Source organism: Sciurus vulgaris (genome assembly GCF_902686455.1).
Source record: "Sciurus vulgaris genome assembly, chromosome: 4".
Classification (NCBI taxonomy): Eukaryota; Metazoa; Chordata; class Mammalia; order Rodentia; family Sciuridae; genus Sciurus; species Sciurus vulgaris.
In genome coordinates, this window is record NC_136464.1 from 160,046,538 (window position 1) to 160,189,964 (window position 143,427).

Genomic DNA, 143,427 nt, shown 5'->3' on the forward strand with positions numbered 1-143,427 from the left:
CCCCGCTTCCTTTCCTTTCCTTTCTCCACCCCTTCTTCAGATGGCTGGTGGTGCCATGAACATGTTTAAAACAAACAAACAGAAAAACCCTAAGTGTTGGGATCGACTCCAAGTTAATATTTATCAGCATGGAAGCCAAGAAGGTCTGTGTGGCTCAGGAGGCTGTCATGGAGGTAAAGTAGCAGAGCTAAGGAGGCAAGGCCCATGTGCCTTCCAGCTGGAGGGTGGGAGTCTGATTTAGGCATCTCGTTTTGAGGACGTTGATCAACTGGCCCATAATCATACATGAGTGAGGACCCGGACACCACGTGGCCTGAGGAGCTACTCAGGGCCTAGAAAAGGAAGACCTGATGGTGATTCTTAGATTTATAGAGCGTTGTCTGCTACATGGATAACGGAAGCATTCTTATTTGCTTTTAGAGGGCAGAATCAGGACTGATGGGGAAAAGTGATCCATATATTTTTATTCCAAACATATATGGTAACAAAATTAGAAAGAAATTTTGGGTCAAATATAGAATGGGCTGGGTACAAGGGTGCACACCTGTAATCCCAGCTACTCAGGAGGCTGAGGCAGGAGGATCACAAGTTCAAGCCAGTCTCAGAAAATTAGTGAGGCTCTAAGAACTCAGTGAGACCCTGTCTCTAAATAAAATGCAAAAAATGGCTAGGGATGTGGTTCAGTGGTTGAGTGCCCCTGAGTTCAATCCTCGGTCCCAAAAAATAAAATCACATTAAAATAAATAAATAAAAGGAAGACCCTTGAAGACATGCTAAGTGACACAAACCATTCACAAAAAGAGAAATACTGTGCCATTTCACTTTCAAGGAAAATGTATGAAATAGAATACACACACACTCTTCATGTACTGTCACCTGGAGGAGGGGCACTCTATCTCTGAGCCACATCCCCAGTCCTTTCTATTTTTTATTTTGAGAAAGGGTCTCCCTCAGTTACTTAAGGCCTCACTAAAGTTGCTGAGGTTGGCCTCAAACTCGCAATCTCAGCCTCCCAAGTGTTTTTGAATTACAGGCGTGTGCTACTGTACCTGGCCAAAGATTATTTATTTAGATACTGGGGATTGAAGCCAGGGGAACTTTACCACTGAGCTACCTCCTCAGCCTTTTTTATTTTTTATCTCAAGACAGGGTCTGGCTAAGTTGTTGAGGCTGGACTTGAACTCACAATCCTCCTGCCTCAGCCTCCTGAGTCACTGGGATTAAAGGTATGCACCCCTGCAAATGGCCAGAGATTACTTAAACAACTGCTATTCATTGAGTTGTATACAGTAAGTACACTTGTTCAAAGGGCATTTACAATTCAGAACATTTCACAGATGTCACATCCATAAGTCCACCACAGCCAAGGCCCAGGACATTTCTGTCAACCCAAAAGCTTTCTCATCCTTCACCCTTGTTCACCTTTGCCCCAGAAAATAATGGATCTGCTTTCTGTCACTTATAAATTAGTTGGCATTTTCTAACATACGATATATAATTTTTTTTGTATCTGACTTACTGCACTCAGCATAATTATTTTGAGGACCATCATATATTTGTTGAGTATCGGTAGCTCATTTCTTTTCTTTACAAATGATATCTCATGAGCATATCTCATGTGGATATGCTAATATTTGTTTATCCATTCATCTGTTGTTGGGCGTTTGGTTTGTCCAGTTGTGAGTGTTGCAGATAAGACTGCCGTGAGCATCCCTGCCCAAGCCTTTGTGTGGCCGTCGTACTTTTCTCTTGGATATGTACCTTGTGGTGGGATGAGTACATGGAGTGACAGGTATGTGTTAAACTTCTCAAGAAACCGTCACTCCTCCAAAGTGGGGTGCCACTTTATGTTCCTACCAGCAGTTGTTCCAGTCTTCAGCGATACTTGGCTTTATGACGGTTTCAATGGTAGCCATGCTAATTGATGTGTAGTGGTATCTGATTGGGGTTTTAATTTGCATTTTCCTGATGTAACGATATTGAGTTTAAGTGCTTATCATCCATCCTTATAACTTCTTTTGTAAAGTGTTCAAATTTTTTGCCCATTTTAAAAAATGCATGCTTTGTAAATATGATCAGCCAGGCACAATGGTGCACACCCATAATCCCAGCAAACCAGGAAACTGAGACAGGAGGATCCCAAGTTCAAGGCCAGCCTCAGCAAATTAGCAAGGCCCTCAGCAACTTAGTGAGACCCTATCCTAAAATAAATAAATAAATAGGGCTGGGGATGTGCTTCAGTTGTAAAGTGACCCTGAGTGGAATCTCCAGATTAAAAGAGTGAAACACACATTATTACCTCATGTACATGTATGACTACATGACCCATGTGATCATGCAATATGTGCAATCAGAAAAATGAGAGATTACACTCTATTTATATATATATATCAAAATGTACAAATGCATTCTACTGTCATGTACAACTAATTAGGACAAATAAAATTTAAAAATTAAAATTTTTTTTAAAATATGAATGGTTTGTCAAGTGTGGTGACATATGTCTGTAAACCCAGAGACTCCCGAGGCTGAAGAAGGAGGATTCCAATTTGAGGCCAGCCTCAGCAATTTAGGAGACCCTGTCTCAAAATAAAGAGGGTTGGGAATGCAGTTCAGTGGTAAAGTACCCCTGGGTTCAATCCCCAGTTCCAAAAAATGAATAAAATAAAATACTTTTCATCTTACTAAGTTGCATTAGTCCTTTAAATATTGCAGGTAGCAGTCATTTATCAGATTCATATGTTGTGAATATTTTGCATTCTGTATTATCTTTTTTAAAATATTTTTTAGTTGTCAGTGGACCTTTATTTTATTTATAGGCGGCACTGAGGATCAAATCCAGTGCATCAGCCACAGTAGGCAAGCACGTCTCTGTCCATTCTTTCTTATCTTACCATTTTCTTAATACTATCTAAGAGAAAATTTTAAATTTCAAATAAAGTTTCATTTATCAATTTTCTCATGTATAAAGGTTCGTTTTCTGCGTCTTAGGATTTCTCTGCTGAACTCTAGGAGTTTTCTAGTTCTAAGTTTTACGTTTTGGTCTGTCATTCATTCTGATAATTTTTGTATCCGGTGGGAACTAAGGATCAATATGTATTTCTTTTTCCATATGACTATCCAGTTTTAGCACAATTTGTTGAAAAGACTTTCTTTTCCCTGTTGAATTGTCTTTCAACCTTTCCTGAAAATCAATTGGCCATTTGTGTGCAGGACTATTCCTGGAGTTTCTTTTCTGTTTCAGGTGGAAGTATTTAGCGGAATGTTGAAATAAGAATTTAAAGCTACATTTTTTTTTTTGCTGATTATCAGCAATGAATCTTTGCCAAGCCCAGAAAGAAAAGCACCACCCTTCAGACAATTCTATCTACCACCATCAAATGCGCATGTGCAGTTGTGGATGGTGGAGCACACCTGTAATCCCAGCCACTAGGAAGGCTGAGGCAGGAGGATTGCAAGTTGGAGGTCAGCCTCAGTGATTTAGCAAGACCCTGTCCCAAAATAAAACAATTAAAAATTTTAAAAGTGCTGGGGATGTTGTTCAGTGATAGAATGGCCATGAGTTTAATCCCCAGTACTGAAGAGAGGGGGAGAGCGAGAGAGAGAGAGAGAGAGGGAGAGGGAGAGGGGAAGGAAGGAAGGAAGGAAGGAAGGAAGGAAGGAAGGAAGGAAGGAAGGAAGGAAGGAAGGAAGAAAGGAAGGAAGGAAGAAAGGAGGGAGGGAGGGAGGGAGGGAGGGAGGGAGGGAGGGAGGGAGGGAGGGAAGGAAAGAAAGAAAAAATCTTTTATCAGGTTAAACCTATAATTATAAAACTCTGGAAACTTGAGTTCAGACTTGGTCAAATGCATAAGGGCAAAAAGTATTTAGAGGACCTAATTCTTTGCACCTCTAAACTTATTTATTATTTCTGTGGGAAAATTTGACATGTCAGAATCAGAAATGCTTGGGAGAGAACCTAAGATCTGGGTACCTTCTCTGCAGTCTGTCAGGAATCCAGATGTCAGCAAACCACATCTTTCCTCATCAATGTCACAAAAGCCATCTTCCAGGGCACCAGGGCTGCTGGTCCTGCTTTCCTTGGCATTGGCATAGATGTGTGGGCCTCTCTTTCCTCCAGCATCCAAGAAGAGTTAACACTTGGCAGAAACTGGCACAGCCGCCGGATGCTGTGGCCCATGTCTGTGATCCCAGTGGCTCCATAGGCTGAGGCGGGAGGATCACAAGTTCAAGGCCAGCCTCAGCAATTTAGCAAGGCCCTAAGTAGCTTAGCGAGACCCTGTCTCAAAATTAACAAAGGGTTGGGGATGTGGCTCACTGGAAAGCACCCTTGGGTTCAATCCCTGGTACCCATGCCACCCCCAGCCCCCCAAAAAAGAAACAGATACAACCACCACCTATGGATAGTGGGCTTCCCACCTCATAACAGTCCAAGAAATCCCTGTTCCCATGAAGTTCTTTCCTTATTTCCCTCCACTTATCTAGGAATAATGGCCTGAAAGAAGGAAATTTGTCCAAAAGATTACATTTTTATAGGTAAGAATTTAAAATAAATATGAGAACAATTTTGAAGACCTAATAGAAGAGACTAAGAAATTCTATTTTAATATAGCAGAGTATGTTGAAGAACATGTATCAGAAGCCCAGGGACCCTGTGAGCCCAGGGAGTCTGTTTTTCTGATTGAGACACATTTTGGGGGAATGTTAATCTCTGTTCTTTATTTGTGTGTGTGTGTGTGTGTGTGTGTGTGTGTGTACGTTAGGAATCAAACCCAGGGCTTCCTGCATGCTAAGGAAGGACAGTACCACTGAACTACACCCTCAGCTCTTGTTCTTTATCTTAATGAGAGTTATGCATACTATTAGCACAAATAATAGCAATTGCTTAAGAATGCATACTTAGCTAGGCGTGGTGTGCATGTCTATTATCCCAGCTACTCTTGGGAGACTGAGGCAGGAGGATAGTAAGTCTAAGGCCAGACTTAGCAACTGAACAAGACCCTGTCTGAAAATAAAAATTAAAAGGGCTGGGATGTAGCCCAGGTGTAAAGTAACCCTGGATTCAATCCGCAATCCTAAAAAAAAAAAGAAGACCAACCTGGAATATCTACCTCTGAAATTCATATCCTTCAATAAAGTTTTTGAAAGTTCCTGTAAATTAAAGTTATAGGATTTTGAACTATTGAATTAATGATCTTTCTGGAGGAAGGATGTCAAATTCACCATGTGGTAAGCCTGTATCTTCAAGTCACTCAAAAAATGTATTTAGGCCACGCATGGTGGTGCACACCTGTAATCCCAGCAACTCAGGAGGCAGAGGCAGGAGAATCGAAAGTTCAAGGCCAGCCTCAGCAATTTAGTGAGCCTTAAACAATTTAAGGAGATACTGACTCAAAATAGAAATATAAAAAGGACTGGGGATGTGGCTTAGTGGTTGAATGCCCCTGTGTTCAACCCCTAGTACCAAAAAATGTTTTTAAAAAAATGTATTTAGACTCCAAGGCAGTAGATGGAAAGAAAAAATTATTTTTCACTTAACATTTGTATTTCTGAACACTTGCTATAGTGAATATTTGTGCTAAATGTTCATATTTAGCCCTTTGTCTAATTATTTTAACTCAGGTCCTGTTCTTAAGCTATGATCATATCATATGTATACCTGTATGTACGTGTGTGTGTGTGTTATCTTTGTTTTATGGAGAATAACATATGATGTCATTAGGTTTTCTATAACTGCAAAAGTGATGACTGTCTGAAACATGTTAAGCCAATGGGTATATTTCAAGCACTGTCTATTCATTACTGGTTCTTGATTTACTACTTTGGATCTTTTGGGTCTAAAAATTTGTGTATTTATCACAATAGAAACAATTCTGATTCATTTCTTAAATGTTGTTATAATAACTATCTTAGCATCCAAATTAGAAAATAAAAATCATTCTGGTAAGAGTTAGGCTTTGTCCTGTTTAGAGTGATAGTTTTCACATTTTATTACTTTTTCATTATTTGAAATTTACCAGTAGGAGATAATCAATGGAGTCCATCTCAGATACTACTTGTTATATAAACATAAATTTGTACCAACCACCTGGTATATTTGGTTGGGTTCAAGAAGGTTATGCAACTATTCTTTAAAGGCTTTGGTAAAAAAAATTTTCCCCTTGATTTTAAATCATTGTTTTGTAAGGAAAATTTAATTAGGAAAAAATGTTTCTTTTCTGACTAAGTGCAGGCCCCTCCATTGAGCCAATAAAGAATTTGTTTGAAAATAATTCACAGCTTCTAGAACTACTAAGAGTATAATTTTTTTCCCTTTAATTAGTAGCTTAGATTTTTTTTTTTTAAACCAATGCCAAATGCAATGCGACTCAAGTTTTTTAGTTCAGTTCTAAACTTAGAACCCGTGATTTTCAAGTGGGTTCTAAATTTGGCAAAATATCTTCTCCCTGCCATAGTAGCTGGTATTTTCCCATTCTTAAGGGTTCACTCGTTTTATTCTCTAAGCAAGAAATCCTGCTTTTCTTTACTTTTAAATAATCATTCCCATTTCCCCTTTGTGAAATATCAAAGGTGATGCAACCTCTTTTAGATCATAAAATAAAATAGTTAAACAGCAGCTTTTGGGGAAGAAAGGGAGAAAACAGTAAGGAAGAGTCATTTAGCTTGCTTCCTTCTTACACTGAAAAAGATAAATATGTACCTCACGTCTTAGGGATTGAGTTACACAAAGTTTATATATAGGTTAGTGGAAATTAAGTCAAAATTCAATTCAGATTTTTTTTTTTTTTTTGGCAACCCTCTGCATGAATACAAAGGAATTCGGGCTCCTTCCTGCGGGAAGCATGTGTGAAAGTGTCCCTTTCAGAGTGTGTCCACCCAGCCAGTCCTTGCAGCCTGCTTTTTACCAGAGGCTCAGCCACTCCCCTTACAGATGAAGGCACCAAGGAAAAGTGCTAAGTGCAGACAGAGCGCACCGGGTGCAGTCCTTAGGCCAGCAAACTGGGGACACTGACCTCTGCCCTGTGCAGAATGAGGATGTTATGCACAGATGTTGCAGGTGGTTGGAAAGCGGCACTTTCTCATCCTGCAAGGTGTTGGAGGGAAGGACCCTCCATCTCCCCCGGATCACACCTAGGTCTACCTCTCACTCACCTGCTTTCATCTCTACCCTTCAGCTCCCCAGGTCCTTACCATCTTCTTCGCTGTCCTTTATTTCCTGTTAGAACCCTGGTTCCTCATCATAAAACGAGTCACAGGAGAAAAAAAAAAAAAAAGACTAGCATGGAGGACAAAGAAAAATGAGGCCTCCCCCCACCCCCCGCAACAAACATCTGACCTCTGGTCTCTCTGCCTCGCACCTCTGCAGCCAGCTGTGTCTGAGCAACTTCCTTTTCTTCCCGCGATGGAGTTGTTGAAGCATTTGGATGCGTCACCCAACCCAGGGCTCCAAGGCGCTCCAGCACTTCCCTGGAGGTCTTGGCAAGCTGGCATCCTGGTTGCTCCGATCTCCCTGGTCCTAGCCCTCCTCGCTGCTGGGAAGGAAAGCCATGGAACCTCCCCTAGCAGGGGAGGTGTCAGGCACCAAGAGCAGCCTTGCTGGCCCTGTCCAACAGGTTCCAGGTTTTTGTTTTTTGTTTTTCTTTTTTTCTCCAGTGCCAAGAGGGGAGGTAGCAAATTCTTAAGCTACTTCCCACTGCTGGCCTTCCTCAGCATTCTGACTACCAGCCCGCAGTGGGTGGCAGCGGCAGGATTTTCCCAGATGGACGCCCTCGTGTCATCCATGATCCACACAGTCCATTGGCAGCTGCTCCCATCTTCGCCCAGCAAGTGCCGGTAGAATTCCATGGACCTCAGCATCCTAGAGTGACTCAATTTGGCTGGAACAGCCAACCATGAAGGGATGGGAGCATGTGGACCAGCTTACAACCGCCCCTGTAGCCCTGGGTCACTTGAGCTCCGGGGATGTTCTCAGGGGCCTGTGCCTGTACTCTCGGCCACTCAGCAGGCTGAGGCAGGAGGATCACAAGTTCAAAGCCAGCCTGGGCAACTTAGCCAGACCCTGTATCAACATACAGATTTTAAAGGCCTGGGGATGTACTCAGTAGTAGAGCACCCTGTGTTCAATTCACAGAACCACAGTGGGGAAGAGAAAGAGAGAAAAGAAATCAAAGTGAGTTTGAGGCAGCAGGTGCTTCGGGCCAGCCTCCTGCCTCTGACTGTGGCACCAAAGCCCGCTCTGTGAGAGGTCATGGTTGCCCTGCCACGCCAGCCTTTGCTTCTACCGTAGTACCACGCACCTGGCTTGCACCAAGCGAGCTTGTCTTGTCTTAGTGATACATTATTGTCTCCGGCATCTCTATTTGGGGGCTCGATCATTTATTACAGAGTTTTAATAGGTGCTCTTGGAAAGAGCAATACTTTGTGAGAATCATGGGTTTGAGCTTTAGTACTTCCATAAAGTGAGGTCGGACCTCGGGCAAGAACTTTGCCTTCCCTGGACCCCTAATTCCTCTGGAACAGGGACTTGATTATAACTGTGTTCCAAATCCCATGGGGCTAGGAATGTAGCTCAGAGGCGGTGCACTTGCTTAGTGTGTGCCAGGCCCTGGGTCCCATCCCCGTGGCCACGTGCCAAAACCACCACCGAAAATATAAGTCATCATAAGATGGTAATTCCCATGCAACTGTCCCTAGCTGGTCACTTTCAGGAATACTGCCATTTCACTTTTCACAAGTTCATTGAATTAACTTCACCATACCCTCCTTTTCCTTCAACTTTACCAACTACAGACCTGCTCTCTTGTTTTCCCTCTTTCTGAATTTACTTTATAAAAAGCCTCAAAGTGTTTTTGAATATTATTACCCATCTTTAGGTGATAGTCTGGCTCTGAAGAAAGTGATGTACTCAAGACAGGACAGTGGGACTTCCTGTCTGTTCCTGCTATGCCCCACAGTGTGGTGGCCTGAGATGGTATCAGTGCACTGAGCTGGTGCTTTTGGGGGGCTCCCCCCAGGCCTCCCACGATGCTTTTCCTGTGTTACAAAGGGGAGTTCAGCATCCCTTATGTTATAAGTAAGTGCTATAAGTAAGTGCACTTGAAATGTTTTCCCCCAAATACCTTGCTCTCTGCCACATGAAGACTTATCTCTCAGTTTTTGCACACTTACACAGCTTTCTTTCTTTTTTTTCCCCTTGTGTAGATTCCAGGCATTGAACCCAGGGCCTTATGCAAGCCAGACCAGCACTCTACCACTGAGCTACACCCTCAGCCCCAACATTGGCACACCTTTGAGAGATCTTTGAGCTGTCTACACCTTGGCTCTTTATCTCCTCATCTGTAGAACTGAGAACTGCCCTGTGTAAATACCTCCACTTCCATGATTTTTGTTGTTGTTGTTTTGGTACCTGTGTTTGAACACGGGGTGCTCTACCACTGAGCCACATTCCCAGCTCTTTTTTTTTTTTTTATTTTGAGACAAGTTCTCACTAAGTTGCTGAGACTGGCCTCAAACTTGTGATCCTCCTATCTCAGTCTCCTGAGTAGCTCCTGGGATTACAGGCATGCGCCACCACACTCAGCCTGTGTTAAAAACCAACAAACAAAAACAAAACAAAACCTGAAAACAATACAATCAACACTTGCACCCTTTCTGGTCCCTGAGAGAAAGTAGCAGTTGGTAGGAGGGGAAAGTTGAGGAATGTGGTAAAAGATCTTACCAAATGGCTAGCATCCTTCTCTACTATGAGGTTGGGCTTTTGTTTGTTTTTTATTAACCAAATAATACTTGTTTGTATTTATGGGATGCAGTGTGATATTTGAACACCTGTGTCCTGCATATGCTGGTCAAATCACAGGCTAGCTAGTAGCTGGCAGACATGTCCGGGTGGGACTCGCGTCTCTTCGTTGCTCTCCCCAGTTTATCATATTTAAACGTTTACTCATGGAAATTGAGTGGCTTCTATAGCCAGTGGTAGGCCAGATGCTGAGACAAATGGCGAAGAAAGTGTCTCCAGCCCTAGAGGGACGATGGGCTGTGAGGACAGGGACAAGGGCCTCTGCAGGCAGGCCTGAGAACTCCCAGGAGGAGCAGGCTCAGACATTCGGAGGGGCGGATTGTCCCCCAAGCCAGGTGGTCAGGGGACTCTTCTCAGAAATGAAAGCCAGGGCGCTGGGCAGGTGGAGGGTTATTCTGATGGGAAGAATGGGAAAGAATGGCACATTCCAGTGCCTCCCGTTGGAGGGGGGCGTGGAGCACGGGGCAGGGGCAGAAGCAGAGGCCTGAGCGTGGGGGGCCGGATGTCTGCTGAGGAGCCTCGGTGCCTTCAGGGGCCCTGGGAGTCGTGAGGGACTTTCTGTCCTTGGTAGTCAGTCATACATGCCGGCAGAATGCATTTTGACACACTGTACACAAAGGGAGCACAACTTCTCATTGCTGCGGCTGAACACCATGCAGAATCGCACCAGCCCTGCAATCATACATGTACCGAAGGCAAGAATGTCCATCTTATTCCACCAGCCTTCCCACCCCACTCCCCTCTGCCTATCCAGAGTTCCTCCATTCTTCCCCAGCCACCCCTACGCCCCTACCAGTGGATCAGCGTCCGCACATCAGAGGAAACATTCGGCCTTTGGTTTTGGGGGATGGGCTTCTTTGGCTTATCATGATGTTCTCAAGGAGCAATTTTTAAAGTAGAGGAATGTGGTAATCAAAACCTCTTACTTTAGAAACTTGAGCTTTCTAAGACTGATGCCCAGGAACTTTCAATAATCAGCAACTAAGAGGTGAAGCAGGAGACTGGGGTCTGAGAAATGGAGGGAGGGGCCCAGGTGAGACAGACATGGCCAAGGCAGAATCCACGCACTTGACGAGCTTCTGATTGAGGAGAGTTAGGGAAAGTGAGGACTTGCGGATGTCACTTTGGTTTCTGGGTCAGGCACCAAGAGGGGTTTGAATGTGAGCTCAAAGGGGAATGAAGTCCTCTTTCTTGTGACCATTTTAAAGCAGTGCCAAGTTTCTGAGTCTTGGTGAGCTCAGAAGAGTGAGGGACCACTCTCCCAGGGGAGAGGGTGTTCTGAGATGATTGGATCATTCTTCTTTGGGTCAGGAGTCCTAGGGTGCTACCTCTCAGCTGCATTCTCTGATTTGTCGTCTTTCCATTATGACAATTTCTCCCTCGATCATTGGTGAACATTACCATTTTTCTTTTTTTCAATGACCCCCCCACCTTTTTTTTTTTTTTTTTTTTGGTACTTGGGCTTGAACCCAGGGGTGCTTAACCACTGAGCCACATCCCCAGCCCATTTTATATTTTATTTAGTGTCAGGACCTTGCTAAGTTGCTTACAGCCTTGCTGTATTGCTGAGCTGGGCAGTGAACTCAAAATCCTCCTACCTCAGCCTCCCGAGCAACTGGGATTACAGATGTGTGCCACTGTGCCCGGCTCAGTGACCCTTGAAAGAGATGTTCCTGCACAATTTTTGCTGTTGCTGTCATCTGAACCTTCTCCTTTTGCTATTGTTGGTTTAGGTCCCAAAGCTGAGAACAGTAAGGAGACCCACATGTAAGGTACCTGGTAAAGGACTTGGGCTTTCAAACCATGTAGACTGAAATCTGAACCTTTTGCAGGGTAACTTAGGCAACCTTCATTTTCTCATCTGTAAAATAAAAAAAATAACACCCACTCGAGGACTTATTGTGAGGATTATAATGAGACAAAACATTTGTGATATGCCTAGCAAATGGTAAATGCCCAAGGCTGGGCATGGTGTTGCACATCTGCAATCCCAGTGGCTCAGGAGGCTGAGATAGGAGGATCGCAAGTCGGCCTCAGCGACTTAGCTAAGGCCTCAGCAACTTGGCAAGCTCCTGTCTCAAAAAAGAAACAAGACTAAGGATGTGGCTCAGTGGTTAAGTGCCCCTGGGTTCAATCCCTGTTTCAAAACAAAACAAAAAAGAAAGAAAGGAAGGGGAAAAAAGACAGTAAATGCCAGAGTATTAATTTCTGCTCTCTGCACCGCCATGGACATCGAGGTTCTGAATGACTGTCTTGTCACTGTAAAGAAGGAATCTGCCATTCTTACCTTACCATCTTGCTTCTTCATCTTGTATTTTTGGGTTTGGTTTTGGTTTTATTAATTTTTAAAAATTTTTCTTTGGTACCAGTTTTGTCCTTCAAAGCTTCCAATGCCGAGTCCATTTTTCTCCTGAACGCCGGCCCTGGATGCCAGGTTGGAACAGAGACACACTGGAGAATGGCCTCGCAGCAGAGCCGTGATCTTTTCACCGATGTGGTGAATGTTCTATGTCCGCACTGGAGTGACTGTTCCACCCAGCCAGGCTCTATCTTTGAATCAGAGAGTTCTCTACTATGATGGGATTGGCATCTCTACCTTAGGTCCTCTCTGAACGCTTCAGCTTTTTTGTTTGTTTATTTTTACCAGGGATTGAACCCAGGGGCACTTAACCATGAGCCACATCCCCAGCCCTTTGTTTGTATTTTATTTAGAGACAGCGTTTCACTGAGTTGCTTAGAGCCTACATTGCTGAGGCTGGTTTGGAACTCTTGATCCTCCTGCCTCAGCCTCACGATCAGCTGGGATTACAGGCGTGGGCCACTGCACCTGGCACTGATCTGCTCTTGAGATATACATGTAAATTCTTTCTTCTTATTCCCTTTGGATATAGATTGCACCTGACTCTTTCATTTAGGGCTTGCAGCCCCCACCCCCAGGCCAGCTTTCTTAGATGTTGGATTGATTCAGGGAACATTTCTGAATGAAAACCATTTGTTTTTCTTATGTGCTAGGAATTGAATCCAGGAGTGCTCTGCCACCGAGCTGCATCCCCAGCCCTTTTTGTATTTTTTTTTTTTTTTTCCTTTTTGTAATTTAATTTGGAGACAGGGTCTCACTTAATTGCTGAGGCTCACTAAATTGCCTGGAATTTATGATCCTCCAGCCTCAGCCTCCCGAGTCACTGGGATTTTAGGTATGTGCCACCATGCCCAGAGAGTGGCATACTCTGTGGAACCCTGGCTTCTATTTCTGTGGCCTGTCCCCACCCCTTCTTGCCATTCTTTTCTTCCATTGCTCTAGAAGTTCTTGTTGGTGTTCTTAGGCACCATCTAAGACTCCCTTTGAGTCAGGCGTGGTGGTACATGCCTGTAATTCCAGTGACTCAGGAAGCTGAGGCAGGAGGATTACAAATTTGAGGCCAGCCTCAGCAACTTAGTGAGACTCTGTCTGAAAATAAAAAAAAAATAAAAAGGGCTGGGGATGAGTCTCAGTGGTTAAGCTCCCCTGGGTTCAATTTTTTTTTTTAAATCCTTTGATCAAGGATATTTTTATGCAAATCTAAACTGGTTTTATCAAAATCTAAAACACAGACTGAATTCTTTGAATTCAAAGAGCACCCGTTTTGGTGTTAAAGTGCATGTTCTACCTAAGAAGGGCAATACATTCGGGGGGATTTATGAACTTTGGTAATGTCTGGCAGTATGTAGAAAAATCATATACTTTAACCTCAAAAAGCATCTTCGTTGCCACAGAAATGCCACCACCTAGAAACCTGGTGTGATTGTTTCGGTGTAAAGATTTTATTGTTTTGTACTGTCATCGAACCCAGGAGTGTTCTACCTCTGAGCTACATCCCCAGCCCTTTTTATTTTATTTTGAGACAGGATCTCCTAAATTATCCAGTCTGGCCCTAAACTTTGATCCTCTTGCTGCAGCCTTCCAAGTTGCTGGGATTACAGGTGTGCAGCACTGTGGCATAATTTTTTAAAATAATTTTTTGGTATAGGGCATGGAGTCCAGAAACATTACTACTGAGCCAACATCCCAGCCCTTTTTATTTTTTATTTTGAGACAGCTAAGTCACTTAGGGCCTCGCTAACTTGCTGAGGCTGCTCTCAAACCTGTGATCCTCCTGCCTCAGCTTCCCAAGTCACAGGGATTACAGGTGTGTGCCACTGCAACCAGCCGACATAGTTTTTTTTTTTTTTTTTTTTTTAATTGAACATCAGACAATGTGGGCGGTGCATCACAGAAAATTAAAAATCACCTTCTCATTCAGTGACCATTTCTTGAGTACCTAATATGGGCAAAGAGTGCTAGAAAGACTAAGTTGAGCAAGACGACATACAAGGTAAGCTATTTATATAGTTTATAAAATATATAATGCTATATTATTGTTATATTTGTAATACCATAAAATTCATTTAGAAAGGTATACCCAAAGTGATGGGGAATTAAAAAAATACAAGAAAACTCATCTTGCCGGGCATGGTGGTGGTTACTGTAATCCCAGTGACTTGGGACACTGAGGCAGAAGAATCACAAGTTCAAGATCAGTTTCAGCAATTTAGTGAGACTCTGTCTCAAAATAAAATAAAAAGAAGGAGGAGAACTGGGGATATAGCTAAGTCATAAAGCACCCCTGAGTCCAATCCCCAGTATGAAAATGAAAGGAAGGAAGGAAGGAAGGAAGGAAGGAAGGAAGGAAGGAAGGAAGGAAGGAAGGAAGGAAGGAAGGAAGGAAGGAGGGAGGGAGGGAGGGAGGGAGGAGAGAGAGAGAGAAAGAAAGAAAGAAAAAGAAAGAAAGAAAGGTAGGTGAGGGGAGAGAAAGAAAGGAAGCTCATCAAGTTGAGAATTATCAAAGATCAGGAAGGTTTCAAGACACAGGTTGGACTTTAGCAGCAGAGGCAGGGGATGGACATAACAAATCAAAGAAACAGCTTGACCACAAGCTCAAAGGCAGTTAAGTACAAGATTGGATGGAAATTGGGAGGGTAGGAGGAGGGAAAGCAAGAGAGGAATTTCACCATACTAGGGCGGACCCCAAAGGCCAAGGAAGAATTTTGTAGTTCATTTGGAAGCAAATGTTGTAACCGAACAACAATTTTTGAGCAGTGGAGTCATATGCACTAGAAAAGTTATAACACCAGATTTTAACATAATCAAATAAGCATTCAGCACATCTGTTGATCCCTGACAGTAGTCTAAGGAATTGTATATGAGACTTGGCTCTTTATGTATATGAGCTAATTTAAGGTCACAACCCAACCAGGAGTGGTGTTGCCCCCAATAATCCCAGCTACTCCGGAGCCTCTGGCTGAAGGATCACAAGTTTGAGGCCAACCTCAGCAATTTAGCAAGAACCTCATCAGTTAAACAAGACCCTATCTCAAAATTAAATAATAATAATAATAAAAAGGACTATGCATGGGATTCAAGCCCCAGTCTCCTCTGCCCCCCCACAAAAAAAAGTAAGAAAGAGAGGAAGGAAGGAGGGAGGGAAGGAAAGAGGTGTAGGTTAGAGAATAAACAAGTCATGTGAGCTGGAGAAACTGCTGAGCACTGGGCAACAGGACGTCTTAAGTCCAGGGCTGAAATGATATATATATAATTTTGTAGGACTGAAATGTAGGATCCTTTACATACTATCAATGGAGAGTGCTTAAAACCTCTATAAATGGAGTTGGTCACTGAGGTCTCTTAGAAAGCAGACAGAAGCAAATATTTGGCCTAAGTACCAAAGTATAGGGAAAGAAGGACACATCAGTAGTGATGAGGGGTGAAAAGGTTTTTTCACGTAGACAATAGTACCTGTATTTCGAAGCACCTCATATGGTATTACCAGGGTGGTTACCTTCTAGTTACAGAAGAGATGCCCTTACTTCAAATCTATGATGTAGGTGCAATTTATCCTTGTAGGGAATATTTCCTATAATAGGAAGAGTTGCTAGATTAAATTTTATTTTTTTATTTTGTGGTGTGGGAGTAGAACCCAGAGCTAGGCCACTGAGTTACTCTCCTAGTCCTCAATCTTTAAAAAAAAACTTACCTGAAATTTTGAGTAGTAGCAGATTTCTTCTCTTAAAAAGTAGGGAGTTTGGGGTTGGAGATTTAGCTCAGTGGCAGAACACTTGCCTAGCACATGCAAGTTCGGGCCTCAGTGCTGGGGATCGGGGTGGATTAGGCAGTTTGCCCAGGCGAGGTTCTCCTTGTTTGTAATCCTAGCCTCTCAGGGAGGCTGAGGCAGGAGGATCACAAATTCAAGGCCACTCTCAGCAAATTAGAGAGACCCTCAGCAATGTAGCAAGACCCTGTCTCAAAATAAAACAATAAAAAGGACTGGGGATGTAGCACAGCAGTAAAGCACCCCAAGTTCAGTTCCTAATTCCCCCCCAAAAAGTAGGGAGTTTGTTTCTGATCATAAGTAGTGTAAATTGATTGTAGAAAAACCCAGGAATTACTGACGAGTCTAAGGAGAAAACAAAGATTGCCTTCCACTAGAAATAAATTCTATAAAGGTTTTTTAGTATATTCTTTGAGTCTTTGGGAGATTCACACACACACACACTTTTTCAAATCAGGAGTTCTTTTGAAAGTAGTTTTCCTCATGCTATGTGTATTTTATTAAATTTTTTTTGTAGATGGACACGATACCTTCATATATATTAATTAATTAATTAATTAATTAATTTATTTATTTATTTATTTATGTGGTCCTGAGGATCGAACCCAGGGCCTCACACGTGCTAGGCAAGTGCTCTACCACTGAGCCACGACCCCAGCCCTTATGTATATTTTCATATAGCATTAAATTTTGTATCTATAATAATTTGTTAGTGGCATAATACTATTCTGTCATAAAGATGGATGGGTGTGGGGATATAGCTTAGTGCTCAGTGGCAAAGCACTTGCCTAGCATACATAAAGCTCTGGGTTCCATCCCCAGCATTACATTATAAAAACAAACGACCTTGAAGGGAGGGGGAATTAGCATCTCACCTGCAGTCCAATCACTGGGGAGGCTGAAGTGGGAGGACAACCTGAGTCTAAGAGTTAGAGATCAGCCAATGCAACATAGCAAGACTCCCATCCCCAAAATAAAATGTATAGACCAAACACTTATTTAACCAAGCCCCTCTCATTGTACATCTAGGTTGTTGCTATGTTATGAAAAAGTGTTATAAGTAATGCTATAATCAATATTTTATTCATACCTTTGTGTTTTCTGCTTATTTCTGATTGTTTTCTAAATATTTCCTAGACGCAAAAATCGCTGGTCAAAGGCCCTGAATGGTTTAAAAGAGTTCCGTTTCTGAATGCGATTGTCCATTTGCTGGTAATATTTATGTTAGAATAGACTAAAATGTGCTATCTCCTTCCCACTTCCTCATTTCCATTCTTGGAAGTCAAAAGGAAACCTCAGAACAAGGATCAACAGCAACTGTTTGGAAAAAGCAGGCAAGATTTTTATTGATTTTTTTTCCCCACGAACACTTCATGAACAACTAGTACAGCTCGGCGGTCACCTTCTGTTTATCTCACAGGCCACTGGGGTCACTTGGTGTTTTCCTCTCTCTCTCTCTTCTCTGTAGTGCTGGGGATGCTACCCAAACCCTCCACACGCCAGGCAAGGGCTCAACCACTGAGCTACATCCTCAGCCCTTTTGTTTTGTTGCTGTGGGTTTTGTTTTGTTTTGTTTTGCTTTACTCAGTGTGTTTTGAACAAAAAAGGCCTGGTACCTTGGATGGTGAGGCTGTTGTCCCAGCTGGTCCCCATGGGCAGAGAGACTCTGTCAGTCAGGTCTGCTGGGATTTCTCTCCTAGGTGTTGGGAAATTGTAGGCATCTTCCCACTTTCTAGTGGTCCCTGGCCTGGAATGCCAGTTTTCTTTTTGGGTCTTGCTGTCAGAGCAAGACACTCTCCTGTCTTCAACATCTTTCTCTGAGCTTAGAACTGACCCACGAGGTTGGCACAGTCTGTTTGGTCTGCTGAGGACCTTGGCTGCTGGCCCTGTGTATTGGGCATCTCTCCTGCCTGCTCCTCTCTGTCCCATTCAATCAGCCTCAGCACCTGCGCTTGTCCATTAGGGCTGATGTTACCCTGGACAGAAATGGGGCTTCTTTACTCTTACTCTAGTCCAGTGTTTTGCAAATACAGGACCCACTGATGGGTTGGGAAGTGAATTTAAAATATTAAGGAAAAAAACCAGAGTGTATCACAATAATGGTAGGAACTATTTCATGATTTTTTTTAAAAAGTTTATCTGTGCAAACAATATAGGTCCTATTCAAAAACCTTGAACGCCAAGCCTATAAGTTGTATGTTTCAAACTCACATCAGGTTTTCATGAAGCTAAGGAATATGTAGGTGGAGAAATGTGATACATTTTTTATTTCATTATTTAGGTTCATAACTGTTGTGTGACTTAGTGGACAAACATTATCTTGGGAGCCGAGCTGGGTCAATATTGTCACTCTCTCACTAGATGTGTGATCTTGCACACCTCAATGGATCTCTCTGAGCCTTCTTAGCATTATTTAAGGAGAGAGATAAGTATTCTGACCTCACAAGATTGCTGTGTGGATTAAGTGAAATAGGCAATGTATAGTGCTTAGCATGTGGGAGACACTTCATAAATAAAGCTTATTTTCTAGTCCTGTTTAGGCCATAGGCAACCTCTCTCAGCACAGCAACCAGACTATGTCTGAAAAATATATGTTACTTATGATATCACCTCAGGTCCTATTCCTCACCTGAGGGACCCCTTGAGTTTAATTTCCCACTCTGTTCTGTGGGATGACAGTAAGTGTTTCCTATAAAAGGAATCTCTGATTCAAAAAATTTCAGAATTGTGGCTGGGTGCACCTCTGTAATCCCAGTGTCTCAGGAAGATGAGGCAGGAGGATCCCAAGTCCCTAGCCGGCCTGGGAAACTTAGTGAGGATGTATGTCTATTCATCTGTCTGACTCTCTCTCATATATACATATATATATTTTTTAAATATATATAAATATGTATTTATATATATATGAATATATATATTTGAAATAGTATGTGTATATATATATATCTGCATGTGTGTGTGTGTACACATATATGCACACTGGGAATTGAACCCAGGGGTTCTTTACAAGTAAGCTATATCCCCAGTGGTTTATTTTTATTTTTTTTTATGTTGAGACAGGATCTCATGCAGTTGCTGAGGCTGGCCTTCAACTTGCTATCCCCCTGTCTCAGTCTCCTCAGTAGCTAGAACTATAGGTGTGGATTCATTGAGGTGTGCACATCAAAAGGAATAGGAATGTAGCTCAGTGATAGAGCCCCTGGGTTTAATGCCCAGAACAAAAAAAAAAAAAAAAAAAAAAAAAAGGAAGAAGGAAATTTCAGAGTGGCAGTTTATAGTATCAGAAATACTAGGAGGACTAGCTGGGCGCAGGGGTGCACGTCTGTAACCCCAGCGGTTTGGGAGGCTGAGGCAGGAGGATTGCAAGTTCAAAGCCAGCCTGCAATTTAGCAAGGCCCTAAGCAACTCAGTGAGACCCTGTTTCTAAATAAAATATAAAAAAGGGCTGGAGATTTGGCTCAGTGATTAAGTCCCCTGGGTTCAATCCCAGTACCAAGAAAAAAAAAAAGATCCAAATACCAAGAACTCAACGCAGGAGTTGCAAACTCAAATGTCTGTAGGAACCAGGAAAGTGACAAGATTGGGTAAGCAGTCAGGTAGAATGCTCGGGGAATGGAGGGGACAGTGACAAAGTGGAGAATGCATAGCCCTGGGAGAAGGAAGTCACTCCACTCTGTAAGATCCTTCTGTGCCAAAATGTAGATCAAACTTAGCTCTGATTTTTCAAAAGAAGCCAAAGATCCATATATATGGATCTTTATATAAATATCCATATAAATATATATATATATATTTTTTTTTAATGTGAAAAATTCCAACTTTAAAAAACACCATGTTAACCAAATGAAACATCCATGGATCAGAGCAGGACAGACTGCCATTCTCCACTGTGTGACCTGACCCTTCCTGGCTCAGCTCTCTTCTTATGGTCACCCCAGGATCTCACAAAAAGAACCTCCCAAAGCATCCCTAGAAAGTGCTCTTTTAAAATTACTATTTTGTAGCAAAATATACTTTAAGCGTAGAAGACGTAGCTCCAACAATAGGTGAAATTTCTACCTAATGAAGAGGAGGGCCGTGTTTTCACACGGCGTTAAACACCATGACAGCAGGGAAGAATTGGGCATGACTGGCAGGTCGGTAGTTCCCCCTTGTCCCTAGCTTCATCTGTTCAGTTAACCAAAACCACTCATACGACATTTACTCCTTTTGAAAAAATGGCTTCACTGAGATGTAATTCACACACCTTACAATTTACCCACTTAAACTATACAATTCAATAGTTTTTGGCAAATTCACAGGGTTGTGCAGTCATTACTACAATCTAATTTTAGAACATTTTCGTTCCCCTGAAAGAAACCCCACACTCAGTAGCAGGGACTCTTTCCCCCAAACACTGGCAAACATTGATGTACTTTCTGTCTTTATAAAAGTTCCTATTCAGGACATTTCAAATAAATAGAATCCTATGATACATGGCCTTTTTGTGTCTGGACTTTTTCACTGAGCACATTTCACCCATGATGTAGCATGTATCTGTATTTCATTCTTCTTTATTGTCAAATCATATTTAACTCTATGGATATACCATGTTTTTATTTATCCACTCACCAGTTGAGGGACAAGTGCTTGTTTCCAGTTTTTGGCTATTACAAATAATGCGAATAGTCATGTACGAGTTTTTGTGTGGACATGTTTTTGTTTCTCTTGGGTATGTGCCTAGGAGGAGAATTGCCGGGTCATATGGTAACTCTGCTAAACCTCTTGAGGAACTGCCAGACTGTTTTCCAAATTGCCCGAATCCTTTTACATTCCCACCAGTGATATATAAAAAGTCCAGTTTCTTTCTCAACATGCTCACCCACATTGCTCTTGTCTCTTTTTGATTATCACCATCCTCATGGGTTTGCAAGAAGACACTAATTCTTAAAATATAAGGTACTTTTAATAAAGAAGCTGAATTTGATCTGATGATGTCAAGGTCAAGACCTAAGAGAGCCAACATGCCAGGTGTGGGGGCACATGCCTGTGATCCCAGCAAGGCCGTGGCAGAAAGATTTTAAGTTCCAGGAGGGGAAACTAAAAGAGTGACCTTTCCTGAACTGATATCACCATTTTGTAAAAATTTTTAAATTTGACTAATGAGTCTTCCCCACATTTGTGTGTACCATTGTTTGACTAACCAGAAAACAGTCCTCTTATTAAAAAAAAGGTATGGTATTTTTCTCCTTTACTAACTGGTTAAATATTCCAATTCTAGAGAGACTATTGTTAAAATTAGCTTCAGTACCCTTTCTCCGTCTCAGCCATCAATGCTGCCCACAGCTGAAACCACTGACTGCCCCACCTGCAAGTCACGCTCATGGTAACTCACGCATAACAAGTTTTAAAACCTCCACTTACAGTCATTTCTATTTCCATTCTTACATTTGTTTTCCCATGATATAGGCAGAGAAGGATATAAAAAGGAAATAAAATTTTAAAATAAACCCTTTGCCTTCGAGCTCTAATTCCTAATGTAATCTTCTTTTCCTGTGTTTTCTCTCCTTTACTTTCTCCACGCTAAAACAAACAAACAAACAAAAGAACAGTTTCCAGTATGTGTGATGGTTAGCATGGTTGACCTCATCAGACATTCTGGCTTATTGTTTCTACTCCTTTTTAGAAACTGAGTTTGGTTGTTTTGTTTTGTTTTGTTTTTCTAATTTTGCAAAGGAGACAAGAGAATTCACATAGCTTGACTTTAGGATTCACTGCCTCAGAGGAAAAAAAATATCCTTCAGCCAATGAAAAGACTCATAGGTCTGTGTCTGCATTTTGTAGTTTTTGATATTAGCGTTAAATTTCCAAAGGCTGTTGGAAGCAACCTTTGGACAGATGTTCTTATAGTTTTCTGTAATAAATTCTTATTTGGCATGCCATAGTTCATGGTATCCAACAAGGAATAGCCTTAGCCTAACTGAGAGCTGGAAAATACTAAGATTGGTCCAACGAAGTAGTACATGCCTATAATCCCACTGACTTCAGAGGCTGAGGCAAGAGGATCACCAAGTTTAAGGCCCTCCTTGGCAACTTAGTGAGACCCTGCTTAAAAAAAAAAAAAAAAAAAAAGGACAGGGAATACAGTTCAGTGGTAAAGTGCCCCTGTTTCAATTCCCAGCCCAGTACCCACCCAAAAAACTAGGAATGTTATGTGTTTATTTACATTTGAGATCTCTTCCCACCTTCAATCTGCCTCTTCCTTTTTAAGTTACACCAATGAGGTACAATTAGCGTCTGTCCTCAATCTTGGTATCCTAATAGTGACTGCTTATTACTTATTCTATTTTCCTGCCTTCTGATTTAGAAAGTTCCAAATGCTTAGATCCAAAGATGGAAGAGAAAGATTAGAACAATACTTTGCAATAACTACTCTTACAGTTATTAATTCATTTATTCAATGGACTTAATTTGAGGGTCTGCTATTTCTCAGGCACTGTACTATGTGCCTGGGATACAAAGATAATAGGGTCCTTTCCTTTAAGGTGCAGTGGGACAAGCAAACACATAACTGGGTAATTATAGACAGTAATTACTGTACAGAATATTACAGGATTGTAGAAGAAAGGACTACACTTATCCTAGGGGGGAATTGAAGAAGGCCATAATCTATATTATTGAAAATCTATCTCAATTGGCTAAATTGGGCATGAGAGAGGGTGTTCAGACTCCTTCAACTAGATAACTTTATATTCTGGGGTAAGACACCCAATAACTCCAAAGTAAATATATATATATATAAACACACACACATGCATGCATATATATAAATTTATGGCTAATTATCATGTGCAAACACAGGGTCTAACATGAACAAGTGAGCATCAAGTTTGCAAGATTAGGACTAGAAGTTGTGGAGTATATTTTAAAGTGCTTTCCTTTTCGTGTCCTTCCCCACCTATATCATGAAAAAGCAAATACAAGAATTTAAATGCCTATGAGTGGATGTTTTCAAACTCTTCTCTGACAGGGATTCTGCTACACGGGAATAAATGAAGGTTCCATTACCAAACTAGAGGAAGATTAGTACTGTTTAAGGTTAGGATAAGAATAAAAAACAAGCAAAAACAAATCAACAACAACAACAACAACAAAAAAAAACCATACTAGAATTGCAACCACTTGTCCTCAAATAAAACTAAAATATGAAAAAAAAAAAAAAAAAAAACCTCAAGGTTAACTGCATTTAAGCTTTTCTGAATTATGGGATTGAAGGGGCTGGCATAACAATTTTAAACCTTAAAAAAAGTTCAGAGCTTGGGATGTAACTCAGTGGTAGATTATGGGCTTAGCATGCACAAGGCCCTGGGTTCAATTCCTAATGCAAATAAATAAATAAATAAATAAATAAATAAATAAATAAATAAATAAATAAATAAATCTCCTCTCTCTCTCTCTCTCTCTCTCTCTCTCTCTCTCTCAGTGCTGGGTATTGAACCCAGGGGTGCTTTCCCACTGGGCTACATCCCCAACACTTTTTATTTTTGACACAGAATCTTGCTAAATTGTGCACCACCAAGCCCAGATCAAATAAAATATTTTAAAAGTTTAATCTAACCAGGTATGGTGACACAGGCCTGTAACTTCAGCTACTTGGGAGGCTGAGACAGGAGGATCATAAATTAGAGGCCAGCCTGGGTAATTTACCGAAATCCTATCTCAAAACGAGACAGTTTTAAAAAGGATCAGGGATATAGCTTGGTAGAGCACTCGCCTAGCATGCACAAGGTCCTGGGGGATTGAACACACACACACAAAATGTTTAATTTACAACTTCTATGGTCACTTTCAGTTTATAGTTGAGAGAACTGAAGCACAAAGAGGTTTTAAACATTCTCAAGATCGCACAGCTAGTGAATAAGATAGCTAGGATTTGCGTCCATGACTGTTTAATTCCACTGCCTTTTACCATTACCATCCTTCCCTGATAAAAACCTTGTATTGAGCCATTTCTCTCCTGTTCTGTAGCCTTTAACTTACCCTGGCAGTAAGCTGGTATAGACAACTGGTAGAGTGGGTGACTGGGCCAGTGAAAATATTAGAAAATATTCAGACCGCCATGTTCAAATGGAAGCCACATTGCCATATTATGGATGCCATTGAAAATATCTTAATAATTTTCATGAATATTTTATAATATATTGGATTAAGCAGATAAAACCAGATTAAAATAAATATCTAGATTTACTAAAGTATTAATTTGATTAGTAGAGGGAAGTATAAATATATGTGAATAAGAATAAATATATGTGAAAACAACTGTAAAAGTTAACTTTAGATGTTTACTTTTAAAATACTGATTGTGCATTAAACCCATTTTCATAGTCTTTAATACCATAGTATTTTTCACGTGCATGTGTGGTATACTGTCCACTCACTTAGACTATAATCCCTGAGAAAAAGTGTCTTTTTATAAACATTAAAACCATTGGTCAGAAAAGGTTATCTAAGCCTAGTCTCAAATAGTATAATAAATTTGAACAAGTGCATTAGGTTATGGATGCTTAGAAATGATATAAAAACCATTAAACACCATGTTAACACAACGTGATTCATTTTAACTTTGACCATCTATTATATTTGGAGGAATTGGCTGTGGATTTATACGAGTATAAAATGCCACTAGAGAAAAAAAAAAAAAAAAGGGAAGTCTGCTACAACTGAATAGGGGTGTGGTCTGCGTACACTAAAAGGAATAGATAATAGTTTCATAAGGGTCTGATATAACTGTGTAGTTTCCAGAACTGGCCATCACAGCTGGCACATTTTCTCTACAGACCTACGCATGTCTATGAACACCCGCCAACCTGGTGAGTTAGAGAAACCACAGTCCGCGGATTTGGGCACATACACTCTCTGCCTGCACCTAATCCTTCGGGTAACAGTATACCCACAACTCCTGCAATCCTAGAGCAGTTACATGGATGCACTAAGTGGTGTGATGGGAGGGAGAGATAGCATCACAAGGATTCGTTTGATTATAACAGTAATCCACACCAAGTCAAACAAAATAGCCAAACAGTTAAAAAAGGGGTCTCTAATGAATTTGCTAATTCTAGCAGGCCCTCTTGAACATTTCCTGATAGAGTACCCCGTATCAAAACGAAGGGGCTGTGCTTTAATTACATGGAATAATTATTTGATTTCCAGGAAGTTAAAACAGGGCTTTGTATTTAAATAAAAAGTTCTAGACATGCTGTGAAACTCGATCAAACCAAGAAAAAGGGTGAAACTGAATGCCTGCTCAGTGACTCAAGATCTCAGCTGCCCCGCACGCCTGACGCGAGCCCAGAAGAGGGGTATGTTAAGGCTGGCTGGCAGGATCCCGTCGCCTTCTTAGAGAAACCCTTGCCTTCCCGGAGACCCAAAGTGATATGCGACCATAGGCTGTCGAGGGGCTCCGGACTTCGCTGCCTTCCCCCCTCAGTACCCGCAGAGACCCCAGTTTTCGGGGGACAGGACCTCATACTGTCGCTCTCACCTTTGAAGTTCTATTAAAAGCCTGGGGCCTCTTATCTCAACGGCTTTGGGCGTGAGTGTGGGCTAGGAAGGGGGGGGGAGGCCTGTGGGTGTCTCTTTTGCCTGAGGAGTTGGAGGCACTTGTGGAAAAGTCAGGCCCTTTTCGCTCCGGCGGCCGCTCCGGTGTGGGGCTGGCTTGGGTTAGACACATGCACACATACACCATAGAGCTCTGCTTTCCCGTAGCAGCTGCTGCCTCTGCCTCTGCCTCTCGCGCCTCAGCCTCTTTGCCCGGCATACACACACATTCAGATTTGCGCGCTGTTTCAATCCTTGATGACGTGTCCCCGGAGACAGCCAATAGCAAGCGGGCTCTGGTCAGGACAATGGGAGGTAACGGACCAATAAGCGAGCCCCGTGAGTTGGCGGTAGCCAATAGGAGCCGCGCTGGCTGGAGAGTAATGTTACAGAGCGGAGAGAGTGAGGAGGCTGCGTCTGGCTCCCGCTCTCACAGCCATTGCAGTACATTGAGCTCCATAGAGACAGCGCCGGGGCAAGTGAGAGCCGGACGGGCACTGGGCGACTCTGTGCCTCGCTGAGGGTGAGTCTGGGGCAGCGCCGCGGCGGGGAGAGCGCCTCCGGCAGCTCCCCAGCCCGCGCGGCGGCCGGATCCCCGCGGCCGGGAGCCGGCGGGTCAGGATCCACACAAAGGCAAATGAGGGGGGACCGTGGGGGGAACTGCGCACGGAGCGAGCCTCTGCCCGGGCGCCGGGAACGCTGCCCCGCGCCGAGCCCCGGCCCTCGGGCTGCCTGAGGCGCCGGGAGCCCCGCGCCCCGCGAGTTTCCACCCCCGGCGGCGTCCGCGCTGACTGGCGCAAAAAAAATTTTTTTTTAATTAAAAAAAAATTTAACGTGTTTTCGGCCCCCGGGCCGGGCGTTCGGGAGGGTGGCGTGCGCGGAGCGCGGCCGGGGCGGCGGGGCCGGCGGCGGCGGCGGGCAGCGGCGGCGCTTCCCGGCTGCATTGGCCGCCGCCGCCGCAGCGAGCCGGGCGCCGGCGGGGAGCGCGGCCGGCCGGGCGGCGGGCGGGGCGCCGCTGCGGGCGAGGGCGGCGCGGGTGGGCCGGGGGCGGCGGTGCGGCCCGGCCTCGGCCCGGGCGCGGCGGTGGCGGCGGCGGCGACCGGGCGGCGGGGGGAGCGGCGCCGCTGCGCTCGCTGGAACATGGCTGACTCGGGCCCGGCGCTGCTGGCTGGAGAGAAAACAAGGCGGGCGGGCGGGCGGGGGAGCTGGGCGCAGCAGTTCCGAGGCAACTTTTTTTTTTCCTCTCTCTTTTCACAGCCCCGCGTTCTCCGTGCGGGGGCGGCGGGGCGCGCGAGCCCGCGCGGAGGGCGGCGGGGAGCGACGGGCGGGTGGGCCCGGCGGCGGCGCCCCCACCCGCCGGCGGGGGAGGGGAGCGGAGGCCGGCGCGCGCCCCCCGCCCCTCCCCCCGGCCTGTAATGGCCGAGTGTGTGCGCCAGAGCGCGGCGCGCGCCCCGCCCGCCGCCTGCACACTCGCGCACTCACACACTCACACACACACACACACAAAGGGAAGGAGCCATATTCTCGCTCGCGCTCGCCCTCGCGGCGGCGGCGGCGCAGGCGGGGAAGACGCGCAGCGGCCATTCCGTGCGCCGGCCCCGGCGGCCGCGGGCGGAGCCAGCCCCCATTTCGAGCGGGGCTTCTCCCTGCGCCGCGCCTGACAAAATGGGGGCGGCGGCGGCGCGGGCCTGCGGGCCTTCCGGGCGCACGTGGCGGCCTCGGGCCTGCGGGCCCGGCCGCGTCCCTCGGTCGCCTCGCCTCGGCGCGCGGCCGCTAGCGAAGTTCTGGCGGCTGGGGCGCCCGCCCCGCGCGGGAGGCACCCCAACTTTCACGGATCCCAGAAACACTCCCCGGCGGGGGGAGGGGGCCGCCGAACCGCGAGCAGGAGTGGCTTTTGTCCCTCATCCTTGTTTACTCGGAGAAACTTCAGACCGGACGTGTTTAGTCAGAACAGAAATACATCTCAGGGCCAAACCGATAGGAAACGAGGCTGCCTTGCAGTGCCACCGCCTCCCCCCGGCCTGGTTCCGAGCTCTGGCGCTTGCTGCTCCTCCCTCCGAGCAAAGTTTTATGCAAAGAGCGTATTTTTTTAAGTAATTGGGAAAACTTTCTATGCACGATGATTTTTTTTTTTTTTTTTTTTACGGCCTATAATTTGGAAGGTCAATTCAGTCTCCTTATTTATTCCGTGTCTACTGCAAATCTACAAATTGGCAGCCTGAGTTTTTTGACCTTTGGTTTTGTTGGTTAAAAATGGTTTTGCAGATTTAAAAATTGTTTAAATGACCAGTTAGATATTCAGAACAGGCACAGGCAGATAAGTGTCCACTTTTTGAGATCACACTGAAAGACCGTTTTTTTTTTGTTTTGTTTTGTTTTGTTTTGTTTTTTTGCTCGGCATAGCCACTTCTAGGAATTGGCTATCATTGCCATATTCTCGTCTGGTTTTATGAGAAGTTAATGTCACTACTGTGTTAAGTAATGAGTACCTTGGTTTTCATTCACTCCGTAAGCACATTTAAGCTCTTAAATATCATAATTTCATTGCTAACATCCAACACTTGATTTAATTATAGAAAAACAACTAAACATGGGCAAAGGAGATCCTAAGAAGCCGAGAGGCAAAATGTCATCATATGCATTCTTTGTGCAAACTTGCCGGGAGGAGCACAAGAAGAAGCACCCAGATGCTTCAGTCAACTTTTCAGAGTTTTCTAAGAAGTGCTCAGAGAGGTGGAAGGTAAGAGAGCTTAAGACATTACTACACAAGGTAATAACTAGTAATAGTTTCCAAATTAGGATGGGGGGAATCCTAACTGACTGTTATCATAATGGAAGGCTATTAAATGGCAAAGGACACTTTTTTTTATTCATTTTACTGCTTTGGATAATTGAAAATTCTATATTACACTTACAAATACTTCTTTTTTAGACCATGTCTGCTAAAGAGAAAGGAAAATTTGAAGACATGGCAAAGGCGGACAAGGCCCGTTATGAAAGAGAAATGAAAACCTATATCCCTCCTAAAGGGGAAACAAAAAAGAAGTTCAAGGATCCCAATGCACCCAAGAGGCCTCCGTAAGTTTTTTGTTTTTTCATGACGTGTTTTATAGTGGAACAAATAGAAACCTAGTAAACCACCTTGTGAGTTTGTACAGTTTTTTGGGGCTAATAGTGGTTCACGTTGGTATATTTAAATGGTGTACATAAAATTCCTGCTAGATGGGAGTGTTAGCCCAAGCATTTGAATTAGATGTTTACCTCCTTTGCTCAAAATATATCCTAATAGGATTTTTTTTATCCTTTTGTTTCTTTAGAACTATCATCACTAAAATAATCTGTAAAGTGTTCCTCTGAAGCTCAACTAATATAAGTTAAATAATCGTAAATTACCTTTTGGTTAAATATTTGTACCCTATCTAATGCATGTTAGAAATTAACAGGCAGCCTTTAAATAGTGATAGAATGCATGTTTTGCAGGAGTTGTTTTGGTGCTCATATTGATTTACAGTCCTAAAATGAAATTTCTCTTAGGTCGGCCTTCTTCTTGTTCTGTTCTGAATATCGCCCCAAAATCAAAGGAGAACATCCTGGCCTATCCATTGGTGATGTTGCAAAGAAACTGGGAGAGATGTGGAATAACACTGCTGCAGATGATAAGCAGCCTTATGAAAAGAAAGCTGCTAAGCTGAAGGAAAAATACGAAAAGGTAAGAAGTGTGTGCATTTATAGTAAAAAGGTTATGCCAAAGGTTGGTTTATTATTTTTAATATATCTTTTCTTGTTTTCTTGTGCTTTTAATAGTTTGAGGTATAAGTTTTTAGTGTAGCAGCTACACTGGCTTAAGTCATTTTTCATCTTTTAAAGACTAGAGAGGAGTTGAATTGTTCGTGGCTTTTTGTTTTTTATTTAATATAAGTAGATTTGGGCCAGGGTCATACATTTAAGCTGGTTTTGTTATTCCCCAGTATCTCAAATTTGAAAATTTTGCTAGTTATTTTTGAGTCAAAAATAATTTAAATTGGTCAGACATGCAGTATAAAAAATAGGCCAAAGTAATACAGCCTATATTTATTATAAACATTGTGTGAAACATTTATGTTCCTTTCCTTTAGGTGCCCCAAAACCCTTAGCTTTGCCAAATTTTCAAGTCTGCCAAAAAAGCTGGAACTTTAATACTTCAGTGGAAATATATTAAGTGCTTAAATTTTAACTTCTTTAGTCATTCTGAAAAGATTGTATGCTTACTAGTGAATTACCTTTTAGAAAAAAAGATAGTGTTCTACTGTGGATTAGTCTGACAATATAAACCTGTAGAATACTTTTTTGCATTCAGAAGGTGGCAGTGTCTACCCTTTAATCAGTCTCTGCATTCTAGTTTTAATAAACTAGACTTAGGCATATAGTATGTAATTGTATCTCACTGAGGCATAACATTGGAAGCATTAGACTGTGCCATTTCTTGAGTTATAGATTGCTAATTGTAATTATCACATACTATTTTTAAGTGTATTTTCCAGGTTCTGGTTATTGATGAAGGTGCAGTGGAGATATGTGCAATTTGCATGTAACTAGGATCTAGGTTTATAAAGTTTTGCCCCTTACTTAATAGTTTTGCCTTTTCCCCTGTTTTCTCCTCCCTTCATTTTGGAAGGATATTGCTGCCTACCGAGCTAAAGGAAAACCTGATGCAGCAAAAAAGGGAGTTGTCAAGGCTGAAAAAAGCAAGAAAAAGAAGGAAGAGGAGGAAGATGAGGAAGATGAAGAGGATGAGGAGGAAGAGGAAGATGAAGAAGATGAAGATGAAGAAGAAGATGATGATGATGAATAAGTTGGTTCTAGCGCAGTTTTTTTTTTCTTGTCTATAAAGCATTTAACCCCCCTGTACACAACTCACTCCTTTTAAAGAAAAAAATTGAAATGTAAGGCTGTGTAAGATTTGTTTTTAAACTGTACAGTGTCTTTTTTTGTATAGTTAACACACTACCGAATGTGTCTTTAGATAGCCCTGTCCTGGTGGTATTTTCAATAGCCACTAACCTTGCCTGGTACAGTATGGGGGTTGTAAATTGGCATGGAAATTTAAAGCAGGTTCTTGTTGGTGCACAGCACAAATTAGTTATATATGGGGACGGTAGTTTTTCATCTTCAGTTGTCTCTGATGCAGCTTATACGAAATAATTGTTGTTCTGTTAACTGAATACCACTCTGTAATTGCAAAAAAAAAAAAGTTGCAGCTGTTTTGTTGACATTCTGAATGCTTCTAAGTAAATACAATTTTTTTTATTAGTATTGTTGTCCTTTTCATAGGTCTGAAATTTTTCTTCTTGAGGGGAAGCTAATCTTGCTTTTGCCCATTTTAGATCACATGAATTATAACTTTATCTTTTCATATAGTTAGATGATAAAAAAACTTTTGTCTACACACCCTGCATATCATGATGGGGGTAATAAAAGTTAATTGAGGACATTTTCATCCATAACTGAAACTCCAAAACCTTGATCAGTTGATAGCAAATTTCACATAGCCCACTTACATTTACCAAGTGAAGAGTAGTCAATTCTATTCACAGCATGGGATTATTAGAATCAAACAATCTGAAAGTCTGTCCTTGAAGGACTAATAGAGAAGTATGTTCTGATCTTTACACGAGGACTCTATATTCTTAACTCCCATTACCATGTAATGGCAGTTATATTTTGCAGTTACCACATTAAAGAAGACCTGAGAATGTATCCCCAAAAGCGTGAGCTTAAAATACAAGACTGCCATATTAAATTTTTTGTTGAGATTAGTCCCAGTGAAGGTTCTGAAAGTGCTGGCTGTAAATGCCTTTTCCCATTTATCTAAATATGGACTGCTCAGGAAACTTGAGACTCCATTGAAAGTATTTTTACTTAATTGGGCCAGCTTTTAAAATTATGATGCCAAGTCCAAAGTAGGATATGTTTTCCTATATTGTGGTTTGCCCCTTTATAAATCAAAATAGACATGAGGAAAAAACTTTGCATCTCTACCAATTATCCAATTTATTTGATTTTGATTTTTTTTTTTAACAAAAATCCAAACTCATTCATTAGTCATGTTTATCTGCTTAGCAGTTTAGGGAACAATTTGGCAATTTTGTGGTTTTTGAGATTATCGTTCTCTTAAAGTGCCAGTGTTTTAAAATAGCGTTCTTGTAATTTACACGCTTTTGTGATGGAGTGCTGTTTTGTTATATAATTTTGACTTGGATTCTTTCCATTTGCATTTGTTTATGTAATTTCAGGAGGAATACTGAACATCTGAGTCCTGGATGATACTAATAAACTAATAATTGCAGAGGTTTTAAATATTAGTTAAATGGCTTTCACTTAAGAATTTAAGATTTTGTTCAATCGTTTCCAGTAATGCCTCCTAGCAACACCTTTTAAATAAGTATAAGGGCTGGCAAAGTTTTTCCCTTTAAAAATACTCACTTATGCTTATAAATAGGTAATGGGCTGATGAAAACAGGTTTTGTCAAATATTCCAAGTACTCAAGGATGCTATATATATAAATGGGGAGAAACTAATTTTGCTTTCAGAATGTTGAATTAAGATTTTTATTTCAAAGCAAGGCACATCTAAGTGGAAAGCAGCATTGGTGATAATTAAAGATCTAACAGGTCTAAGTGAATTGAGGACCTCAACAGACTGGTTGTCTCAGAGTTTATCAAATTTTTAGTCAAGGGGAACAGATGACTCGTTTTTTGTCTGATTTAGATGGAAGTTTCTACAACTGTGGAACCACCATTGTCAACATCTGTTGCTAGTAAGTCTGATTCATTTTAGGAATGAATTCTGCCTCAAGGAACTTGTTTGTAACTTTAGTGGGTGTGTCATGACACTACCCTGTTTAGGATGTGGAGAATGGGAACAAAGGTTTAACTGGCTTCAGATCTTTGAGGGAATGGACCAGACAAAATCCCTCAAATCAAAAAACTAATGAGTTCTGTTTAATGGCTGTAAAGAGTATGCCCTGGGGAACTGGGATACTGAGTCTAAATCTCAAAGTCAGGCAACTTAGATAATCTAGTATAAAAACCTTGTTATTTGTAAATGATATGATTGGGGTTGGGGGAGTGACTTATAGTGCTCAGAGGTAACTACTGTAGCACAGTGGAGTTTAAAGATTTTTTATTTAAAAGATTAAGCAATCAATTAAATTTAATAAGTTTTATATATTTTTGAAATCAGTGTAGGGGGCATACTGACCAAAATCCTCTTTCCTCGTTTACCTATTGCTCCTTAGTTACTATAATTAGTCTGGTCATCTTCCATCAAGATTCTGACATTTGCTAGGTTAATTTCCTTGAGTGAAATCTGGAGAAGGAAAAGGTATGTGTTGTGTGCTCCATGGGGCAAGGATTAAATGACAGAATGTAGGAAGAGCACCTGTATGACAGCCATTCAACAGATCCTTACCTCACTGTCGACGGAATCGTATAACTTGCTTAGGTGTTGATGGCAGTACCTATATTGAAAACACAGGAAAGAAAGTAGTGTGTTTTTTTTTTTTTGTTTTTTTTTTAATAAAAACATGTTCACCACTTTGATAAGTTAGCTCTAGGTCTGTCTGGTGTAACACCTGAAGAGGCCCAGAATAGCCTTTTTCAGTACCAGTGGAGTGCTTCTTCATGTGACGGTGTTGTATTACTGCATTTGCATACATCAACAGCTCCAAGTCTCAATCCCCAAGTGTGAACCATTGGCTAGTAATTAGGCTGTCTAGTTAATAAGGGATTGTGATGATAGCTATTTAACCTTATTTTTCATACTAATGCTTTATTGTCACTTTCAAGTGATCTTTGAAATACCTTTTACTACTAGATGAAACCCAGAGAATGATTTGGATAGCTTTCCAACAAAAGATGAAAGGTTATTCATTTTCTTGGCCTCTATTTTAATTTATTTATTTATTTTTTGGTACTGGGGATTGATCTCAGAAATGATTTACCACTGAGTTATTTCACCACCCCTTTGAGACACAGTCTTGCTATGCTTCAGAGACTGGCCTTGAACTTGGGAACCTCCTGCCACAGCTTCCTGAGTAGCTGGGATTACAGGTGTGCACCACTGATGGGCTTTCTTGTCCCCTTATGGCAAAGCAGTGCTAACACTTATCACAACTAGGGAAATTCCCTGGGTCTCAGCCAAGTTGCCTCCCTGGAGTAATGAGGCAAATTGTTACTCTGTTCTAGGAATGCTGCTATTTCATGATAACACCATGGCACAGAAATACATACCACACACAAAATGTGAACATAATATGCCACTTCCAGTGGGCTTCACTCTAAAACAGATCATATCTGCCAGGAGGAAATGTAGTCACACCTTTAGGCATGTCTGGACCTTCCAAAGAGCTGATTTTATTAAGTACCCACTGAAAAGGAAGTAGAAATAGATCTGGAATAATACGAAGATAGACTATGAGTGAGCAGGAGGGTTACGTGGAGCTTGAAACCCAGTAATAGAAATCAGTAGAAGAGGGCTTGGAGTGTAGCTTAGTGGTAGAGTATGCTTATCTGCTGGAGGCCCTGAGTTTGATCCCTAGCACCAAAAAGGGGAGAGAGGAAGGAAGGAAACAAAAGGGAGGATAGAGAGATACTTGTAAGTTTTTATAAACTATAAACTGATTTTTTCTTTAGTCACAAGATAAAAAATAACTTTCCTTAGTATGATGCTCCATCGAAATCTGTTCATTCACTTACTGATCCCTTTCTGATGAACATTCAAGTTCTTTACCATTTTTTCACTCTTAACAGTGCTGCTGCAGGAAACTGTTGTACATTTCTCTTAGGCATGTGTAGGTCTTTAGGAAAGGTACCTTCAAGTAGAGTTGCTGAGTCAAAACATTTGCATTTGGCAGGTACTGATAAATTGCCCCCCAAAAGGTGATTCTTACATGGTGAAATATTTTAGTGATGATTGTATAATGATCAAAGTTTGAGGAGGATTAAAAAAAAAAAAAAAAAAAAAAAACTTAATTTTTTAAAAATGAAAAAACTAAAATACTGAAATAGTCATTTGTCCAGAGATAGAAACAGGCAGAATCAGCAATGAAAGACCCCAGGGATGGCTACTGATAATTCAAACTGTTAAACTATTTCTCTCACAGCTCACTGCAATAATTAAATACTGAAGTACTCTACTGCATGAAAATGAGAAGTTTCCTTCAGGTTTTGGCATCCTGTATCCTGAATGGAAGTTTCTGGTGTTTTTTTTTCCTCTCAGGGGAGAGCTTTTTCTAGCAAAGATTGTCATTCCTACAGAAGCTGCAGACAACAGTTTTGGAAAAGGGGGTTTGGCAACAAGGGTTAACCAAAGATGAGAAACTAGAGGACTGTGGTTCAGATTCTAGGAATTAGGAGCTACAAGCTATTTGGAAAGGTGGAATGGATCCTGAACATTGGCCTTAAATGGAATAAAGTTCACCACTGCTTCATTTTCTTGCTGGGGATGATACTTTAGGGCAAAGGACAAACTCTAAATGCATTTACAAATAAAATTGCATTTATAGGCTTAAAGAAGAAATAAACTTAGTTCCTTAGAGTTACATAGACTCTCTAGAAGCTTTATCATATTTTTGGTTTGGGGTATCAATTAGAGATTATTTTATAAAGTGTTCTGAACATAACCAGGCAAGAGGATAGTCCTAAAACAAATGAGTTATCAGTTGGAAGTGAGAGAGTACTAAAGACGCACAAGATGCTCACTTACCACACCCTCAGTGGTCCATGTAGTGAGTGCCCGGGGAGGTTCCAAGAGTAAGAACTTGGAGGCTGCTCGGAGCACACATTGCAGCGCCCCCCGCCCCTCATTCCATCTACCTGGATTTCAAGGGAAGCCTGGGTCTTGCTCCGCTATCTGGAACCATCCTGCCCGGTCTTGGACATAGTGAACACAAGGCACACTCAGGCTCAGAAGAAAAGGAGGCTACACAAATGGTATGCCTTTATGCCATGTACAAACAGAGAAACAACATGTATCCCATTTGTTTACAATAAAATAAAATTTAAAAAAAATAAATAAAATGCATTAGGTTTACCTAATGATAATGATAAAAATGGAATTAAAATGTGCATCTGCCCAGACAGCCTCCATGAGAGCTGTCACTTCCTTGGGGGCTGTTGACTTGAGAATAAAGCACAGCACCAGTGTCAGATCATAGCATGTTAGCAGCAAAGGGACTCCAGGGCTGCTGCAGTTCAATCTGTACATTTTATGAAGTAGTGGACAGAGGTCTATTGAGATGCAGAGACTTGCTCAAGGACAAACTGCAGTATCATAACAATACAGCAGGGCCAGGCTCACAGTAGGTACAAAGCTATGAGCTTCTTCCCCTTTTCTTTAAGGCTTCCTTCCTGCCCCTCACTTCCATACAGGAATGCTCCTGCCATGGCTATAGTTGGTGTCTGAGGACAGTCTGTATTGGGAATAACCAGAAGAATGGGTGCTGCTTATGCATCCTTGGAACTGTGTCATGACCTTCCAGAAGTGGAAGGAGGATGTCACTATACTCCACACACCTCACACTACAATAATCTTTGAAAAACTGGTTGCGCTTAAAATATGAATGAAATTCACATTTATTGACACCAACGAGCAAAGATGAACAATTCTACCAGTCAGAAAGACTATTAACAAGTTGTATGTCCTTCTATTTTATACACATAAATATTTTGTGTGTGTGGGCGTGCGTTTGTTTTTACAATTGAGGTAAGACTCACAAATCATTATTTTTATTCACATATTAATTTTTTGTTGTTTACAGTGCTGGGGATTAAACCCGGCGTTCCACCACTGAACTCTACCCTAGCCCTTTACCATTTTAAAATGAGCAATTCATTGGCATTTAGTACATTGACCATGTTCTATAACCCCTACCTCTATTAAGTTCCAAAATATTTCCATCGCCCAAAAAGGAAGCCCTGAACTCATGAACCCTCAAGCCTTTGACCACCAGTCTGTATTGTCTCATGGATTTATCTCTTCTGGACATTTCATTAAATGGAATCATTCAAGTAACCTTTTTTTAACTAGCTTCTTTCAGTTAGCATATTTTCACAGGTTACCCATAGGCTGGAAAATCCATTGTGTGTGTGTGTACACATATACATGCATAGGAATGTATATGCATATATGGATATATACATCTATATACACACACATATGCCATAATTCCTTTATCCATTCTTCCTTTGATGAACACTTGGGTTGCCTCCCTTTTAGCTATTATGGATGGTACTGCTATGAACATACATGTACATGTGCTAGTTGGACTTCCTGCTTTCAAATCTTAGGGTTTGTATCTAGGAGTGGCCTTGCTGGATCATATGGTAATTCTGTTTACCTTTTTTTTTTTTTTGGTGGTATTGGGGATCATACCCAGGGCCTCACACATGCTAACCAGGTGCTCTACCACTGAGCCACACTGCAACCTCATCAGATATGTTTAAACACAGCACTCTATCATTTTTTTAAATATATTTTTAGTTGTAGATGGACATTATACCCTTATTTTATTTATTTAGATTTTTTTAATGTGGCACCAGTGTCTCACCCGTGCTGGGAAAGAGCTCTGCCTCTGAGTCACAACCCCAGCCCATGCGCTCTCTCATTTTTAATGCCTCTGTGGTATTTCGTGGAACAGATGTGAAATATCATAGTTACTCAATCCCTTATTATTAGGAATTTAGTTTCTGATTTTTTTACTGTTACAAACAAGACTAAGATGACTATTCTTTCCTTATACCCATATCCTTGGGTCCATGATTATTTTAGTAAGACACAACTACATTCCCCAAAGTGAAATCGATGGCTCAAAGGATGAGCTACATTTGGTGAATTTTACCCAGCTGCCTTCGGCAGGTTTTCACCCAAATGTTATAACTTTTTAGAAGCTATTCAGATGATTTTCCAAATAAGGGATACGGGACAGAATCGTGGTTTCTAAGATCATATAAATGTTCAGGCCCATAGCAGTGGAAGAAAGCGCAAAAAGGTGACCTTCAAAAGCAACAGGCACCAAACCTGAAAACCCAGGAAATTCGCTGGGTTGAAATATCCATTTCCCTTTATGTTTCTCTTGTTCAGGCTAGAGGTGAACAAAAAGAGCTTTTATATTCAAATATAGGTTGCAGCACTTTTTAATCTAATTTCATGTGGATCTATTGGTCACCATTAGATAAGACATATATGCTTCAAAAGAATGTTGGCCTACGTCTTGGTTTTAAAACCACATGTGGCCGGGAGCAGTGTGGTGCACACAGTAACCAGCAACTCAGGAGGCTAAGACAGAAGGATCACAAGTTTCTTAAAGGAACCTAAATTGTGGAGGTCAACACTGCAAGTTTTCATGTCATGAATTTATAGACATTGAACTTCTATAGAAAATTTTAATGTACTATTAGAGATAATATTGATTTTATTTCTAATAACTAGACCAGGATATATTCTTCTATGATAGTTATATCAGCATCAACATAAAAGAAAAGAAATTTAATGTTAATAGGTCTTGAGGAGTTTTAAAGAATTTTAGTTAAAAGTTGGGTATATATCTGTAATCCTAGCAACACAGGAGGTCTAGGCCAGAGGATCCCAAGGTTGAGGCCAGCCTGGGCAATTTAGGGAAACCCTGTCTCAAAATAAAATATAAAGGACTGAGAGTGTGGCTAAGTAGTTTCAATCCCTAATACAAGAAACGAAAAACAAACAAACAAACAAAACAGTAAAAAATAAAAAATTAAGGATTAAGTGATCTGGGGAGAAAAATAAGTTTTCATTTTTTAGGCCAAATCTAATATTTTCTTACCTGAAGGACCAAGCAGTCTTAAGTGATTAATAAAGATGCTTATAACCTCACTAAATCCTGAAACATTTCCATTTAATTTTATTATGAACATCCTTGTTAAATTTTTAAAAATTTAATCCGTTTTTATTTTGAGATAGTCTCAATAAGTTGCCGAGGCCTCCAAGAAGCTGTCCTCCTGTGTCAGTCCTGTGCCTCCCAAGCCACCAGGATCACAGGCATGCGTCATTGCACCCAGTGTGAACATCCTTTTTTAAGAGGGAAAAATGAGGGACTGGGGTTGTGGCTCAGTGGTAGAGCACTTGCCTAGCACATGTGAGGCACTGGGTTTGATCCTCTGCACCACATAAAAATAATAAATAAATAAAACAAAGGTATTGTGTCCACCTACAACAAAAAAAAAAAAAAAAACAAACAATTTTTTTTTTAAAAAGAAGGAAAAATAAGAAAGCCTGGTGCTTAATCCCAGCTACCTGGGAGACTGAGGCAGGAAGACGGCAAGCTAGGTCCAGCCTCAGCAATGTATCCAGACTCTGCCTCAAAATAAACATAAAAAGGGCTGGGGAAGTAGTTCAGTGGTAGAATACCTCTGGGTTCAATTCCCACTACTCCAAAAAATGAAGAAAAGAAAAGAAAAGGAACAAAATGAAAACACTGACGAGAACCCAGAAATCAACCTAAAAATAAATCTCCACTAGCTTTTAGGCTTCCACAATCCAATAGAGTATTTGTGGAAAGAATACAGGTGTGGGGGGAATAAGAACGAGTTACTGAATTCCAAGTCTGCTCCTGTTGGAGTTTGATATGTCACTTTACTTCTTTTTATTTAAATCAAGAGTAAAGCATGCAATGAGTATGTGGACTTGGTCTGGAACGTGGAATGCTCTCTGAGAGTTTGGCTGTGTTCTCCAGTCACGTTTGGCAAGTTGATGCTCTGGCCTGGGATGGCAGCCAGATGGTCACTAGGTAAACAGGCCCCCAACTCCAGTGGGGTCTCCTATAGAACTCTGCGTGGAGGGTCTGTTCCGGGGAATGATTTTTACAGCTTAACCTTTCCTCCATTGCTGGGACCTTCAGAACGCCCACTCAGAAATGCAACCACCCTATCAGGGCTGCTTTCCAACGAAAGGAAATCGGGAGCCATCCCCTCTCCCTGTGCTGGGGGATTGAACCCAGGGCTTCTTGCATGCTAGACAAATTTCCTGCCACTCAACTACATTTTTATTATTTATTTTGAGATGGGGGTCTTGCTAAGTTGCTCAGACTGGCCTCCAACTTGGGATCCTTCTGCCTTAGCCTCCCAAGTAGCTGTGTGTGTCTGGCTTGGAACCATTTTTTTCTAGAGATATGCAACCTGCTGCTAAGTCAGCCATGTCATGATTTTACTGCAACTGACAGAAAAATCAGAGTAGCTTCTACTAATTTTCAGAAATTCAGAGAAATTTCTAAAATTGATACTTCTACCCAAGGGCTCTGGAATATGGTTCTCTGTTGAATTTGTCTCTTGAATCCCAGGAAGGAAGGCAGCTAGGTGAATGATGAAAATTATCACATGCCAATCATCTTCTTATCCCCTCTAGATTCTTTCCCAGGACTCATTTTTATCTCAGAACAAAATAAAACCCATCAGGCATCAGTTCAGACAGTTAAGGGAGAAAGTCTGAGGAAGATTGTTAAAGCATAAGCTAGCAAGGCATAGTCATGATAAAGCTGACCAACATTATTATGTCTAAGTTAATGTAGGAAACATTGAACCCAGTTTGAAAAAAATTCTTTAATTTAAAAAAGAGATTTTTAAAAGAAGTTGTTTTCATCAAAATGTGGCAGTTACAAGCATATAACATTGGACTACTTGAAGTATGGTACCATTTACTGTATGTATGAGTGTTTTCACTAATTTAAAACTTTAGACAAGGTGGGCAGGCAGTGCAGGAGGCTGAGGCAGGAGGATCACAGGTTTGAAGCCAGCCTCAGCAACTTAGTGAGGCCTTAGCAAGCCAGCGAGATCCTGTCTCAAAATAAAAAAGTTTAAAAGGGGCTGGTGATGTAGTTCTGTGGTAAAGTGCCACTGAGTTCAATCCCCAATTAAAAAAAATTTTTTTTTCAGACAAATTTTAAATATGACTTCTAACTATAAAAACAGTAAATCCAAACCATAACAACAACCCACACAACCAGGGCAAATGCTCAGCTGTCTTCCTTGAGAGAAGGTTCCCCACATGTAACTGGTTTATCCTCTGAACTCTAACTTCGGCCTGAGGTCACTCATGTCTCCTTTCTTCTCAGGTAGATTCTGTGGATCCTGCCGGATTCTTCCCCTGTCACCGCCAGGGACTCAGTCCGACTCACACCCTCTCTATAGTCATATCCAGCACCAGGGTGTCTTGTGCCACTGAGGACAGTGCGGTGGGAAACTGGTCAGAGCCACCTTGGGACTGTGCAGCCCACAGGTCTTTCCAGCAAGGCCAACGGCTATGGGCAGTTGTTTTTCTCTCCCCTGAATTTTTTGTCTTCTAGTGTTCAAAAACCCCGAGGCAGTGGCATTAGATTCCCAGTGCCCCATCTCTGGGCCTCCAAGCCAAAGTTCTTGGGCAAAGATTTCTATTTTCCGCTTTCTAGTAAAACAGTGAGAAGAGAGTTGTGTGAGTTTTCCGTTTTGTTCAGATGGGATAGTCACATTTTCTAATAGGTCCGTTAGTTCCAGAAGCGCGGGGACTGCTCCTGTCTTCTGGCCGCCACGTGACCTGCAAAGGTGCTCCTAAGAGCTTCATGAATGAACTCATTTTCTATTCTGTGATGACCTGCGAACTCTAACATGTTGGCCCAGCTCTGAACAAGATACCAGTAATTTCTAGAAACTTAGGTTCACTTACTCTTACTACTTAGCTGCTTGGAGGGATTTGGTATAATCCAAGCAAGAAATGGGGATATTTCACTATAATTATAAAGGAGTAAGTTATGAACTCTGAGACCTTGGGAAGAACGCATTAATAAGCCCAGTGGATGTCATAATTGTCACAGTACCTCCAGGTGTGGACATCGATATCAGAAATGACTGTCACTTTTTACCAGCTTTTTCTTTTCAGTTGATATTTTCTTGAGTATAGAGAACACTTTGAAGAAATTATTTTTTTCCTTTTCATCTCTCTTTCTCTCTCTCTCTTCTGTGCTAGGGATCAAACCCAGGGCCTGTGTACACTAGGCAAGTGCTATACTGTTGGGTGACACCCCAGAAGAACATTAGGTTTCAGAGTCCAAGTTCTTCAGTTCCATTAACACATAAAGTTCATTTCATTAATGTCAAAGAATCTTCCTTTGTAAAAGTCTGAATTCTTACCAAATGCAATAGATAATACTGGACTCAGTGAGACAAATTTGCTGAACTGAACTGAGTCTCGGATTTTTTTTTTTCAAATTTCTTATTTTAAACAAAGTTCAGGTGAAAATCTTCTAAATTATTATGCTTAAGGTTATGCTATCGTAACTTTCTAGTTACCCTATAATTTCACCTTCTTTCAATGATGAGATTGCATCAAATAGAGATAAGTATATATTATCAAAAGAAACCATAAAGACTATTAATATTTCACTATACTATGAATATAAATGCAGGAAGATGACTTTCCCTACCCCCAAATATATCCAATTTTTCTCTGTGGGTAGATGACATCACTTTCTCCAATTGGAAAGTTAAGAAATCCAACTACTTGATTGATTAATAGGCAACCTGCTAGTACTGGTCTCATTCATTTATTTATAAATGAACCAGACAGCCAGGCATGGTGGCTTAATTCCGGCTTCTCAGGAGGCTGAGGCAGGAGGATTGCAAGTTCAAGGCCAGCCTCAGCATCTTAGCAAGACTCTCAACAACTTAGGCCCTGTCTCAAAGTAAAAAATAAAAAGGACTGGAGATGTAGCTCGGTGGGAAAAGTATCCCTGGGTTCAATCCCCAGCACCAAAAAAATAAGTCAATCAAAATGAGGTGGGCACTGTGCTAGGCCCTGGAGACTCAGAGGTAAATAAAACCGACCTCCCTCAGGAGGCTCCTAAGAAAGATCATTTCAGAGGCTGCTAGGACATAAAGACAACAGGGCCAGTGGCGGGTGGTCGCTGACACGCACAGTCTAGAAGGCCTTTCAGAGGACCAGCTGTCCTGTTCTGCTGCTCACTCTGCTTCAGCTGGCCTGGGTAAGGAGGTGGCCGGCTGGTGTTCGGTGACCTCCTGGGGCACCCAACCCTTCCAGACCGTGCCCAGGCCTTCCCCGGACCAGGAAGCGGAGCTGCCTCCGAGTTTTCCCGGTGCTCTCCCGCCCACTGTTGGGTCTCTGTGTTTTCTTCACTCACTGGAAGGAAAAGCCAGTTCTCAGGATGAGGAGGGCTGGCACTGGAGGTGGCTGCCTGACGTGGCCTGGCCCGCGGTAGCCACAACAGGAGCCAAGGCCAGTCTGGGCCTCCTCACCTCCCTGGAAGCCGCCGGCGGGAGCTCCCTGCTTGTCGGATGGGTGCAACGTGGTGATGGAGGCCGGGCAGGAAGAAAAGGACCCTGTTTTCCACTCATCCCCAAGCCTGCCCCGAGGAGGAGCGCACCCATAATGACCTCTTTTGTACTAAAGGGGACACGGGGGTGAGGGGTGCTGACACCATGGTTACCTAGGAACCAGGAATCCAGCACAGCCCTGTGTTCTGGGTGCCTGGCTGGCTCCTGATGGCTTGCTTGGGCCGTCTACATTACCTCCTGAAGGTGTCTTCTGCCCCCTCTAAGACTCACCTTGTCCTCTGACCAATGTCCTAACTGCAAACTATAAATACCATCATCCCTCAGCGTCCTCCCAGGTACCGTGTCAGGATCCCCTGCAGATACCAAAATGTGTGGATGCTCAAGTCCCTTATAGAAAATGACAAAGTAATTTGTACAGGACCCACTCACCTCCTCCGTTGGCTTTGAATCATCTCTAGGTGACTGATGACACCTACTACAATGCCTAGTGACGCGAGCAGCTGTTACACAGTGATGCTTAGAACAATGACAAGAGAAAGTCCGAACGAGTTCGATGTAAGAGATTTGTTTCGAATATGAGGAGCCTGTGGATGTGGAGGGGGTCCTGTATTATTTATAAAGCACTACGGGAAAACTGTCTTTAAAGAAGGAAGCGTAAACAGAAGGTCGCCCTTGTTCTGCCACACGTGGGGGCAACAGACGCAGGGCCCAGGCACACTTTCTCCAAAGCAGAGTGGGAAAGGTGACCTGCCAGATATGGAGCAGAGCAGGCTGGTGTCCAGGGCCTCCAGCCTCGGGAAGGGTGTCAGACGTTTGTTTGTGCTGGACATCTGCATGGGTGTTGGTTACCACGGGGGACAAGAGGCCTCCCTGGCCACACTGAGTCAGAGGGCAGCTGGAGCCCTGAGCTTGCGTCCTATGCTGTCTCCCAGGGACATAGGACCAGGGAAATGACCTGCTAGGGCGTGGGGTGGAACGTCTGCCCCTTCCCCATGGGTGGCTGGGCTGGGGCAGATGTGACACCTCAGATGGAGAACAACTGCTCTCCTGAGGCCAGTGGGCAGAGCGGAAGCTGAGGGGGCCCACGCCTCCACTCCGCTGAGGGTCCTGGTCCTGGGGGAGCCTCTCAGGGCTGCGTTAGCTCCTTTCTCAGCTTTTATGAGCAAAGAGGACAATAGACACAATTAAGAAATGACTGTACAGCACCATAACTGTACACAGGAAACTGCAAATGACCATGACATTGTATTGTATCCTCATCTCTCTCTTCTTCTTGTTTTTTGTTCTGCAATAACAAATGTTAATGTTTCTAATTTAAATGTTAAGAATTCACTCAGCAGTCCGGAACACAGGTTCCTTCACAGGACTGTAGCAAACATGCAAAAGCAAACACGCCAAAGCTCTTTAACCCAGGCCATCCAGGTCGACAGGCAACACCAAAGGCTTTGTGAAACAGAACGATTTGCAGTGAACGGGGAATGCGATCAAATTCTGACTCTTTTTCAATTAAATTTTAAACATGCTTCAACAAATATGCTCACTCCCCGCAGAGTGCTTCCGGTCTGCCAGAAACTCCAGAGAGAGAGAAAGTGAGAGAGAAAGATCTTAATGCAGAATGTTACCTCCTCTGCCAGGTGTACCCACAAAACCAGGCTCACCTCTCTCCTGAGGGTATCGGAAGTTGCTTCCGTGTGCTCCTTGGAGAGGCCTTGGCACCCAGAAGCAAAACAAAACGAACAAAAGCAATGCCTCCAAGAGAAACAAAGTCCAAAGACTTGAAGAAGCACTGAGTCATTGGTCAGAACGAACAATCCAAATGCAGGCTGTGGAGTCCTGGGCTGACTCTCACTGGACCACCTGCTGGCTGGGTGTCTGTGGTCAAGTATTCAGTCTCCTGTGCCTTACTTGCTTACTTGTAAAATGGGCACAACAGTCATAATGACCTCCTAAGGCTTTGCTGGTATGTGTAAGGGTTTAATAAAATCATCTATGGGGAAATGCTTGGCACTTGGTAAGAAGTCAATAAAAAATGAGCTACTTTTTAAAATAACAATAACAAATTATATAATAAATGATTAGCTTATAATGATTACTACTATATTATTACAAAGACTCATTGTTTCTCCTCTAGTTTAGACCTCCACCTTAATGCAAAAGGTGGTCTAGAGGCTTCTTTTTCTTATTATTTGAACTGCTTTTGGCAGGGGAACTGAGGATTGAACCTAGGGACATTTTACCCCTGAGCTATGTCCCCAGTCCTTTTTATTTTTTATTTTGTCTGTCTCACTGGCTGGCCTCAAACTCGCAGTTCTCCTGCCTTAGCCTCCCGGCCTCCTGCTCACCACTGTGCATGGCAACTATTTAAACTGTATGGCAGTGATTGCCAAACTTGTCTGAACATGAGAATCATCTGGGGGAGTGAGGCCTGGGTCTCACCCAAGATCTTGATTGAACGCATTTGCCTTGTGACCTGGGCTTTGGCGGCTTCAAAGTTCTCCAGTTGATTCTAATGGACAGATGCATCTGGATTTAGATGGGGTTCTGTCCTGGAAAACCCATCCTAAGTTGACAATACCATAAATCAAAAATGCACGAGCCCACCTAGCCCACTGAACATCACAGCTTAGCCACAATGCACTCTGGAGAGTTTTGGTGACTTCTCCTCTTGATCCCGGGAGGACCAGGAACTGTGGTCACTTGCTGCGTCCCACTCGGCATGCTCAGAGAACACTGAATCACGTGACACTGGTCTGGGAAAAGATCCAAATCTGCAGTTCCAAGTACGGATTCAGCTGAATGTGAATCACTTTCGTGCCCTCATGAGGTCAAAAATCCATAAGTCAAGCATCATCTCTGTATAGCCAAGGTCGGAGGTGAGCTTTGGGTGTTGTTCTAGCTGTAAGGGGAAAGCAGGTGTTCATAGTCTCTGTCAAGGCATGTGCACTCTGAGCTAGCAATTTGACTCATTTGCTGCGGGAGCCACTGACTCAGCCAACCAGTATTTTCTTTCTTTCTTTTTCTTTCTTTTTTTTTAATTCATTGAGTTTTGACTGAACAGCTCAATTAATTCAGTAAAATTTGATTCCTTAAAAACCATATGGCCACAGTCTCAAAGAAACCCCATTAGTGGAATACCATCTACCAGGGCACGGGTGTTTTGAAACTTTGAGGTGGTATATTACCGCAGGAGTACACATCATTGAATTCCATTCCATACAGTGACTAAGAAACTGGCTGCCAAATTAAAACACCAACAGCTCGAAAGGGCTTTGAGTCGTTGATCAGGTAAAAATTTGATTCTTCAAATTCAGATAGCCCAGAGCGTATGAAGGGACTAAGAACTTGTGGGGGGACCAGCTAGGATTTATTTATTTATTTATTTATTTATTTATTTATTTGTGGTGCTGGGGATTGAACCCAGGGCCTTGTGCATGTGAGGCAAGCACTTGACCACCTGAGCTACATCCCCGGCCCTCAGCTAGGATTTTAAGAATAATTTATCATATAAATTTCTACAGGAATTTAGTTCCATCCTGCACAGCTGCTAACCAAGTGGCTGTGAGATCAAAACACTGTTGTTGGGAGGAGTCGGATGCTGCCTGCTGACTGGGATCTCATCCGGGGACCTCGGAAGGCATTGTGGGTTGCTGCTGGACTTGCTCACCCCTGTCTACGGGTTACTGACCTCTTTAAAAAATTAACGAGCATGTCGGTCCACTTAGTGCTTCAGGCCACACTGGCCCATCCAATGAATCACGAGTGAGGTAGCACTCTCAGGCTCTGTCAATTTCCTGCCGATGTCCTCCGTGAAAGGCCTGGAACGTTAGATTAGAGAAAGTCCCTGACTCTCATTTCCCAAGTTCTGTGTCTGGCCACCGACCGGGGGCATCATAAGCTGCTAGCCTGATGGGGTCAATCTTCCTGTCATGTGCACACCATTGGACAAACTGAGCTAAACAACCTCTTGTCTCCAACCACTAAAACAGAAAAGTTAACAAGCTGAAAATCAGGCACGGATATGTGTAAGGGCTACTTTCCCCACGGCAGAATAAGTTGTTCACTAGGGTATGTATTTATAAGTTTCAAAGAAATGTCATCAGTAGAAAATGGAGAGCCTAAGAAAGATATTTTAAGCTTTTCCTTTTGATAGTTTTATGAAAAAAAAAAAAGAGTTTTGGTTAAAGAGTGAATAAAAAAACAAATTATCTATGATGGTCACAGAGACAAGAAGAGAATCAGTATTGAGTGTTTATCATGTGTTAGGCTCTTTCTGTGTGTAATCTCCTTTAAATAAACCACTGAAGATAGAATCAGTTACAATTCATGGATAGAATACTGAGGCTCAGAGACATTCAGTAGCTAACCCCAAGTGGCACAGCATCCAGTCACAAAAGTGGAATTTGAACACTAATTAGTCTGCCTCGTACCCCATGTTTCTGTCCACTCCATCTCAGGGTGACCAACTGTCCTGGTTTCCGGGACTGAGGAATTTCTTGAAATGTTGGACTTCCTGTTTCAAAACCATGGCAGTCACAGGAAAACAGGGAGTTTGTCAGTCTGCTGGGTAACCAGAGGCACTGCAGCTGGGATCTGTGTTGAGGCTTGGTCCCTAGCCTGTGGCACTACAGGCAGGTGGTAGACTTTCAAAGGGTGGGGCTTAGTACAAGAAGTTAGGTCATTGCAGGTATGCCCTGGAAGGGGATATTGAACCCGGCCCTTCCTGCTTCTCTTTTTTGCTTCCTGGCTGCCATGAGGATAGTGTCTCATACTCCCTGGCATGACGTTTTCTCTCCCACAGGCCCAAAGGCAATAAACTGAAACGTCTGAAACCATGCCTCAAAATAAACCTTTCCTTCTTATAAGTTGATTAGGTCAGGTATTTTGTCACAGTGACAGAGGTGAACTAATACAAGAGGTTATTGCTCCCTTAGCCAGATTTCAGACCCTAGGTGAAAAGGACAGACAAGAAGCCTGGATCTCTCATTTATCTCAGAAAATGATATATTTAACCACACTATATTCCCACTGGAGAAAGCAAATTAATGACCCTTCTAGCCAAATTAGTGTATCCTTAGATGACGTAGGTCAAAAGTCAGCAGACTTTTCCCATAAAGAGCCATTTTCAGGTCTCTGTCACAAACACTCAGCTCCATCACTGTGGTGAGAGCAGCCCCTGAGAACATAACGAACAGGTGTGACTGTTCCAAGAAACTTCATTATCCAAACAGGAGGCGGATTAGATCTGGCTGGTGGAGAGTTTGCTAAACCCTGATAGAGTTAATAAGGAATAGAAGTAAAGAAGACTTTGAAGAATTATTTCTGGAAGCTATTATACTTTACTGGAGGATAGGGCCAGAAGGCACTTGGGAACTTTCTTGCTTTTTTTTTTTTTTTTTTTTTTTTTTTTTTTTTTTTTTTTTTTTTGGTACCAGGGATTGAATCCAGGGGCACTTAACCACCAAGCCACATCCCCAGCCCTTTTTATATTTTATGTAGAGACAAGGTCTTGCTGAGTTGCTCAGGAACTCGCTAAGTTGCTGGCTTGGAACTCTCGATTCTCCTGCCTTAGCCTCCCCAGCTGCTGAGATCACAGGCCTGTGCCACCACACCTGACTGGGAACTTTCTTTTGAATTAGCCTATCAATCAGGTATTCCTATTATTCTCTTTTCTTTCTTATTTTTACTTTTTTTTTTTTTTTTTTCAGTAGTGGAGACTAAACCCAGGGTCTCTGTGGCCTTGAACTTGCCATCCTTCTGCCTCGGCCTCCTAAGTAGCTGGGATTATTGGCGTGTGCCACTGTGCCCGACTCCTACTCTTTGCTGACTCTTGAGACTGCGGAGTTCGGCTTTCCTAATCCTACCCCAAATCGCCCAGTGCGTGGGTGTGTGAGGACGCGGCAGGCGGCTTCGCCTCACAGATTTATAGCCCCTCGCTTGTCTGTTGGGAGACATTAGACCTACTCAGTTGTCCATTGTTCTCGACCGCTTCTTTTATTTCCAAACTATTTAAAAAATTTTTCCCATTGCACTCTACATAAACTTAATGAAGACATATTCATTGGCTTTAATATAGCATTTTAAAAACTGCAGGCTGGAAAAATACAAGGAGAGCTTTCTGTACTGAAAAGCAAAGGCCACCTTTCCGCTAGAGCAGATGCCACCGCCGGCCGCCCCTTCGTGGACACCTTCCTCGTTGGCTGGGCTGTCCCTGGGCAGCCCCTGATTAGCATGCAGGGGGCAGGGGACACACACCATCTGTGTGTCCCGATCACAAGCCCCAAAGAGGAGTGTGCAAAGCCACATGTCCTGAAATGCAGAAGGAGCAGTGGACTTAAGGACAGGCAGGGGAGGGGGTGCGGACCTGGGGGACAGGGGCTTGGTCCTGGGGGATGAGCAGCCCCTGGATTAGCTCAGGAACAGCAGAGGCTCCGCCTTTGGGGTGGGCCAGGGGTCACGGAGGGAACACTTACGGTGACACTAACCCAGCCACTGTGGATTTCTCCAGCCGGACGTGGATGGTGACAGAAGGGGCGCTTCATGGGGCTCATTCTACAGTGTCCTGAGCAGCAGAGCTAGGAGCTTCCCTGGGCTGAGGCCGAGCAGGGCAGGCAGGATGGACAGCAAGGGTCAGGGTCCGAGAAAATGCCACAGGAATCGGAAGGACAACAGGAGTGTCACCTATTCCAGGACAATCGGGAAGCAGTGGGAAGATGGTTTTAAGCTTCTGCTGGAAAATTCTGGTAATTTCTTGCTCCTTAATGCTCCCGAGCAGGTGGGAGATGAGGGCTATCTGCAGAGTCTGTGGAGGTGTCGCTCGGGAGGCGGCACTGAGCCAGGCCAGCAAGTTCCGGCCTCCTCTGATGCTCACTTGCTTCATGCTCTCTGCCTACCCTCTTCATGTTTGGCTGGAGAGCAGCACAGAACCGTCCTTTCTGACTTAGTCTGGTTACACATGCACAGCCCCAGGGCAATGTCCACTTTGGACCCTTTTTGACTGATTCTGGGTTCCCCAAATTATAACTGTTGAGTTAATATGGAAATTGCCGGAATCGGATGTCTTGATGGGGCTGGCCTCTGACCCGGGTTTTCACTACACAGGGCACTGCTCAGCCCTGGCTCAGTCTTGTCTTGCCTGTGATACACTCGTCATTAGACTATTGATTGCTAAACCTGCACCTGACATATGAGAACCTACTCAAACTGCTAATAATACTTTAAAGAAGTGATTACAACAATTAATAATAAACAGTAGTGCACGTCTACAATCCCAGTGGCTTGGGAGGCTGAGGCAGGAGGATCACGAGGTTGAGGCCAGCCTCAGCAAAAGCGAGGTGCTAAGCAATTCAGTGAAACCTGTCTCTAAATAAAATACAAAATAGGGCTGGGGATGTGGCTCAGTGGTTGAGTGCCCCTGAGTTCCATCCCTGGCACCGCCCCCCCAAAAAAGAATAAACATTCACTTAGATTAATATTTAGATAACAGAGGCCCCTATGGTGGAGGCAGTACGTTGCTTTGGTGATAAAATCAGGATCATCTATTCACCTGAAAACACTCCCTGTTTAATTTATCAGTTTAACCCACTGTGAGTTTCCAACCTTATACATGTAAGAAAGACATTAACATTGAAGATTCTAGTGATATCCAGTGGAGGAGACTACTATAATAAATAATTTAGCTTCTTTATGCTTCAGTTACTTTCCTAAATTACTTATGAAACAGCAACGAATACTACTGGTACTATTGGGAAAGTCGACATTATCCGTTTCTTATTTAACAATAAAGTCATTGAAAGGAGAGAGAGAGACAGAGAGACAGAGAAAAGGGAACCTGGGAGTAAGATACTCATCATCTTTAATAGAGATTCTGGTATCTGGAAAAGCTGCATGTTTGGTTTGATGGAAGGACATCAAAAGGGGATGACATTTGTTGTAGCCAAAGTAAACAACTTGCATTTCTGTGTTCCATAGGCAGGCATATGAGGAAAACACGGCACATTTTATGTTTGTACATTTTGGGGAAAATATGAACTGTTAGAGTCATCACAATGTGGAACACATCCCGTGTGCTACTGAAAGTTTCCTCCACTGGAGGGTTCTGCAGGAGCAAAGGAGGCCACGGCTTAGATGAATTTGGGGATGGCCCAGACCAAAAGAACCACGCCTGCGTTGTCTCAGTCACATGAACATTTATGCTATAAGCTGTTTCCGGAGCACGAGGTTCAAATATCACTACAACTTATTAAATAGAACCTTCATGGACAGAAAGATTTTCTTCAAGACTTTATCAAGACTCCCCACCCCCAATCTCACTAGAGATGGAAATACCTCCCGATTTTTCATAAACTCTATGATTTTTTTTTCCTCTTTGTTCAAAAAAGAGGAAAAAGGGAGTTCTTTTATGGAGACAGAATCCATGCCCCTAGGTATAGACATGATCAAATGCTTGCATTTCCAGAAAGACCTTTATCAAACATTCAAAGTGAAATTCCATTTCCCTGCACACTGGTAATAGTGATTGCTCGCACCAGGTGCAATGGCACGTGCCTGTAATCCCACTGACACAGGAGGCTGAGGCAGGAGGATGGCAAGGTCGAGGACAGCCTCAGCAACTTACCAAGGCCCTGTCTTAAAATAGAAATAAAAATGGCTGGGGATGTAGCTCAATGGTAAAATATCCTTGGGTTCAATCCTAGTATAAAAGAAGAAAAAGTTATGTTTGCCAGATAAAGTATTTGCAGTAAACTTTGCAGACCTCCGTATTCTGAGAAATCAGTATCAATTGTGGATATTAAGAATGGAAATAGAAGGAACCAATAAACATAAGAAGTCTCTGGGTATGTATACGAAGTCTTCAACTGTGCTTCCACAGAGTCTGTGCTCGGTAACTATGATGGTGGCTATTATAGTTTTGTTATTTGGAAGTATTCACGTTCGATGACAGGGGTGCATACATGTATGCTGACCATCGTGTACACATTTTGTATATAATAGGTCTAAATAAACTGCAAAGTGTCCAGCTTTCCTCCTTGCCAAAAATAATCTCTGCCTGTGAATGGATCCTTTGCTGCCCGCTATTTATTTGTTCTGTTCAGAGAGCTGGAAGGAGCGCCAGCCGAGGTGAGAAATGGCTCATTTATTTTAGTTAATTATTAACCTTGAAGCCTCCCCCTCAGTATTTTAATCGTAGCGTTGAGGAATTTTGGCCATTGATGAAATACGTTGTCAATGAATCTGAATCACCAAACGTAGGCACAGTGCCACCTTTATCACCAAGGGATAGAATGTCAGCACCAGAGGGACTTCAGATATCACCTGGTACCGGAGGCCAAGGAGGTGAGGAAACTGGCCAGAAAGCAGGGCAGATATCAAAGGACTCATTCTAAAATTAAACCTTTCCCTCCTCAGCCAGGCCCGGGCCAAACTCACCATCTGCAGATTTTTTTTTTTTTTTCTTTTCTGAAAAACAAACCTATCTGATTCCATGAGCCGGTGTGAAACCTGGACGGGCGGGTTTGCCTCCGTGGCCTCTTGTCTGGGATGGTCTCATAAACCTCCCAGATACCCAGAAGGGAGCTCAGGATTCCGAGACACTTGAAGCTGGGGGGCCCCAGCAAATGTTGCCCTTCACCTCACCTTTTTTGATCTGCTGTTCTGGATACCCCCCAGATATATGGGTGCTCAGTAATATCATCTCATTTTAAAATGAAACAGTCCCTTGTTTTGCTTATAAGGGTATTTTTACTTATTTATTTTCACAATGCCAGGGATGGAGCCCAGGACCTTGCACATACTAGGCCAGCACTCTACCACTGACCGGCACTCCCAGCATTTTCAGGGGCATTTGAAAAGAAGGTCTTGGGGCTGGGGTGGTGGCTCAGTGGTAGAGCGCTTGCCTAGCATGTGTGAGGTCCTGGGTTCGATTCTCAGCACTGCATATACATAAATGAATAAACATAAAGGTCTATCAACATCCAAAAATATAAAAAATAAAAAAGTAAAAAGAAGGTCTTTCTCACCAGATTGGTGCAATCACTTTGGAAAGCCGTATGGAGACTCCTCAGAAAACTTAGAATGGAGCTACCATTTGACCCAGATACCCCACTCCTAGGTTTATACCCAAAGGACTTAAAATCAGCATAGTACAGTGACACAGCCACATCAATGTTTATAGCAACTCAACTCACAATAGCTAAACTATGGAACCAACATAGACGCCTTTCAACCAATGAATGGATAAAGAAAATGTGGTACATATATACAATGGAATATTACTCAGCCTTAAAGAAGAATGAAATCATGGCGTTTTCAGGTAAATGGATGGAACTGGAGAATATCATGCTAAGTGAAATAAACCAATCCCAAAAAACCAAAGGCCAAATGTTTTTTTCTGATAAACAGATGCTGATCCATAGTGGAGGGTGGGTAGGGAAGAATGAAGGAATTTTGGATTGTGTAGAAGGGAGTGAGGAGAGGGTGGGGCAGGCGGGGATGGGAAGGACAGTGGATTGAGATGGACATTATTACCCTGTCTTCATGTATGGTTACACTACTGGTGTGAGTCAGTACCATGTACAGTCAGAGGAATGAGGAGTTGTGTTCCGTTTGCGTCCAACTGCATTCTGCTGTCATGTATAACCAATTAGAACAAATAAAAAAAATTAAAGAAAAATGCGATCTTTGACATAGGTCATGGGAATCCTCTCACGTTCAGACACAGCGTTTTTAGTGATAACTGGTGAGTTCAAGAAATCACTTGTCTTGGATTCTGGTGTTCTTCATGGGTGGTCCTGTCATTCAAATCTGTCTAAACCCACACACGCAGAACCAAAATTGGTGTAAGGGCTGAAGGATCCTCAAAGGCAGGGCTGGGGTCTGCTTTACATCTGCATCTCCAAGACCAAGGGTAGCATCTGATACCTCATAAGTGCTCAATGAATTTTGTTGGATGAAAGAGTAAGGGATAGAGTTTGAATCTTAAGTGTCCCCCAGAGGTCGATGTGTTAGAGGTTTAGTCCCCAGTTTGGTACTATTAGGAGGTGGCAGGACCCTGAAGGGGCCAGGTCTGGTGGGGGGGGGGTCATTGGAGGCATGTCCTTGAAGGGGAGAGGGGGAACCCAGTCCCTTCCTAGCTCTCTTTAGCATCATCCCACCACAATGTTGCCTTACCACAGACACCAAAGCAACAAGATCCATGGCCAGGATCTCTAAGTGTGAGCCGAGATGGACCATTTCTCTTTTTTGATGTTTTTGTGGCTGGGGATTGAACCCAGGTTTTTACACATGCACATGATAAAACAGCAGACAGCTGTTCAGAGTCAGAAGGGAGAGCATTAGCTGATATGAGAAATGGCTTATTTATTTTAGTTAATTATTAACCTTGAAGCCTCCCCCTCAGTATTTTAATCTTAGCATTGAGGCAACTTTGGCTATTGATAAAATACCTCGTCAATGAATTTGAGTCACCAAACAGTCTACCTTTCCTCTTCTCAAGTTATCTCAGGTGTTTTGTTACAGTAATGGAAAGCAGACTAACATAGCAAGCAAACTAAATTTCTGATTCTCCAAGCTTTCCATAAGACTAGTACCTTAATATGGGGATAGACATTTTGTTTTCTAAAGTTGTCTCACACTTGATGGTCTGGTAGTTATTTGGTGAATAAAAAAAAAAAAAAAAAAAAAAATCAACCAATAAACCAAACAAACATCCTCTTCTGATGACCACTGCAAAGCATACTCCCAGGTATGAAGGGGTATCCTTTGAACTTTAGTGGGTGACTGGGGTATATCCCATACCCCACTAATTTCTTTAGACTTCTATACTGTTCAGGAACACTAACCTATTTCCTCTCACTTCTGAACCCAGTCAACCAGCTGCCTGTAGCAGCTCTCCTCTCTTTGGACATATCTGTGGCAAATGCCATTTCCAAATGGGTTTTGTGAGATTGTGTGTTGTATAGTGTGCCCATCAAGAAAAATCAAACACTTAAGTATGCATGCTAAACTTTTAGACCATTTCCTTCTAATGGATGGCCCTTGCCTGCCTGTTACAATCCTAGCCTGGCTTGTGACTAACTTTATGCAGTAAGTGATATAACATGCAAACAGGGGATATGCTGTTCGAAAGATGGCTCTCAGGCAACCTTGCGTCATGAGACTATTTTGTGCACGTGGCCCACGAGCAGGAAAAGGCTCCTCGGTACGTGTATGTGTGTGAGTACTGTAAGAGATCACGTAGGGACATGAAACACACATATTTGAAGGAGCAACAGTTGGGAATGGACTGAAGATACAGCCAAGGAACTTTCCAGAAACCTATAATTATGCCAGTAACCAAAACTTCCTGTAAGAAAGTTCAGTGCTGCCCCTTTTTAGAAAGGCAAAACTGCATCAGAAGACACGTTTCTGAGATTTGAACACTAAGGTCTCTTTCTGTCAGCATCAGCAATAAAACAACTTTGACCACACTTTCCAGAGACGTCAGGAAAGAACTGGACTTGCCTCACAGGTTTAAAAAGGACACTGTGCTTTCTTTCTTAAAATCTTCCGTGGTGTTGCTCCATCTTTGGTTTTGAATGATAGACAGATATTTGTGTCTCTGAGCCAAGAAGATTGTATGCCCTGTGTCTTTTACACAGCAGTTACATTTTATAAGAGTTTTTTTTTTTTTTTTCTTTAACCCGATTTTTCCTGCAACATTTAAAAAATTTGCACCAGACTTGGTAACATTAGTTAATTTTCTGTCCCAAGGCAGCGTCATGAATCCATGGGAGGAAAAATATTAAGTGCATGTAAGTCTCGAGAGAGGTCAAGGGACATGTCCAGAACCACATGGTGACTCAGAATACCTGCTGGGGCAGTTTCTTAATCAGCTGGAAGGTTGGCTATTTAAACAGCAGGAGATATTTACTCACTTTGGAAGTCTCTGGGGCTGTTTCTAAGTGATTGACATCTAGACAAAGAGGGAATATCACTTAGTTTTCACTCAGGACTGAGTCCATAAAGTGGATATATTCAAAAAAGCTTGTAGAAAATTTCCCTGTTGATAAATCTATAATTGGTTACTATTGAGGTGGAAAAATCTATTTGGAAGCTACTTAACCTTCTGAAGTTAATTTTAGGCAGCAGGTCTGTGCCCTCTTGACTACCCTACTCCCTGCCCCAACCATGTCCCCCTGGGAGTAAAACATCCCCAAGGGGCAAGACCCCCATCTAGCCCAGTTTCTTATAAATGTAACTTTCCAAATATCTTTTTTAGTTTTAACCTAGATGTTTGTATGGTAGAAAAATGTTAGATAATGAAGAGAGGACAGCAAGCAATTTAAAGGTGACTGTCTTCTAACTCTGGACCTTTCGTTGCTCATTAATTCATGGCAACTAATGGCTGTAAACTAAAAGCTTTCCCATTCTATGTTCAGCCATGTTGAAATTCATATTTTCTCTGAATCAATAAAAGTGTTGGCTGAAAGGTCCCTGTTATAGGGCACAACTTAGGAACAGACCGACCACCACTGGGAAGTCCAAATTTGACAGTCTTCATTAAGCTGGCCGGCTGGCTGTCTCACACAATGCCCCCAAAAAATGGCTATTGGAAGAACAGCCCTGACCATTGTTGTACGGGTTCTTATACCAAAAATCACATCCACCGTTAGTGTCTGCTGCTATGATTACAAACTAATATCATGAGATCTTCAACAGAGGGGGAAGTGGGTCAAAACGACCCTTACCTAGATACAAACTAAAGAATGGTTACTAACATCCACACAATCACCGTTCACATGGTGCATTGTTTAGGAGCAATAGGAATCAAAAGAGAGCAATTTTTCATTACATAAGAATTGTCTTTTTGTGTTGTGAAACATGTCACGCTAAGTAGATGATGATGGGGACAGAGGTGGGGTGTTCCCATGGGAGAAGCTTATTTCCTACATAACATGGAGTCTCAGAGCAAAATGGAGTCTGTCTGGCCTATAACATTCTCATGGAAGCAGATCGGTCAGCCCATCACAGTCCCGAGGTTCTTCTGCTGCTGTCGGGCACACAGTTTCTCTGGTCCCACTTTACGCTCTGCTTGTTGAGCAGTTCTAGGTCTTCAGCTATCCCTACCTCTCGCCTGCAGCTGGATGACTCTTCCTGAGCCTGCGGTGGGTTTCCTGATTGTGTTCTCTGGGGTGAAATCCACCCTTACCAGCAGTCCCCAACCTCCAAAAGCAAAACAAAGCAACTCATGCACATTCCCCAGATGCAGGGAGGCTCCATCCGGAGCTATGACTCATGGCCCCCAACTAGCCCATGTCATTCATCTTTCCTATCGGTGCATGGAGTTCTCTAGAGCTTTCTGCGGGCACTTTGTAGAGCAAATCAAATCCCAAGATAGTGGAAAGTTTAGTAATCACGAATTAACTCTGAAGCACCTTACATAGGACTGAAAGGATAACATAGCTTCCTAGAAGACATCGTCTGTGACAATGACTAGAGAAGATCCCTAGAACTTACGTATCACTGCTCACTGAGATGGGTGGGTTCCTCTACCCCAGATAACCACACAAGTTGCTCCCACTGGAAGTAAAAGAGAGAATGCAAGAAGAAAGAGGGTTGGGGTTATAGCTCAGCCATGGTCCTATGTACAGAGTCCTGGGTTCAAGCCCCAGCACTGCAAAAAAATTTCTTAAAGACTTTTAAAAATTCTACCACTGAGCTATGCCCCTAATCCCCCAATTTCTAAAGATTTCAGATACGAAGTTAGAGAGACTGGTTCTGGTTATTGAAAAGCATAGCTTGGGCTTTTCTTTTCTGTGATGCTAGGGATTGAAACCAGGACTTTGCACAGGCTAAGCAAGTACTGTACCACTGAGCTATATACCTAACCCAAGTCTGGGTCTTTTGATCCCTTCAAGTTCTTGTTTAAAGTAAATGTATCTAAACACAAACTATTTTTTTTTTATTTTAATTTTTTGGTACTGGCGATTGAACCCAGGGGTACTTTAATACCAAGCTACATCCCCTGCTCTTTTTTTTTTTTTTTTTAAGTCTTGCTTAGTTGCTGAGGGCCTTGTTAAGTTGCTGAGGTTGACCTTGAACTTGAAATCCTCTTGCCCCAGCCTCCTGAGTCTCTGGATGATAGACATGCACCACCATACCCAGCTAAACACAAACTTTAGCGACTCAATTTTTTAAAATAATTACAAAAAAAAGCAGGAGAGTGGACAAATCTATACATATATTTACCATAGGAGAAATCTCAAGAGCAATTAGTAAAGCAGGTAAGTGCTGCATTCTAGAATGCTTGCTGAAGATCTTATTGGGAGAAGCTTGGGTGGTGGGTATGAAAACAGCCTCGAGGCTGGGCCCAAACCCCATAAAAGATGCAGAGGAGTCCAGCAAACCTCCTTGGTGAAGCTTCTTTTTCAGTATGTGAAATTTACATTTGTTTTGTTCCCTTTTACCAATGCCCTATGAGATCCTTAAATTGGTGCCCCTTCTGCTGTGTCCACCTTCAACCTAGAATGAAGACATCCCAAGTTGTTGTGCATTCCAGGCATTTCAATCTCTACATGCCAATTCAGTGGGGGGAACATCAGTTGACAGTAGATTTCCACCAACTTCTCCTCACCCAGTGACTACGGTTCTGCATAGGCCCAGCCTCAAAATTGTCACCCTTACCCCACCTGCTTCTTCACCCACCAAAAAGAAGAAAGCTATAGCAAGGAATGGATCATTTCTGAATCCATATCCTATCAAGGTGCCCAGACTTTAAGGTCCTAAAACTCCAACTGGTCTGGTGGATAATTCCATCTGTCAATGATCACATGCAGTAGCTGCACACGTACAGGCTCAAATTAAGTTCTGATGAGGTTATTTGAACTTGCACAAAACACAGCAGATAGCCCATTGGCAGTATGACCATCCATGGTCCAGTGCATTATAATTCTACCCGCAAATTTACCTGTTGCCTGACTAAAGACTGATATTCTGTCCAGTTCAGAAGGCTGGCTTTGCATTGCACAGCTTAAAGTGAGATCCTCAGTGCTTGAATTTTTCCGACAAAGAATTCCTATTATTCCAGTTCAAGTTCTAGCAGGAAGTCATGTAGACTTGGGAAGTGGCTCACATGCCATTGTGAGCCAAAGATGATAACAGATATGGGTCAAATATTTAAATGCAAAGGAACAGGCATAACACATCTTGGACCACTTCCACAAAAAGTTTACACTTTAGAGTAGAAATGAAAATTGTACCTCTTTATCTGAATTTTCAGAGGTGACTCACTTCATGGAGTATTTGATGCACTAAAACCATCTCTTTTTTTTTTTTCCATTTCTCTAAAGCAAGCATTGGATCCAGAAAAATCCAGAGTTCAATAAGGATGCAGCAAAATTTATTTTTAAAAATTCACATATTTAAAGATAAGATACATTTTACTAATACATTATTCATAGTACTGCTCAAAATAAGTTATGGAATATGAATGTAAAGCAGTCAGTTATTTTTATGTTTGGCATAATAGCTAGGAAACTTCAAAAGAAGGGCAATATTATAACAACAAAACAAACGGTAAGGCAGAGTCATGTGGCTTCAACAAATCTTCTCAGACAAGATTTTGTATGTACAGAATAAACAAGTTGCCTTTTTTAAAGTTAGCTTATTATGGAAGTGTCTGGCTTTGGTAAATGAATGCTTGATGTTGATTAAGGTCTGAAAGAGATGGGAATGCTCTGATTCAAAATACAACAGAGGCTTGGGTGCACATGGTGGTATAGCCCTCATCTTCCATGGATCTGATCCCCAGCACTGTAAAAGGGGGGAAAACACCCTGAAATGCAGCAGGATAAATAGCAAGCTCTCCAACTACAGATAAAATCACCATCCAAGTAAAGGCCGTATAGACTGGGGCTAGGAAACAAGTTCATCATCCAGCGAAGGTAATGGAGTAGGCGTGTCAGCAATCAAGGTTGCAGCAGATGTCAGGATACAGGTAACAACCCAACAGACAAGAATTCCAAATAGGTTATTCCTTTGCTCTGCCTTCCCCAGCCAGCAGATCCATGTGGGTGGGGATTTTAATTTTGTCCACTGCTGTATTCATGGCTTCTGGAATAGAGTCTGGATTGTAGAAGATGCTGCACCCCATTCCATGAGTGAACAAACAGAAGCTGAGTTTCAGAGGACAGGTGCGTAACAAGGAAATGAAATCCCACAAATATCTACTGAGCACCTAAGCTAGGGTACCATGCCAAGCGTCCCCAAGAGATGCAGAACTAACTATTAAATTCCAGACTCCGCCATGTAACTTGGGAGGGCATACTGCTGGGCAGTAGGAGAGGGGGCCATGGTGGGATCTTCGTGAAAATGACATCAGATGATGGGTGGTGGGCTTGGAATTCCATTTCCTGAGCTTCCCAAGGTCAGGAACTTCACCTTCCTTTGAAAGCCATTGTTGACCTCAGTGTATTTCTAGTAAGTGCCCAATAAGTCTCTGAATTGGTGAGTAGGCATTAGAGACCCAAGGAAAGCATCAGATGGAGCTGCAGGCCCAGCATGCTGGCCAGGACCAGCCAGGGAATCACCTGGGCCATCCTTCCTGGTTCTCCACTTTATTCACTTGAATGACCACGGCCAGTCCAGGACCAGTGCTGTCAGAGTATTGTCTGATTAACTCCCGACCAAAGTTAAACGTGAAAATCCTGGTGCCGTGGGCCCTATTTGGAACTTTGAGTCAAAATCCTAGGTGAGGAACCCAGAAACTGGCATATGAAGCAAAGAACCATGTTAAGTTTCCTGCATGTGAAAGTTTCGACTCTACTGATGTGGGGTTTTGTAGGCAAGTGGAAAAGATCTAAGGAAACTCCTCCAGTACTTGCATCCTTGAGAACCTGAAATTCCAAAGAAAAATGGAAAACCACTGTCCAGGACGGTTCCTGTGGGCCAGTTACGTTCAAGGTGCTTCTACATATACCAATTTAATCTTCAATAATACAAGCAGGTAGTATGATGACTATCTTGTATGTGAGGAAACAAGCTCAGGGACAGCAAATAACATGCCCAACATCCCACAGCAAGGATTAAGTAGGGATCCAAATTCCTGAGTTTAATTCCAGGGGCCACACACCCTCCTAAGCCTTACTGCATTTCAAGGAAATGCGGAACAGAGGGAACCAGGACATTGTGTAGTGGTACCGATCTTCAGGAAATAGAGTCAGCTTCTTATCAGTTGAATCTCCTAAATGAATTTCTGGAAGTCAAGATTTGATCAAGGGCTTAAGGTAGCATATGTACATTAGGTCTAGACCCTAGTGTGAATAAGTCATCTATGACTTCAATAATCCTCGTCAAGAGGCCAAGTGCAGGGTGAAGTGCTATCTGGACCAGGACTAGAAAGCTCACCTGCCCAGGGCCCACAAGCATCTTCACAAGGTGAAGGTCACGGGTGCTAGGGGACTGCAGGGATAGTGCAGATGGCTGCCTCCACATTTAACACAGCTCAGCTGATTGATCTAGCTAATGGTCCCAACCAGAGTGACCAGGTCTTCTTCCATTTCAAAGGGAAACCCCAAGTTCAGCTTTCCGTATGAAACATCTCAATTCCAAAATATCCATAACTAATGCAGAAGTTCAAAATACACCGAGGCCACGAGTCTGCAAGAAAAATTCAGGCCCAAGGAGCTCCAGCAAGAACCTTTGACTCAGAATCTACCAATTCCAGAGCATTAAGTTACATAAGGAAATTACCGTATAGTTCAGTGAAAATGGTTTCCCTCCGTCCGTCTGTGCATCCTGTTCAGATGAAGGTATATCCGTTACGACTGTTGGTTTCATAAAACATGCATCGCATCATTTTAAAATTTTACATAGATGCATCAGATGTAGCCTGAAGGTCAGTTTTTGTTAAGTTGAATTGTTTCTATTAATTTATTTTACCACTGTAGGATGACTCATTCAGGTTTTGGAATAATTCTCTGGCCTTTAAGCTTATTTTGAAAGAAAATGAAGCAAACTCTCCGGGAAAGAAACTTTCAGTTTTAGCAGGCACCCTATGCAGCATCTGCTTTATAATTATATTTGGGGATTTTCTAAGTTGAACTTCTCGTACTGAAGAGTAAAAGCTGCCGTTTCAGAGCAGAAATTGTCTATTTGTATGCTTCTTTCACATGCTCACAGATTAAATACACAGCATGTGATTTACTATCTGCGACATACTGAAAAACATTCTAAAATAAAATTAGAGCAATAGGGGTTTTGTCATTGCTATTAACAATTTTATCATGTTGCTTTACGTAGAATGGCTACTGGACTAGTGGGAGTACTTCTTTTTAAAAAATATTTCCAGTCTGAATAATACTCCACTCTTTTCGGTATTAGCATCGCGTTAGGGGATATTTTCTTAACTAGTTTATAGCAGGGTTAAAAAGATCCCTCTCCCTTCATGCCTCTATGGTTTTTTTGACTTGTTTTGTTTTGCATTTATTTTATGTCATCAAGAGAGGTGGTGTTAACCGACCAAAGCAGAAATCATCATCGGATAAGAATTAATGCAAGGCTGCCAGCTCACCGATGCTGCACGCAGCAGAGACGCTCAAGCACTCGTGTGAATGGAGTAAAAGGCACTTACAAGGACGACCGCAAAGCCTCTTAGTTTCAAGACACGACAAAAAAGCTTCCAGGAAGTGAAGCCGGCAGGTCCTAATATCATTTATTTTCACGTCTATATTTTTAAATCGTCGTTTTCCACCGTAAAACCAAAGAGCTCCGGAGGTCTGCTGGACCCTCTGCCTTAAGTCTGACGGAGCCGAGTCCCCGCAGCTGCGCGGCCGCCCGAGTCCCGGGGAGGCAGCCCGAGCGCCGCCGCCGCCGCGGCCACCGCCGAGGGCGGGGCGGCCGCACCGGGTTATTTATTTATTCAGCTGTTTCAGGAAAGCGCCGCGGCGCTCACGAAGTCCAAGGACGCCTCCCTGCAGCACCGCGCTCCGCTCCGCTCGGCCCTCGCGGCTCCAGACAAAGTGGAGACTCGCGCCGCACAGCGAGACTGCGCCCGCCCGCGCCCGCCTCCCCGCGCGCACCTCCGCCCCTCCCCCGCCGCCCCCTCCCCCGCGCCCGCCGCCCCCTCCCGCCTCCCCGCCGCCCCGTCCCGCCTCCCCCGTGCCCTTCCTCCTCCCTGCCGGCCGCTCTCCGCTCCACCTCCCGCCTCCTCCACCCACTTCTTTCCCATCTCCTCCCCCCCACCCACTTCTTTCCCACCCCACCCCCCATTTTCTTCTTCCCACCTCCACCCCCCCACTTCTTTCCCACCTCCATCCCCCACTTCCCTTCTTCCTACCTCCACCCCCCCCACTTCTCTCCTCCCATCTCCTTCCCCCACTTCTTTCCCATCTCCTCCCCCACATCTCTCCTTCCCACCTCCACCCCCCACTTCCCTCTTCCCATCTCCTCCCCCCACTTCTTTCCCACCTCCATCCCCCACTTCCCTTCTTCCCACCTCCACCCCCCCACTTCTTTCCCACCTCCATCCCCCACTTCCCTTCTTCCCACCTCCACCCCCCCACTTCTCCCATCTCCTTCCCCCACTTCTTTCCCATCTCCTCCCCCACTTCTCTCCTTCCCACCTCCACCCCCACTTCCCTCCCTCCCATTTCCACCTCCCACTTCTCTCCTTCCCACCTCCACCCCCTACTTCTCTCCTTCCCACCCCCACCCCCCTTTCCCTCTTCCCATCTCCCACCTCTTCCTCCACTTCACGTCTTTTCTCCCTACACTTCTTTCTACCCCCCCTTCCCGCCGCACCCTGCCCTCCCCGCCCCCTCGGGCCTTCCCTCCCTCCTCCTGCCCTCTGGCTCGCAGGCGGCTCCCTGGTTTCGGTGTGCATAGAGCTGGGCAGATTGTGGTTGCGTGGCTCTCGGTCCAGAATGCCGACGAGAAGAGTTAGCCAGAGGCTCCTCCGACGCACACTTTCCATGCCGGCGAGACAGCGTCCCCTCCTCCCCGCGAAGGCTCGCAGCTCGGGCACCCCTTCCCTTCTGCGCCCGCAAAGTCTGCGCTTCCTGGGACCAGAGGCTCCAGCCCCGAACTCTGCGGGCAGCGCCCTTGCTCTTCTCATTTGGAGGACTCTCCTGCTCTTGAAATTTAGCACAGATAGAAAGGGCAGCAGTAGGTTTTATTTTATACAGGGAAACGAGGGCGCAAAAAGGGACCGAGAGGGAGAAGCGAGAGAACAGGTTCGCGCTGGTGGGCAGGTGGATGGAAGGTGGTTGATTCGGAGAATTTCCCGTTTGGGTGCACCCTGGTAGGTGGGTGTAAAGATCTGGTACCCTTGATAAAGGTGAAGGTAAGGTGGCTTGCACCACCCAGGCCCAGGGAGGAAAAGTGGGTGGTATTTCTGTCTAAATCCAGCGCCCCAGCCCTCTCAGGAGAGAGGGGATGTGATTATGCTGAGCGCAAAATTCTTGTTTTCCCAGGAGGCAGGCCCAACAATAAATAGTAGTTTACGTGGCAAAGAGCACTTGTTGCATCCAGTCCTTCTAACAGTCATGTGTTGTCTACTTTATTCCCATTTCACACATCAGCCGACTGACTTGTGGATAGACCGAGGGACTTGATCAGAGATTCGAACCTCTGACTTGGTAATCCATGCTATGAGACGACCTAGTATTTGGGAGCCTGAAAGCAACATGGTTCAGCTTTTACACAGATTGAACTGGCAGAGAGCAAGCAAGCAGAGGGCAGGCAGGTAGATTGCAGTAGGTAGGTAGGCGCACAGAATTCTCCCAGGCTTGTATTTCAGGATGGACATAAGCAGCACATCTTTTATCCCTTGGGATGTTACTGTCGTCTTTCATTAGCAAGAGTCTTGGAATCCCTGGAAATTCCTAGATCCTCTCCAAAGTGGGTACTTGAGGAGTTATTATCTCTGGTTAACCCAAGTCTCCTTGTGTCTCACTAGGGTATTTCCCTGGGTCCTAGGATAATATCCCTGTGTAAAATTACTGTCCAACAGAATTTTTTAAATCTTCCCAATTCCCATACTCCCACAAAGGAAGTATGCAATATTGAGGAGAGAATGACCCACAAGTCAAATTAAGCTTGAAGGTTTAATGGGACTCTTGCAAAGCACCAAGAAATTTCTGTTTTACTGTTGAGATATGCTGGGAAAAACTGGGACTGCTGGTCCCTATGACATTTTACAAGGTGTTAACTCTGGAGACAAGGGAGATGGATACCCAGGGCGTGATGGTGCTGGGACATTTGTGATCCAACATGAATGTCTATTCTTCTATTTCTCCCCAGGAAGTAAAAAAAACCCATCTGATACTATTTTGTTCCTCCAATATATTCTTTTCAAAAGGTTTCAAGAGCCCATTAAGGATGTTTTTGACTCCAGTTGCTATTTTTACTACGACTTAACATGATACACTCATAGATTGTCATGTCGTCCCTGCCCCCCCACTGCCAACATGAGAAGATTTGACAAACCCAGACTGCTGAGAGTCAGAAGCCCTGTCTCAAATCTGACGTCTACACGTGTTCCAGGCAGAGCGCAGAGAGAACTGGAGTTTAAGGAGTGGAGTGGTGGAATAATACCTCAGGGTGCTGTCCCGTGGTTCATTGGTTCCTAAACCTACTACAGCTGCCATGTTGACAAATAAATCCCCACAGAAGTGCTAGGAAGTTCTCTTCACGTTTGGCCCTTTTCCATTTCTTTAGGTAAAGAACTGAAGCTGCCAAAGGGGGGATTCCTACAATTTGACACCCACATCTTATTTGGGGTGTGTGGGAAGGGTGGGGAGTTCTGGCTCCTTAGTTTGACAACAAAGTGAAAAGGGAGGTGGACTCCAGGACCACAGGGACAGGGCTCAGTGGTTCCAGGCTACTGCTCTACAACAGTATTGGGTCATTTTCTGTATGGTGGCCAACCATCCCTAGGTTTTTTTTTGTTTTTTTTGTCATGACAGCCTAGATGATAGAAAGTGAGGCAGAAGCCACCTCTAAGGAATTTTCCTTTTCTTGGGGCCTAACATCCACTTTCCTTGTGCTGGCAAGTGGCTAAGTCTGCTCTTTGTTGCTGTAACAGAATACCACAGAGCAGGTATTTAGCTCATGGTTCTGGAGACAGGACCAAGGGACCAACTGCAGTGACTCCAGAGAGACTTCGTGCTGCATCATAATATGGCAGAAGGCGAAAGGGCAAGAGAGCAGGGAGGGTGGAGGCCTTGTTTTCCTGACCACCTGGTGTTTACATCAGGCACTCACCCCACCATCATGACATTACTGGTCCCTTGTGACCCAGTCACTTCTCACCAGGCCCCACCTCTCAACACCACTGCATGAGGATCAAGCTTCCAGTACATGAATTGGGGGACAGGGCCAATCCACAGCAGGGACGGAGCCCTGGAGCATGGTCAGAGATACTCTTCCTGCTATGCACCCTCAAGAGGAGAGGGTCAGGTAAAGGGATGCTCAGTATAGTGCTGAGAGGTGACTGCCCACCTCCCTAAGCACACCTGGCCCTTGCAGCTCTTTGCTGCTGGTGACTACCTGCACGCCCTCTTCCTCCACGGGCCTGTCTGTCACTGCAGTACCATCTGCCCCAGACTTTTCCTGGGGGATGTACCTTCTCTAGCCAGCATTCCTTGTGTCGTTCCTGGGGAATCCAGGGTAAGTCCAGGCTTACTGGGAGAACAGTGGGCACGTAGGTGTTCGCCTTTTGAACTTGAGACTACAGTTGATGCCTGCAGCCCAGATCTGGCTCAGGGCAGGGGCTCTTCAGGCCCGGCTGTGGCAGAACAGTGAGGGAGGTACTTGGGGTTTTCATCACCTCTTAAATCATCCCAGAAAGCTTGAGCCACTAACTTCCGCATGCACAGGCTGCCGCTGGCTCGGTCGCAAGAAGATGAACGACGAGTAATAAAATCAAGATGAAGTTCTGTGTAAATCTTTCCAGCTCACAAAGATTGTAGAAAGTTGAAGATGAAAGGGATATTAAAGACCATCTCGTTCTTCCTCCTCATTTTGCCGCTGTAAAATCTGAGGCCTGGGGAGGAGGATCGAGGAACCTGCCACCACACAATGGCCCCAGGGCACCAATCTCTGTGGCCCTGGCCACGACATCCACCATCTCTCGACCTCTGAAAACAGTTAAGGAGAAATCAGTCCTCCAAGCATCTTTGCCTCCCACTACGTTTATTGTTTCCAGCTGCTAAAAATTGGCACTTTTCAAAGTGGGTTGCCCTGCTATTCATTGAGGGTCACTGCTCCAGGGAGCCGATGTGGGGTGGGGGATGTTGGCACATGATGGGAAGCATAATGACCAGTCTCCTCCCTGGAACCTGGGGATTTCAGTTCCCTGGGTGTGTGTCCTCAGCAAATACCCACAGAGTGGATGGCCGACTGCACTCAACTGTGCATTTGCCCTCTGGGGATGGAAAGCTGAAGGAAACACCGTTTCCTAATCTAGTTGACCTTGGGTGGAAAGATGTTTTTGCTTGGTGGAAGCCCTCGGAGAGTCCATAATGTGTTTTTAGGGCTGCAGTGTTCTCCAGGGTCCTGGAAGGGAGTGGTTGTCAATGAAACCTCACAGATGGTTCTGGCTTTGGCTTTTTCTGAGTTTTGACCTTTTGGTTGCAAACAATCAACTTGAGCTGGAGTTAAGAATTCAGGAAATAAGAAGATAGAGTAGTGTCTCATGAAGCCTGCGGACAGGACAGCTTTAATACAGCAGGCAGAATGCCTTTCTGACTTTCTTCTTTGCTTCACGTCTGTCTCTGCAATCAGTTTTCCCTCTTCTGGATCCTTTAATAACTACCATGCTTATATCTCTTCTACTGAAGAGGTTAGCCAGAGGTAACAGTCCCAAGACCACATTTTTAGGAAAGAGAATTCAGCCCAGCCTGAGTTAAGGGTCAATGATGGAATCAAAGTCCTGATCCCATCCAGTGTGACCGGAATAGGGTGCACTGAGACATCTGCATGGATGACTCAGGGGCCATTCTCCAAGAAAGAAGAGTGGATGGCAGTAGGCAGACATTTAAAACCTGTGACTGTTAGTGACTTCAGACAGATTAATTATTCATACAGAAAAAGTGGCGTGGCCCAAGGAGGGATCTCAAGAAACAATTCACACACCACAGAGACTTCACCTAGTCTCTTACGTGGTAAGCTGTCTATCATGGAGCTCTATCTGCTTATTATGTAGAGTTGCCTTGCAATTCAACCCAATTCTCTGGGCTTTAAGAAAGTGCCATTGATCACACATCTGTAACTCCGGAGACTCAGGAGGCTGAGGCAGGAGAATTACGAGTTCGAGACCAGCCTCAGTGACTAGACCAGACTCTCTTGCCAACTTAGAGAGACCCTTTCTCAAAATAAAAATAAAAAGGGCTGGGAACATAGCTCAATGGTAAGATGTCCCTAGGTTCCATCTCCAGTACAAAAAAAAAAGTCCACCAAGACTATCTGAAGAGTGTCTCAATCTTTTACATGACTACCATGTATATTTCTGTGAGGCATGTTAGCTAGGTAGACACTGAAAACGCAGTCGAAATGCACTTTTTAAACTTGTTATGTGTTGATGTATCTGGGTGAGCAGGTATTCATTTATCTATATTTTTAAACATCCATCCTGCTTCCAAAAAGGAATCAAAGCAACATCTAATAAAAACAGAAAAAGCATGAATGAGAAGAACCAACAGCAAAAAAGAAGTCAAAGGCAAGTAGCAAAAACGGGTGCAGGCGAGCAGAGCCACAGGGACTATAATATATATAACACTAATTGTATGACTATTATCTTTTAGGTAGTAGAGATTCCCAGTGTCCTGAAAACCCTCTCGAGAGCTCCATAGATCCAAACTATTTTTATAATAATACTAAGATATTGTTTGCCTCCTTCACTCCCATTCTGTCATGAGTGTATAGGGGGATTTTGCAGAAAGTACGCATCTTATGACATCAGCACAGACCGAATGTAGACACAGGTATGAGAATCTGGCTATCTTCTACTAAGCTGAACATCCAAGAGACTTGATAATACAAACATTGCCACTCTTCTCACTGACTTCTTTGTTTTAGAAAAAAATATTTTCACAAAATGTTAATTATGTTGACGTATAATAGGTTTGTTATTTTATTTTGTTATTATTATTTTTATTTTTGTTACTGGGATTAAACCTACGGTGCTTAACCACTGAACCACCTCCCCAGCCCTTTTTATTTTTTATTTTGAGACAGGGTCTCACTGAGTTAATGAGACTGGTCTCAAACTTGCAACTCTCTTGCCTCAGCCTCCCAAGTTGTTACGATTACAGGCATGTGCCGTCATACTCAGATGGGTTTGTTATTTTACATGAATTAGTAAATATTTAATTAAAAAAAAATTTCTATACAGTAAGTATTGATGGATGTATCCCATATATAAGTAAAAACTTTTGGGGTCTCTCGACAATTTTTAAGAATGTCAAAGGGTCATGAAACTAAAATGTTTGAAAATTGCTGATCAAGAATATTACTATTGGCTGGGGTTGTGACTCAATTGTAGAGTGCTTGCCTATCATGTATGAGGCACTGGGTTCAAATTTCAGCGCCACATGTAAATAAATAAAATAAAGGGCCATGGATAACTAAAAAAAATTTTTTTAAATAAGAAGATTATTATTATTTAAGCATCCTAGTTGGTGCAATAGTTTGAATTATCTCTCTCTTTTTTTTTTTTTTTTTGGTGGAGGGATGGAGTTTCACTCTTGCCTAGATAGCCTTAAACTCACAAGCCTCCTGCCTCAGCATCCTGAATACTTTAGACTATATGCATATGCCACCATGCCTAGCATATTCAAGATCTTGAATATACCCCCGCCAGATGAGTGGTAGTTTGATCCCCAGCCTGTGGTGTTATTGGGAGGTGGTGGAACCTTTAAGAGATGGGATCTGGTGGAAGAAGTTAGATCACTGGGGCATGCCCTGGGGAACAGAGCCCATTTCTGTTTCTTTCTTTGTTTCCTGGCAGGCCTGAAGTGAGTAGCTTTGCCCCACAGCATGTGCCCTGCTATGATGTGTTGCCCTCATCATGGGACAACATGAGGATGGGACAATATAATGGGACAATATAATGGGACAGCATGAGGATGAACTGAAGTCTACAAAACTGTGAACCAAACTAAACCTTTTCTCTTATTAAGTTGGTTTATCTCAGGTGTTTGTTACAGTAATGGAAAACTGACTAAGAGAGGTGGTGATTCCTTACCCGCCCACCCAGTTCCTTTTCAGAAGGCAGTGGTCATGTCTCCATTTGATCCCCTGAAAAACCTGTCATTTTAAGCATGGATGAAGTAGAATTTTTGCACACATGCATTTACATATTCCTCATTTTATCTTTTCAAGAAATATTTACTGAGTCCCTGTCATACAGATTCTAGGTATTGTGCTTAGCTCTAGGAATAGAACTAAAAGCAAGACAAAGGTGGCCCCTGTCTTCATGGATCTTGGGATCTACTTTGCCAAGGAGTAACAGTGATGACTAGAAAATAATACAGAGTCATTGTAAGAATTATCCAGATGGAAACTGCCTTTGTTTGCCTTCAACAAACTACTGATTAAGAAAAATACTATCACTTTGCTGAGTATAAGGACTGAAGATTAAGGCATTTCCTGGCAAAAGGATATCATGTGCTAGGTAATGGATTTATTGGTGACTTAAGTTACAGTGGCCCTAGTCTATAATTATTATGCTTAAACATAGTACATGTTGAGAAAATTCAGTATAGGTCAATAAAAATCAACATCAGAAAGTATTAATTTGTATTACAAAAAGATCTTCCATTTTGGAAATATTTGATCTATAGAGGGGTGATCAATAACTTACGTGATTGAGCAGTTCATCGGATACTTAAAATATCATTCAGATGATCACACTTGACTCACAGCTTTTCAGATACATGTAGAATGCATTTAGGAAGATAAAACCGTATTGCTCAGTCGCAATAAAGAAGAGCGTAACCAGCTTCTAGGTGTGGCCAGTGTCTGATGTTAGGTGAAGTCCCAACATTAGGAAAATTCCAGACTCGGCAAAGGAGCTGTGCAAAGAAAAGATGAACTGCAAGGTGTAAGTGATGCTTAATTTCTTTGTTTGACAGAGTGATTGGGCTGGAAGGTCAAGGCAGTACAAAGAGAGTTCAGCAAGATATTAGAGAAAAATCTTTCACCGTGTCTTGTTGGTTAATGGAGAAACTTAGTATAATTAGATTGATTTGCCACGTTGCATAACCACATCTTAAAAGTTTTGGTTTTGAATCCAGTGACGGTCTCTATTGGCTTGCCACAGGCTCCACTCTGAGCTTCACTGGACACAATATTGTTATAAATTCTATGCTGATCCAAGGATGAGAGGACTAAGGTATATGTTAAGATGCTAGAACCAGGGTCTAAAAACCTTTTAAGAGACTAGATTAATGTGTCACACATAATCACATAGAATTTAATGGGTGATATTCCATAATATGACCCCTTAAAAGCTGTGCAAACCAGTTCAGGACTTTTGGAACTTGGCATGTTTAAATGGCACCAGGACAAGGTTAATGCAGTGAAGATCTTGCCATGAGAAGGCCACTACTTGACTTCTAGGATCAAGTTTCTGAAGTTTCAAGGTATTAGTCGGTGTCATGCCAGGGGACAGGAGGCAGGGGAGTGAAAGATACCTGAGTGAGAAATGAGGCTTATGTGTGTAATATGCACAGACAAACAAACCCCAGCAAGCACAAGAGCTGGCTTCCTAACATGCTACATGAGAGGCCTCAGGTATTAGAAATAGAAATAGAATCCAGAATACACGGATACACGTGTACATACACGTATACAGCGTGTATCCTGGTATATGCGTGGTCTTGCTCTGCTCTGTGCAGGTCAGGTCGCTGCATTTTACAGACTTTGAATAGACAGGATATGAAGAGTTGACAGACACTGAGATGGAAAGGGTCTTGGATTCATGCCATGCGCCTGCTCTTCCTCCTGCCCGCTGTGACCCTTGGCCCTCAAGGCCGCATGGCTCCTGGCTACCTCTGGACCCTCACTTCCGCCCTCTCTCCCTTAAGGTCTCCACTCCAGCCGTGTCTGATAGTCCTCAAACATCCAGCGTGTATCCTGGTAGGGCCTTGCCCCCCGCCCCCCCAAGTCATGCGACTCAGCCTCTGAGGGTCTTCCCGCCCTTGGGGAACTGCTTGTGGTAAAAGCTTTTCCTCATGGCCAGGCCAGAGCCAGGAGCATATGCCCCCGGGGGAGGGAGCTTTGAGAAACTCACAACATTTCTAAGCTTGGAAAGGGTGGGCCACTTATGGGGGAACATGGTTTGAAATACGATTGACTGACTGCCATGCTAGGGACGAAGCCCTAGGGATGGGTCTTGCACACACTGGCGAGGGCTCCAGCACTGAGCTATGCTCTCAGCTCTTGGCATTTGAATTAGTTAACACTTAAAACTCATTCCTATGGTAGCATCTCATGAGATTGTCAGGTCAGGCTAGCTCTTTCTTGTTAAAACAAAGTTTCTCTTTGGACCATCGAAGTTGCATGCTTGGGGGCTGGGGAGATAGTTCAGTTGCAAGCACAAGGCCCTGGGTTCAATCCCCAGCACCACAAAAAAAAAAAAAAAAAAAAAAGAAAGAAAGAAGTTGTGTGTGTGTGTGTGTGTGTGTGTGTGTGTGTGTGTGTTTAATGAGAACACAATTCCAGTGTTTTCATTGTGACAATGGGATTCATTTATTGAAACACTGCCTGTTTTCTGAAATGTAGTTTGGAATATGGGAGATTTAGAGGAAAAAGATTTTGGTTTCATGGGAAATCTGTGCCATTCTCTGAGTACAGCCTAAAAAATGATCAGGCTGTGCCTGGTTTTTCTTATTTACATATCAAGTTTGCTCGCCACCCTTGTGAATAATCATCAGTGTGGCTCTCTAGGTATTCTTCTAGATAAGACACACCATCTGTCCCAAGAATTATGTTAGCACTTTACAGTTGAGAAACAAAATCCCATTTTAAGTATTGGGCAATTTAATGGTCAGTCAGGAGTTGCCTCGGTGTGGACAGCGGACAGAAGAGACTCTGGTATGCTCTTTCGATGAGACGAAAGTCTTTCTTTTGAAAAGAACACTAAATGTCTGGTATTAACACAGAGTTCAGAGGACACCGAATGTGGTTTTGTAAATTAATATGAACAAAATAACTGTGTTTTATAGAGGACTCTGTTTCTCCCTCAAGAGAAAGGGACAAAATGCCAGTGTGGAGGGAGTCCAGGAAGCTTTCGGCTCACATTTCCTGCACAGCTTCTCTTCCACTGTCCCAGGCCAAGAGCTGGGGTACCTCCCCAAAGTGTGTCCTGAGGATTTATGACTATTTCTCTGGCAGTGTGATAAGATTTTTTCCGCCTAAAACCTCCAGAGGTTGGAACCACAAGGCTAATGTTCTGTTAACCTAGTAAGAAAGAAAGGTTCTTCTGGGAATTCTGAACTTATTTCAAAACACAAGCAAAAAGTCCAAACAGAATTTTCAGCATCAAAAACAAACAACAACAGAAAAACAGAATATGGGCAACATAAAGGTAGATGCCAGAGTGAATCTTCTTTCTCTTCTAATTTCAGCCAGATTCTAGAACACATGTTTCATAAGAAGAGAAAGAAAGTGTACTCTGTCCGATATGTGGAAGCTGATACAATTGGGTGTGGGGATAGAAGTTCATTGGAATGAAGGGAAGGGAAGGGAGAATGGGATTAGGAAAGACAGTAGAATGAATCGGACGTAACTTTCCCATGTTCATATGTGAATACACGACCCATGAAACTCTATATCATGTGCAATCGCAAGAATGGGATCCTAATTAGAATAAGTTATACTCCATGTATGTATGATATGTCAAAATACACTCCACTGTAATGTATACTAAGAAGAACAAATAAAAAAGAAAAAAATGAAAGTATATGGATGTTTAATATGAGTTTCTGGGAACTTCCTAGGAAATGCCTTCATAGGGGCCTATTTTAGCAAAGGCAGAGCTGATCAGAGATTAGGAATTCAGATCCCTCTGTTACTTTGTCCCAGGGTAGAGAACAACTGCTCTTCTTCCCTGGGTATCAGCACCAGGTGGTGGCTTTCCTAGGTGGCTCTCCATTTAGGCTGGACTTTCCATCTGACTCCAGACTCTAGTGCTGCTGCTCAGCTCCTGTCCTGGTTCCTCTTGTACTCTACAGTCAGTAGGATCAAGACACCTGTCACTCCAGGGTCAGGCCGCTTTGCAATTGATTGTTTACATGTTTACCCATTTACTGTGCCCACTGAGCTGGATGAACAGGGAAGCATTTTGTCAACCACAGTATCCCCGGTACCAAGTACAGTCCCAGTCCCAAGGTCAGCCCTGAATGATTGTTTGACCTTTACCATTAAATGAAGTGAAAACATTGAAAAGAAAAGCAAGCTTGCATTAACCTTCTTGTCACCAGAGGCAAAGATTGCATGCTTTTTGGGGGGCTGGGCGGAAGTACTGGGGATTGACACCAGGGACTCTTTGCTACTGAGTTACATTCCCAGCCCTTTTTTTAAAAATTTTTTGAGAGAGGGTCTCCCTAAGTTGCTTAGGGCCATGCTTATTGCTAAGTTTATAAATGCTAAATTGAGCTGGCCTGGAACTTGCTCGCTTCTTGCCTCGGCCTCCCCAGTTGCTGGGATTACAGGTACAAATCTTGGATTTTCAAGTATTGGGCGCTAGAAAGTCATCTTATCTCTTCCTTTTTTTTTTTTTTTTTCCTCAGTCTGGTCTGGGTAGCAAGGGCAGTTCTTATTGCCCACTGAATCTCCCCTACAAGACCTGGCACCCCCCGGAGATGATCAATAAACGTTTATTAAATAAAGTGACTCCTACTAGCCTGACTTCTGCCTTGCAGGCTTCTGTCATTACCTAATAAAGGGGCCTCTTTCAAAACAGGACAAGTTAGGACACTGAATTTCCTTAAAGGGAAAAGATGGTAGGGCTGCAGGCCCCTTTTCCACCACTTCCTGGGAAGGTGTGAAGGATGAAGATGGGAAGCAGGACGGAACTTTCCAGGGTCCTGCATGGCCCATGATCCAGCGCTTGCCATAAAATCCCAGAAAAAGCCTCCAGCAGGTTCAGAGGCCACGACTGTGTTTTCTCCCCCACGTGACTAGGTGTCTCTCGGCCGCGCGCCGGTCGGATAGCTGCAGCCACCCCGGGTTTCAAAGGTGAGGCGGCGCGGCCGCGTGGCAGGGTCGCAGTGCCCCCGAGTGAGTGCGCCTGTGGCGGGCGGGTAGAGACCGTCCCTCCCTCCCTCCCCTGGCCTCTTCCTCCTCCTCCTCCTCCCCCCACTTCTCCTCCTCCCCCCACTCCTCCTCCTCCTCGCGCCTCCATTTGGTGAACTCACAATAGGTTCCGAGGCCAGGAAAGAGACACCTGCCGGTGGCACGCGGCAGTGCGCTCGCCCAGAGCCCTCCTACGCGCAGGCAGGCAGCTACACGCCCGGGGAGGCCAGAAGCCCCGCACGTGGCTCTCCTTTGCAAGCCAGTTTCCACTCAGCCTGCAAGGACGAAACGCGATCTTTCCGTTGAATGTTCTTCTGAAGATTTCTCAACAGATGCAGGTTCACGTATGGGGACCCCAGATGTCCCCCTGCCTTAGCCTTTGGTGACACCCTCAACCAGCTTAGTCCCCTGTGCGACTGTTCCATGCTGAGCCAGGAGAAGACAAGCCTGCAATCCGGGGTCCCGGGAAGAGAGCAAAGCCTCTTGATTTCTTTTAAGCTCCCTTAGGCCAGCCAGATTGTCTTCGGGCAGACATTTACCCTTCCTGGTTCAGGCAGCACCCCTGACCCGTGTGTCTGAGCGTGTGTGCGCTTGTTGGTGCATGAAGAGGGTGTGGACGTGAAAGAGCAACTCTATCAGAAGTCACAGTGAGGAATCAAGCACAGTGCAGCCAGAACGCACCAAGGACAATTCACAGTCGGGACTGTGGGAACTCAGGTGGTTGGACACGCAAAGTTAATCTCAGAATTCTAATCACCGGGCATTGGTTGCCACCAGGTACTAGAAGGAACCCTTTGAAGGCTGGAGACATCAAGTCTTCTTGGAGTTGCTTGTTTGAAGCTGGTTCCTTTCAGGATGAGGCCGATTTGAGCTCTTGGATGGGCAGGGCATTCCACTGGAGAGAATAATGACAGCTGAGGTTTAAAGTGAGATGCTGCTGGCTAGACAGAATAGGGCAACCCTGGCTGCAGGGAGCCTGCAACTGGTTCTCTGCAGGCTGGGAAGTGAGTGGTCTGGAATTTCTGTGTGGGATAGTTAGGGTTCTCCAAGCATCCTGGGCCTCACCTGGGAACTTTTAAAAATGCAGGGTTCCAGGCCCCACCCAGAATCACAGTGTCTGAGGGTGAACTTTCCCATCAATCTTTTATTTTGCTTTTTGGTACTGGAGATTGAACCCAGGGACACTTTACCACCAAGCTACATCCCCAGCCCTTTTTGAAAATATTTTTATTAGTTATTGATGAACATTTATTTATATGCAGTGCTGAGAATCAAACCTAGTACTTCACACATGCTAGGCAAGCGCTTTACCACCGAGCCACAATCCCAGCCCCATCCCCAGTCCTTTTAATTGTTATTTTGAGACCGGCTCTTGCTAAATTGCTTAGGGCCTCACTAAGTTGCTGAGGCGGGCCTCACTAAGTTGCTGAGGCTGGCCTCAAAATCGCAATCCTCCTCCCTCAGCCTCCAGAGTGGCTGGGATTATAGTCATCACACCTAGCTCCCGTCTGTCTTTAAGGAACCCCCAGGTGATTCTGATATTCTCTGTAGTTTGATAGCCTCTGAATTTGAGGATGGAGTAGAATGACTGGGTGGAAGGGGGGCTTCCCAGATTCATAAAGGAAAATAGGGTGGATTGCTAACTGGTGTGGGGTATGGGGAAGGGGAACCCATTTGGGAGGGAATGCTAAAAAATACCATGAGATCATGCCAAGTGCCAGAGGATAAAATTACAACTTAAAGATCTTAATTGGCTTTATTTTCAGTTCCGCATTCATGACACTTGGGACGACAGGACTTCCATAGAGAGATTCCTCCAGGTGGCTGGAAGTCAGAGCTGGAAGCACAGGTGAGATGGGAAGGAGGGTCGCCAGGGAGAGAGGAAAGTTGAAATGCGAGGAACGCTCAGTTCACTGAGGAGGTTAGTGAGAGAAGGGCAGAGCCGAGAGGGGAGACAGAAACGTCCAGAAACATACAGGGAAGAGCCGGGAGACAAAGAAAGAATACTCAGTTCAGAGTCTCTGGCCGGGCAGGAAGAGAGATGGTTCAGAAAGAACCAGGGGGAGGGAACCGGCCTTGGGTAGGGTTTTCCAAACCAGCTGTGAACCAATATGGTTTCGAAACCAGCTTTTAAGAGGATAATAGAAAATGTCAGAGCATATCTCACATAGCAAAGGTACAGTTTCCTGAAACTTCTGTTTAAGATATATATTTTAAGCGGGGGCACACTGTGTCATCTCATGTCACTCTGACACAATCACGAAACAATGTCAGTCAGACACATCGAAATGGAGGAACATTTGACCAAGTAACTGAGCAATACCCTTCAAAAGAGCCAAGGTCCTGAAAGTCAAGGGGGAGGGGGTGGGACTGAGGAAAGTGTCACTGACTGCAAAGGCCCAGGAGACAGGAGAGACAAACGCAGTGTAAGATGTTAATGTTGGGGAATGTGGGTGAGGGACATGTGGACATTCTATGTACTATTGTCATTCTTCTGTAAGTCTAAAATTCATTCCAAATAAAACGTTTTAAAAAAAAAGAAATAGATTTTTGTACACATGGATGGCAAGGCATTCATGATGTCAGATGATTCAGATGGTGGGTTGTGGGGACACCTACCTCCCTCAGGTGTGGAGGGCACCTGCAGTCCCCAGCCTGGGTCAAGCAGGGAGGGGCTCCTGGAGCTGAGGTTCCCGCAGGTTCTGTGGGTTGGATGGGGATGGGGGGAGAGGCTGCTGGGTTGTGGTCACACGTGGAGTTATCACAGTGCCTCAGGGTGAGGAGATTAGGCACGGTTCTGCTGTGTGGTAGAGGCTGTGGGTTCTGACCCCAGGAAGTCTGAGAGGTGCACTCCAGGGATGTGGAAGCGCTTAGTGCTGTCCCTGAACCTGACACAGCCACTTTGGGGAAGTGACTGAAGAGATTTTCAGTTGTCACACGGGGTGGCAGGTGTGTGTGTTGTTGGTGTCCAGTAGAAACCCAAGATGCTGTAGTGCACAAGACAGCCCCCCCTACCAACACGACAGAGTCGTCTGGCACCAAGTGTTAACAGTGCCGAGGCCGAGAAACCCCGAGTTAGAGATGAAAATCCAAGGTCTGTTTATGGTCGAGAAAGTTGCCTGGGCTTTTTTCACAAAAAAAAAAAAAAAAAAAAAGGGGGGGGTATTCAATTTCATTTCTCGGCTTGATTTCAAGTGGGTAATTATAACCTGCCTACCTGAAATTTACGCTTTAATTTTCAGTGAGTATCTTTCTTCATGCTTAAACAAGCCAAGCGGAGCTGAGCTCTTGACAACAGGGTCTACCACTGGGTTGGTTACAGGTCAACCGTGGGTTAAACAATGGGTCTGCAAAGTGATTTGAAACCTTCAGGGATGAAAAGCATGAAAGAAACCAGGGACATTGTCCTCATTATTAATTAGTAGTACTATTCCAGTGCTTATTTGGCCCCTTTCAGAATTCCCATGGGCTTCCTATTAGTTCTAAGGTCAAACCCAGATGATTCCTGACCTTCAGTCTGAGCCGACATCGCTTTGAATTAATACGTTAGCCGTTAAGAGCAGGGAGCTCTCAGGGTGCCTGTCCCAGTCCCTGCAGCTCCAGTGTCTGGGAGAGGCTTGGCATTGGCAACGCTGAGCTTCAAAGCAAATCTCCAATCTTCTATTTGTACTTTCTGTTCCCTTATTTAGAACGGAGCAGCACATACTTGTCTGTTGCTTCAAGGCAAGAGCAAATTCTGAAGGCATTAAACAGAGTCTGACTTCAAGCAAATCAGTGTGGAACAAGTTGAGGACGAGGCTCTGTGCCTCCCTTCCATTTTAAAGATTATAACCATTTAGAGTGGCAAAATTTAAAATCAGAAGCCAGACTGCACTTGGAGACACCGAATGGTTATCATTTTAGAAGCCACACAGACCAGTTTGTGAAACCTGATTTGGCTTTAAAAAAAAATTTTTTTTTTTTTTTAAATGTTAAACAAGCTTAGGCAGCAATGGCAGCAAGCTTAAGAGGAACAGGTTTAAAAATTTTTTTTTGGTTGGTTTGTTCATTTTTCCAAGGGTTTCTGTCTTTAGAAAGATAGTATCGATTTCATATTTAGTACCTGGAGTTTTGGCAAAGTGTGACTGCGGGATTTTGATACCTGTCATTTTTCTGTTAGACGCATCTTTCTTTAAATAGGTTTGGAATGGAGACTCTCCTGGCACGAGTCTTCCTTGAAAATCTATATCATTTCCTGGTACAAGTGCTGCCTTTCGTCTGTGGAAAAGATGCTACTGATTTTAGTTTGATTTTTCGCGAGCTGACTCATCCACACCCTCTCACCCAGGTCCTTCAAAACACATGTTTTGGAGGTGCTACTGAGGTGAGAGGCAGAAATTTTAGCCAAGGAGAAGAATCTGCCTTGCAAAGCAGACTGAGGAGCCCTAGCAGACCCCAGACACTGGCTCCCCCCGGGGAATATTACAATAATAACAATAATGAGTTCATGAGGATTGGCTTTTTAGAAAGTGTGTTAATCTGAGTCCCAAGGTTTTCCATGGAATAACTCATGTCAGCCTTGCCATAGTTTCGGGCGGTCAGTGCTACTGTTACCTCTGTTTTTTAGCTGAGGAAACTGATGCTCAGAGAGATCTGGTCCTTTACCTAACTAAGGTCATGGAGCAGAAAAGACTGCTGGAGTTTGAAACAGGCTACCTGTCTTCAAAGCCTCTGCTTTTGCCCTTATTCTAACCAACAGGACTTACAAAAATTTTCATATTCACATGTGATAATTATATAGTTTGTCTTTTAGGTGTTTCAAGCTATTTTCAAACTAGTTACTTCTTTTGCTCGGGAGGCATGTTGGTACCTGGACTTCTGGAATGTGGCTTTGCATGGAGACTGGATTTGCAAATGGCTGTTTGCGGTGCATCTGGAACACAGACTCTCCTGGAGCAAATGTAGTGCCCCATGGATTTAGATGAGAGCTGATGAGGTAACGTGCAGACATTCTATCATTTCCACAGGATTTTAGTACTAGTGTGGCTGCTTGTGGCCTGCCTACTCACATCTTTCAGTGGAGAGGAGGGATAAGAATGGTCAGCCAATCACCACTTTCAATGGTGTCTATTCAGACTGAAATATGGCCTTTGTGTATCCAACTGCAAACAGGATGGTGTGCAAATGCACAGATCATCTGTGCCTATGAAATGTGGAGCTTGTTGGCATGGCCTGGGAGGCCCTTTGGAATTGGTCTCCACCCTCCTTTCCAGTCCTAGCACCTGCCATTCCCTACCCTGCAGATACACCTGCCATTCCCTACCCTGCAGATACAGCAGATGGCCTGTACCCCTGAGATAAAAGGCAAGGCACAGCCACATTTTGGAATCCCAAAGATCCATTTCTTACTTCCTCTAGGCCACAGCTTTGAGATTTAGAGGTCCCAGGATGATAACTGGCTTATACAGCCTGAACCCTCAAGAGACACAGGAATTCAGTGTCATTGTTCAAGGGAAAAGACCTGTGGTGCTGCTTTTGGCCTCTGAACCTTTCACCCATGTGGTTCTCTCATCCTGGAAAGGAATGGGGTGGTAGAAGTTTCTGGGTTCCATCCCAAGCACTGGGGGGGACTCCCTATCACCCTGGGATGATTTATTTTACTCTGTCTCCTGCATTGTTTCCAGTCATCATCCCCGGCAGGACCCTCTGACTGAGATGCCCCCTCCATGCCTGGTGACACCCCTGGCTTCCCTTGGTCACAGGGTCTCCCATCCCCCAGGCCTCTGGCCTTGCTGCCTTTCTCACTAAACTATGTTCATTCATTCTGGCTGATGATAGTGGATCAATATATTTGCTGAATGAATATGTCTTTTGGCAGAGGAGCCTACGTGGGAAACAACTCAAGTTGGAAGATTACTTGGTGAATATTGAAGACCTTGGACGAACTGAGCTAGAAATGCCCCAAATTCACGTCTGAAGCCAGCTGCCCTGTCTGGTGGTCATGACCACTAAGCTAAATTCGTTCCAGATTCTCCAAACGCCATTTTTCAATACTGTGAGCCTCTCTTTGTCAGTTCTGGTTGTATCAAGAGTTCTGAGTAGGTGCAAACAACGTTGGTTTAACTTGGCTGCGATTGAGCAAAGAAAGCACCCCAAGAAGGCTGTAGTCTCTTGTGTGATGTTACATCATGAGTAGGGCTAGGCCAGCTGTGTGGGGTGTTTCATTTGCAGGTTCTCCCACAGCTCCTCTGGGCCCCAACTGTACCGTCTGCCTGTCTTTTGTAGAGGTGTAGGAAGGCTTTATGCCTGTGGCCACATAGAACGCAGCCATGGTGGGGGGAGGTTTGGCTTTGGAGGCAGCTCTGCCAGTGATCAGCGGATGAGCAGAGCAGAAATGATGGTCAGCTCCACACGGTGTCCTCTGCTCCTGCACCCACAGTCTGCCATCAACTCCATGTCTGTCCCCTAAGGCACTGGTAAGTCCTCTGATCTATTAACTTCTTCTAACACATTAACACTAATGAGGGTGTTCGAGGACAGATTCATTTTGACCTGTGGAGGTAGGTCCCTGCAGGTGTGAATGGAAATCTCAGGGCTAGAGTGTGCAAACGGTGACCTTTCTCTTGGCTGTTTTGACCTGTTCCCCTCGGAAGAGCTCTGCCAGGCTCTAGCTGTGAAGTTTTTATCCCTCAGCTTTGGGGAGAGAGTACTCATTCTCTTTTGGGTCCTTATCAAGTGTAAATACTTTAAATTGCCACCAAAAGCCATAGCTAGCAAATCAATCAATGGCCAGAGAGTTGGGGGAGGGGGAGGGTGCACTGATGAGGGGGAGTCCTCATCTCTCCAGGCAGTGGGCACCACAGTAGCAAAGCTAAAGGAAAAGAGAGGTGGCACTGAGACAGGGCCACGTTAGGGACAAAGGGAAAATGCACTTCTGCGCCTTGGCTTAGGGCCTGTCAGTAGACCCCAGGAGACATGGTATGTGCCCCCTCAGCCAGAGTCAGCTGTGCATCATTGTGGTCAGGGGGCCCTGCATGTGTTCTCTGGAAGAGCTACAGTGACTTTGGCACAGGGCAAAATGCTTGGCTCTGAGCAGGAGAACACTAAAGCCAAGGAACATTCCACCCCTTCAAGTAACCAACGAGGAGCTCCCTCCTCTCACTCAGGGAGCCAGCCTGACGACTTCTGCAGGACTCACATCTCCTTTCCTAAATGGCAGCCCAATAAAAGCCTGTCTGCATGTCCCCACCCACTAGGTTTTGCTTCTTGTCCTCAGGTCCAAAGGTCCCAGTGTCCGGCACCAGCATAGCAGCCCTCACATTCTAGGGCATCACAAGGAATCCCGCTGTTACATGGGTCATAATTTTGAGACTACCTGAAACTCCAAAAATGTCTGGATGATACTTTGACACGCCTTATATTTATTTTTTTATTGTGATAAATACGTACAACATAAAGGTTACCATTTTATCATCGTTAAATGGACTGTTCAGTGGCATTTCCATTATTGTGCAACCAATACCTCCATCTCCAGAACTTTTTCAACTTCCCAAATTGATACTTCTTATCTCTATGGGGGTGAGTGGTACTGGGGCCCAAACCCAGGTGCACTGGACCACTGAGTTTCTCCTCAACCCTTTTCATTTTTCACTGTGAGGACAGGGTCTCATTAAATTGCCCAGGCTGATCTCAAACTTGAGATCCTTGCTGCCTTAGCCTCCCGAATGGCAGGGATTACAGACAAGGACCACCGTGCCTGCCCCCTAGGTATTTAAACACTAATTCCCTTCTGCACTTTTCCTCCCTTAGTCCCTAGTAACCACCATTTTATTTTCCATCTGTTTGAGTCTGACTACTCTAGGTGCCTCATGTAAGTGGCTGGTTTCATTAGACATCACCTCCTCAAGATGTATCCATGTTATACATGTGTCAGTATTTCCTTCCTTAGAAAGGCTGGATAATGTTTCATTGCACGTGCAAACCACACGCTGTTAATTGGTTTATTTGCTGAGGAGCTCTTGAATGCCTTCGGCTTTTGGCTGTTGTGAATAATTCTGCTGTGAACAGAGGTGTACAAACATCTGTGATCAATATAGGAAGTGTCCCCCAAAGGTCCCTATGAAAAGGTTTGGTTCCCATAGTGATGTTGGGAGGCGTGTGAACCTTTGAGAGGTGGCTCCTAGTACCAGGTCCTTAGGTCACTGTGGGAATGCCCTTCAAGGGGACTCTGGGACCCCACTTGTCTCTCTCTGCTTCCTGGTTCATGATGTGGGCACTCGCTCCAACACACATTCCTGCCATGACGTGCTGCCCCCACCAGAGGCCCAGACCAAAGAGTCTGCCTCGTCTTTGACTTGAACTTCCTGAACCACAAGCAAACATGGACTCCCTAAGTAGCCTGTGCCAGGTGTTTCATTATGGTGATGTGAAGCTGACGGATACACTCTCAGAAGTGGGATTGATAGGTCGCATGGTAATTCTGTGTCAAATTTCTGGGGTGCCTCTATACCGCCCACCATAGCTCCTGCACCATTCCGACACTTCTGATGCAGGTCTTTGCGAGGTATGAGTTTGGAGAAAATGTCAGTTTTATTCTTAGATTTCCCAAGGACTTACTGATGCTGGGCACTTTGGTGAGCTCCTACCTCAGGTTCTGCATCTGCAGAGCAAAGACAGCAGTTACTGTCTCTCTCAGGAAACAAAAGACTATGCCAAGTGTTTTGGAGATGGCCTGAAAGAAGAAATTAACTCAAAATATACCCTTATTCTGAATGTCTGGGGCCCGAGCCCGTGTTGTCTCTCCCTTCAGCATAACCATCCCTTCTTTCTGATACACTGGTCTGGTTTGGGGATAGCTATGGGACCATATTCAGGTGGTTAACATCTGAGAGCTGTATTGTTTATCAGATGTGGATATCAAAGACCTTTTTGGAGTGGCTGCTTAGATAAAGAACAATCCTCAAAGTCAGGCATGGTGGGCCACATGGCTCAGGAGGCTGAGGTAGGAGGATTGGGAGTTCAAAGCCAGTCTCAGCAACTTAGCGAGGTGAGGTCTAAAGCAACTCAGTGAGACCCTATCTCAAAACATTAAAAAGGGCTGGACATAAAGAATAAGAAAATTATGGCATTTGCAGGCAAATGGATGAAATTGGAGAATATCATGCTAAGTGAGATAAGCCAATCTAAAAAATCCAAAAGATGAATGATCTCACTGATAAGCGGATGATGACACGTAATGGGGGGTGGGAGGGTGGTAAGAATGGAGGAAGGAGGGACTGTATAGAGAGAAAAGAGAGGTGGGAGGGGTGGGGGGGAAGGAAAAAAAATAACGGAATGAATCAAACATCATTACTCTATGTAAATGTATGAATATGCAAATGGTATGCTGTTACTCCATGTACAAACAGAAACAACATGTATCCCATTTGTTTACAATAAAAAATAAATAAATAAATAAATAAAATAAATTTAAAAAAAAAAAGGGCTGGAGATGTGGCTCAGTGATTATGCACCCCTGGATTCAGTCCCTGGTACCAAAAACAAAACAAAGCAGAAAAAACACACACACCATCCTCAGTCAGCAGACACATTGCACCTGCATTTCTGACTTTTGCTTAAGCTTGCCATCTTCCTTTTCCTGTGGTCTGGTCTACTGGTCTAGTATCTACTGAACATCTGTCAACATCCAACCAAGATTTCACTAAGCATGTAGCAGCTGCCTCCTTTCCTTCTATCGTCCCCTCCTCGACCCCTGGCCAGCTCTTCCCCAGGGTGTCAGAAGCTCTGCCAACTTCAAAACATGTTCTCATTCCCTTACTCCTTTTTTTTGTTTTGTTTTGTTTTTTTCTTTTTGTACTGGGATTAAACCCAGGGCACTCAATCACTGGGCCACATCCTCAGCCCTTTTTGTTTCATTTTGAGACAGGGTCTTGCTGAGTTGTTTAGGGCCTCATTAAATTGCTGAGGCTGACTTTGAACTCACAATCCTCCTGCCTCAGCCTCTCAAGCCACTTGGATTACAGGCATCTTCCACCATGCCTGGCCTCTGTTATTCTTAAGTGGATCCACATTAGGCCCTATTGAAGCAGAGGAAGGCCCCACACTGTTAGCTCAGTGGAGAATTCAAGCAGCGTGGGCATCTTCTCCTTCCGGAAGGCTGTCCATGGCTGAACCCTGCTTCTTGGACAGGCAGGCCTTTTGGGTGTCCCCAAAGGTTGGTTGTGGAGGAGCAGAGATGGGAAGGTGCTGATGCTCTGCTGGAATTCTGTGTGATGCTGTGAGCGCAGTTCCAGAGCAGTCACTCCAGAGTAGCTCTACTGATTTCTGACTGGCAACGTGACCTCTATACGAAGGTTCTTGTCTGCCAGAAATGGGGAGAGAGGGGCCACAGGAACCCCTCAGTGCTGACTTAGAAGGTCTCTTAAAAAAAGTCACACCTGTATCTGCCCCAAAGATTAAACTCATTTCGCTCAATGTATCAGGTGGTAAGCTGATTCGTTTTCAGGCCAGTACAGGAGGGCCCTTGGTTGTTGCAGCAACGCAGTAAAACGGAAGGATTTCTCAGGCTACACTGCTTCTCCAGGCTCCCAGTCAGCCCACGCCCTGGGTTGGGCCTCTGGGAGATACTTTTCATCACTGGAGCGAGGCTCCTTCACCCTTGCACCCTGGGCATCTGTCACTATACCCAGCAGTTGGACACTCACTCAGAGTTTGTGGAACGAATGAAAAAAATGCTCTGCTGTGAACTTGGCCTGGGCTCCTCTTTAGAGGATCCACACGGCTGGCCCCAAAGGGAAAGAGACTGCTGTGGAGACAGCCCTTCGCAGTTCCATAGGGGTTAGACTTCCGACCTGCCTCAGCCTTGGGCTAGAGATAACCAATGTTATTGTCCCTCCCTTGCCTTTTTCTAGTAACTGAGTCATCACCCAAGACTACCCTTAGAGGCAGAAGAAAGCGAAACTTTGCAGGGCTTCAGCAGCAGGGGGCGGAGAATATTAAAATATGCATAGTAAAGACCTTACCACCTTGAGGAGAAACCCTCTTGAAGCAAATCTGCATATATTTGCATACATATGCATGCACACACTGTGAGCTGCAAGGGCACTCCCACTTTAGAGACTGATCCTTCCACTCATCCCTTTACAGGGCATACTGAGAACAAAAAAGTGAAACTATGAACGTTCTAGAACACTAAGGAGAAAAAATAACAAAGTGAATAGGCCATTTATATTTTATGCTTTAAAATGTAATTTTTAGTGTACATTTTTTATAAGTAGGATAAAGTATATTTTGAAGACTTTCCAGGGAGGGAGAAGTGGTCAAAGGCAAAATCCATCCTGAATCTTCACTGGAAAGGAGATGGAAGAGTTTTCTTCTTTTCCTGTGCTGGCCAATAGTTCTGTTTCGTCCCCAAAGGACTAACAGGGCTTGGAGAAATTGGGCTTCGTCTTTTTCCAGGATTCTCGTACCTTTTCCAAGGGGAAAACGGACTCTCACTTTGGAAGACATAGAACTATTTTTGTTTTACATTTCTTAGAAAACAACTCCCGGGCCGCTGGGAGCCTCGCGGAGCAGGGAGCGACCCACAGGCTTGTGTAACCGCCGGGAACTCACGTTGCACCCACGACTTCCACAGGCTTTTACTGCAATAATAAGCTTGATCTTCTTATTCAAATACAAGTAACAACCACACTCAGCTCCAAGTCACGTTGTCCCGGTCACATGGCGTCCAGACAGAGAGAGAGAGAGGCTGGCGATCATTAACTAATGCGTGTTCCCAGGGACAGAACGCTGGTTTTAAAGGCGAGAACTCGGTTTTTATAAAACAATCGGGGCTGCAATAGACGGTATCCGGGGTGGGTGGGGTGTCTTACTCTTGCCCAGTGCTTTCCAAGGAAAGAAAGAGCCAACAAACCCTCTCTGCTTTCGTACTTTCCCCCAAACTTTCCAAACTCGCTGTGCTGTCGCCGCCTGTTCCAAACCTGGAGGAGCTGCAGGCTGCGGCATCCTGAGCCCCGCCTGGGAAGCGGAGGGAGGGGCAGGGACTGGGCGCGGGGCCGGTGCTTGGGAAATGGAGGACAGAATTCAGATCCGAATTAAGTGGAAAACAAGTGTGCTCTTCCTTAAGAAGTTAGGCTCCTGAGTCCATGGAGTTGGGGCAGCAGACAGGGGTGGAAGGAGGCACCGTGAGCTGGCTGGACACTTCCGGAGCCTGCCTAGTGCATGTGGCTCCTTTAAGTCTTTCTGCGGTAAGACCAGAAGCTGCCAAGGACCCTGCCTACCTGAATGTTTCCTTGTTCGGCCCTTTGGATTCAGAAAGAGGTTCTTTCACGATCTCCGACGGGGGTAGTGTTACTTGTGCTTTCAAAAACTGTGACGATCAAGTGAGTTTGTTTGGTTTGGGTGTAGAAGTGACAATAGTGGGCGTGAATGCAAGTTTGGAGGAAAGGGGATAAAATACAAGTAAAAGGGCTTAGCAGAAACTTGGCAACCTTTTTTTAAAACCTAGGTGTGTTTTATTTCACATTATACAAAAAGTACTTTCCCCCAACACTATGCAATACAGATTCAGCCCTTCCAGAAAATCCACTGGTGTAGTCTGGAGACTTATATTCGTAATTTAAATAGCTCTTTTCAGAAAGAATAAGCACACGAAGAGTTTCCTATTTTTCTAGGTTCCCAGTATCCCTGAAATATGATTATTTCAGGAAAATAATTGGGGACTTTAATTTTCTTCCTCCTCAGTTTTCCTTCGCTCTATACTCTTCAAAAACCTAAAATAAAACTGAGTTCAGCAGTGGCCAGTGCCTGTAGTTCCAGCTACTCTGAAGGCTGAGGCAGGAAGATCGCTTGCACTCAGGAGTTGTTCAAGGCCAGCCTGGGCAACATAGTGAAGCTCTGCCTCAAAAACAAACTAACAAACAAAGCAAAACCTTAGGAAGTATGAGTCCCAAGTGGGAAGACTCAGGTTCTGTAGGGCCTGAAGCAGATACAATTTGGGGAACTTTTTAGAAGAAAGAAAACATAAAATTATGCATACAGAATTAGGTATTAAATTCTCACAAATTTCAGATAAACATAGTATTAATTGATTAACACATCTCTGAAGTCCTTTACATCCTGCATTTTGGGGTGTAATATATATTATATATAAAATGTATATTTGGAGTGTGTATATTTGATATTTATGCATATATATCACATATCATATATATGCTCTTATCTATCTATATCGTGTGTGTGTGTGTGTGTGTGTGTGTGTGTGTGTGTGTGTGTTGAGGCTGTTATGGAACCCAGGGCCCTGCACATGCTAGGCAAATGCTTTTCCATTGAACTCCACCCCCAGCCCTAGCCTATATTCTCTGATGGTCTCTTAAATTCCTGAAAGGAGAGAATGGTCGTCTTGACCAGTGATGCATTTGAAGAGTGCCTACAATTGTACAAGTTTCACGATTGAAAAATTTTGTCCTGGACAAGCTTGGGGCTGGGTCTGCTTCACATCTTGTTTCTCTTCCCCTGACCGAGAATACCTCTGGTGCCTGAAACTGTAGGACACACTCACATCTTGACATGAGACCTGGGGCTGAGCCTGCGCGAGTCTGTGCCTGCTGAGCTGGCATCGTGGGCAGTAGGAGTAGGCCTGGGACCGTCACCTACTCCAGAGCAGCCCACAGAAGTTTTGCTATGTGACAGTGACTCTTTCAGCACATCCTCAGCTACCCAAACTAAAGGGAACTATAGCTGGATTCCTCAGGCACATCCCTAAAATGTCTAGGGTCATTCCAAAGTCACCCAAAAGGACAGGGAAATGCGGCTGAGGGGAATTCAAAGTAAAAAGAGGCAATGGTGTTGAGCAATTAAGTGTTTTACCATCGCAAAGTTCATAATAGCCAAGGATCACAGGAACGTGCAGCTGGGATGGCACCGGGCTCTGAGGAGGCCCAGGCAGTGAGAGGTGTCTGAACCCTGGATTCATAATAAGTATATTTCAGAGTCATTTTCAAGGACTGGGACTGGAGCTTATGGAGAGCACTTGCTTAGCATGCACAAGGCCCTAGTTTCTATTTCCAGCCCCATCCCCCCCCCCCAAAAAAAAAGGGGCATTTTTCTGGGGTCTAGAAGATTCAGAAACACTTGTCTGTGGCAAACTTCTCTGGACAACTCTTATTATTAATTTGTCAATACAAATTCCACTTAATAAAAAGCCTCTGCTGGGACTATGGGCTTTACCCCAGGAAGGTCCCTCCTTGGAGCCCAGCATTGGGGAGAACCATGCGTGAGGAAAGGAGGAGGGGAGAAGGCAGACCAGCAGCTCAGACTCCAGATGGATCTGGGGCACAGCCCTCTGTCCAAGTGCTAGACTAGGCACTCACACCTCCGCTTCTCAGGACAACGGCAAAGTGGCTCTGATGATGACCCCTGCTCTGCAGGGATATGGGGGCTCAGAGAGTGTGTCCTGCCTGCACGTGGCAAGGGTGTTTCAAACCTTGAACTCAAAGCAGGTACTTCTCACTCCCTGGCTGGCGCCTCCGTGGCGGAACCCCATCGCAGCGTGTCTCATTTGGGTTTTGAGAATGGGCTGCCTTCGCAGCAGTTCCCGGTTATAGCTCCCCCTCCTTACCTCCTTGGTGGTTGCACAGCGTGAGCTCATTGCCTGCTAAAATAATCAGGGAGGGGAATCACCAGGATTCCCGAATCAACTCTGAAGTCCCACTCCTCCGGTCCAATGCCCTGGCCTTCCCTGGCTTTATCTGCTTGTGTCCCTGGTCCTTGTCAGTGCTACACTTTGCTCTCCCGGCATGCTTCCCTATTGATGGTCCCTTAAATATGCCACTTGCCTTGGTTTTTATGTCCCAGGCAGAGCAGACTCACCTTGCTGAATCACTTGCTTAGCTTGTCAGGACAGTGTTTTGAATTTGGAAAGCCTTGCCAACGTTCTGTTTGGGGGGGGGGGGTAGGAGCTGTGGGACCAGACAATCCGTAAATGTGCTAATTAGTTGGATGGAAATAGCCCAAGTGCAGGCTGCAACATCTCCCCTCCCGGACCAGATAGTCCATCTGATCTGTTTCCTAACTGCAAGCAGGAGATCCTCTGGGCCAGGCCAGCCATGGATGAGGGCTAACGAACCATACTGATTCCTTAGCTCAGAAGTTTTCAGCTCACTGTTATCAAAGTTCTGCGCTGGACTGAGGCGGGTGGGGTAGCTGCCTCTGCGCCTCTGGGGCTGCCACCCAGTAATCTGTGCTCCCAATCCCCACCCCGAACTCCCTCCTGACTTGTGATGATTGAAATTATCTTCAGGGCTGTAAGTACTGCAGAGTGCTGGCCCCAGCACAGAGAAAAACAAAACAAAACAAAACAAAAGCCTTCAGACATTGTCAAATGTTCCTGGGGTGGGGGCAGCGCAGACGTGCCCCTGGTTGAGGGACCATCGTGTGAGCCTTGAGCCTTACAACTAGACTCTGCCACCATCAGAGGCTAGTTCTGTGGATTCTTCTTCTTTTGAACTGGGGATGGAACCCAGGGGCACTTTACCACTAAGCTATATCCCCTGTCCTTTTCTCTTCTTATTTTGAAACAGGGTCTTGATAAATCGCTAAGGCTGGCCTCCAACGTGTGATCCTCCTGCCTCAACCTCCCAAATAACTAGGATTACAGGCGTGCAATACCTCACCAACCTAGTTCTGTTGATTCTTCAGATGGAGAGGCAGGAGGCAGAGTGGCTTTTGACTGTCACAGGGAGGAGAGCCAACAGTGGGAGTGTTCTAAATCAGACACAGGGCTCACAGTGTCAGCCTTTGGTTGAGTATCATGGGGGGGGGGGGGGTGCCTTTGAGTGTAGAGCATGCTCAGTTCTCCACAACCAGAGCCCACCTGAGCCACAGGCAGTTGAAAAGGTTAGCTTGGAGGTTGAGAGTTCTGCATTTAGAGACTTGAGTTTGAATTCCAGCTTGGTCCCTAATTAGCTGTGTGACCAAGGATAAGTTACTTTACTCATCTGTGCCTCAGTTTATAATATGGAATAATAGTGTATCTATATCATATAGCTGTTCTGAGAATGAAGTTATAATGCATGTATTTCACCTGCTGAACCAGCGTAACTCATTAAAAAATTTTGAACAATTTTTTTTTTTTTTAACATGATAAGGATAAATAGATTTCTGTCAAACTCTCCAGAGACATGAAGCTTCTTGCTTTGGATCTAGAAACAGCTTGCTAAACATCAACTCTGGAATTTCCTCCTTGCTTATTATTATTATTTTCTTTTGCAGTGCTGGGGATCAAACCCAGGACTTTGGGCATGCTGGGCAGGCACTGTGCCACTAACTTACATCTTCAGCTCTCCTCCTTGTATTTTACGAATGCCTTTTTTTTTTTTTTTTTTTGTACAGGGAATTAAACCCAGGGCCACTTAACCACTGAGCCACATCCCCAGCCCTTTTTATATTTTATTTAGAGACAGGGTCTCGCTGAGTTGCTTAGGGCCTTGCTAAGTTGCTGAGACTGGCTTTGAACTCTCCTGTCCTCAGAGGCAATGGGGCTCTTAACCATAGACTCCTTGGCCCAAGGCAAGATTAACCTGCTAGTACTAAGCGCTGAGATGATTAACACACATTCTTAACCCCCTTATATCCATGGAAGGGCTTACTAAGTATTTAATTATGAATAAGAGATAATTTTTAAAAAAATGGAAAACCATTTTTTAGTATTCAGTAATGAATACCCTTGGGTGTGGACTAAGTCACATCATTTTAAAAAGTTTCTAAAGAGCAAAGGGTAACTGTGTAATTCCGAAAAGCTGCCTTGCCTCTGAGTTCACAATAAGTAGCCAGAGATAGGGAAAATAATGGGCTAAACTAAAAGGACATGAAGTGCCCTGGCTTGGAAACTGGCACTATCAGGAGTAGGCGGGGCAGGTGTCTGCTTGAAGATGTAGAGGTTGGGAGTGATAAAAAACGTTCGCCCCAAGCCATGGATATTTCTTCTGAATAAGGCCCCTTTTTGAATGTGCCTGACTTCAAAGTGCGGTGGGGTGGAGGCTATGGAAGCCACCAAGGAGATTCTCACAATACTCGCTGATGTTATCTCTCCAGATGAAATATTCAACGTAGGAAAAAAAAATTTGTTGGTGGAAATCTGCCTGAGAGCGTGTGCACCAGGGAGGCCCAGCAGCAGAGCCTGGTTTTAGAACACTCCTATGTTTGGTGGAAATAGATCAGAGAGCTTCAAGCTTAAACCCCTCCTGAGCAACTGGAATGCCAAACAGTGCGCTCAGGAAGAGCCTTTCAGGACCTAACCTGCTTTTCTGGGGAAGAGGTTTTGAACATGAAGAGTCTTGCTGCCCGCCGTCTGGCAGCTGCTTAGTTATTTCCCCACTGATGGGACATGTAAGCTCAGATTTGTAAACATGGTGATTGTTTGAAGAATTTCGAGGGCAGAACCACAGTTCCAACTTGGACCACATCATTCTGGAATCTCATGGAGACAATGCAAGAGTGACTTCCTTGGCATTTTAGATCTCTAGAGCCGGAGCTAGCAACAGCTGGGCCGAGCAGCAGCACAGGAAGGCAGGTTCGACCCCAGTGGCTCTGTGCTTCCTTTTCCTCTTCCTTGTTCTAGGCCAGCAGAGTGCAAGGCCTTGGAATTCTGGCCAAACCTACCGGCTGATGTGAAAAATGAATGAGAGGAAGCAGCCGGGCAGCTGGACCAGGCAGCAGTGCGGAGCAGTCTGTTAGAATTGCTCCCGGTCCTCCAGATAAACCTTAGGAGCTAGGCGTGACAGGTCAGTTAGGATGCATGATGACTTATTTTAATACAGTAGGTGCTTTTATAACAAAGCTTTTCCTTCTGAAACAATATTTTGACTGACTGCAAAATATAAAAATTGTGCACAGGGTTTTCAAATATCCTTCATACATACTTTGCTGATGTTTACATCTTATGTGATCAAAACCAAGGAATCCATTTTGATACAACACTGTTAACTAAACTACAGTTTTATGTACAGTTCACCAGTTTTCCTGCTAATGTTCCTTTTCTGATCCAGGATCTGATCTCGGATCCTATGTGGCTTTTGATTATTTCCCTAGTCTCTTCCAATCTGCGACAGTTGTCACTCATGATTTTGTCCCTGTTGAAGAACACCAGTTCATGATTTTGTAGACTGTTCCTCCATTTGGGTTTGTCTGATGATTTCTGCTAGATTTTAAGCAAGGGTGCCAATAAGGAATGTCCCCTTTCCAGTGCATCTCCTGGAGGGATTTATGAAATTGGTAGCTCTTGTTACTGGCGATGTTGACCTCGGTCATGGATTAAGGGACTGGGTTTCTTTACTGTAGGGTTATTATTTTCCTCTTTTTAGTTAATGAATACCTTGAAGGAGATACTGGTATGCTATGCAAATATCCTGTTTCCCTCAAACTGTTGCCCACTTTTGTGGCATCCTCTGGGGGATCTTGCCAACAAGAAGTGTTTATGAGTGCTCATCCTATCTCAGGGGTTATGATTAATTATATTGTCATTATGAAATGGCTCCAGCTTTGAGCTTTGGGAGCTCTTTTGAGTTGGTCCCTGTTGTCTTCCTTTTTTGAGACCTTACTTTCCAGCACTACAAAATACTCCAGGCTCACCTTGTGTTTTCCCTGCTCCAGTTGGATCAACCTCTGGTCCTTTTGTAAAATTTATGTATTTATTTTATCTATTTATTTTTGTGGTGCTGGGGATCCAAGCAAGGGTCTTGCTCATGCTAGACAAATGCTCACACTCCCACCCAGCCCTGGTTCTTTTAATGAGTAGGGATTGGGGACCAACATCTGGCCGCTCAATGTGCTCATCGCTACGGGAATGTCATTGCTTCCATGTCCTTTTGCAGACAGAGCTAGGAAATCCAGCAGTCCCCCTTAGCCTTGAGGTTTAAGCTCTGAGAACCTATGACACCTGAAACTTTGAATAGTACCAAACGCTATGCATAAAGTTTTTTCCTGTGCACACATACATACCTATGATTAAGTTTAAATTATGAATGAGGCACATGGAGAGACAACTAATAATAAAATAGAACAATTACAACAGTACCCCGTAATAAAAGGATGGAGTCTCTTCTCTCTTAGAATATCCTACTGTACTGGGATATTTTTGGACCTTGATTTTGAGTAAATGCGGACAGCAAAACTGGAAAGGGGGGACTGTAATTATTCAGATTAAATGAGGCAACACACGTGTGTGTATACGTGTGTGTGTGTGTGAAGTACCCAGAACAGTGCTCAGCACATAGTATTCAATGAATGACTAACATAATGATTACTAATAAGATAATGATCCTTAAAGTCATAACTCTCTGGTTTCCCACATGAACTTGAGACTTGCTCAAATACTGTGAAGTTCCTTCTGCCTCTTAATTTACTTTGTGAAGGTTTAGATGGAAACCGAAGAACCTACAGCTGCTCCACGTAAAGACAGTCCCAAAGAACAGTACAGGGAGGTCCCTGGAGCCTCTGCTTCTAGGTCGGTGTTTTTGTGAAGTCTGGGCGGATTGTCATGCAGTTCACAAAATGCTAGTCATTTATCTTCATCTTAAAAGAAATCTTTGGAAAAATGACAGTGATTCTCCTGGGTCTGGTGCAAGGTAAGTGTGCATATCTAATAGCCAGAAGGAGAAAATCTCCTTCTCTTTCAGATCATCACTTTACCTAATGCTCAACTGAAGTCCCGGTTAAGATCCTGACTTGGAACAATACAAATGCATCCCTGAAAAAAGGAAAGAAAAAAGAAAACACCGATCTTTGCCACTTTGTATCACCAGCAGCGGTGTATGGCAGTTCCAGTCCTTCTCCGATTTGTCAATACATGGTATGGTTGATCTTTTTGTGGGCAGAGGGGCCAGTGAGCATTGCTGGCAATCAAACCTAGGGCCTCAAGCCTGTTGAGCGGTGGCTCTGAACTGGGCTACACCGCGATCCCCTGGTTGGCTTTTGAATTTAGACATTCAAATAGTTGGATAGTGGTACATCATTGTGTTGTTAATTTGCATTTCCCTAATAATGTTCAATGCCATTGCCATCCATACATCTTTTTAAATGAAGTGTCTGTTCAAAGCTTTCACCTATATTTTTAGATTAGACTGTTTTCTTTTTCTTTCTTTTTTAAAATATCATTTTCTTATTGACTTTTATGAGGTCATCATGTATTCTGGATATAAGTCCTTTATCACATGCATATTTTGCAAATATTTTCCCCCGTCCGTGGTCTGTATTTTCATTCTCTTAGTAATGTCTTCTGAAGGGCAGAAGACTTTAATTGTGATGAAACCAATTTATCAGTATTGAAAAAAAATAAATTGAATGTTTGAACTATATCTAAGAAACTTTACCTAACCCCAGGACACCAAGTCTTTCTCCTATGTTTTCTTTAAAAGGTGTTATAGTTTTAAATGAGGTCTGTGGTCCATTTTGAGTTGATTTTTGTTTATTGTACAAGGTATGAATCACAGTTTATTGTTTTGGCTTTTGCATATGTTTTGTTTTGCATATGTGCAATGATTTGCTGAAAAGACAACTCTTTCTCCAGTGAATTGCCTTTATATCTGCATCATAAGTCAGTTACCCCTGTAGGTACAGGCTTATTTCTGGACTTTTCATTCTGTTGCACTGGTGTTTTTGTCTGGGTGTACTGAACAGCACTCTGCCGTGATTACTGGGGCTTTCTAATACGTCTTGGAATTAGGCAGCGTTAACTCTCCAACTCTGTCCTGGCACAATCACTACCACCCTCACTTCCACTCAGAGGTCCTCTTGAGTGGGCTTGATGCATGTCCTCTCTGTCTCCACTGTGGCTCTTGGGGACCTGTACCTTCCTGCTCCCTACTCAGCAGCCTCTGCTTCTCCCACTCTTAGTTCTTTCTTTCTTTGTTTTTTATTTAATTAATTAATTAATTTTTCTGCTACTAAATGGTAGTGTTTATTCTTTTTAAATTTTTTTTTAAATTTTTACAGACACATTTTGATTCATCGTACACAAATGGGGTACAACTTTTCATTTCTATGGTTGTACACAATGTAGCTTCACACCATTCATGTCATCATACATGTATATAGGGTAATATTGTTTCATTCTACTGTTTTTCCATCCCCACCCCCTCCCACCCCCTTTTCCTCTACACCCTCCAAATTTCCTTCATTCTTCTCTTCCCCCCGCTACCCCACATCGTTATATTTGTCATGCACTTATCAGAGAAAACATTTGGCCTTTGATTTTGGGGGCTTGGCTTATTTCACTAAGCATGACATTTTCCAACTTCATCCATTTACCAGCAAATGCCATAATTTTATTGTTCTTTATGGCTGAGTAATATTCCATTGTGTAAATATACCACAATTTCTTTATCCATTCATCATTTGAAGGGCATCTAGGTTGGTTCCACAATCTGGCTATTGCAAATTGAGCTGCTATGAACATTGATGTGGCTGTGTTACTGTAGTATGCTGATTTTATGTCCTTTGGTTATAAACCAAGGAGTGGGATAGCTGGGTCAAAGGGTGGGTCCATTCCAAGCATTCTGAGGAATCTCCACACTGCTTTCCAGAGTGACTGCACTGGAGCTGACGAAACAGCTCCTTTTGGAGAGCGGTTCACCTAGCATGCCGAAGGACCGCAGTTCGAATCCCAGGCCGCTCAAATGAGAAGAAAAAAAAAAAAAAAACCCAGAGTGGCTGCACCAATTTGTAGCTCCACCAGCAATATATGAGTGTGCCTTTTCCCCCACATCTACGCCAACATTTATTATTGCTTGTGTTCTTGATAATAGCCATTCTAATTAGAGTTGGGGGAAATCTTAGGGTGGTTTTAATTTGCATTTCTCTAATTACCAGGGATGCTGAGCACTTTTTCATATATTTGTTGATCACCTGTATATCTTCTTCTGTGAAGTGTCTGCCCATTTCCTTAACCCATTTATTGATTGGGTTCTTTGTATTTTGGGCGTAATGTTTTTTACGTTCTTTATAAACTTTGGAGATGAGTGCTCTGTCTGAAGTGTGTGTGGTCACTCTTAGTCCTTGACTTTGCCCCCTTTCTTGGCCCAGAGGTTAAGGTCATCAACTAACAACTCCCTCTAGCCCCTGTGGCGTTATCTGCATCTGCACCATCCTTACCTGGTCCTTCCTCACCCAAACAATACTGGTCAATAAAGATAATCAGTTCAATAACTACCAAATATCGAATTCTTCCTGTATGGTGAGATATTCCCTGGGTTGATGCAGGAGTATTGAGAGGTGAAATGGTGAAACTGAGCGCTGAAATCTAACCGGTTCATCCTCGTTTGAATGGCCTAACTGGGTACTAACCGTGGGCAGGTGGGGTGGGGCTGGAGGAGGTGGGTCACTGGGGTGTGTCCTGGAAGGATGCCTTTTCCTGAGGCCCCTCCCCATCCATCTCTGCTTCCTGGAGACTGTGGACAGAGCTGAGTTCCTCTACCACCCTTCACCACGATGTTCTGCCTCATCTTAGGTCCAGAGCAACGGACTTGGCTGATCACGGACTAAACCTCTGGAACTGTGAACCAAAGTAAATTTTTTCTCTAAGTTGTCTTTGTCAGATAATTTGGTCACAGCAAGAAAAAGCTGTCTAACACATTTCCTATGGGCCAAACAGACCCTTTACATCATTTTTTATTTAATCTGCATAACATCTCTATTTCAGGTACTATTATTATTCTCATTGTATAGATGAGGAAACGGAGGCGTGAGTTTCATTGTTTCCCATGGTTGTTTGGCCAGTAGGAGGAGGATCTGTGATTCAAGGCCAGCTCTGTTGAATTCCTGTGTCCCTTCCTAGCCAGAGATAAGGATCCCGCAATGTTCCCAACTCCACTCCTCCTAGCTCATCAAGAATCTTGCTCCATTCATTCCCTACTCTCCTGTCTCCCACTTCTCTCTACTTGCTCCTTCCCATCATACCCCACAAATACCTGCAATTCCTGCTAAGAAGCCAAGGTTTTTTCAAGTCTCTTTCTGCAGACAGACTTTGACTTTGCAGATTCACATACTGAATAGCCTTAAACACCTCAGACATCAAAACTTACCCTCTTCCCTCCAAACCTGATCTTCTTCCTGAATTCTCTGTCCCAGTGAATGTTTCCACCAATCACACCCAAGCCAGAAACCATAAGGGAAGAACTGAGGTTGTGGTTTCAGAATCCAGTCCTGACATTTCCTAGACAGGAGACTTTTGAGCCTCAATTTCCCAACCTGAAAAAGGGGGATAATGGTTCTACTTCACAGGGGTGCTTTTGAGGGTAAATGATTGTGAGCTAGGTGCTAATAATTAGCTAATTATTATTATTATCATTAGCCTTATCATCATCATCAGCTCCTGATTGCCTCCTGCTCTTTTGTAGTTCCCACCCCCATCCTGCACCCTCATTTAAATTCCTTCAATTTCGTGATTACTTCTGCTGGAAGTTTTCTCCGACGGTGATCACTAACATGTCAGAACAATCCAAAGGGATGCTCAAGAAGATACTAGAACTTCTGCTTAGATTCATATTTTGTTTTATCTTTAATTTTCTATTTCATGTGTGTTTTATAATATTTAACAGAGTATATTTAATACTTAGAAATACGGTCATGTTACGTGGCAGTGTTTACATCAGTGGTGGTCTGTGCAGATGATGGTGGTCACTTAAAATTATAATGGAGCTGAAAAATTCCCTATTGCATCGTGACCTGGTCACTGCCATGACCTTGTGGCACCAGGCATTGCTTAAGTATTTGTGGAGATGTTGGTGTGGGCAAACCTAGCGCACTGCCAGTCATATATAAAGTACAGTACATGTGATCATGCACAGTACAGGGCTGAGCTGTGGCTCAGTGGTGGAGCGCTTGCCTCACATGCACGAGGCCCTGGGTCCCATCCCCAGGCCCATGAACGCAAAATGAAACAACCCAAAACAAAAAAACCCACAAACACAATTGTGTATAGTGTGTAATACTGGATAATGATCATACACGACTGTTACTGGTTTACAGAATTTTTATACTATGCTTTTTCTTGTTTTGTTTGGTTTGGGGTTCTGGAGATTGAACGTTGGTCCTTGACCCCAGTCTTATTATTAATTAATTAATTAATTAATTTTTGGTACCGGAGATTGAACCCAGGGGCGCTTAACCACTGAGCACATCCCCAGCCCTAATTAATTAAATTTTAAAGAATCATCGTGCCATGCTTGTACAGGGCCACGTTTATTGTACATTCCAATCTTAGTACATGTGCTGCTGAAGCCAGCACCCACTATTTTACAGTATGTGTTTGTTTACTGCTGTAAACAGTCGGCCAGGTTGCTCTGGCAGCAGCTCCATTCATTTCACGTCTGCTGTCTCCTGCTTGCATCAAGATGTCAAGTGGATCCATCGACCCAGATCACCTAGGTTTCTGTAAGTGTACGCTGTGATGTTCGCACAAAGACAAAATGGACCACTAATGCATTTCTCAGAATGTGTCCCCTCGTGAATTGATGTGTGACTGTATAACTAGTGAGGGTTCATGTTAATTTGGGGAGGGGTACTGGGGATTAAACCCAGTCCTGCTGTACCACTAAGTCACATCCTCCATCATTTTTATTTTTATTATGAGATAGGGTCTCACTAAGTTACTTAGGGCTTCACTAAGTTACTGAGGCTGGCCTTGAACTTTCTGTCCTCCTGCCTCAGCCTCCCAAGCTGCTGGGATTACAGGTGTGTGCCACCGTGCCTGGCTATGTTAAAAAATTTTGAGGTGGATATATAAGATGGTTGGGAGATCATTCTTGACTGGCAAGGTACCCCTATTTTGTTCATCTCCAGCACAGCATGCTGTTTTTGTCATTATTGTCTTCCATGGACAACCTGAGGGGAGGAACTATGATCCAATCAGAGTTCAGTTGTAGACAACTGGACTCACTCAAGTTAACTTCTGTCAGAAACAGGTTTATTATTGGCTGTTGGCTTTTAGCCAACACACTTTAATGTGCATCAGAATTACCTAGAAGGTTGGTGAAAGACAAGGGTACAGGCCCTACCTCCAGAGTTTCTCATTCAGCAGGTGTGGGGTGGGGCCCAAGAATTTGCACCTTTAACAAGTTCCCAGGTACAGTTGATATGGCTGGTCTGGAGATCACCCTTGGGTTATAGAATATGGCAAGGGCCAGAGAGGCCAAGAGTGAGGGCCAGCTACCCCTCCCACAGCCACACTGCAAACCCTACCTGGACAGGTCGCGCTGACCTGCTGCTTCTACTCCATGCTCAGAAACCAGCTGCTCTGTCGCTGCTGGAAAGCTGCCAAATCAGGAAGCTGTGTTGATGCTGCTCAGTTCCGTGAGGCTAGAGATCAACTAGACATAGTGCCTTTGTCACCCCTGCTGGAGAAGTTCCAACACCCCTCCACTCTGTGCCTCCAGCGGGCCAGCGCAGCAGCCACTCATGATGCTCAGGCTTCATCGTGCACTGGAGCGTCAGCCTGGGGTGAGCTGCTGTTATTATTATAGTCAGCCTGGAAAATTACCTATGGGAACCCAGTGCAAGCACGTTTGGAGAATGAGGTCTTTAGTGTTTATTGCCCAGGAAATCTTAGCAGGATTTTGGAGTGGGTTTGCATGAGGCAAGGGTAGCATTGTCCAGAGACTGTCTTTATTTATTTATTTATTTTTGGTACCGGGGATTGAACCCAGGGGCACTTAGCCACCAAGCCACATCCCCAGCACTTTTTTCATATGTTATTTAGAGATGGGTCTCGCTGAGTTGCTTAAGGACCTTGCTAACTTGCTGAGGCTAGCTTTGAACCTTGATATCCTCCTGCCTCAGCCTCCTGAGGCGCTGAGATTACAGGCATGTGTCACCATGCCCAGGACTGTGTTTTGCATCCTGGTTCCTGGTATGTATGGTGCCTGAGCCCTAGGGCTTGACTTTCAGTAGACCATCAGTAAATAAGACTTCCTTTCTTCTTTTCCTGGTCTCAGTCCCTCCCTTACAATATGTTGAAGTGTCCTGGTGGAGGCTTTGCCCCGCTGGTACAGTCTGCCTGATGTCTGACCTAGTTCTTATCAATGAGGTGCAATTTTCTTTTCTTTCTTTTTGTGGTATTGAATCTAGGGTCGCACACACACTAGGCAAGCACTCTTCCACTGAGCTACATTTCTAGCCCCTTTTAAAATTTTATTTTGAGACAGGGTGTCTCTAAGTTGCCTAGGCTGGCCTGATACCTGCTATCCTCCTGCCTCAGGCTCCTGCCTAAGCCTCCTGAGTAGTGAGATGTGCTCTTCGTGCCAGACCCAGATAGGCAGGGGGAGCAGACCTTTGCAGAGACAGATCTCAAGGATCTGAGATGATGTTTTTCTTCTCAAATGCTTCCTGGAATAGAGTAGGATACAAACATTGCTTTTTAGGTCATGCACTTACTCGTAAGTGAGCCTTAGGCAATGGAGATGCAGACATGAAAGAGGCAGTGCCTACCCTCAAGGATTTCATAGTTAAGGGGTAGGCGGACATGTGCACATCTAACATGTGACACTAAAATGTCCATACCCATAGGGACATGCACATGGGGCCAAGAACCCGGAAGGGGATGGCCAAAGTCCAGGCACAAAGATCTTTGAAGATGGTGAATGAACAAAGACTAAGGGTAGATTTCATGGCTGGCAAGAGATATGCTCAATAGGATATGGGGACCACCTGGGGGTAGAAAAGGAGCCAAGGCGAGAGACCAGGAAGTGCTGACCCCTGATTTCTGGTTTGTTTTCAGCCATACTTTCTTTGAACACAGCAACACTGTCATGGGCTATTGTTAGTGATTCTGACATCTACGGGATTACTTTTGGCACTAGAGTTTACTTATTGGTCTTATCTTCTCTTTTCTAAAAAAGAAAAAAAAAACCTCTATTCTCTAACCAGCATGAAGTCTTTTTTTTTTTTTTTTTTTTTTTGTGGTGCTGGGGATTGAACCCAGGGCCTTGTGCTTGCAAGGCAAGCACTCTGCCGACTGAGCTATCTCCCCAGCCCAGCATGAAGTCTTAAGAGCAGAATAAGAGCAAAAGTCTTTGCCTTTCTTTCCTCCCTACTAGAAGGCCATTTGGGGTCGTTTATTTACTGTCAAATAATGTTGGCCAACTAGAGAATGGAGAACCATGAATCTGAGTGCCTGAGGAAGGCCGCCATCCTGTCCCCAGGAGAGTGCTCAATGCCTCTGGCTTAGCCACATCACCAGGCATCAGCCCTTAGCTTATGAAATATTTAATAATATACTTGCACAAGGAGAAATACAAACAGGAGAGAGATGTGTGGACTGCAGAGGTCTGCTCCACTCACCAGATTCTAGACCACACACCATTCTGGCTGATGACTTCCGGGAAAAGGAATAGAAACAAAAGCATTCTGACTGTTTTTCTCAGAAGCTCGGAGGGAAGCTGGTTTCTTGGTTGGAAAGGAGTTTTCCTCCAATTAAGATGAATGCAGAGTCTAATTACCAAGAACCCAGATAAACTAAGAATCTACCATAATGTCTTTTTAAAAATAAGGAAATTCATGTTGGAAGAAATAGCAGCCTGGACTGAGGCTGGTGATCAAGTGTCTTCATCACTGAGCATTGAGATGTCGAGCCGCAGAAGACATAGGCTTACTATCACGCATGTGCACATGTGTGTGCATGTATCTTCTGTCAAAGACTAAAATCCCAAAGAAGCCGGGGTCAGCAGGTATAATGAAGATGCCACAGATGAACCAGCCACTATGGATTGCTGCTGTGTACTTTCTTCCTTCGGGCCTACCCTTCTGAATAATGTTCTCTTCCTGAAAGTAAACAACTTCTAATATTGGATTCTTGATTCACGAAGCTTCTCTAAACATGAATGTATCCTTTAAAAGTAACGTCCCACTGATCGTTGTAACGTCCCACTGATCGTTTCTATAGCTGGTGATATGAGTCCATGTGGGGTATGAGAAGCATTAGTGAATTAACCAGCCCTACACACCAAACAGTCAGAACCGAGCCTTCAAATCCACATCAAAGCCGGGATCAGGGGTAGGGAAGCTGTTAGATAGACTTCTAACTGAATGTTGGGTTAACCTGCAACCACAGAAGCACCCAGGGCAAAGGTGTGTCTCAGGTCTTTGTGGTGTACCTGGAACTCCACAGCTGGAGGATTACAAATTGTTTGCTCGCTCTGTACAAAACAAGAGGTGCAAAGGAAGTTCAAGAGCAACCGAAAGATGACTCTTCATTTGTAACCGACTGGTTATGCTTGAGGAGCCCTGTGTATTTATAATCGCTCAGAGCCAAATGCAAATGCCCCTCAGCCCCATTAATCATCCACCTGCTGCATTCCTGTTTATCCTGCTGTTTGTCACCTCTAAACCTAAACAAAGGTAAACTTTGTCTTCCTGAGTTTTTCCTGGTACAGAAAGAGCCCCAGCTTGAGTCTCTCTAAAGGAGCCTAGCTGGTGTGTTTCCCGTGGCTGGCGCCTGGGGGCTGCAATTGCAGAAGTATAACCTGGCGGTTATATCACATGATCCCAGAAACTGCCAGAGCACCAACGTGCTTCCTGCCAGACAACCTCTGGCAGCTGGCGGCTCCAGTGCCCCATCTGCGGTCACCAGTCGCCCTCTCTGCAGGAGCAATTCTCTGATATTCCCAGGGCCAAAGGGAGGTACATGTCGACAGAATAAAGTCAAAGCGTAGAAACCTGAGGCTTGCTCTGCTGTCGTATCATTGTTCTGTTGATGGAGTGGCTTGGTCAGGTCAGGTGATAACTGGCAAGAGTTTGTACCTTCTTTTTGTTTTTACAAAAAGACCTATTTTGAAGTAGGGGACATCTCCTATCTCTGAGTTAGCTCAGAGCACATTTCCAGCTTAAAAACGTAGGCACTACCTACCCAAGGATGTGGAGCGATTTGCCCAGGTCATGGTCTGCAAACGCTGTGGATGACATTGCGGTGGCAACCTCAGAGGAAGGTCGGGTCTTATGATCTAGCTTCCTGGGTGAGGGGATTTGGGACGTGCATGTCCTCTGTGGTTGAGGATGTGGGACGTTGGAGGTGCTCAGAGTTGGGCTGGTTCCTCTCTCCAGTCTCAGTTTCCTCATCTGTAAAGTGGTTCCTCATCAGGAGGTGGTCGTGTGGAGCCGACGAGCTAATGGCCCTCACTAAGGAGAGCTAACCCTTGTGCTGCCCTCAACAACCCAGGCCCCGTTCTTGCATTAAGTGGCTCTGCCTCAGCGCAGTCCTGTGGGGGAGGTGCTACTGTTCTCATCCCTGTCTTACAGGTGGAAAGCTGAGGCACCGAAAGGTAGAGGCCTGCCACACAATTCCTAAGTGGCAGACCTGGGATTTGAACCTCTGCTTGACTGGAGTTTCCATCCTTACTTTTGACAAACTGACTCCTGTAAGACAGACTGAAGGTGGTGTGCGCTTGGGAAGCACTTAGTAAATATCAGAAGGAAGTGCAGAGCAGATTGGCCCAGCCAGAAACTGTGTTCTCACCTCTGTTGGCTATGCTGAAGGCACAGGTCCTCCTTTCAGGGTCTAACAGTCCAGTTGTCCCTTGTGGACTCCATGGGGGTTGGTTCCAGGATCAGTATGGCTATAGCAATCCACAGATGCCCCAGTCCTCATATCAAATGGCATAGTACTTATATAGAATCTATGCAAAACCTCTGGTATGTTTTACACATCTCTGGATTATTTATCATACTTGATACAAGGTAAACGCCATGTAAATGCAGGTAGATGTTATATTGTATTTTTAAGAGAAGAATGACAAGAAAAAAGGTCTGTCCATGTTCATTGCAGACACAATTTTTCCCCAAAGCATTTTTAGCCTGTGGTTGTTTGAAAACACAGGTATGGAACAGGTACATTTGGAAGTCCTGACTACTTTTCAAAGGTTCAGCTCCTTCTCTGTGACCATAGGAGGCTGGGACAACGGGAGTCTTGCGGGGGAGGGGAGGTGTCAGGCTCAAAGTCAGCACCGGGATAGTAAGATGTCACCAGGCTGCTGGGCCAAGCCAGTGTTAGGTGCTTTTGACCATGGTGGGAGCCCTGGGGGGAGCATGAGAATGGGGTTGTGGTTTTTGTGCGGTGGAAGTGCTAGACCTGTGTGTGTGTGTGTGTGTGTGTGTGTGTGTGTGTACAATAGGGGACTTTAGGCGACTCCAGGCCCTGGAAAAGAGTTGATATCCTGGATGGGTCTTTCAGAGACTCAGGAACTTCCGCATTTGGAGACTGAGAAGGAGAATCAGGGCCAAATTTGAGAAGGCAACGTGCGTCCTCCCATCCCCCACACCCCTGTTTTAGAGAGTCTGGAGATGTTTTAACAGCAGACAGATGTCCAAGGGGTGAGCGACCAGGCCGCGTTTGTGGGTGGTGCTTTCTGACATTTGCCCTTGGAAGGTCAGGGATGCCAACTGCAAATTCCAAAGCTTGCTTTAGATTTTCACCCTGTAGATGCTTTCGTTCTATGACTGGCCAACTGCTCATCAGGGCAGGTGATTAAAAGGTGTAGAAAACACCGCCCTCAAGGAGCTCACGTTCCTCCAGAGTCAACACAGACACAGATACAAAGACCAGGAGAGATCCAGAGGGGAGCACTGGGGATCATGGGAACCTGTGGAAGGCATCTGACCCTGGAAGGGAAGAAGGAGAGATGGGAGGGGATATCTGCTGAAGGTCAGCCTTCCAGGCAATAGGAAGTGGACACATGATCCAGTGTAGGTAACAGGAAGACAAGAGGTGTCTCTTGATGGGGGTTAAAACTTCAGGCAAAGTAAAAGAAAAGATAGATGCGGGGAGTAGGGCGGGTTGGCCAGGTGTAATACATAAAGGAGTTTGGGCTCTATTGTTCAGTCAGCAATGAGGTGCCATGTCTGAGTTGCTTTATAAATTGACCCCCTGGAGCAGTATGGAGCATGGACTTCCTGAGAGAAGGCTGAATCAGAGAGGCCTGTTACAGTAAACCTGGATAAGATGCTGAGGGCTTGAGCTAGGACTGAGATTCTAGGAAGCCAAAAAGTCCCTTCAGTGTTGCTATAACAGAATACCTGAAACTGGGTAGTTTATAAAGAAAATACATTTATTCCTCACTATTCTGGAGGCTAAGAAATTACCAGCATATGGTGAAGGCTTCTACGCTGCATCATCCCGTGGCGGAAGACAGAAGGGAAGAGGATTCTGAAGGTACTCAAGCAAGAATTCACTATACTCACTTTTACATCAATCTACTTTTGTGATAATTAGCCCACTCCCATGATAATGCATCAATCTGTTCACGAGGGTGGAGCCATTAGGCTCCCCCTCCCAACACTGTTGCATTGGGGACTAAGATTCCAACACATGGACTTTGGGGGACACATTCCAGTTTAATAAAATAAATGGGACTCAAAGTTTGGCTGGTTATAGGGTGAGAGATTGGAGGAGAAAAATTGAGAATGCAAGAACGGTTCCCAGATTCCTGGCTCAGGTGGCCACGTTGATGGTGGTACCACTGTCCGAGTTCAAAATAAAAGTGGGGTGCAGGACGAAAGGGGGATAACTTCGAATATCCTTTAGCAAAGTAGGATGACCATGGTTGACTATTGTGTATTTCAAAATAGCTCACGGAGAAGATTTGCATGTTCCCAACACACAGAAATGATGCATGTCTAGAGTGATGGATGAACAATTACCCTGATCTGATCATTATCTACTCATATCACCTTACCCCATAAATATGTACAGTTATGATGACTGGATTAAAAATAAAAAATAAATTATGGGAGGGAGAGCTGGGTTGTACCAGGAGATGATGAGGTCCGTCTGGAACATGTAGAGTTTGAAGTTGCTGCTGGATATTTAGGTGGAAGTTTGGGGAGGCAGTTCCAGAGGCCTTGGCTAATGCCATCAACCAGGTCTCTTACTGAAAACATGGAGGAGAGGTGTGCTCAACTGAGGGGAGAGTGTGGGTGGAGCAGACCCATGCCACTGGTGCACTCAAGCCTGCGGTGGCATCATCTCCTGGCAGCTAGTGCTGACCAGCTCTAGTGAGCAGACGCTGCAGCCCAGACACTGGCTTGGCAAGAGGATCGGCAGAAGCAGGTCTCTTTCAGGGCCTGGAACCTTGGGTCCAATGCTGGTTGTATTGCTGCTCTGGGGAGAGAGATGAGCTTGGGGGAGCGGGGGGGGACAGGAGTCAGAGCCCTGTACTAGCCACAGGGGCGCTTTAAATAGGAACATTTAGCTGGGCATGGTGGTGCACTCTTGTAGTCCCTGGAACTCTGAAGACTGAGGCAGGAGGATTGCAAATCTGAGGCCAATTTGAGAAACTTAGAGTAACTTGGAAAGACTGTCTCTAAGAAATAAAAAGGGCTGGAGATATAGCTCAGTGGTAAAGCACCCCTGGGTTCAAGGTTTAATCTTCAGTACCAAAAAAAAAAAAAAAAAGGAAATTTACTAATATGTTGAAACACCTTTAAAGACCTTGTTCATTGGGGGTCCAGTAGTCCTTCCTGAACAGAGGAGGAGTGGAAATCATCTGTCAGGCCTTTTCAAATTGTGCAGGCTCTCTTCCCGCCATGGGCCTCCCATGTCATAGGCAGGGGTCAGGCCAGGGAGTCGTTCCCAGGGGAAGCAGAGTGGAGGTCTGCTTGGTAAAACCAACATGCTTCCGATACGTCCTCACCTGGCAGACAGCCACTCTCATGGGAGAGAAAATCTGGACCCTCCTTTGTATTGTGTTCCCCTCAATAGAACCATTTCCACCAGCACTTCCCTGTACCTTCTGCCAGTCCAGGAACAGCACAATCCCACTGCATGCAATTCCTACACTGGGTTCACACTGCAGCGAAATAATTATATAATCACACTCATGCGTAAGAGAGAGGCAAGGGATGGCAGCTGAAGCTATCAGGCTTGAGAGGACACCACCAGATATTGAAGTATTTATTTCCATTAAATGGTCTAAGAACAATTTTACATGCAAAAAGTATGTCTCTGTAACATATGTATGCAATTTGAAATTACCACCAACTGTTCATAAAAAAAAAAAAAAAATCAAGTTGTCACACCAAGACGAACTGGGCTGTTTCTGTGGTTTTCTGCTAATAGTCATTAGCTCCCTTCATTTATTGGTTGCATTGTATCAATGTTCCTTGGCAGATAACTGGAGTAGGTGCCAGTTTTTCTTTGAAAAATTTTCAATGAACTCTGCTGAAGCTGAGATGCCTGTAGGATATTCATATAAAGTTGGTAACAACTGTAATGCTTTAATTTTTACCACGGAACCCCCAAGTCCAGCTTGTGAGCGCTTATGAAATAAATTCAGGAGCATAGCTTGAGAACTACTGTCTTCAAGGATCACATTTCTTGTTCCTTTCACTGGGCCAACAGTGGCTGTGTTTATATGCAGTCGAGCATCACTTAATGATAGGTTCCCAGAAATGCATCATTAGGCAATTCCACGTTGTGCAAACACCACAGGGTGCACTTAACACAAACCCAGACGGTATAGTCTACTGCACACCTAGGTTGTGTGGTGTGGACTATTGCTCCTAGGCTATGAACCTGTACAGCTCTTAAGTAGGCAATTGCGATACCTAATGGAAAGGAAGTGTGTATCTAAACAGAGGGAGGTACAGTGAAAATACAGGAGTTTTTCAGCTCCGTCATAATCGTATGAGACACTGTTGTATGTCATGTCAATGTCATTATGCAGTCCATGGCTGTACACTCCAGATCCAAGTGGTGGGCCAGCTTTGTGGCAGAGAAGGTCTCTGATGCCCACTGTGTGCTCTAGCTCTGGAAATTTGATACCTGGCTTTTTTTTACCCTCAAACCTTCTCCCTTCATGCACACATCAAGAGGCATTCCATCTAGGCTCAGTTTCCAGGCCACGGATTAAAATCATCATCCCAGGTGCCAGAAGCACTAGCCAAGAGCCCACAGAGTGCTCCAGGGTCTGCTGGAGTAACTGTAGGGCTGGGAAACTCAGGACCTTCCTAAGAAAAGGTACTTATGAAACCCCCTTGGTTCCCATCCCCATCCTCTTAAGTCACCCATCTCTTCATGTCTGCTGTTTCTGCTATTAGTACTCTCACCCTTGTATTACTGTTAGTTGGGTACTAAAAAGTGTCACAAAATAGTAAGGGTCCAGGTTTCACAGTCGTAAGGGTTGGGTTAGAATTCTACTTTCATATTTCTTTTCCTTATTTACCAGCTGTGTGACCTTGGCAATTGACTTAACCTCTCTGAACCTCAGTTATCACTTATTTAAAATGGAAATAACATTAGTGTCTATTTAAAGGATTATTCTTATGGATGACTCTGGAAATCTGTAAATATAGCTTAGACATCATTAGGATCCTCTTTCCTAGATTACAGAATCTCAAGAGGGCAGGGGCCTCTTCTTGGGTGATTTTGAACCCCTCCATAACAGTAAGGCACCATCAGAGAAATTTAAAAAGCATGTGACAAGCAGAACAAGAGGGACAGGAAGTCTGGATAACTATATATCTACAGTCACCAGAAGACTTAAAACTGTAAAGCCAAAGTTCCTGCAGGAGAAATGGGCAGAGTAGAAAATAAAACCCAGAGCAAGATACAGAGAAGGACCAGCTATGCGGAAGAGGTGGGGACCAGCCACGCAGACTCATGGCTGGGTCGATCCATCGCAGGCACCGTGATAGAAAAGGCAAGCCATTTCTCTTTCCACTGCATGGATGATTTCACAAGCCAGCACGTTTCCATTCATCTTTTCTCCACCATGACCACCTGGCTGGGGAATATGGAGGCAGAGTGGCAGCCTGTCCGTGTCTGAGGACCGGAGCTTGCTCCTGGCTCCCATGCTGTTCCCCTGAGCAGAGCCTCTTCCTGCCACTCCAATCCTTCCCGGGCTGCACAGAGCTGTGGATGCTCATCCGGGAGCAGGAAATGAATACATGCTTGTGTTTTTCTGCAATTAGTCTTCTAAAGGGAAAAACAAAACAAAACAAGAAAGCAAGCTGGATGTTCAGGGAGCGTCTGAAGAGTTTAAACGACTAGCTGTTGATGGAGGCCAAGGAAGAAAGGTGGGGTCTGGGGCTGGTGACCTCGCTTAGTGGGAAAGCCTTTGCCTCCCCTGTGCAAGGCCCAGGGTTCCATCTTCATAACATAAAAAAAAAAAAAAAAAAAAAAAAAGTAAGAAGGCTGGCAAGCTCTGACTCTGGATGGGGGATGTGTGGGAATTCATCTCAGTCTAGCTTATGTGAATTCTGCACTTCAAAATGACTCTGAAAGTTTATTTGAAGATTTCAACCCGAAAAAGAGCCCCTTGCAAACTGCTATCTAACAACAACCCCTGTTTTGGAGAGAAGGCTGTTTTGGGAGAACCTGGGAAAGCAGGCCGAGGGGGCAGGGCCACTCGCTAATAACCCAACCTGGACATCACTGGTGTGCTGGGCAGTGACTGGGGCCCGCCATCCTGTCTGTTCTGCTGGTGGGGAAACAGTGTGCTCAATAAATTTCAAGGTTGTTAAAGTTGGAAGCTTGCTGGAGCAGACTCCCAAGTCTGCCTTCAATGACACCACAGAAATCTGCAAATACTACACATCAGGGCTCTTTTGTCTCCTGGAGAATCAGCTGTTAAACATTTACCAGCTGCCACTGTGTGTAAACAGGATCCAAGAGGAACCAGTTAACCTGCCGTACTGAACACAGACTTTAGCATGAAGCTGGGCAGACAGATGAGGTGAATTGTTTTATGTACCCCTTTACCGATGGAAACCCAGCATGACTTAGCAGGTGGGCCATCGACCCTATGTTCCTCGAATTAGTAGATGGGATTTTCTTATTTCTTGTCTTTTTTCTCCTAAAATGGAGGCCTCCTGTCACAAAGCTTCCAGGTGTCAGGTTGTGTGTCTGATGGGCACGGAAAATCCATAAAAGGGAATTTCTGATGTAAAACTTCAGGGTGTTCTTGCAACTGGCGTCCTCAGAGCCCTGAGGGGAGGATTCATGGTAGGCGGGAAGGTTCCAGAAGCACGAGGTTTTTTAGTGATCTTTATCCCAAAGCTGAACTCTGGCACCTTCCCTTTCCAAGTCATAGCCGTTTTCCTTTGGTGACATGTCTGTACAGGAGATGCGACTCGGGGCTAGGAACAAAGAGTCCCTCCCAGTAGGGCCTTTGTGTATTTGGGGAGTGCTGTTCATATATCACCCAAACTGAGGCCTTGAGGTCCCCTTGACCAGCTGACTTATTTTTTCAGCTGAAAGACTATGACTTGGTTCCCTAATGTCCGGTGTCTATAGATTCTGTCCAGGTGGGACCTGGGTGCCAGTTTGGTTAATTCCAAAGACACAGGGTGGTATAGGAGACAAAGAAAGACATTTGGAATTCAGAAGTTTGGAGTCAGAAGATTGGGTTTCAAGCCAAAGCTAATCTATGGCGTAGGAGTCAGAAGGTGGTTGGCAGCTTAACTGAGAGCGGAGAGTGGGCCCCAGCAGAGCTTCTGAATGACAGAACTGGCTTTATCTTTGGGGGTGATGGTCACACGAGTGTATGCAGGGTGGGCATCACTCATCTGAAAATCTGAAATCTTAAATGCTCCAAAACGTTGATGCTTTTTGAGAGCCCACATGATGTCACAAGTGGAAAAGTCCACTCCCGATCCCATCAGACAGGTCACAGTCAAAATGCAGCCACATTAACAATATCGTACACAATTACCTTCAGGGCTGTGTCAAAGGCGCCTGTCCAACTGAACACGGAAGACCTCTGCATTTCACTGAATGTAACTTACACAGCAATTTCATAAGCACAGGTTCAAGTCCTGGCTCTGCCTTTTCTTTGGTTGTAGGGAGTTCTTCACCTCTTTGGGGCCTGGCTTTCCTTATCTATAAAATGGAAATAGCATATATACCTGTGCTGTGGATTGTTGCGAATATTGAATATGATCAGGTGGGTCAAAAGTGCTTTATAAATGATAAAAAAAAAATCTGTACAAGTGGACAGATACTGTACTATTGTGATTCTTTTTTATCCAGCTGCCTTTTGGAACAGATTATTGAGCTGGTACAAATCTGCGGGCTCTGCCTTGCGACTTGCCTTGGAGATTAGTGTTTATCTATCTATTTTAAGGAGACTCTAGAGATATCAGAATGCTGCAGAAAAGCAAATGGAATATGGATTTGCCAGAGAGAGGAGGGCCGGCTGCAAGGAACAGCTGGGGAGAGAGCCATCTATCCAGCTCAGCAGCAGGGCCAGCCTGGTGCTGAGAGGGAGTCGCTAAATGCCTGGGAGAGAATCGTGACCGGTAAAAGCAGTGTGAGTTTAAAAAAAAAAACTCATCCTGCCAAACAAATTGGGTCACATTCGTGATGGAGTTAGTCACTGAGCAGAGCCGGGAAGGCCGTTTCAGGGCAGAAAGCAAAAGGTTTGGGGAGAACGGTGACTCAGCTGGAGGTAGCAAGTCCACCGGGCCTCCTGATCCTTAAGCAAGGACTCTCCATGAGATTCCTGCCCTAGGTCTTTTGGTATTTTGGGTTTGAACTTGATTTTTACTCCTCAAGGTAATCACCAGCCACCTTTGTATTGAAATCAAGAGCACAACAGCACACGGGTTTTAAAAAGGAAAATCTTAGGGAGAAGCCAAGTTAAACCAAGACGGAGAAAGCAGGAAGGCCATTCTGGAGTTCACCCTTGGAATTTGAGTGGGAGGTGGCAGCAGCGCTAACCCAGCCAAGCTCCTGAGTGAATAGACTGCAAAGCCCTTTCGATTCAGAAGCCTTTAACGTCAGAGCAAATGTCCTTTGGCAACAAGATCCTCCAAGATGATTGAACGATGTTGAAATCAAATTTTAAATTGTGAGCCACTAAAATAAAGTTAAAGGAAGGGAAGATTTCACAGGAAGAAATACTCTAAAAGAGAAATCTGATGTGCGAAATTTTTGATTTTTAGCCTCATTATAAAAATTTTGGGTACTTTCTGCTAGATGTTTCTGCCAAGAAATGTGATATGTTGGAAAAGAAGAGGAAATGTACTTTATCTAGATGCTGTGACTATAAAAAGCTGTTTTAAATGATAGAAATCAACGGAGGTTCTCTCAATGACTAAGGCTATACAATTAGGATCTTCTACTATCCAATTAGGGTGAGAAAAAAAATTTTCAGCAAAAACAACATCTGAATTGATCTGAATATAATTTCCTTATCACACAATGCTTGTCTTTTCTCTGGCCATGTCAGATTTCTTATGTTGTTAATTGCCTTCTCTAAGAGCAAAAGCAGGGGCCTGGGGAGGGGGGAACACCATGAGAGGCAGGGGCATCTCTCCTGCTACCTCTGTCTCTCAAAGAGGGCGCCCGCGAGATGCCAGCACGTGCCCGTGGTGACGCCACTGTACTGAGTAGAGTCTGTGTTGGACGAGGCTCCCCACCCAGGTCCTCTTCTCCCCTGCAGTCTCCCGCCTTAAACTGAGTCCTTTCACCTGTCCCTCCTTTCCCCACCTCAACACCCAGGGGCCCCAGTGTCTATCTCTACCACTCTGTTAATGAGAAAATGGGGTCAGCCTGGGCCTTTTGCAGCCTGGTGCTGGCTCCATGGGCTTCCTCACCCCTCTGTGTCCCCAGGTCTTCAGGAACAGTTGAAGATGCAACCTGTCCCCAAGTGTCTTGAGGACTGGGAGTTCTTACAGGATCCATTCTTCCTTGCATCTCCCTGGCTTCCGACTGATAGTCTTGGATTTGACTTCAGTTCCATCACGTACGAGGCAATTACCCAATTACCCAATTGCCTCATCCGTGACTATACAGATTTCCTCACTTTGAAAGGTGGTCAGAGTAGGCTGTCCATTCACACAGGCTATGATTTTGCACATTCTTTCACATTTTTGCCAGTGACTTAATTGGAAACTTTGATGGCAAGTTAGTCAAATCAGCAGGCAACAGCAAACAGGAACTAGGAAGAGACACCCATGATCTCCAAGGGCTGTGTTTTTGTCCCAAATCACCTTTCCAAGTGCAGAAGTGGCAACATGCAGTTTAATGGCAGCAACTGCAAAATTTAGGAATCTCTGGCCCATGGGGAGCTCCGCTGGGGTTGGGATAGGACAGGGTCATCTGGATCAGAGTTCTTTGCTTGTAAGCAACTCCAACAGACTCTATATCATAAGAGAAATTTCCTGGAAAGAGATGAATAGTTGTTGGATGTTGAAAAGCCATACCTCCCTCAGGAAGAAGGAATTTCTCTGTTCCCCTCTTTTCTGGTACATCCTTGTCCCTAAGGCTGAAAAGTCTGGAAGCCAAAGTCTGAATGGCTTAACTGGGTTCCTTGTGCTACCTACCATCTTCCGCATAGGAGGAGGCAGGGAGAATCAAGAAAAGACGGGAGAACTTAGAAAAGGAAGAATAATTCCCAGTGGGAAATCACGGTGTTTTTACCCAGGGCCATGTTGACAGGCCAAAGCAAGAGCTCTCTGGTATGCAGACTTTAGGAAGGAGCACAGAAAAACAGAGCAATGATTCCATCTTACCCTTTCTTGGTTCTGGGCAGCACTTCCAAGGGGGTGTTGACTATTTGAGGAGGAAGGTGTTCAAAATCAGCAACTGAGATAATAAACGTCTGGAAAACATGACTCAGAAGGAATGGTTGAAAGAACTGAGATTGAACCCGAAGGAGAGAGGACCAAGTTGGCATCTAATGGCTGCCCTTAGATATGGCAAGGTCTGGTATGTAGAAGGAAGAAAATGTTGTTTTTAGTGGTTCTAGAAGGAAGAACTGAAATCAAGAAACAGACTTTAAAGGGAAACAGATTTTTGTCCAAAGATTTAAGAAAGATCCTTCCAAAAAGTGAAATGTGTTGACTTGTAAGGGAGGGAATTTCCTACCCCTGGAAAAACTCCAGTGTTCAATTACCTATGGGTAAGAACACTCCTCACAATGAATTACGACCTAGTAGGCTGCACTGGTTGTTGGGGAAGCAACCTAATGGCTCTTGATGGCCAGAAAAGCACTGCCTTTGAGCCACATTTGCTATCAGCACTTTTCCATATGTGGAATTACAGATGTGGACAATGTGAGGGATGACAGAGAGGGCGAGGAGGGGCTCCCACATGCCCCTCCTGACCATCGTCCAGACCCCACACAGTGTAAGCATACCACTGGCGAATCCTTTATGCCAGAGCGTTGCTTTACTCAAAGGCTGCTTTTGGAATATGTCGCACTGACCCGCATCCTTCCTGTCCCTTCCAGTATGAATCATGCCACATCTTGCTTTACCATTGAACAATGCTCAACAAAAATATGCTGAGTCTCTAGGGCTATACTTATTATTAGAAAGTTAGAGGACACATATTTCAAAACATGTTACACATATGAGATGCAATTTTTATCAATTAAAATTTTTAAAAATTAAAAAAAAAAAGGAAAGGGTATCTGACTTGGAAGGGACTTTTGTGATCTGTGAGTTTGCAGTGCTTGACTATACCCAGTGGCTTCCTGACAAGTTGGTTTGTGGCCTGCTTTTGATTCCCTTCTGATACTCACAACCTCCTAAAGTAGTGCACACCATTTTGGGGTAGTTTTGGTTGCTACAATTGTTTTTTACTTTGAAGTAAAATCTACCCACTCTTTGGCTATCTCTATCAAAATTAAGAATGCACACACCCTTGGACCAGCAAGTCTACCTGGAACAATTTATTATACAGAAACAGTCCCCATGAGTGCAAAGACTTTCATTGCAGCCAAAGGCTGAGAATAATTTAAATGTCTAACCAGGAGACTGATAATATCTGTACTATGAAACACCAGGCAGCTGTTAAAAAATTCAACCATCCTCATGCACTGACAGGGAAAAACTCACATGCCTGTTAAGTAGTGAGAAGAAAATAGTGACTCAATAAGATGTACAGAAAAATTCCATTTAGGTGATAGAAGGATGTACATGACCATATGCCATGTTTTACCTGGAAAGTTGTACAGAACATCTCTAATCTTTTTTCTCCAACAGCATGCATTAGAGAGCGTCTACCATGGGCCCCTTAAACCACCTCTTCTCCAGGTTAGATGAGCCTGGTTCCCTATTGCTTCTTCCTTCCCTGGCCATGTGGTTCCCCACCCGCTGCAGACCCAGATTGTGGGTGGTGCCACAGCAGAACTGAGGGTGTCCTGGGCAAACTGAAGCCCACACACCACAGGAGGAGCAAGTAACGTGAGGGAGAGGGATGGCCCCAGAGGCAGCCATGCACAGTGAGGCCCTGTCCCTAACAGCAGTGGGAGTATAGCGTGCTGGGCTTCTGGAGGGGCATACTGGGAGTGGGTGGGAAGAAAAGGGAGGCTGAGTGTCCAGAGGTCAGCTTTGCTAAGTTGCTCCCTGCCTTTGCTGCATGAAAACTAGACTGTCCCTTATGCACAGTCTAGTTTCCTAGAATAAAAGAGCATCAGAATCCCTTCCATTTGCGTGTGTACTTCATACGTTTTAGGACATTTTATAAACTGGGTGAAACTTGCTACTCACCGTAACCCAGTAGGCAGTGAAGTACTATTTTTATTTCAGGAGGAGATGGCCTTGGCTGGAGAGATTACAGAATGACTGGTTTTCCGAGTCCTTATGGGGTGGACCCTTTCCACTCTGCAGCCTGCCATTGATTTCACATAAAGACGAGCAAAATGAAACAAAATCGAACCCCGAAGACTATTTTTGCTACATTTGCCAAAGTCTCATAACTTGGAAACAGGAAAATATTTTCCTGTAGAAACAGATGCAACAGATTGAATGGTTTTCCTGTGTCCCAAAGGAATGTCTCCCACCCCTACCCCACCCTATACTGCCGTAACCCAGCCAGGAGTGGGAGGCTCTTCCCTGATTCTGTGGCCACACCTGGGCCTGCCTCCACCAAGGGGTAAGAGACCAGCTAAGTTTCCCACTTTGGGGAAACATAATCCCGGCTCTATGACTCCATGAAAGAAGCCCAGAATATCCTTAGGGCCTGGACCTTATACCTGGGGGATCCCCTTCCTGCAGAGGCTGGAAATCCTGAGTGGCAGCTGAAAGGTAAGAAGGCTGAGGCGCAGAGGTCCTCTGGCGCGCAGGGTTAAAGACTTTTCATACCCAGAGGCTTCAGCAATATCTCCCAGGCCCTTCCTGTCCTCTGTCCCCTGACATCCCCTGCTTGTCGACCTCCAGTAACTTTATTTTTCCCTTTTACGAGGCAGTTGCTGGCTATTTTGGCCTAATTTCATCATGATAAACAAGTTATGAAAGCAGAAGAGCACATAGGAAAATTTCCTCGGAGCCTGGCGCACCAGCCTCCCCCAGGGAATAAGAAAAGGGCTTCTTTCTTAGGCAAAGGAAGACATTTTACTAGATAGAGACAGCCTACACAGGTCTGCCTCTCTCCTTCTCTCTCCCTCTCCCTCTCATTTGTTCTAAACGGAGCTAGGGAGAAACGGAGGAGGGAGAAGGAGGTGGAGGGATTTCTGCAGGAAGTGGGTGCTCTGGCTTCTCACAGATCTAGCTGTGGGGAGTGATGTTTAAAATATTTAACAGGCGGGTCCGACCAATCAGAGCTGTCTGCGGCTGGGCCTCCGCAGCCAGCTCCTGGAGGCCCCCTGCTGGGCCATATGTTTCCCCCTCCGGTCACGGGCGGGTAGGGAGGTGTGGGGCCCCGGGGAGGGGCCCGGACTGGGGCTGTTTACCATCAGGATAGTTTCCATCGGTATGTGGTGTGGCTGCGGCATTCACAGCAGCTGAATATCAGCCCTGCTGGGGGAAAGCCAGCGGTTCCGTCCGCCTCTCTGGGTGCCTCGCACCCCCTGGATGCGTACTCCCAGTCTCTGCTAGACTCGAAAGCCCCGCCAGATTCCTGGGAGCGCCTGCAGATGGCTGTTCTGCACAAGCCGGCCGTGCCGGAATGTCCCGGTGTACAGCTGGGTGGCCTCTTTGCACTGCAGAAGCTCATGTGCAGCCCTGACATCTGAGGAACAGGCCGTTTCTGCTTTATCAGGAGGAATCTTCCTCTCGCTTTATCACCCTCTCGTTCCAGGAGGCCGGTGTCAATCTTCCCGGCGGGGCGCCGCGGGAGCGCACTGGCGGAACGCTTGCCTCTGCGTCAGGAATCCAGGCTCTTCCTCTGCGAAACAGGAGGGGCCTGGGTTTCCCGGACCACCGCCAGATGTGTACGCGAAGGAGGCTCCCCACCTGCCAGGCCAACCGCCGGCTTCCTTTCTCACCGTTCAGGGCTCTGAGTAACGAGAGCTTTGAAAAGCGGGCGGTGCGCGCTGCGGTTAGCACTTTCTCCGAAGACCAGCTCCGTGAACTTCCGAGCAGGAGAAATCAGGCGGCGGCGTGTTCTAAGGCTGGAGGCAGAGATGACAAGGAAGGCCACATCATGTCGCCCTGCAGGCCTGGCTTCTCGCAAACGGCTCAGAAGGACAGTGGGGACGGGTTGGGAGCCTGTCTTGATGGAGAAGCCCTTAGAAATTCCTTTTGGCTTTCACAGTCTGACACCTGTTCGGGTGAGGCTCGAGATGGCTGAGCGACAGTTCGTTGTTTTTTATATTTATTGATATTATTTTTATTTCTAATACATATGTCTGGCTTAAAATCAGATGTCCGCAGCCTTATTGAACAATGCAACCTTGTAGCTTCCTGGCCAATCCTTCTCACTTGTCACTGCCACCGGAGTCCCCGCCCTCCGAATTTAATTGTACTGCTGGAGTTTGCAGCAATCACTCTAAATAATACATTTTCAGTGTTTTTTGACTGTTGTAATTGTAGAGACAATCTCCTGACTTCTTGCTACGGAAGTGAGGAGGCAGCCTTTTCTTCCTGCCTCCAGGTCCGCTCATCCCTCTATTCCAGGGAGAGTTCTTGCATTTCTTCCTGTCTCAACTGCGGATGTTGAAATTTATCATTATTTTATTAGCTGCCATAATAGAAGAAGAGGGTTCTAATTAAACCATGATGTGATTTTTTTTTATCATATTGACTAAGAAGATATATTCTGATTTTCAAGACGTTAAAATGGGGAAAACGTGGTTTTCTAAATATTTATTATGAGTCACGGATATCACATCTAATGAAATCATTGGTCCGTATTTGCAAGTACTTGCATTATTTTGACTATGTAAATATTGTCGACAGTGAACTGTGATTACATTTGTCATGTGCATCTTTTGCCCTCTGGAATTGATAATTGCTTTGTCTTCTTATCTTATATGTATATATACTTATTATATATATATTCATAATTCATCCCTGAGCTTTGCTTTGTGTGATGAACACCCTGGTCATCTCTCTGAACTTTCTGTCCCTGTGAATCCTCCTGGAACTGTCATCTTGCTCCAAACTCAGGTTTCTCCTCAGGCCCACTGTTGTGACTACCCCAGAGCTTCCTAGAGCCCCTCTTGGTACTCCTCTTTCTTTCTACCTTGTGTGGATCCCTTGTTTTTTGGAGCCTGAATCTTCTTTCTTGGCTAATTCTTCATTTTGCTGGAGCACATCCTCCAGTAGCTTTGGGAAAAAGGGTTCAGGGCAGGTAAATGTTTGGAGATCTCATAATAATGTCTCTGCTCTCCCCTTGCACCTGATAGCTTGTTCTGGCATAGGACTGTACTTTGAAAATAATATTTTTTTTCTGTGTTAGAGGCTTCCGTCAAATGTCTGGTGATTGCTGGCACCCAAGTGATGGCTGTGTGGGTAAAGCTTGGGCCTCTCTGTTGGGTGATTCTGCAGACACTTGAATGTTTCAACAAGGCACCTTGCTAGATCATTCTCTGTAAGTCAGCATCTCCTTGGTCAGCTTCCCCAGTGATGAATCCTATAATCTGCCTGTGGGGTTAACGCCTCACTGCCAGTATTATGGGAGTGGAGGAAGGGAAGAAGACTGTGGGATCCCACAGTTGAGAGCAGGGACTTTTAATTCTCTGTTTCCGTAGTCTGTGACAGGTGAGTTCTCCTTGAGTCCAGTACTTCCCGAATCCTACCTTTCCTCCTAGGGGTACACAGGGATGAGAAGAAACAGGGAGTCAGGGTGTTTTGTTGCACAAATGTTCAACATGTTTGTTTTCAGCACATCTGTGCCTGAGTTCTTTCTACCCAGGGGACCAGCATTGGTTTTATCTAAGGTTCTGTGGTGTAGCTGGTTTGCTTCTTTGGGTCCCCGCTTTGGGGTGCTTAGATTTCAGTCCTATATTCTGTGTTAAATCAATCACTTCTAATTCTCCTGCTTTCTTTGTTTCTAGAATATTGTTGATTTTTTTTTCTGCCATTGTCCCTATTCCTGTTCTCTTTTTGTCTTATTGGGTCCAGGCGAGGGTATGCTGGTAAATATTCCACAAATGTCTCTCGGAGGAAGTGAGGTACCTGATTTGCAGCAGTCTGACTTCTGTGGTGTAAATACGTCTACTGTGAGCAATTTCAAGGCACGGAAAGGACATCTCTGGAGATGCAGCCAGAAAGAAATGCAATGTGTCCCACCATTATGTGAGATTTCTACTAAACGGGGACAATTGGTATGAGCAGTACAAGTTAGTAACCTCTGAAGGATACATATTATACAAGTATTAGGAAATGATAAGTTTTGAGAATTTATTAGCTTTGCTTTTAATACACTTTGAGAAGTGTAAGCATGTCATTTAGTTTTTTAAATGACTGTTTCACATCCAGCTAGAAAAATTTCTGGAAATCTTACAATCAGCTGGCACAAGTCAATATCTGCCGACCCTAACCTTCCATTGGGTTTATGCCATTGTAATGATTTTATTGTCTTTTTAGTGTATTATTAATAAACTATTTTTTTCACTCCACTGCGCTACAGCATGCAATTACTTTGCCTCATATTGTTAGTGGATTAGTAACCCAGCCAAAGTTCACATTGTCTAATTGCAGTTCTCAAACTGTGACGAGAAACAGTGTCAATGATTGGGCTTGAGGTCTTACAGGTAAGGTAGTGACTGCACCAACCTCTTCCCAATTTGATCTCAGTTTTTAAAAAGAACATTTAGGGTGTCTGTGTTTCTTGGTAACTCCCAGAAGTGGCACCAAGCAGCTCCTCACTCTTAAACATGAAAACCAGGAAGGGTCCATTGGACAAAGCCAAGCACCTGCACAGAGGAGCACAAAGCTTTGTTCACCAACAGTGCCTCCTGAAGTCTTGCTACTCCTCAGGGTGGGAGGAGAAGGGGAGTCCCACAGCCCCACTTCACAGATGGTAAAGCAGAGGCCTGACAGCAGAGCCACACCAACCAAGACTCAGTCGTCTGCCTGCAAATCCAGCATGCTCTCTTTCCATGGCAATAGAATCTTGTGTGCTACCTTGTTTTCTGGCTCTAGGCAGGTGGAGGGTACAGTTTTATTATATGAAATATCAAGGAGTTCTTTTTTTGTTGGTACCAGGGGTTGAACCCAGGGGTGCTTACCCACTGAGCTAAGTTCCCAGCCCTTTTTACTTTTTATTTTGTGAGAGTATTGATAAGATTCTGAGGGCCTCCCTAAGTTGCTGAGGCTGGCTTTGAACTTATGATCCTCCTGCCTCAGCCTCCCGAGCTGCTAGGATTAGAGGTGTGTACTACTCTGCCTGGTTTCAAGGAATTCTTTTAAATCCTAAATTGTATGATTCTGGTTCTGACCCTTCTGATCCCTCCCACACCTTCTTCTCTGTGTGGTTTATAGTATTTTATGGTATTTTACCTATCATAACTTCAACCTGGCTGAAGAAGTAGGGGAGCATTTGCAGGTACACAAAGCTACTCTTTCGGGTACAAATCCTGTGTGCGATGCTATGTCACGCTGGTTGCCCTGGTCCTATGCCCAGGTCCTATGGTCTGGTCTCCGTTGAACAGAGAGCAAAGCATTAATAATGCCCAAAATAGAAAATAGACTTTTCAAACACTTGCTCTGTGCCAGATGTGGGATTTAGTACTTTATATGCATCATTGCATATACATCTTCATAACAGAATTGTGGTTGGTATTAACATATCTGTGTTTTGAAGACAAGGGGAGTGAACATTAGGGGCTTGTAGGGGCTATTGTCTGCCTTTTCGTTCCATCTTTTGCTAACTCAGTTGGCTTCTTGGCCAGAGGGATTGGTGTGGAGGTGAACTGGCACCCAAGAGAGTCCTATTCCAGAACTTTCCTCCAGACCTATCAGAAGAGCCCTTTGTTCTGTGACTCAGGGAGGGGGCTCCCGTGTCCACTGCTGTGTGAAGGTAGCTTTCTACAGGAGGAGAAAATGAAATCTATGCACTAAGAGAAAAGCAGACATGAGGATGGGGGCTGGGCATGGAGAATTCTGACAGCATCCAAATCCTTGCCTTTAAGTCCCTGCCTTTGTCCTCAAGTTAGTTAGAATTCAGCTTTTTTAAAAAAATTATTTGTTCTTTTTAGAAATATGTGACAGTAGAGTGCATTTTGACATATGATACATACATGAAGTATAACTTTCCATTCTTGTGGTTGTACATGATGTGAAATTACACTGGTTATGTATTCATACAAGAACATTGAAAAGTTCATTCTACTATCATTCTTATCCCCATGCCCCCTCTCTTCATCCCCTTTTGTCTAATCCAAAGTATTTCAGTTCCTCCCTCCCCCATTCCTTATTGTGTGTTAGCATCCACATATCAGAGAGAACATTCGTCCTTTGGTTTTTTTGGGACTGGCTTATTTCACTTAGCATGATAGTCTCCAGTTCCATCACTTTACTGGCAAATGCCATAATTCCATTCTTCTTCATGACTGAGTAATATTCCATTGTGTATCTATACCACTTGAATTCAACTTTTGTCACTTGGCCACTGGGAGAGTCCCAACCACTACAGAATTCACACACCTGCTATGCTGCTGCTGATAGGTACTACATTTACCAGGACAGGAGAGCCACCACTGGGCCTCTTGGACTCACTCTGACCTGTCTTTGTGAAATCTGTAAGCAGGTCAACTATGCCCACACTATACCCTTCCTTCCCTTCCAAAGGTATTCCTATCTCCTCTGGAAGATTCTTCTTCATGTCTTGTTACCCCACCCTAATGCAGATGTGGTACCTAGCGACAAGAAGCCATCGGAGTGGAGATGCATCATCAGGTCTTCTGACCCCAACAAGTACAAACAGCAGGACAATAGAAAGGCCGTCCTGACCTGGCTGTAGGTCCCCAGGCTGGACAGTTTCCTGAGCCCATCCTTAAAGATGCTCAGAAGTCACACGGACTCTTCATTGTAGTGGATACCTTACATTACCTTCTAGAAGGGGGCGGGAGTGTGTGGAAGTTGGAACCATCTTGCTAGCAATAATTTTCAAAATGAATTGGAGGCTAGAAAGGCCCTAGAGAGGAGAGGAGGAAGCCGTGGCTGTAGAACTTCATGTAGTGTGACCTTGGGGCGGGTGTGGGGACCCAGAGCAGGCAAAAGGCACAGCCTTCCCTGCGGAGCCGGTAGCCCAGCAGCCGAGGGGGCGTGGGCTCTGTGGAGCCGGGATGGCTGTGCACTGACAGGCTTGGGAATGACAAGAGTGAGAGGCTGTGAGGGACGAGGTTCCCTTCACCTCTCTGCCCAACTGACTGGCAAATTGCATCTGGGAAAAGTCATGCCTTTAGGACAATAGCCAGGGCAACCTGTGTGACGTAGCATCGCACACAGGACTCCACACAGGAGGCGCCTCTTTGGTATCCACAGTACTTGCACCCAAGCAATATAAATTTATAAGAATATTATCTTTCTTGCTTGCTTTCTCTTTCTCTTTTTCTCCCTTTCTTGCTTCTCTTTCTTTTCTTTTTGTGGTGCCGGGGCGGAACTCAGGGGGCCTCTTGCATGCTAGGCATGTACTCTGCCACTGAGCTACACCCCAGCCCCCATTTATAAGGATCTTAAAACTGCTGGCTAGGCAATCTGAAGTCTCTCGTAAGCAAAGCATATGAAACGGAAATTAATTGTACAGGACCCGTTGCCTTTAATTTACTGTGTCATTGATAGGCTCTTCATTTCCTATTGTTTTATTTTAATGATAACAAAAATGATCAACAGAGCTTCAGTGGATTCATCTGCAACCACGTTTTCCCAGCTTTGTATCTTTAAGGTGACTAAGGCCCCAGGTTTCCTGCAGAGTTGATGGTGATGGGTGTTCCAGCCAGGTGGGCCTTTGGTGGTGAGAGTGGTCAGCAGCCTCCAAGGTGGTCCTGGACCCTCCGTGCCTCCCAGGGGTCCTCCCTGTGTGCGGGACCCTCCCACATCCTGGCAGGGGTGGTCGGTGTACAATGCAACCGAGTGAGTGAAGCTCATTTGCAAGATGAGGTCTTGAAAGACACCACGGGGCTCATATCCATGCCTTCTCTTGGCTCTCTCTTTCCGTAAGCCGGCTGTCGTGTCACAAGGACAGGCAGGCTACGTGGAGAGGTCACGAGGTAAGGAACTGAGACCTTCAGCAGGCAGGGAGGGCCGAAGCCCACCAACACCATGCGGGTGCACTTGGGGCTGGAGCCTGTGGCCTGGGTCGAGCTGGCCTCATGAGAGACCCTGAGTTGGGACCACCCAGCTAAGTCACTCCCAGACTTCTGGCCCTCAGAAGCGGCGTGGGAGACCAGGGTGAGTGCTGTTTAACCTGTACGTGGGGGAAATCTGTTGCACAGCAGTAGAAACCATGATGGGGAGGAGCACTGTCACTTCCTCCCTCCTCTCCTCCTCTAAGAGGGGACCCCTGGCCTCGTGGGGAGAGTGTTCATTCCCCGTTGGAGGGGCCGGGCACCCTCACTTCCTTTGCTCAGCTGGAGGGGCTGCATTTTGAGTTAAATTCAGAAAGTGATTTCCTCTAAGCTCTCTGCTGTCCTTCGAGGCCCCTCCTTATTTGGATCCTGTGGAGCACACATACCCTCTGGAGGATGATACATGGCCGTTCTTCTTGTCCCCGTGTCATTTGGGTGGGGTAAGGAACACGTGTCTGCATGCACAAAAGCTTTAGAAATTGCTCTAAATGAGAAAAAAAACCAAAACAAAAAAAAACAACTTCGATGATTTCTTATTATAAAAGCAGTAATACAAAAAGTGTCAAAACTTAAAAAAGCAAAACCATTGAACGCCCATAATGCCACCATCCAGGTATAAATACTGTCGACAGTCAGAGTTCATCTTCGACCACTTGTGCCTACGCATACGTTCGTTCCTCGGTATCCACAGGGGATGGGGTCTGGGAGTCCCAAAACCCGAGGATGCGCAAGTCCCAGATATAAGAAGTGCAGCATTTGCACATGACACACGCACGTCCTCTGACACTGTCAGTATCTCCAGATTGCTTGTGATGCCTAATATATTATAAATGCTATGTAAACAGTTGTTATACTGTATTGTTTAGGGATCAGTGACAGGACAAAGATGGGACATATTGTACAGACACATTTTCTATGAAAACATTTTTTTTTTTTTTTTTTTTTTGCGGTGCTGGGGATCAAACCCAGGGCCTTGTGCTTGCAAGGCAAGCACTCTACCAGCTGAGCTACATCCCCAGCCCATATGAAAACATTTTTGATCTATGGTTGGTTGAATCTGCAGATGCCGAACTCTCAGGTATGCAAGGCTGATTATATATTTTAAAAAGTAGATAATGAAAGTACTTGTTTTTCACCAGCTATATAATCCTGTGTTTATGTCATTAAGGTAGCATGTCATTTACAGTCATATTTTTAAATGGTTGCATAGTATTCTATCATATAGAAGCGTCATTATTTCTCATACCAATTCCCTTCTGTCAGATGTACATTTGTTTCCAATTTTGCTATTTTGAGTTAATCTGTAAAGACTATGCTTGTAGTTAAATGTTTGTACCTACCTTGGCTATCCCTCCTTTACAATAAGCAATTAAAAGAAAATGGTTGAATTAAAACAGACACACAGTTTTTCAAGTTTCATTTTCTTTTTAATTGACGCTTAGTAATTGTACTACATGCACATTTTAATACCTTTCCTACATGCGGCCACATTGCTTTCCACAGAGGTACCAGATTACACCCAGTGAATTTTCTTTATTGTTTGTTCTATTTAGTTATACATGACAGCAGAATGCATTTTGATTCATTCTACACAAATGGGGTACAACTTTTCATTTCTCTGGTTGTACATGGTGTACAGTCACACCATTTGTGTAATACATATACATAGGGTAATGATGTTTGTCCCATCTTTCCTTCCCCTTGCCCCCTCCCCTCCCCTCATTTCCCTCTATACAATCCAGCGCTCCTCCATTCTTCCCTTACCACCCCCCCCCGCCCCACTATTTACCATCGTCTACTTATCAGAGAAAACATCCAGCCTTTGGTTTTTGGGGATTAGTTTATTTCACTTAGCATGATATTCTCCAACTCCATCCATTTACCCTCAAATTTTATTCTTCTTTATGGCTAAGTAATATTCCCTTGTGTATATATACCACAGTTTCTTTATCCATTCATCTGTTGAAGGGCATCTAGGTTGGTTCTAGAATCTAGCTATTGTGAATTGAGCTACTATAAACATTGATGTGGTTGTGTCCCCAGTTCCTTTTACCCTTGCCAGCACTGAGTTGTTATTATTATTATTATTACTTAATCTTTCTGGCCTGGTACTTACATGGGAAACACAAGAATTTTTCAACAAGTCTAACTTACGTTCAGAAATTGGTAGCAGCTTTGCATGTGAGTAAGCTCCAGTATTACCCAATACCAGTCAAATAGGAGGGAAATGAAGTGGTGAATTGACTCCCAGATCATGCAGAGGAGATGAGAAGAAGAATATCAAAAATTATAGATCTGTGCTCAGAATGTAAGAAAGGGAGGCAAGCATAAAATTCCAAAGTGCTTTGACTCTGCTTTTGGAAATTTAGCCTAAAGAAAAACCTCAGTGAGGGACTGGAGGTATAGCTCAGTGGTGGAGTTCTTGCCTAGGATGCACAGCGCCCTTGGTTCTATAACCAGCACCAAAAAAGGAAAAAGGAAGAAAAAGAAAAATCTCAGTGAATGCAGAAAGGATATGGACAGGAAAAGAAAGTTTATTAACATGAGTTATATCAGGGAAACATGACAAAAAGTTCAAAAGAAGAGAAACAGTTGAAGAAATTGGATATATTAACTAGAATTCTATACAGTTGTGGAATAATTATGAAGTGCATGTGCAAATAAAAATGTTCATGATAATAAGTTAAACACACAAAGAAGGACATGTAATTTTTTACATTTAAAAACATGTACTACAGTATTTCATTACTAATCATCTCTACCACACAATCATCACATTCTGTTTTTCAGTCCAAAAATTGGTTTATAACTTTCATTGCATTATTTTTGTATGGTATAATTATTTTTCCCCACATTTTTAAAAATATGATTTTTTAAAAAATTGCAGATGAACACAATACCTTTATTTTTTATTTGTTTACTTTATGTGGTGCTGAGGCTTGAACCCAGTGCCTCAGTCGTGCCAGGCAAGCGCTCTACCACTGAGCCACAACCCCAGCCCCTTTCCCCACGTTTTTAAACTGGTGCATCATAGTTGCACATAGTGATGGCTTTGTAGTTACATGTTTGCATGTGCACACAATATGACAATGCAATCTGACTGATATCACTCTCCAGCACTTCCCCCTCTCTCCCAGCCCTCCCCCCGTCCCCTTCCTCTACTGATCTCCCTTTGATTTCCATGAGATCCACCCCCACCTTTCTTTTCCTCTTTCCTCTCTAGTTTCCACATATGAGAGAAAACATATGACCTTGCCCTTCTAGCTTGACTTATTTCACTTAATATAATTGTTATGGTTTAGATATGGTGTCCCCCCAAAACTCACGTGTGAGACAATGCTAGAAGGTTTGGAGGAGAAATGATCGGGTTTTAGCCTTCACCTAATCAGTGAATTGATCCCTGGTGGGATTAACTGAGTGGTAACTGGAGGCAGGTGGTATGTGGCTGGAGGAAGCGGCTCATTGGGGGCGTGGCTTTCGGATATATATTTTGTATCTGGCAAGTGGAGTCTGTCGCTCTGCTTTCTGATCGTCGCTTGAGGTGCTTCCTTCTGCCACACTCTTCCACCATGATGTTCAGCCTCACCTCAAGCCCTGAGGGATGGAGCCGGCCTTCTATCCACTAAGACCTCTGAAACTGTGAGCCCTCAAATAAACGTTTTCTCCTCTACAGTGTTCTGGTTGGATCCTTTAGTCGCAGCAGCAAAAAATGCTGACTAAAACAATAATCTTCTCTAGTGTCATTCATTTTCCTACAAATAATATAATTTCACTTTTCTATATGGTTGAATACAACTCTACTGTGTGTATGTATCACATTTTCTTTATCCATTCATGTGTTGATGGACATCTAAGCTGGTTCCATAGTTGGGCTCTTTCTTATGAGTTGTGTGTGTATCGTTGTAGTAAGATGACTTTAATTCTTTAGGATAAATACTGAAGAGTGATATAGCTGAGTCCTAAGCTGGTTCCATGCCCAGTCTTTAGAGGAACCTCCATACTGATTTCCGTGGTGGTTGTATTAATTTACAATCCCACCAACAGTGTAAAAGTGTTCCTTGTTCTCTACATCCTTTCCAGAATTCATTATTATTTGTATGCTTGATGATGGCCATTCTGACTAGTGTGAGATGAAATCTGTGTTTTGATTTGCATTTCTTTAATTGCTAATGATGTTGAACATTTTTACATATATTTGTTGGCCATTTGTAGTCCTTCTCTTAAAAAGTGTCTGTTTAATTCATTTGCCCATTTATTAATTGAGTTATTTGATTATTTTTAGTGTAAAGTTTTGTGAGTTCTTTATATATTCCAGATAGTAATCTTCTGGCAGAAGAGTAGCTAGCAAAGATCTTCTCCTATTCTGCAGCTTCTCTCTTCACATTCCTAATTCTTTCCTTTGCTGTGCAGAAGCTTTTTGATGCCATCCCATTTATTGACTCTTGGCAGTATTTCCTGAGCTCTAGGGGTGCTGTTGAGCAAGTTCTTGCCTGTGCCTACATGCTGGAATGTGGACCCTATATTTTCTTCTAGGAGTTGCAGTTTCTGGTCTAATTCTTAGGTCCTTTTGAGTTGATTTTTGTGCAGAATGAGAGATGGGTTCTAGTTTCATTCTTCTACATATGGATAACCAGTTTTCCCAGCACTATTTTAGAAAAGGTTGTCTTTTATGATGTATGTTTTGGCACCTTTGTCAAGGATCCTATGACTGAAGGCGTGTGGCTTTGTCTCTGTGTCTTCTATTCTGTACCATTGGTCCATGTGTCTGCTTTTATGCCAGTACTGTGAAGTTTTTGTTACTGTAGCTCTGTAGTATAGTTTGAGGTCAGGTACTGTGACCTCCAGCATTCTTTTTTTTTGGCTTAGAATTTGTATGGACTAACTCTGTTCCTCAAGCCACTAAAAAGGTAAACAGAGCAGGGATGTGCATTATGGCACATGGATGCGCATCTGTCTTCCGCCAGCGGGCGCCTAGAATGCTCGGCGCATGCGCATTGTTAGTACATTTGAAAAAGCCCGATTGCATGGTTGGGAGTGCAGCACTACCAACAGACCACATGTCTTATATATGTGAGTGTCCCTGAGGATGGCTCATCAGATAACGAAAGAGTGGTGCACAGAATCTTCAGACACAGAAGATTAAATTTTTTAAGTTCATACTTTGCACCACTGTAGTAATTTTCTCAAGATTAATATTTTGACTATCCTGAACAAATCATTAACAACCAATGTGGTTATCTCTTTTTTTTTTTCCTCAGATTGGAAAAGTGTTCACTAAACTGCCACGAAGAAATAATGTGTGTTGATTTGGACTCTTCAATGTTAACATATATTCACAAGTATACCATGCATCCTAATTTTGCATCAGAGACTGTTTAATAATAAATGATCTTTAATACTGGCACTTTTTTTTTTTAAGTTTCAGATAATGGCCACACCCATTTTTTACAAAAAATTTTGTCATACAATTCCATAATGATTATGTGGCGAAATACAGTAAATCCACATAGAGGAAAACTGGAAGGAAATAGAAAAACGGCTAACAGTTAAGAGTGAGAGACATCCTGTCTTAGTCCATTTTCTGTTGCTATAACTGAATACCTGACACTGGGTAATTATAGAAAAGAAGTTTATTTAGTTTAGAGTTCTAGTTGAAGGTTGAGGAGTCCAAGGACATAGTGCCAGCATCTTCTCAGCTTTTTGGTGAGGGTCTCATTGCTCTATGCTTAGTGGCAAAGCAGATGGGCAGGCAGGCTGTGCGCAGAAGAGAGAAAAGGGCTGGGCTTCTCCAGTAGTTCACCATTTGACCAGAGAGACCTTAGCCCATGCTTGAGGGTCTGCCTCCATGATCCACACACCTCCCAGGAGGCGCTGCCTTCCAACACTGCCACAGAGGAATTAAGCCTCCATGTGATTTGGCGGGGACAAACTATGTTGAAACAATAGCACATCTTATGTTGGAAAAGTCTCTTTAAGGTCATTCATCGTGGTGCAATTACACCACAGTGAAAAGCAATCATTTTTGTAAAAATGGGAAGAGGTTTGTGTAAGGAGGCAAATGAATGTGCTACCCGGACAGTCTTGGGAAAGGGTTGGCCTGCGCTGGGCATGTTCTTAGCCAGGGAGCTGAACAGCAGACAGAGCAAGGCCTGGGGGCAGAAGTATGAGTCCAGACAAGTTATTTGACTTCCTACAGTTGAGTTTACATAACTGTAGAAATGGGTGAAGAATGGCTACTCGTGTGGCTGTAGGAGGGGGGACCAGGCTTGCTCAGAGGCAGGTAAGTCATGGATGATCAATGAACGGCGATGGTTCTAAAAAGTGATGCTTCTTTTTCTCTCTCCATCTTGTCATAATTATTGATGCTACAATGGAGAGAAGGAAATACAGCGTAATAGAAAACATTTGCAAATCTGCTTCAGATCAGTGGACATGAGAGCAACTGTAGACCACACAATTCTGTCTGCCAGGAAAGAAAAGAGTGGACAGAAGCTCTTCTCAGCTGGGTGGTTGCATGAGCAGCATCTCTATTGCCTCTCTGTTAAGTAATTTATCTGGGTGCCTCGATTGCTAATGACATAGCATTAAAAGTATCACAAAGCACCAAATAACATCAGCTATGAAAAGGTATTAGTTAGTAATTTTTCTCTTTTTTTGAAATAGGAAATTTTACATAATACCTATCCTTGTGTTATTTTTAGTAATCTATTATACAGTCTATTTTTTAAAGCAAAAACTGAAGTTTAGCCCTTGTCAATCACTGGTTTGAAGTCAGCCCCAAGACAGCAAGCCAAACTGAATTTTGTTGTCTATGACATCCATGACATTTGTCAATTACATTTGAATTTCCAGGATTTCTAGTACCAGGGAGAACTTATCAACCAGAGAGAAAATGATTTAACTTAGGGATAGTGAGCTGAGACTTCACGACCATCGGATGCAGAGAAACCTATGACCTGAGAAAGTCTAAGTCTATCTGTGTCTCCTCAAGGTCAAGAAGACAAGCGCAAGTCCCCCCCGCCAAAAAAATATATATATTTTTGTTTTGTATTGTTTTTGGTACTGGAGACTGAACCCAGGAGTGCTTTACCATTGAGTCCTTTTTATTTTTATTTAAAAATTTTTGCTAAGTTGCCCTGACTGTCCTTGCACTTAGGATCCTCCTGCCTCAGCCTCCTGAGTTGCTGGGATTACAGGCATGCACCACAGCACCTGGTTCCTCTTTAAAAAATCTTTTAGCAGTCATAGTGACTGAACTAACTGGAGTTATTTCCATATTCAAATGCAGCTTTGCAGATCTCTTATGCAGGCAGCTGTAATTGCAAATAAAACTTCTTCTCTGGGTATTCAGAGCTACACAGGGATTTGGGGAGTTAATCTTCATCATGTCTGTTGTGAGAGAAAAGGAACACAGAACTGCTCTTTCTAACCTCTCTTCCCCAAGAGCATCTATCTCCTTTGTGTCCTGGAATGATGGAGATGGTGGAAACTGGAGCTGGGATCCAGTCAGCTCCTCCAGGCAAGCTGGGCTTACCTGAAAATCTCCAAAAGAGCGGGTGCGGTAGCACGCTCCTCTAATCCAGTGGTTTGGGAGGCTGAGGCAGGAGGGTCATGAGTTCAAAATCAGCCTCAGCAAAAGCAAGGTGCTAAGCAACTCAGTGAGACCCTGTCTCTAAATAACATACACAATAGGGCTGGGGATGTGGCTCAGTGGTGAGTGCCCTGAGTTCAATCCCTGGTACCCAGTTATAGTTCATAGTCTTAAAGATCCCAGGATAGACATTCTATAGCCTCCCTGTTAGTCAGCATCAGTGCTCAATCTTCTGTTGTTTGAATAACTTTTTTTTTTTTTTAATGATGCCAACAATAGTGGACATTTTAAAAGGAACACTTGTAAGCACCCACAAGCATTTAAAGAATTTTTTTTAGTTGTTAATGGACCTTTATTTTAAAAGGAACACCCCAAATAAATCACTTGCAACTATTTTGCTATAGTTCAAGTTCATTGTAGAGAGAGCAGGTATGCAGGAGACATCGCTTCGTAAAAATAAGGGTAATTTTATGTCCGAGGCCCTGGGTTCAACCCGCAGCACCACCACCTCTTCCACTGAAAGTATTTTGGAGAGATCTGAGTGTGAATGAGTCCTATTTCTCTTGCTGCAAGGTTTGTTTCCCCCAAAGTCATCCTGCCTTTAGAAACTTCCAGTAAAGAAGCAGCCTGCTGTTCATGTGTGCCCCCAACCTACAAAGGGCAGACACCCACACGTTGTTCTTACCACCCTTGAATACTCCAGAACAGGCCTGAAGCTCTGCAGCTGGTCTGGCACCTACCCAGGAGCAGGGTGGCACTGTCCCTTTCTAGCAGGCCCCTGTAGTGTCTGCAGGTGACCTTCGTGGATTAAGACTGGGTGGACTACAGCCAGAAGCCAATTCTGGTTGGTTCCCTGTTTTTGTATAGCCCAAGAACTAAGAGGACTTCATACCTTTTTTCAGAGGTTGAAAACAATCGAAAGAAAAATACTAGTTTGTGATATGTGAAAAATCATCCAAAATTCAAATTTAAGTGCCATGTCTCATTGGGACACAGCCTTTCTCATTTGTTTCCCTTTCATCCGTTGCCGTCTACAACTGCCTTCACACTACAGTGACAGTCTTGAGTAGCTGTGGAGGAAGCTGTATGGCTGGCAAATCCTAAAAAATATTTGCCGACTGACCCTCCCCAGAACAAGTTCTCAGTCCACTGTCTCAGGGCCCCCCAATCATTTGAACTCTCCTCTTCCCCCCAGCAAGGGAGGCAGGCCTCATCCCAAGGCACGAAGCCCCTCAGGCCATCTCCCTTCCCCAGTCTGCTCCTTGGGTTGATGGTGGTAGGGCTTGCTCAGCCAAGGTCACAGTCGAGGGACAAGCGGGAGGGAGTTGCCCACTCTGGTCCTAGTAGTCTTCAGCGATCCTTAGAATGGAAGATAATCAGGCTGTGAGTGTCATTCTGGAGAACTGAACACACAGGCCAGGAGAGGTAGGAATCGGGGACAATTCCTCCGTTTGGACCATATTTGGGGCCATGAATGGGGATGAGAAAGACCAGGAGAGGAACAGGCTTGAGCAGGTAGAGGGAAGAATTAAAGTTCTGCTTTGGATGGACCGCATTTGTGCTTTATTGAGTGGAAAGAGAAAACCGACCACGTGAATCTGGGAAGGAAGCCTGCATGTGTGAGTTTCCAGGAGATGGTTGGTCTGGAAAGTCTTGGTAGTGACTTAAATTGGCTAGAGAGTAAGTACAGATGGGCACAAGAAGCAGGCTGAGGGCCCAGAACAAGCCTTTCGACTTCAGGAGGTTGGGTCAAGGGAGAAGCCAGGAGGGCAGGATTCTGAATGTCTCTTTCGCTGCTGCCTCCCTAGCACTGGATGCAGTGCCTGGCATATACTACATGCTCAATAAATTATTTTTTGAATGTATAAACGAACTTGAATTCCAAAGAACATGCTTCCACTCTGAGCGTATTCCAGAACATCCCGCTGACCTACCCTTTCTCCCTCTTCTTGGCCTGCCTCCCCTTCCCTTTTCCTTGGTATTCTTGTCGTCTTCTCTAATATATTTTAAGATATTTTTATTAGTACAGCGTAGCTATACATAATAGTGGGGTTCAATGTGACATAGTCACACATGCATGGAATTCAGTTTGCTCCATTTCAGTCTCCAGGGTCGCCAATATACGTTAAACCCCTCAGGGCACCCCGGCACCGTCTTGAGCCTTGCCTTGGGCAGCAACTGCAGGTGACACTGCTGGTCCAGTGAATGAGCCAATATCGACCCTTCTTTTTGTCTACATCGATTTTTTTTTTTAAATCACACACTCATTCCTCTTGAACCTGACCTTGATTAGGAACCACTTCTTCTGTCAGTCAATGCTGTTTTGATTTCTATGTCTGCCATCATAGACTAATACAACCTGGTGTCATCCGTGATCTTAACTGGGAAGTTCTCAGTTACACACCTGGGGTAAAGGTAGAGCTGTTCCACCTGGGCTCACTCTGACGTGAGTGAGGCAGGCAGGTGCTTCCTTCCAGGCTGAGACTGGGTCACTGCTAGGCCACCTTTCTGGTGGTACTGCTTGGCTCTTGGTGCTGGCACTCTAGAGAGAAAAGAGTCTCGCTTATTTCCTTGTATCTAGTTGATGGAAGATCACTTGAGGCGGCGTCTAAGGTCACGCTCCAGCCTAGCAAGAGAGCTTCACTTGCTCATTCCTTATCTATAGGGCCTGTCATCAAAGAAAATTAAATTGGGGCTGGAGCTCAGTGGTCGAGTTTGCCCAGCAATTGCAAGACCCTGGGTTCAATTCCTAGTACTGCAAAAATAAATAAATAGATAAATATTAAAAAAAAAATTAAATTGGTCTGCCAAGATTTGATCTGCACATACCATTTGCGTGAGTACGAATTGCTTGCTAGTTGCTAGACTCACTTTTTTTTTTTTTTAACCAGGGATCAAACCCGGGGGTGCTTACCCACTGAGCCACATCCCCAGTCCCCCCCTCCTTTTTTTTCTAATTTATTTAGACACAGGGTCTTGCTGAATTACTAAGTGCCTTGCTGCGGCTGACTTTGAACTTGGGATCCTCCGGCCTCAGGCTCCCGAGCCACTGGGATTACAGGCATGCGCTACCATGCCCAACTATCTGGACTCCCGCTTGATGTTGAAGACAAGTGGACTTGATCTGCTTGGGAGTTAAGCAGAGCAGGATAAGGGAAATCAGAGAGACCTAACAAGGATCAAGGTTCCACTTTGCCCCAGGCATTAGGCTGACCCTTGGTGTAGCTTTTCTCACTTAAGATTCCTTATCCCCAGAGACATTGGCATGATTATTTGTTTTCCAGTTATGGAAACGGAGGCTCAGACAGTAGAGTTTCTTGTGCCAGGTCTCACAGTTGTTAAATAGCATTAGCCAAGCAAAGAAACTATTCTGAAAGGTGAGGTTCACTAGGAACAAGTGTAACATTTTAAAAAACAATCTAGATAGACAAAAAGAAGGGTCTCTATTGTCTTACTCACTGAATGAACATCACCCAGAGTTGCTGCTAAAGAGGCCAGGCTCAAGGTGGGGTGCTGGGGTGCCCTGATGGGCTTAACCTATGAGAGAGAAGGCGGCAAGAATAAAAGAGAGGGAGAGGCAGGACCGGAACAGAGGAAGGGAGGGTGGACAACCCCAACTTCAAGTCCTTCCCATCGACTGCAGCCGTTGTAAATGCGTGGCATCCTGAAAAGTACCTCATTATGGGAAAGACGATCCTTCAGCTTCAGAGGCTTTAAATATCACTAGGGAACAAATGAGTTCAAAGTTTATATGGTTGTCCTCTAACACCCGTCCCCATCTCCAACCCTCCTGGACATTTCCACTGGGACATCCATCCGAAAGCTCAAGTTCAACCTATCAACTCTAATAATCATCTTCCCTCCAAAACCCAGGACTCCTCTCGTTCACTGTCCTAGGTGTTTCAGTGATACCTCATTTCTTTCAAACTTCTCAAACCCTGAATTATTTTAAGCTTCTCCCTGGGGATTCTGTCTCCAAAATCTCTCTTGCCTCCCCCTCCAATTTCCCTCTCCATCCTCTCTTGTGGTTCTGATTACTGCAACGGCAAAATGAAAATCTGTCCCCAACTGGTACCGTTGAAACACCGCTTAATCAAGCCAGTTCCTCCAAACTGTGGTCTTCACCTTTGCACATTGGAATCACCTGGGGGGAATTTCTAAAACATGAAGAACTACCTAGGATCTGGGGTCTCCCCTTCCTAGTATTTTACAGGGGCCACATCAGATATGTTTGTATTTCTGAGACCAGTGATGTTATTTTAAGGTTCTGGGGATCAGACACATTCGCCAGGCATTAAGGAGGTGTGACCCTCGCCATACCCTTTATCTCACTGGACTGAATGGAGGCAAGAAGGCTAGGCTCCAATAAAAATAGAAAAGTAGGTGAAATTGAGCCTCATTAGCCCCAGGCATTATGCTGGCACTTGGTGTAGATTTTCTCATTTAAGATTTGTTATGGCCCAGAGACATTAGTATGATTATTTGTTTTCCAGAAATTTAGCAGAAATTTCCCCCTTTCTGATATCTCCCCTGAAGGTATCTGTCCTGTTTTCAAGTGACTCGCTCAGTTGAACGGTGCCTCCGTGGAGCCTTTGACCTCCCCAACACAAGGCTGCATTTCAGAGCTGCCAGCTTCACTGTTCATGTATTTTCTAACCAGCTTTCTTGGACTTCTTTTCCAGAAGACAGTTCATACGTTGTGCAAATCTGGGTCAATTAACCCAGAATATAATGATGGTGTGCCTTAATTTATGTTTTGTATAACTCTAGAACCAGAAGGTGCGCTACAAAAAAGGAGACTTCCAGTCCAAGTAATTTGAGCTAATCTCTTGGAGATGTGGTTTAGCATGTTAAGAGTTCTGAGAAGGTCTGCACTGAAAACTTCCATTTAGTTATATTTAAGCCACTATTTTCCAAACTGATTTGGCCATGAAATCCTTTTGTTTTTAAGCACCATGTTCCAATAAAACTAAGATACCAGTGCCTATCAGATGCATCATGATTTTAGAGAGGTTCAAGCCTAAGAAAAATGACCGGTGATGATTATAAAAATCATCCTCTGTAGCAAATATTCTGATTTGGGAGACATTAAAAGGCAAAGGATTGTACATCTTAGTCTTAATTTTGTGATATGCAGAACTTCCCTTGGGGTTGGGGAATGGCTGGGCAAGATGGCTCTATTTTAACAGGGATGTTCCGGGTGTGGCTGGACGTGGCTTGACCTGGGCCAGCGTGGGCACTGTGGTAGAAGGGCAGGCAGAGACATCTGGGGAGGGAAAGACTTTCCAGTGGCTGCCACTGCTATTTCCAGAGGACTGGTCTGGAAAGGAAGGGATGATGTCTTCATTGCCAGTGGCCTAAACTTTGACTGGCAGAAGAGTGTGAAGGTCCCAGTTCTGGAGAGAACACTGGAGAAGGGAAAACTGTCCGCCCTGCACGGTTGTCAAATGCAGAGACGGGGCCTTCTGGCTCATACAAGAGAGGACTCATGGAATCCAGAAAGGTTCATGTGCTTCTTAATTGGGTGGCAGGGAGGGGTGGCCAAGAGACAGTGGATAGGGAAGAGGTGTTGAATACCAGCTGTGCCCTTTTCTGGTTGTGCAAACTTGAACAAGTTTCTTAACTTACCTGAATTTCAGATCTTAATGCGTAAGTTGAATTGCTGTCATAATACAGGTTGAGCATTTCTAACATGAGAATTCAAAATGTCCCAGAATTTGAAACTTTTTGAGTGTTGACATGATACCACCAGTGGAAAGTTCCATACCAGGAGTGTTGGTTTTATGCACAAAATTAGGAAAAGTATTGTATAATATTACCTCCAGGCTGTGTGTATAAGTACATGCTAAACATAAATGACTGTCATGTTTAGCCTTTGGTCCCATCCCAGAGAGACATCATTATGTATATGCAAATATTCTTTAAAAATTCAAAATCTTTTTGGTCCCAAGTATTTTGGATAAGGGGAACTCAATCTTCAATTATCAGATAGGCAGTATGTAATAGATAGTCAGTACACTATAGTGCTTTAACCAAGCAAAGCTTTTTTCTCACGCTTCCAGGAAGTCCAAAGATAGCATTTTGAAGAGTTGGGGATATCCATGTCCCAGATTGTATCTTTCCATCTGTCTGTGATCCTCTTTGGAAGCCTTTTGCCTTCACATCTGTCTCCTTATGGTCATAAGATGGCTGCTTTATCTCCTACCTTACTCTGTATTCCAGGCAGGATGATGAAGGAAGAAAGGGAAGAAAGGGAAGTCCTTATATTAGGAAAGTGAAACCTCTCCCAGAACCCCCTAGCAGAATTCCGGCTAGAATCCACTGGTCAACATGTCTCCTACCCACAAGGGACATGTCTAAGCAGGCAAGTGTTAGCATGAACTTTGCCATCGTGAACAAAATTGGGATTCTGCTAGAAAGTAAGAAGCTGAAAGTGGATACTGGGTAAGTGTGCACAACGTTGACCACAAATGCTGACCTCTCTGGCCATGGGAAGTATGAAAGTGATAAGCTGTACACCTGACAGAATGGACATGCACCCAAAACTCCCCTTTCTACACACCCAGCAGCCAGTATTGTTTGACGGTTTCCCCTTTCCTCAAGGTTGGAAAATGTGTTGTAACTTGTGGTTTTTCCACAAGGTGGCATGTAACCAAGAGGGAGCCAGAGTCAAGACTATGAAATCTTGGGTCCAATGTGCGCCGTGGAGGAGAATAGACAGGACATTTTGTAACAGGAAGCCGGGGAAGGATGCCAACTAGTAACTAAGACAACAGAGCACTGATCAATAGACCATTCTACCTCCGCTGGAACAAGTCAGTGTTTGGGTCAAAGTCCTCCCCTGACCACCCAGGTGAATTGTTCCCTAGTCTTCTGATGCCCAGAGGACTGAGTTATGTGTACTGCTGTATGGCACAGCTTTTATTGTTATTCTCACGAGTATAATCTTGTGTCCTCAACCATGCTGTCAGCTCCACTAGAACCAGGCTCCTTTTTAACTTCCCTGCTGTCTCCAGCCCCCACCCCAATCCTACCAATAGCTCAGTGCCTTTGAGAGTCAGCCAGGTAACCCTGTGAGGTGGGCCTGGAGCTAGCGGAAGGCAGCACTGGAAATGTGCACAAGCCCTGCCTGATGATGCTCATAGCATATAAAGCAAAACATCGAGGATGAGCGATTTCAGGAATGATAAGCCATGGCTACTTACCTGACCAAGAAAGGACAACAACCTATCTTATGCATTCTGAAAGAAGCACACACCTCTGAAGAATTTGTGTCAAAAATATCAAACCCCAATCCCAACCAGCTTCTAGAAAAAACTATCGATTTACAGGACATCAACGAGACAAGGGAACATGACAAGCAATACCACAGAAAGAAAATTAGTAAGATCCAGACTGTGGAAAACCCTAGGGGACAAAATGACCCAGATTTTTTTTTTCCTTCCAAAAATAAGTTGCAAAGAAAACAAGAAATGTAGAAGCCAAGTCTATAGATTAACAGAGACTCAAGAGCTGTATCGACCAGATCTGATGTACAACTTATTTGGTTCCTGATCTGAACCACCTGTAAAAAGAATAGTTGAGACAATTAGAGAAATTTAAACACAGACCTACTTAGGGAATTGTTTATTTTAGGTATGATAACATTATTGTACTATAATTTTTGATAGAGTCTGTAACACTGAGAGATGCATATTGAAAGATTTTAGAGATTACATGATATTAGGGACTTGCTTCAAATTTGTGCAGATGTGTGGATGGGAATGGATGGTTAATTCATTGCAGATGAGAGCGAAGATAGCCCATGATGGCTGGGGAAGCTGGGTGACAGATGCACAGGACATCATAGTCTTTTTTTTTGGCAGTGCTGGGGATTGAACCCAGGGCCTTGTGCTTGCGAGGCAAGCACTCTACCCACTGAACTATATCCCCAACATCATAGTCTTGATTGCCCTCATCTTTGGTTATGTATGAAATCTTCATTTAAAAAAAAAAAAAAAAACTGGAGTAGGAAGTGTCACGGGGCCAGCCAGAGCACACCCATGGCGATCAGAGGTGGGTTCACCATGCAGCAGAGGAAGCAGAGGTTCAGAACTTGCCGTCGGCACAACCCCTCCCCATTCTCTACTCTTGATTTTTGTCTTCGAGAAGACTCCCCAAACTGCAGAAGCTTCAGGCCTCCCAAACCTTGGGTCTACTTCTAATGGCAGACAACCAATTGACTCCCATTTCAGGTATTTGGTAAATGTTTGTCAGCATGCATTTTATTTTATTTTAAATATTTTTAGTTGTAGGTGGACACACTACCTTTATTTTATTTTATTTTTTATTTTTATTTTTTTTACTCTATGTAAATTTATGATTACACAAATGGTATGCCATTACGCCATGTACAAACAGAGAAACAACATGTATCCCATTTGTTTACAATTAAAAAAAAAAAAGCTACTTTCACTCAATTAGTTTCTATTGCTATCTCTGTCGCTCCTACTCTCTCTCTTTACTTCACAGCTTCACATTTTCCAGTCATGTCTAGTGACATTGGAAAGGCCATGAGAACCATATATTCAGATCTCATGAATTCTTAATTTATATTGTTTATTTTTGCAGTGTGGGGGATTAACTCGGGTCTTTGGATTGGCCAAGCTCTCTACCAGCCCTTTATGAAGATGGTCACTTGGTATTGTAAAGGCTTCTGCTGCACACAGCATGGATTGCCTTCTAATCATGGAGATCATTTTAAAAGCCTTTTTCTCATCTAAAATAAAATTTAAACTTTTGTGATCCAAAAAAAAAAAAAAAAAAAAAGACAGGAAATAGTTTAACTCAGAGCTGAAATAAACGAAATTGAAACAAAAGAAACATTACAAAAAATTGACAAAATAAATAATTGATTATTCGAAAAAATAAACAAAATTGATAAACCTTTAGCCACACTAACAAAGAGAAGAGAAAACCCAAATCACTAAAATTCAGAATGAACAAGGAAATATCACAACAGACACGAGTGAAATACAAAACATAATTAGAAGCTATTTTGAAAATCTATACTCCAACAAAACAGAAAACCTCGAAGACATGAACAGGTTTCTAGAGACATATGAACTGTCTAAACTGAACGAGGAGGACATACACAATTTAAATAGACCAATTTCAAGTAATGAAATAGTAGAAGTCATCAAAAGCCTACCAACAAAGAAAAGTCCGGGACCAGATGGGTTCTCAGCCGAGTTCTACAAAATCTTTAAAGAAGAGCTCATTCCAATACTTCTCAAAGTATTCCATAAAGTAGAAGAGGAGGGAACCCTCCCAAACTCATTCTATGAAGCCAATATCACCCTGATACCTAAACCAGACAGAGATACATCGAGGAAAGAAAATTTCAGGCCAATATCCTTAATGAACATTGACGCAAAAATTCTCAACAAAATTTTAGCAAATCGCATATGAAAACATATTAAAAAGATAGTGCACCATGATTAAGGGGGTTTCATCCCAGGCATGCAAGGTTGGTTCAACATCAGGAAATCAATAAACGTAAAAATCATGTCATTCACCATATCAATAGACTTAAAATCAAGAATCACATGATTATTTCAATAGATGCAGAAAAAGCATTTGATAAAATACAGCACCCCTTCATGCTCAAAACACTAGAAAAAATCCCAATGACGTACTTTACAGAAATAGAGCAAGCAATTATGAAATTCATCTGGAAGAATAAGAAACCCAGAATAGCTAAAGCACTCCTTAGCAGGAAGAGTGAAACAGGGGGTATCGCAATACCAGATCTTCAACTCTATTACAAAGCAATAGTAACATGCATAATAGTAACATGCAAAAACGGCATGGTATTGGTACCAAAATGGAAAGGTAGATCAATGGTACAGAATAGAGGACATAGACACAAACCCAAATAAATACAATTTTCTCATTCTAGACAAAGGGGCCAAAATATGCAATGGAGAAAAGATAGCCTCTTCAACAAATGGTGCTGGGAGAATTGGAAATCCATATGCAACAGAATGAAATTAAACCCATATCTCTCACCATGCACGAAACTCAACTCAAATTGGATTAAGGACCTCAGAATCAGACCAGAGACCCTGCATCTTATAGAAGAAAAAGTAGGTCCAAATCTTCAACATGTCGGCTTAGGTCCAGACTTCCTTAACAGGACTCCCATAGCACAAGAAATAAAAGCAAGAATCAATAACTGGGATAGATTCAAACTAAGAAGCTTTCTCTTAGCAAAGGAAACTATCAGCAATGCGAAGAAAGAGCCTTCAGAGTGGGAGAATATCTTTGCCAATCATACTTCAGATAGAGCACTAATCTCCAGAATCTATAAAGAACTCAAAAAACTCTACACCAAGAATGCAAATAATCCAATCGACAAATGGGCTAAGGAAATGAATAGACACTTCACAGAAGAAGATCTACAAGCAATCAACAAACATATGGAAAAATGTTCAACATCTCTAGTAGAAACGCAAATCAAAACTATACTAAGATTCCATCTCACCCCAATTAGAATGGCAATTATCAAGAATACAAGCAACATCAGGTGTTGGCGAGGATGTGGGGAGAAAGGTACACTCATACATTGCTGGTGGGGCTGCAAATTAGTGCAGCCACTCTGGAAAGCAGTGTGGAGATTCCTTAGAAAACTTGGAATGGAACCACCATTTGACCCAGCTATCCCACTCCTTGGCCTATACCCAAAGGACTTAAAATCAGCATACTACAGAGATACAGCCACATCAATGTTCATAGCTGCTCAATTCACAATAGCCAGACTGTGGAACCAACCTAGATGCCCTTCAATTGATGAATGGATAAAGATACTGTGGTATATATATACAATGGAATATTACTCTGCCATAAAGAATGATAAAATTATGGCATTTGCAGGCAAATGGATGAAATTGGAGAATATCATGCTAAGTGAGATAAGCCAATCTCAAAAAGCCAAAGGACAAATGATATCGCTAATAAGTGCATGATGACACATAATGGGGGGAGGGAGGGGTTAGTGTTAGGGTTAGAGTTAGGGTTAGGGAGGGGGGCAAGAATGGAGGAAGGAAGGACTGTATAGAGGGAAAACAGGGGTGGGAGAGGTGGGGGAAAGGGAAAAAATAACAGAATGAATCAAACAACATTACCCTATGTAAATTTATGATTACACAAATGGTATGCCTTTACGCCATGTACAAACAGAGAAACAACATGTATCCCTTTTGTTTACAATAAAAATTTTAAAAAATTTAAAAAAAAACCAAACATGTAAAAACAACATTAAGTCTTAAT

General features: G+C 44.0%; 2 protein-coding genes across 2 annotated transcripts; both read left to right on the forward strand.

Annotated features, from left to right (window-relative positions):
- Window positions 1–25,858: 25,858 nt before the first annotated feature.
- Window positions 25,859–30,977, forward strand: HMGB1 (high mobility group box 1). The gene is made up of 5 exons (XM_079138589.1): window positions 25,859–26,017; window positions 28,071–28,234; window positions 28,427–28,572; window positions 29,029–29,203; window positions 30,149–30,977. Exons 2-5 carry the CDS (start codon window positions 28,085–28,087, stop codon window positions 30,323–30,325), a joined length of 648 nt encoding a protein of 215 aa, XP_078994715.1. The 5' UTR covers window positions 25,859–26,017; window positions 28,071–28,084; the 3' UTR covers window positions 30,326–30,977.
- Window positions 30,978–75,225: 44,248 nt separating this feature from the next.
- Window positions 75,226–120,854, forward strand: LOC306660401 (uncharacterized protein). Its single transcript, XM_079138591.1, has 6 exons — window positions 75,226–75,440; window positions 76,869–76,951; window positions 79,282–79,465; window positions 79,895–80,077; window positions 116,602–117,099; window positions 118,091–120,854. Exons 1-4 carry the CDS (start codon window positions 75,435–75,437, stop codon window positions 80,060–80,062), a joined length of 441 nt encoding a protein of 146 aa, XP_078994717.1. The 5' UTR covers window positions 75,226–75,434; the 3' UTR covers window positions 80,063–80,077; window positions 116,602–117,099; window positions 118,091–120,854.
- Window positions 120,855–143,427: the final 22,573 nt, after the last annotated feature.

What these genes read in the sequence shown, in the direction of transcription:
- HMGB1 (XM_079138589.1), top strand. Translation starts at nt 28,085, where the DNA reads ATGGGCAAAGGAGATCCTAAGAAGCCGAGAGGCAAAATGTCATCATAT. An exon ending in AGTGCTCAGAGAGGTGGAAG is followed by an intron (nt 28,235 to 28,426) that starts GTAAGAGAGCTT and finishes CTTCTTTTTTAG; the next exon opens with ACCATGTCTGCTAAAGAGAA. An exon ending in TGAAGGAAAAATACGAAAAG is followed by an intron (nt 29,204 to 30,148) that starts GTAAGAAGTGTG and finishes TCATTTTGGAAG; the next exon opens with GATATTGCTGCCTACCGAGC.
- LOC306660401 (XM_079138591.1), top strand. An exon ending in AGTCAGAGCTGGAAGCACAG is followed by an intron (nt 76,952 to 79,281) that starts GTGAGATGGGAA and finishes TTCTTTAAATAG; the next exon opens with GTTTGGAATGGAGACTCTCC. An exon ending in GTTTTGGAGGTGCTACTGAG is followed by an intron (nt 79,466 to 79,894) that starts GTGAGAGGCAGA and finishes TTTGTCTTTTAG; the next exon opens with GTGTTTCAAGCTATTTTCAA.